Source organism: Saimiri boliviensis, chromosome 1, assembly GCF_048565385.1.
Source record: "Saimiri boliviensis isolate mSaiBol1 chromosome 1, mSaiBol1.pri, whole genome shotgun sequence".
In the NCBI taxonomy this organism is placed as follows: domain Eukaryota; kingdom Metazoa; phylum Chordata; class Mammalia; order Primates; family Cebidae; genus Saimiri; species Saimiri boliviensis.
In genome coordinates, this window is record NC_133449.1 from 102615610 (window position 1) to 102719403 (window position 103794).

The following is a 103794-nucleotide window of genomic DNA, read 5'->3' on the forward strand; positions in this document are numbered from 1 at the left end:
CAGAGACGGCAGAACAGGGGATCCCCTGCCCCTGATGGTGACCCCTTGCAGAGCTACAAGCACTTTCATAACACTCAGTGTGCTCAGAAACCAATCCAGGTCACCCACACCTGCAGTCCCAGGGACATGGGAGGTCAGGGCAGGGGGTCACTTGAGCCCACGAGACGGAGGCTGTAGTGAGCTATGATTGCACCACTGCACTCCAGCCCGGGTGACAGAGTGAGACCCCGGCTCTTTAAAAAAAAAAAAAAAAAGGCAAAGAAAGTAGCTAGGAGTTTGAAGCCCAGGTAAGTGGGAAACAGGAGCCCTGCGGGCACAGAAGCACATGGTCCCTTACAAGGAGGGGGTCCCAGTGCCAATGTCAGCACGGCTCTGTGCAACCCTCCATAGCTGAACGAGGCTTGGGTCAGGGCACACATGGGCCGCAGGCAGCACCCCAGCACAAGCTGCCTGGGAAGACACGGCCAGCCTCCCACGTGCAGAGCAGCTGGCGATCCACATCGTGGAGGATAAACCCAGTCGGGCCTGCTAGAGATGTTCTGAGACATTTTATTTAAACCTTTTTTTTTAAAAAACAGCAACAATTAATGCCAAGAACAGAAAAGAGGGCTGATGCGCTGCCTAGCCTGCCACGCAGGCCCCTGCCCAGCACCGCCAGGGCGAAGTCCCCTCTGGCCGCGGGGCACCATCAGCTTTGAAGGCGGCAGTGGGCTGAGATCAGGAGGGGGCCCCTGCTCTGCCGGCCCTGCCTCCCCTGGGAGCAGCCACCGCATGTGCCTGGGGTGCTGGGATTTCTTCCTGGTTATCAAAGAGAAACACACCAACCTCAAGGACCCAGACACAGAGTGGGTGGCCCGGGCAGGCCCCGCTGCACCTTTCCTCCTTGCCCCAATCCCACAATGCTTGTTTGGTTTTTTTTAAAAATATAATTTTGTAAATGTTCCATAAAAATACTATTATTCCTAGTCAAACACAGATACTGCAGTATGAAGAGTAACTGCTTTGTCTTTGCTCTATAAAATGTGAAAAGATGATCACACTGGATCATATAGAAAAGATGCCAGGATTCCTAAGTATCACAAAAGCCAGTACCAAATGCGCAGGTGGAAGCGGGGCGGGGCGGGGCGGGGTGGGGCGGAGCCGGGCAGGGCGGCCGCTGGGGTTCCTCCCAGCTCCACTGCAGAGTGCAGCTCATACACCACTGGTCCCTTCTTCCCATGCGGGGGCATCATGGCTTTGAAGAGACAGCAACTGCTCCAGGTCCCAGCGGCCAGCCCTGCCCAAGGAGGCCGCCTGCTTGGCCAGAAGCACCAAATGTCCCAGCGATGCCGGCGGGACCAGGCGGCCCTGCTCTGGCGGCCTAGGCTCGGCCCCAGCTCCCCTCCTGCGCAGGTGCAGGTTCCTCCTGGGCCGGTGAGGCGTGCTCCCGAGGAGATGCCAGGTGTGGCACAGGAGCCCAGCCCTGTCCCTCAAGCAGGGCATCCCTGACCCCAGACAGGGGCAGGTGGCTGTGCTGCCCACTTCAGTTCTCAGAGAGAGACAGGGCCAGGGCAGCCTGGAAGGCGGCCTCCTCGTCAATGCTGTAGTCCTAGAGACAGGAAGGAGAGAAGCGCCGGGTTTGAGGGCCGCCCCTCCGCCCATCACCCACATAGGCATGTCCGCCCTTCCTGCCTCCCTCCAGCAGGACAAAGGAAGGACCCGGCTCTACCGTCCCAGCAGGCATGGGGCCTGCGGGGTTGAGAAGGTGCTGAGTGCAGGTGTGACCGTCACCTGCTCCCCGGAGTTCTCATCTTCAGCTAGTTCCCTGAGGGGGCCCAGGGGTCTGCAGACACCATGCACCTGGTGACCGGGTGCCGGGTGGGTTTGTGGGGGGACTGGGGGCTGCTGGTTCAGCTCAGACTCTAAGCCCCGGGGTGTCCGGGGTGAGCTGGCAGGCCAGGGCTCCCTGACTTCCTACATTTTCCATCTGAGGCTGTCAGGAGCATGGGTCCTGGGCGGCTGGCAGGGGGAGTGACAGCTGTCACCAGGATTGTAAGCCAGGGCCAGGAATACACAGTGCTGGGCAGGGAGGGGCCGCACCAGGATTGAAGAGTTTGCAGGAGGGTCTGCCGGCCTGGGTGCACGCCTGACCCAAGGTGGCTGGGACAAGGAGACAAAGCCGGAGGGTCCAGTGGCGAGGGAAGTCCTTCCAGCTCCCTCCAGAAAGCTTCCAGAAGGAAGCCCGGCTCACTCTCAAGGGGCTCAGTGGGGTGGGCAGGCAGGGACCTGCCCGGTGTGGTCCACGTCCCCAAGAGGCCCGGGCACCCTCTAGTGGCCACTCGGGCTCAGCCCACCGGCTCTCGGTCCTCCCCCCGCCCCTCGGAACCTGGAGGAGCGTAGCCACTGAAGTGAGGCTTTTACTTGTGGCTTCCTCTGAGCCCTGCAGACCCTGAGGCTGGCTAGGGGCCCGCGCAGGAGGAGGGTGGCCAAGGAGGGTGGCGGTCCGGGCAGGGCGCCTACCACGAAGGTGTCGTAGGAGAACTTGTGCCGGTGAAGCAGGTGCTGCAGGAAGTTGGCGCTCTTGTAGCTGGGGTCCCCCCAGGGCATCGCCGAGCAGATGGGGCACACCTGGAAGGGGCACGGGGTCAGGCCAGGCTGGACCAGGGCGAGGCAGCACGGCCTCACAGGACTGGGGGTCCTTCCGGCCTCTGGGGTGCCCTCCCGAGCCCCTATCAGTGCCCCAGCCTGGGAAGGCGCCCCAGACCCAGAGGAACATGCCTGGGTGACCAGCGAATTAATCAGCGAGCGTCACCCTGAAGATTTAGGGATGCTCCCTGGTTCCTGCCAGGTGCCGCTGAGGCAGCCAGGTCCCCACCACGGGTCCAGGAGGCCTTTGGGGCCCAAGCACCGCGGACCCCCCAGCACAGGTGGTGCTCCCCCGGCCAGGCAGGCGCTGCTCACCACGCGGTTGGGGTCGCTGCGGTGGCTTTCCACACAGTGCTTCAGCAGCTCCTGCTGGTCCAGGTTGCGGGCACCACAGTATGGGCAGGCGAAGGTGGACCTGTTGGGGATGTTGCTGGCGGGGTGGGGGTAGGGTGAGCAGCACGGCTGGGGGCCTAAGGGCCCTGCCACCTGCTTCTCTCAAACGCAGGCATGGCCCCAGGCCACCCTCTGTAGACTGCAGGACGTGGCAGTGGCTAGGTGCCCCCTATGCCTCTGCACCTGTGGCCTCCTGAGGACACACCCAGGACCCTTGTCCACCTCACACAACTAGGCCAGCCACAGGGCGGAGACTGCTGGCGCTGCCCTGGAAGAGCCATCTCTTGGCCCGTTCACCCGCTGGGAGGTGACCTGTGGGTCTGGCCTACACCCTCCTGCACCCCACACCTGAGGTGTCTGTACTCCAGGGAGTCTGGTGAGTGTGCCAGGGAGGGTGGCACAGGTGCCTTCCTGCAGGGCAGCAAGGAAAGGTCTACTACCCCAGAGTGGCCTGACCCTGGGTGACTCCCCAGCCTTGCTGGGACAGGGTACTGCGCTTGCTCCAAGAGTGAGGAAGACTCTGTCCCTCTCCCCTGCCCCAGCAGGGTGGCCTACCTGGGGATGGGCTGGGACGTGGGCACCACGGGGGCGAACTTGGGGCAGTTGGCCATCTGCTCCTGGACCTTCAGGCAGGAGGAAATGTGTACTCTCATCTTTGCCAGGGTCACCTAGGAGACAGGGCAGGAGGGCAGGGCAGTCCTGGGAATCTGGAAGGGCTGTCCTGGGGAGGCCGAGACCTCAGGTGTCCAGGACCAGAAAACTGCAAGCAAGCATCTGTGTTGCCAGCAGAGGGGGACACGGTCCCTTCTCCTGCTAAATCACAGGCACAGAGCGGTCGCTACTCCACAGCCAAAAGCAAGTCACTGGAGTACGACCGGGCCGAGAGCAGAAACCCGGCCGGAGAAGGGTGGTGGGAAGCAGGCGAGGCTATCTCTGGCACCTGAGGGAGGCAGAGCTCGGCATGGTTCAAATACATGCTCCAGAAAAAGGAAGCAGCCGTGGAGGCCACAGCCCTGCCACTCAGCACATGCCCGAGGCTGGGGACAGACACTCCATGGAACTGAGAGGCAGGCTGAGTATGCTTCCACAGGAGCAGGGCACCGTCCTCCACCCACAGCCCACCTGACGTCCAGGGCAACAGGCTGCAAGGCCACAGGTGCCCGAGGTCCTCCTGGACACAAGCCTGCCGCCCAGCTCTGCCCAGGGCTGCTGGACTCTGAGGGGTGTGCCACACCCCAGCAAGGTGCCAGGAGACCCAGCGGTGCCGGGAGACCCAGGTTAGAGAATCGGCAGCTGTGGTGTGGGGAGGCCCTTCTGCATGTGACCCATTCTGATCCTGTCTGTCTGTCCAGGAGAGAGGAACGCTGAGCAGGGAGGAGACAGGAGGTGCCCAAGCACCTGAGATCACAGCCTGCTCAGCCTCGCCACTCTGGAATCTGGGGCAGCCTCTGGACGTCTGGACCTCTGACCTCGAGGAAAGGCCCTCAGGGGCCGCGTTCCAGTGTGAGTGCTTCGTAGAGCTTCATAACCTGAGACTCGGCAATGTGAGAAATAATTCAAAACCAATTACAGCTGCTCAGTCCCTCGGAAGCCGCTGAAAGAAACAGCCACTAGCTGGGGCCTCCCCACCCTGAGGTGAGTGTGCCACGGAGGGCTGTGGGGCGCAGGCCAGGCTCCAGGGCAGGACAGAGAAGGGGGGCCACCGAGGCCCATGACAAGTGGCAGGCCCTTGGGCTGCTCTGACGTGGTGCGGCGGGGCCCACCCGCCTGGCTCTGGCTCTATTGGCAGCTGGAGGGTGCTCGGCCCTTACACGTCCTTGACTCTGCCTGTGGCCCTGGTGACCCTGGAGCCCCCAGTGCTGTCCCCGGTATCAGCTGGCAGGGGAAGGCTACATGGTAAGATTTCAGCTCAGGCCCTCGCGCCTTCACTGCCACGACCCACATGGGTCCCCTTGGCCCGGGCCAGGTGGCTGTGACGGTGCTGCACCCACCAGCTGGCCCCCATCACTCGTCACAATGGGAAGGGAGAGATGAAGACAGGGGAGGGAGGTGCCCGGGCCACTTCCTGGTGCAGGAGCAGAGACTGCGGTTACTCCACAGGAAATCGAGGAGGACCCAGCCCCGCTCTCTGCGGAACCGTGGGCAGAGGCTGCACGTCGAGGGCCCCACCTCCAGGACGGCCCAAGGGGGTGGTACCTTTTTGTTGCAGCCTCGACAGGGCGCTTTGTAGGATGAGAGCTGCTTCTCCACGTGGGTGGCCTTGTCCACCTTCTTGGGGTCGAAGGGCAGGCGACAGAGTGGGCACAGTGGGGATGGCACCTGTAGGCATGGCTGGAGGCACTCTCCGCAGAACCTGCAGGGGACAGGGGTCTGAGCGCCAGCCCGCCACTCGGGTCTCCCACACTGTACCTCAGGCCTCACCCGGGCCCCTTCTCAGGACCCAGCACTTGTGGGGTCTGCAGGGACAGCTCTCCCAATTGCTGTTGCCATTTGTAGAGACAGTCACTCCTACACCCAAGGCCCCCCAACTGGATGGGCCCCATCTGGCTAAAGGGTGGCCCCAGTCCCTCCTGACAGTAGGCCTCCTGTGGTTTTCCGGCTAGGGGCAGAGCCATAGCGATGGCCATCCACCACGTGTGGGCCAGAGGAGCTCCCATAGGCAGGAGCCCCATGCTCGGCCCACCAGGTTCACGCTCACATGGGGACAACACCTGGGTGGGCCGTGGGGCACAGGGATAACCCAGGGACTCTGGAAACTCTTCTAGTGCCACTCGAGGGGGTCAAATCTAAGACGATCGTGGGAAAGGAAACTGCCAGGCCCCAGGGCCTCCAGAGGCATTGGACAGGGAAGGGCCAAAGCCGGCCATGGCAGCACACTGTGAGGCGAGGTAGCAGTCACCAGGCTTGGGACAGCTGCGCAGGCAGGAGCAGAGGCTCAGATCCTGGCCGCTGTGGGGCACCTGAGGCTCCCATGGGCTCTATCTCTTGGCACTGCCTGGAGACACTGTGTCGTGAGGATAGAATGAACGTCCCGTGGCCCTGGGTGCACGCCGGTCCCACACACCCTCCCGCTGGTGTCTACAGCCACCTCCCACTCCACAGACGCGCACAGGCCTTGGAGGGGTGCACGGCCAGCCGGTGAGAGCCCCAGCGCAAACAGAGGAGCCTGATCCCTGCGGCCTGCTGGGGGAGGACTGCCACGGGGGTGGGGACAGCTGAGCCTCGGGGAGGAGCTGGAAGGGAGGCGGAGCCCCTCAGCCACGGGAAACCTGTCAGATGGGGGTGGGGGGTGGGGTGGGGGAGGGAAGGATTGGGGGTAGGGGTGGGAGGTGGGGGAGGGGTGGGGAGGTGGCGCTTTCCTTTCTCCCTGGCAGTTCCACGGTGCTGGTGTAGGAGCCCCACTGGCCGGGAATGTGGGCAGTTCCTGAGTTCACAGACCACTCAGCTGAATTAAGGACCAGAGTCCTCTTTGCCATCAGGAGATTTCCACATCCTTCCGAGAAAAGGCCCTTTCTGGGAGGAAGAAGGCCGGGGGAGCATCTTATGTCCCTCCTGCTGTCCCCCGTGTCCTCTTTCCCCAGCACTGGATTCCTCCGGAGCCCCACCTGGCGGTGGCTCCCACATTAACCTTTGTGTGTGAGAGAGTGGGACTCATCCTGAGGCCTGTCAAAGTGAACAGACCCCAGTGAACCTTTCCCTGCTCACTTCATCCACCTCGCTCAAGGTCTCAGCAGACGTCCCGGCAGGTCTGCAGAGGAGACACACACGCGCCCACACCTGAGCACCCCAGCAGGTATTTCCTGGGGCATCCCTGGCACTGGACCCTGGACTCAAGCCGTGGAGGCCACCTATGCCACCTGATTCCGGGAGGAAGGTGCTGGCAGGATGATCCATGTTGGGAGGCCCCAGGCCCCCCATGCTCAGGCTCACAGCAGGGAGAGGTGGCAACAACCCAGGCACCCGTCAGCAGATGGATGAAGAAAGCGTGTGGCGTGAGACGCATAGAAAGGCTACTCGGCTGGGGAGAGGTGTGGAGTCTCGCCACGCGCCGGGAGGCCTGAGAAACGGCCGACCTCGTGGCAGGAGTCCACTCACCAAACGGCCACAGAAACAAAGCAACAGACAGCAGAACAGCAGCTGCCGGGGAGGGCCCTGTTTCCTTCTGGGGCGGTAAGAATCTTCTAACATCGCACTGACGGCTGAGCGAACCCTAACCTGCCAGAGGCCAGGCAGGAGCCCAGCTGCACTGAATGGCCACAGGCTGAGTGGCAGCTACTTCAGTGGAAGGAAAAGCGTCCCAGGCAAAGCTAGGGAAGAAGAGAGGAACGATAGGAGGAAGACAGCCTCATCCTCGCCTTGAAGGACTCAGAAAACACGAGAGGGAATGCAGCCTGGCAGGTGGAAGAGCCAGGCCCGAGGAAGACACGAGACGGAACCCAGCCCAGCAGGTGGGGAGCTGGGCCGCTGAGGAGCAGGAGGCAGAACGAGGTACCCAGAAGGTGGGTGCAGCCCTTGGCCTAGTTTCCAGAGATGGCCACCCCGGTGGCTGGAGAGCCAGCAGCCGGGAGCAGTGCCCGCTGCCCCCACAGGAAGTTCCTGTCTGCACCCACCCAGGGGCTGGTGCTGAGCAGCTTCTCTGCTGAAGGAAGTAGCTGAGGGCGATGGGTGTTGTGGGGGTGTGACAGCCTTGCAAAGGGAGGGGGAACCGCACACCAGTCCTCCCAGCAGGCATTGGGGACTGCCGATGGGGTGTCGCTCCCACACTGGCCGCTGCACAAGCTGAGGAGCTGGACAGCCGCTGTTTCAGGGATCTGCCTGGCCAGCCCTCAGCCAGCCCACAGCTGCCCTGCGCAGGTGGAGGCTGCTCACACAGGCCTTCCAGGCGGGGTCATGCTCACATGTGTCCTGGCCACAGGCTGCTGGTTCTAGAGGTGGCTTACTGCTCGGACTGTCCCCTAAGTGATAACAGTTCCTGCTGGGCCCCCAGGGGACCTCCTGCCCAAGTCTAGAGCAGGGTGCTCGCCCCACACAGGGTACTCCTGCCGCAAGCAATCTTGGAGGAGGAAGCTGTTCTGGCTGGGAGCTTACAGAGGGCCCGAGAGTTGCAACTGTCTATGCTTGCTTGCATGCACGCCTTAGGAACACCAGCAAGAAACAGAAAGGTAGAGCCAGAGCGTGCAGCCGGAAAACAAAGCTGCCAGGGAAAGTCAGGAGAAAAGGCTTTGAAAGGCATAGGCTGTGTGAAAAGCTTCTGCAGGACCCACAGTGAGACTAGGACGGCTGTCAGATTCTACCAAGAGAAGCATGTGGGAGAGGAGAAGTTTACAGAAAAGATGCTCTGCAATTCCAAGCAGTTCTGGATTCTCTGTGATGAAAACCACATTTTAGGAAAGGACGCATTTGGAAAACAAGGGCAAATACCGATTTGTGCAGACCAGGAAAGTGGAAATGCTGTGGTCACCACAAGGTGAAGGTGTTGACACCCAAAGCCGAGGGGAGGCTTCCTAAAACCAGGTCCGTGTCACGCCTCGCAGCCCTCGGTAACAGATAAGAAGGTGCAGAATGCATGTGAAATACCCACTACTATCTGCTCACAAGAAGCCCCCCTGCCTGCGGTGGTTCATGCCTGTAATCCCAGCACTCTGGGAGGGCAAGGCGGGGGGATCATGAGGTCTGGAGTTCGAGACCAGCTTGGTCAAGCCTCATCTCTAATAAAAATACAAAATAAGCCAGGAATGGTGGGGGGCACCCCAGCTTCTCAGGAGGCTGAGGCAGGAAAGCTGCTTGAAGCCAGGATGTGGAGGTTGCAGTAAGCCCAGACAGCACCACTGCCCTCCAGCCTGGGTGAAAAGAGCAAGATTCCGTCTCCAAAAAAAAAAAACATTTCTCTTCAGAGGCTGTCACACAAAAATGTCACAGCAAAGTGAGATGGAGGAGCAGGAGCAGAGCCTTTAGCAGCCTCACAGGAGAAGTCGGTAGAGCTATCCCAGCTTGGGCAGAGACCTGTGCCACCTGACAAAGGTAACCAAACAGCTCTGCATCCACTGGCCCTGCCGCCTCCGTGGGTGCGCAGCACACAGCCACCAGCTCCCTCTGTACTAGGAGCCTCTAAAGTCAGCTGCCTTTGCTTGCAAAATGTTCTAGAGCCTCCTACCAGCCTGGGTGCACCTCCCTAGACTCCACCACCTCAGCAGCTTGGATGTCTGCGGGGAAGCCCTCCTGCTCCCTCTCTACCCTGCCACTGCTCATTTTGCTCAAGAGCCGTATAATCCAGCACTTAGGAGAGGTTGTGGAGCCGACTCTGATCGTGGCTTCCTCCCAACGGGGCTGGCAGCTCCACAATACTTGAGCACAGGTCCCCGCCGGGAGGAAAGCCACGTCCTCGAGTTTCTGTTCCTGAAACACCCTGCAGGAAGCAGCTTTGAGCCCTGGTGCCGGTGTAAACCCCAGCAAGGGGGTCAGTGTCTGCTCCCCTGCGGACCGGGCTGCCTGGCTGGTCAGTGATTGCTGTGACCCAAGTTCTCCTTCAAAGAAAACCTAACATCAGACTCCAAACAAGCCCCTGTAAACTTTCGGGAACTCCTTTCCTCTGTAGTCAAAACCGGCAAACAGCGGGTCCGAACAAGAGTTGATAGCAAAAGCCACAAGTCATTTATTCACAACTGCCCACTCCAGCCCCACAAGACCAAAGCCGCCGCCACCGGCGGAGCGGTGGCACCCGCTGCCCTCTGAGTGCCCGAGCGCCCGCCGCAGCCCCCGGGGACCCCGAGCTTGGGCAGGGCCGCAGGTCGGCCCGGGAACCGCAGGAGCAGCGGACCAGGCGCCCGGGCGGAGGACGAACGCGCCCCGAGGATAGCGGCGCCGCGCAGGGGACCCCGGACCCCGCGCGCCCAGTCCGGGGCTGCACCGGGGCGGCCGCCGGCCCAGCGATCCCCGCCGCGGCGGGGCGCGGCCCCCTCCCCGCGGCCCCCGGCGGGCGCGCTCACGTGTGACCGCAGCTGCCGATGGCCACGGGCCGGTGATAGACCTCCAGGCAGATGGGGCAGGTGTACTGCGCCTCCAGGCCGCTGTCGCCGCCCGCGGGCCCGGCCGGCGGCTGCCGCTGCTGAGCCGAGGCCACCAGACTGCGGAACATCGCCATCCCGGGGCCAGGCCCGCGCCGCCCGCCGCCCGCCGCCCGCCGCCCGCCGCCCGCCGCCCGCTGTCCAGGCCTGGCCCGGCCCGGCCAGCGCGTTACGGCCGCGACTGCGTCGCGCTGACGTCATCGGAGGGCGTCGCCGCCTGCCGCGCGTCGCGGCCGTGACGGCACCGCGCTTGAGTCATCAGGGCGCACCCTCGCGCTGCTGTTGCCGCAGTCTGCGACGGGACCCGGCGTGGGCATGTGTCAGGTGGGAGAGGACTACGGGGAGCCGGCGTCCCGCGGGCCGCCCCCGGCGCCGCGGCCTAGGTAAGAGCTGGCGGCCGGACCCGCGGGTTCGCCCCTCGCCTTCCCGCTGCACCCCTGCCCCCGAGGGTCCCGGTCGGGCTCTGCCGTCACTTCGGAGCGCCGCGTGGAGGGCGGACCTCCCTCCGCAGCACTCGGGGAGTGACTGTCCAGCCGTGACTAGCACCTAGGAAGGGGCTTATTCCCCCGCCTCGCAGCTCTCATCATCCTAGCAGCCACTGGGGACGTCTCTGCCGCTGCCAGTGCCGCCCTTATTCGTATGGAACTGGTTCGGCGAAGCTGTCTTTCCCTGTGCCGGCCTTGGGAGATTGAATAGCGGTCTTTATGTGCCCCCTGACCCTCGTTTTTTAGGCTAAACATCCCCCTAAGAGCCTTTTTAGTTTTGGACAAAACACAAGCCTTGGTTTGTGTGTGTCACAAGATGCTTTACTCTGACCCGACTCAGGTTCAGGAACAGGAGTTCCCCAAATCTGTGTTCCTCCCTCCTCCCCCCTCACATCTCCACAGCGGTGAGCAGAAGTGTGTGAAGTGCAAGGAAGCCCAGCCGGTGGTGGTGATACGAGCTGGAGATGCCTTCTGCAGGTGAGGCCTGGAGGTGCTGAGACCCCGGCAAACAGCCTCGCTGGGCAGACAGGGTAGTCCCAACTTCTGAGGCGTTATGTCTTCTTTATAGAATCGTTTACTTATTTTCTTCCTGCCTCTGATATTGTCCCCGGTGCCCCTGGTGTGGAAGTGGAGGCGAAAGCGTTGGTTTTTCTGCTTGGCAAACAATTTACCATGAGCTAGCCACAGATCAGCTGGCGAGGTTCCTAATGGAGCTGATGAGGACAGTTGGAAGTGGGGCCGTGGTGTCTAGATTGGGATTAGGTGGAGGAGGAATGGGCATTTGGGGGCAGCTGGAACACATCTAGGGGGCGGATTCGAGCATTCTGGGAACTTGGCAGATCCTCTGAGTTAAAGTTTATCTCATGGGAGATGCTTGTTTCCTCAGTGACTGGCTAGAGCAGGCGTCCCCAAACTAGCCCCCTCAGGCCATTTCTGCACTTCACGAAGGGGCACCTCTTTCACTGGTGGTCAGTGAGAGGAGCACAGTATGTGGCGGCCCTCCAACTGTCTGAGGGACAGTGAACTGGCCCCCTGTGTAAAAAGTTTGGGTACGCCTGGGCTAGAGGCTTGGAAGGAGACCTCCAGCCTTCCCCCGGGTCTGAGGGGAGGTGAGGCTTTGGACAGGAGCAGAGGCTAATTCCCAGAGGCACCAGGGTGTGAGGATGTTCCCTTTTATCTGTAACTCTTTTATGGCCCTTGCCGTGTTTTTCTTGGCTTGTAACCATTGTATTGTTTGATTGTTTCCACTGGAATCATAGCTCCCCGGAGGCAGGATCAGGCCTCTCTCATTTCAGCTTTTTTAATTCTCAGTGGTGTTAGTTAATTTTTTTTTTTTTTTTTTTTTTTTTGACAGAGTCTTGCTCTGTCACTCAGGCTGGAGTGCTGTTTCGTGATCCTGGCTCACTGCAACCTCTGCAAGGTTCAAGCGATTCTTCAGCCTCAGCTTCCCAAGTAGCTGGGGTTACAGGCGCACCCACCGCCATGGCTGGCTAATTTTTGTATTTTCAGTAGAGACGGGGTTTCACCATGTTGGCCATGCTGGTTTCGAGCTCCTGACCTCAAGTGATCTACCTGCCCTGGCCTCCCAAAGTGCTGGCATTACAGGCGTGAGCCACCAGACTCGCCCTACACGTGCTTTTTTTGCATCACACATTTGCAGAATGAGTGATGACATTTATTTATTTATTTTGAAATGGAGTCTCACTCTCACCCAGGGTCAAGTGCAGTGGCATGAACCTGGCTTACTGCAACCTTGGCCTCCCGGGTTCAAGTGGTTCTGCCTCAGCCTACCAAGTAACTGGGGCAATAGGTGAGCGCCACTGCTCCCAGCTAATTTTTTATATTTTTAGTAGAGATAGGGTTTTGCCATATTGGCCAGGCTGGTCTCGAACTCCTGACCTCCTGATCTGCCCGCCTCGGCCTCCTGAAGTGTTGGGATTACAGGCATGAACCACTGGGGCTGGCGACCTCATGCTTTTTGGTCTCCAGGAGTCCTGGGCTCTGCTTTCTAAAATGTTTCAAAAAAAGACACTGGGGTGGGAGAACTGAGGAGATTGTTCTCCAAAAGTTTTCTTATCCTTGACCATCTTTTGAGAGTTTGTTAGATTTGGAGAATGAGGTTTGTGGAGCGGGAGTTACATTTTGGGCAAGGTAGGCACTCCTTTTTTTTTTTTTTTTTTTTTTGAGAGGGAGTTTCGCTCTTGTTGCCCAGGCTAGAGTGCAGTGGTGCGATCTCAGCTCACTGCAACCTTCGTCTCCCAAGTTCAAGCAGATTCTCTTGCTTCAGTCTCTTGAGTAGCTGGGACTAAGGTGCCTGTCATCAGGCCCAGCTAAGTTTTTGTATGTTTAGTAGAGATGGGGTTTCACCATGTTGCCCAGGCTGGTCTCTAACTCCTGACTTCAGGTGAACCACCCGCCTCAGCCTCCCAAAGTGCTGGGATTACAGGCAGGAGCCACCATACCCGGCCAAGGTAGTACTTCTTTAACCACTCAGGAGCATCCGAAATTGCCGCGTACACTAGGCTGCTGGGAGAATTCATGGAGGAGAGGCTGCGGTGCCTCCATGCAAGACCTCTGTGGCCAGCAGGGCTCCTGCTGAGGCCAGAGTTTTACTGTGCTGTGCTCGAGGAGTGGGGAGCTGGGTCTCCAGGTGAAGGCCTTAGGAGTCTAGGTCGAGCTGGGCTCCCCAGTGATGATTCAGATCAGCATTCAGGGGAACCCTGGCCTTGCCTGACAGAGGGGACAGCGAGGTTTCAGGAGCCCAGACATGGCATGTCCGCACAGACCCACCACACTTAATCCCAGCTGGTGGTGTGGGGCATACAGGCCTCCTGGACCCCAGTGAGGAGGTGAAGCCCAGCACCTGTTCTCCTTCTGTGATGCCCCCACGCCCAAAGCTACATCCTGGGGGATTGCAGGAGAGCTTTAAAATGCAGATTCCTAGGCCTCACGCCTAGACATTTTGACTCAATTGGTTTGTGTGGTACTAACATATAGCCAGGGCCGAGAATCTAAGCCAGAGTCAGATGGCTGGAACTTTTATTAGGAACAAAGATTACAGCTGGGCACGGTGGCTCATACCTGTTATCTCAGCACTTTGGGAGGCCCAGGCAGGAGGATCACTAGGGGCCAGGAGTTTGAGAACAGTTTGGACAATATAGCGAGACCTTGTCTCTACAAAAAATACAAAAATTAGCCAGGTATGGTGGCACGTGCCTGTGACCTGTAGTCCTGTCTACCTGGGTGGCCAAGGCAGAAGGATCACATGAGCCCAGGAGTTATCACTGTGCCACTGCACTCCAGCCTGGGTGACAGATCGAGAACCTGTCTCTTAAAAATGCAGTTCCATGCTGGGCATGGTGGCTCACACCTGTAATCCCAGCACTTCAGGAGGCCGAGGCGGGCAGATTGCCTGAGGTCGGGAGTTTGAGACCAGCCTGACCAACATGGAGAAACCCTGTCTCTACCAAAAATACCATATTAGCTGGGGGTGGTGGCACAGGCCTGTAATCCCAGCTACTCGAGAGGGTGATGCAGGAGAACTGCTTGATTCCAGGAGGCATGGTGAACCAAGATTGCACCATCGCACTTCAGCCTGGGCAATGCGAGGGAAACTTTGTCTCAAAAAAAAAAAAAAAGAAATGCAGTTCCCAGCCCTGGAAGTTGTGATTGTGTGGGGTTGGAGAGGCCCAGGCGCTCTGTGAGTGAGCCTCTTAGCCATTTCTGGCCCATTCAACGCAGCGAGGATGCTGGGCCCTCACTGTGGGTCTGCTGAGTTTCCCCACTGTGCCCCAGAGAGGTACTGTCTCTGTGTGGTGGTGGTTTTCTTATGGGTTCTGGGTTGGCCTTGCCCTGTTCATGCCTAAGTCCGTCCACTCTGCCAGCTGGGCCCTTCTGAGTGCCTGTGGGGCAGGGATGCCTGGGCTCTGGCCCCTCATTTATTGGATGCAGTGCTGTTCATACCTGCTGGGGTTGTGGAAAGCGTCAGGGAGCCTCATGCTCTCCCTGGGGAAGCCACTGCCGTGGGGCCCCAGCCTCTCCCCTTTCACGAGTCTGGGCAGAGCCTGGATGCAAAGATGCTGTTTTTAAAGATGGCAGTCAGTGAAGGAGGCCGGCAGCTGCAGTGGCTTAGGATGCTGCCCACCGTTTGGGGGCCGAGCAGCTCCGTCATCTCAGGTCTGTGTTGCAGGGGCTGTTTCAAGGCCTTCTACACCCACAAGTTCAGAGCCATGCTGGGCAAGAACCGGCTCATCTTCCCAGGCGAGAAGGTAGCATCTGGGTCCTGGGGGTCTGACTGAGCAGCCTGGCCCCTCAAGGCCCTGTTCCTCCCTCCCACAGGTGGGCTGGCCTGCTGCAGCCACCAGCTCCGCCCTGGGATTTGAGGGCTGCCTGGATGTCCTGGACGTCCACCAGGTGGGGTGTCTGCTCGTGTTGGAGGTGTGGCGCCCTGAGTGCTGTTTCTTCTCTCCCAGGTGCTCTTGGCGTGGTCTGGAGGGCCTTCGTCCAGCTCCATGGTCTGGCAGGTCCTTGAGGTGCGTGTTCACCACCCACTTGGCCCCGGCTGCTGGGCTGAGGCTGGGGGGCTGTTGGCTGGGGGTAGAGAGCAGCCCGGCCCCCCGCCTGGACACCAGGAGGGTTCTCAGCTGTGTTTCCAGCAGGCGCACCGATCAGAAGCTATGTCCAGAGCGCCTGTGTGCGTCCCACTTGACTTGGGTCCCTCTGCTCAACCTGCACAGAAACACAGGCGGTGGAAAGTGGCATCTCGGCTCGGCCGTGTGTGACCCAAGGGACGATCAGGAAGCGGGAGAGGGGATTGTCAGGAGAAACACAGGGAGCAGCAGTTGAGGTGGAGGGCATGGCATGTGGCGGGGAGGTGGGGGCAGGGGCTCAGGGTGGGGGGCTGTGCCCCCGGCGTGTTCAAGGCCAGCCCAGGAAGTCCGAGGCAGGTAGGGCTTCTCAGGAGGGCACAGGAGCGGGATGTGCCTGGTTTCTCCGCACTCCCAGTGAGGGGTGCAGTCTGGAGGAGGCTGTTTCTCGGGGGTGGGTGGTTGAGAGGGGAGGGTTGGCTTTGCCAGGGTGATGAGTGTGATGTTGGTCTCAGGATGGGTGCGCTGCACGCCACTGCTGAAGGTTTCTGTTCTCTGAGGTCCCCCGAACCCGACAGGAGGGTGGTGTGAGGTAACTGGCTCAGCCCTCTGTGCCACCCTGGTGCTGCCCTTCCGATGCCCAGCGGTGCCCCAGCCTCTAGCAGGCTCTTGCTTTCTGAGTGGCCAGAAGTGTGTGAGGTGCAGTTATGGTGGCCCCGTAGCCCCCGCCTCCTCTCCTGGGGCGTTGTTGAGCCATCCAGGACCAGCGCATTTTACCAGGGGGTGAAGACCCCCAGGCTTCTGTGGAAACCACGTCGGCCATGCAGCGTCGCGTGCTGGGCCTGCCTGGCCCAAGTCCGAATGGCTTTGTCCACTAAAAGCACTGGCAGGGGAAGGTCCCTTTACCTTCCAGGAGGGTGTTAAATCCATATGAAAGATGTTCTGAGCTGAAGTGTCCTGTGGCTTGCAGCTGGGGCTGAGTCCCTGATGCTTCTCCCTCCAGGGCCTGAGCCAAGATTCTGCCAAGAGACTGCGTTTTGTGCCAGGAGTCATCTTTGTTGATGGTACGTGTGGCCGTTGCCTCTCCGACTCCCTGGCCGCGTGGGGTGTGTCCTGCCGACCCTCCTCTGGTAGGGCGTGTGGAGCTGCTGCTGCCGCCCCTGCACTCAGGCCCTGGTGGGGACATTCCCCTGAAGGAGGCAGCGGATGTGTCTGTTGTTAGGAGGCGCCAGTGTTCCTGGAACCTGAGAACATCGTCCTCTGAAAGTTGGGGTTGGGGAGCAGGAGCAGGCTGCCCAGCCCCCATCACGGGCTGTGGGGACAGAGAAGGGCGTGTGGAGTTCAGGTGGTGAGGGGGACCCAGGGGCCGCCTCCCGGAGCCTTGCTCCTGTGGGGCGAACTCCTGGAGTGCTCACTCTAGCGCTGAGGTCAGCCCCAGGGAGAATCTCCTGCCGCAGAGGAAAACGGCAGTATCCCACAGCTCCTCCAGGAAGCATGGCCCTGCAGAGCGAGGCCTGGAAGGATTTCCCCAGGGGAGGTGGCCCCACACCCTGCCTGGCTCTTCTGTGAGCCGTGACTCTGCCTGGGTTTTTCAGAGGGAGCAGCCTGTGGCCGGAGCCCCGAGGAGAGAGCGAAGACCCTGGCCGAAGTGAAGCCCATCCTGCAAACGATTGGGTTCCCGTGGCACGTGGTGGCCTTAGAGGAGGTGGGAGGGCTGGCCCTGGGAAGGGGTCCCAGAGGCGACCTCTGGGGCTGTCCCGAGCCTCACTGCTCTCTTCTGCCTCCCGGAAGGTGTTCAGCCTGCCACCGTCGGTGCTGCGGTGCTCTTCCCAGGAGCCAGCGGCTCCCGAGGGGGCCTACAAGGCGGCCGTGGACAGCTTCCTCCAGCAGCAGCATGTGCTGGGGGCAGGGGGTGGGCCTGGCCTGGCTCATGGGGAGGAACAGCTGCCCCAGCCCCATGCCCAGCCCCCATGGGACCCTCAGAGGCTGCTGAGACCACCTGCTGCTGTCCAGACTGAGGCTCTTTCCCACCTGTTCTGCTCAGTGAGGACACTGACAGCCAAGGAGGAGCTTCTGCAGACCCTGCGGTGAGGCCCTGCAGTCCCTAGGCCCCTAAGCCCCTTCCCCAGCCAGCCCACCCGGCCCTGAGAGTCCGTGTGCTGCAGGGCCCACCTGATCCTGCATGTGGCCCGTGCTCATGGCTACTCCAAGGTCATGACTGGGGACAGCTGCACCCGCCTGGCCATCAAGCTCATGACCAACCTGGCGCTGGGTAGAGGGGCCTTCCTGGCTTGGGACACGGTAGGCAGGGGCCTGGGTGCCCAGGAGGCCCGTCCCCACCCGCTCCCATTCGGCCTCTTCACTTGGGAGTACTCGCTTATCAGTCCTGTGGCGTCTTGGATGGAGGTGGGGTCTGTGCCCCTCACACCCGGTAGGGAAGGAGCAGGGACATACAGGCCTTGACCTTGACTCTCCAGCCCCCGCCTCCCCAGGGCTTCTCCGATGAGCGGCATGGGGACGTGGTGGTGGTGCGACCCATGCGGGAGCACACCCTGAAGGAGGTCGCATTCTACAACCGGCTGTTCTCCGTCCCTTCTGTCTTCACGCCAGCTGTCGATACCAAGGTGGGTTCACCAAGGCAGGCTGTGTGGGCTGGGCGCTTTCTCACACAGGCTCAGAGGTCACCAGCACACCTTCAGTAACCTCTGCCCTGTCCCCCAGCAGTGCCACGTCCCCAGGGTCCTCTGAGTCTGCCCTGTCCCTGAGGGCGTGGGGCGACAGGAGGGCCCCAAAGGTACACTGCTGAAGCTGGTCCTCTGGCTTCCTTGAGCTGTTGCAGCAAGGCCAGAGCCACGGGGGCCGGCAGTGTGGAACTCACAGCACCTGCCCGCACGAGTCTCTGCCCTAGCCTGGTGCTGGCCCTGGGCTCTCCCTTAGCCCTGGATCTGATTGTTCCCTAGGCCCCTGAAAAGGCCAGCATCCACCGGCTGATGGAGGCCTTCATCCTCCGGCTGCAGACCCAGTTTCCCTCCACTGTCAGCACTGTGTACAGGTGTGTGCAGGCGTGTGCTGAGCACACTGCTCGTGCTCAGGCCAGGGCTTATGGTGGAGCTGCGCCCCGCGTGTTTCACCTGCTCCTCCCACCCCGGCCACAGGACGAGTGAGAAGCTGGTGAAGGCCCCCCGGGACGGCCCTGGCGCCGGCGACTGCAGCCCTCGCTGTCTGCTGTGCATGTGCGCCCTGGACGTTGATGCCGCTGGTCAGTGCATCCTGCTCTTGTGGTGATGGGGGAGTGGGCGTGGGGGCTCAGGACCAGGGTCCCCTCAGCCCCTCTCTGCTTGCAGACAGTGCCACAGCTTTTGGGGTTCAGACCTGCTCACATCCCTCCCAGATCCAGTCGCCCACCTCCCTGACTGAGACCGGGACACCCCAGGAGTCGCCCATTCCCCTGACTGAGACCGGAACACCTCAGGGGTCCTGCTGTTCTTCGGGGGGGGGCAGGGCCCAGAGCCGTTGCCAGGAGGCCTCCAGCAGGTGAGTCCCTGTCCCTACCACCCCCTGGCCAGCTGTCTGGGGGGAGGGGGACATGCCCTCACCCACTGGTGCTGAGGTGCCAAGGTGGGCACACATCCAGCTCTGCTCCTGCAGGGAGGACCCCCAGGCCTGCATTCTGGAGCAGCTGTGTTACGGCTGCCGTGTGAACATGAAGGACTTGGTGAGTTGGTCCTGCCTGTCTGGGCTCGGAGATGGGAGGGGATGGCCTTCCTGCACCCCCTCTCCAACCCCGGCCTCTTACAGCCCTCGCTGGAGCCCCTGCCACAGTACATTCAGGCCGAGGCCCAGCTCCGCACCCAGAGGTACTAGGGCCCATCCTGCTGTGGCCTGGGGGGTAGGTGCCTGCGGACCAGTACCCACTGCAGCTCTCTCTCCAGGGCCTGGGTCTTGGCAGAGCTCCGGGACTGTCTGATTGAGGACAGTGATGAGGTGGGCCAGAGCTGATGACGTGCTCTGTGGGACGGCAGGTGCAGGGTCCACCACACCGCAGCCGGAAGGCAAGGACGGGGTCGGTCTCTGAGTATCCGTTTGTATAAATAAAACCTTTTTAATTAAAAAACTCTACAGTATGCGTGGGGGACAGCAGTGCCACGCAGGCCATGGGGACGCAGTGTCCTTCTCTGACAGCAGCATCAGGGCTCAGGCAGGCCGGGAGGATGTGTCACAGCTGGCAGCCATGGACGGGGCAGCAGCTCCCCCGGCCCTAGGAGTGCCACCCGCTGTGGGGCCGTGCTGGCCAGCAGCAGCTCCTACTCCTTCTCACGAGTCCACTTGATCATGGTCTCCGGGGAGCGGTAGAGGAAGATGAGCTTGGCGTAGAGCTCCTCCTCCAGCTCCAGCTCCCGGGTCTCACGCACCAGGAAGATGTCCTGGCAGAGCTTGAGGATGCGGTCCACGCACGGCAGCTCCTCGAACATGATGGAGTGCGAGATCTCACTGAAGAAGCCGCGCACAAACTTGCCGATGACCAGCACGATGGACACGTACAGCCCCATGATCCTGCGGGGGGAGCCGGTGAGTCCTGGGGCTGCCAGGAGCCCTCCAGAGGTGCGGGGCGCCCCCGCCAGCATACACTCACCCGTAGCCAGCCAGGAAGCCGAGGCTCGGTGGGCTGACCTTGTCGCTGAAGATGACCATGGGCAGCAGGTTGCAGTCGGCCTGGCAGTCCTCCAGCTCAATGACCCACCACTCAAGGAAGCCGGTGGCCCCTGGGCCCCGCTCCCTCCGCAGCTGGATACGCACACCGAGGTAGTCGGCCTCCTCATCTGGGGTGGAGCCAGGAGACGGTTGGGCGGCGGCCCCTCCCCTATCCTCCCCCAGCCCTGTGTCCCCACTCACTGGGCTGCAGCTGCTTCACAGGGTTGGCTTCGGGCCCGTTGGGGGCGCGGATGTACTTGGGGAAGAGGTTGGGGATGACGCTGCAAGGAGGTGGGAACAGGTCAGGCCTGGCCCTGCCTTTCTGCCCAGCGAACCACCCTGGGCCCTTAACTCACACAGACTGGTCCGAGGTGCCCTCGAGCAGGCTGGCCAGCTGGCGCCGCTCCGTGCTGTTGGGGGCCAGGGCCAGCATGTGCTTCTCATTGGCGTATTCCACGGTGCCTCCCTTAGCCAGATCCCTGTGGGTGGGAACACAGCGTGACCAGGGCCGTGGGTCCAGCCCCCCAGGCCCTGCACCCAGCCCGGGCCACACCTCTGGAAGTTCCAGGTGAAGCGTAGGGTGATGTCGGCTGTGCCGTTGTACAGCTCCCGCTTCATCTGGGCACGGCTTGGCGGGCTGATACGCCACAGTGCCCCAGAACTGCCCTCAATCTGCGCCGTGACGATGTCCTCGGGGCTGTACTGGCTGATGAACTGCATGGCCAGCTGGGTGCAGGTGACACCCTCAGTGACTGCAGCCTCTTCCCCCGACCCCACCAGGCTGTCCAGGGCAGAGGCCACTTACCGGGTGGGGGTCAAACTGCCGGGACAGTTCCTCATAGGCCTGGGGTGTGAAGGGGATGATGGACGGCTGCTGGGCGCTCATGGTGAACAGTGGCTGGAAGCACAGGGGCGTGAAGATGAGCGAACAGGGGCAGCGAGAGGTGGCAATGCCTTGGCCAGAACCCCCGCGGCATGGGAATGGACAGGCGGGCCAGCGCATGCTCACCTCATAGCCGCCCAGTTTGAGGGTGACGGTGACATCAATGGGCTGGTTCACCACGCCCACCACCGAGCGTACCAGCGACATGAAGAGCAGGGGGAACCAGATGATGGCGATGAGGAAGAGGATGATGAGGCCGCCCATGCCGTACTTGACGATTTTCTTCTTCTTCTGCCCTTTGGGCTGCGGGTATTTCTAGAGGGAACGACACCGGGCATCCGCTCAGTCCTGCCCTTCCCGTAGACCACAGGCCACAAAAGCCCCAGCCTGACTTCGTCATGGCACAGCTGTAGCAGCGGCAGGCAGCCACAGACCCGTGGCCCAGGACTGAGGATCCAGCTGGAACCCTCACGTTCAGGGGCCACTGGTCTTAGACAAGGTAGCTGTGCCCACTCGGAATGGACAGGCCTTCTCCAACACACAGCGCTGGCCCCGCCCAGGCAGGAGACGAATGGAACGCCTGCCTCACCAAGTGCCAAAATGTAACTCCAAGGGGATCTAGAACTAGACAACCTTTAGAAGAAAACGGGGGCAAATCTTCATGAACTTGGATTTGACAAAGGAAACTAAACTAGATATTACGAAAATAAGCACTTCCGTGCCGCCAAAGACACCATCCAGAAATTTAAGAGACAGTGCATAGGATTGGAGAAACTGTCTGCAAGTCATATAAGGGCCCAGCAACCAGAGAAGACAATTCCTACAACTCAATCATTTCTAGCCAGCGTATCTACAGAAAAAGAACTCTAATGGAAACCCAGCTGTTGGGCACAGTGGCTCAGGCCTGTATTCCCAGCACTTTGGGACGCCATGGTGGGTGGATCACTTGAGGTCAGGAATTCAAGATGAATGGGGCCAAAAAATGCAAAAATTAGCCAGGTATGGTACCGCACACCTGTAGTCCCAGCTACTTCGGAGGCTGAGGCGGGAGAATCAGTTGGACCTTGGAAGCAAAGTCTGCAGTGAGCCAAGATGATGCCATTGCATCTCAGCGGGGGCGACAGAGTGAGATCCTGTCTCAAAACCCAACTAAAACGCAGAGAAAGGACTTGAATAGACATTTCCCCAAGGAAGACAGACACGCAGTCAAGCACAAGAAAAGATGCTCAGTCAGTCAACAGGGAACTGCAGACGGCTCGGCAGGAATGGCCAAAACAAAAACCACACAGCAGCAGGCTGCTGAGGATGTGGACAAACTGGGCCCCTCTGTTGCTGGGGGAGCCTAAGACGGTGGCGTGGCCGTGCAAAGCACCCACTGCTCACGACGTTAAGACACCACCAGACGGTACTTCCAGCCCTGGCGTGCAGCCACAGAACCGAGGGCACGGGCGCACACGTGTACACTGCTGTGCCGGGCCGCATCACGGGAAACAGCCCCTCAGTCAGTCCATCCACACATGAACATGTGGTGCATCTGGACCCGGAATGTTGTATGCCCATGAAAGGGAAGGCCGTGGTGCCACGGGGGTGAACCCCAAACACACTGCTGAGGGAGGAGAGCCGGTCACAGAAGGACAAAGGCTAGCCGGTCCTGTTTCCATGAAATATCCACAACAGGCAAATCCATATAGAAACACGAAGTAGACGAGGGGTTCCTAAGGCCCGGGGAGGGGGAAACGGAGCGACAGCCAACGGGCACTTGGTTTCTTTTTACTTTTTTAGAGACAGGGTTTCACACTGTTGTCCAAGCTGGAGTGCAGTCGTGTGATCAGGCGTAACGCAGGGCCTCAAGCCCTCCTACCTGAGCCTCCAGAGTACCTGGGAACACAGTGTGCTAACCACCACACCCAGCTAATGTTGTTTTGTGTAGGGATGTCTGGCTGTGCTGCCCAGGTTGGTCTTAAACTCCTGGCCTCAACTTGTCCTCCTTTGGCCTCCCAGAGTGCTGGGATCACAGGCATGAGCACCACAGCCAGCTGATTGTATTTTTATAGTTGCTGAGGTGGGTCTTACTGTGTTGTCCAGGCAGGTCTTGAACTCCTGGCCTTGAGCAGTCCTCCCTTGTCCATCTCTTAAAGTGCTGGTATTACAGGTGTGAGCCACTGTGTCTGGCCCTGGGTTTCTTTTTAAAAGTGGTGAAAATACTCTAAAGTTGATGTTAGTGGCAGACGCTCAACTGTGAATATACTAAAAATCCCTGAATTGTACATTTTAAATGGCTGAATGGGCTGATGCATGAATTTCTTCCAAATAAAGCCATTAAACAAGAACTCGGGTAACTGTCTGACTGGCACCCCCCTGCACCAGGCCCAGGTCAGGGGCTGCTCTACTGCCAGCCTACTTGGAACACGGCCAAGTCTGCCCGCTTCTGCCCCTGGCACCCACTTGCAGCTGCCAAGGTCACTGGCCTCGGGATCAGCTAGTTGGGGGCTTGCCTCGTGTCCCTCCCCATTGCCTGCGAGCCCTGGGAGGACTGCCAGCACCCCTGGTTCTCACGGCAGCACTGCCTCTGTCCCAGGGAGACGGCACATCCCTGGCCCCTTGTTCAGGCCCCCGCCCTGGCCCAGGTACCTTTTCTGTCTCTCTGCTGCACTTGATGATGAAGATGTTGGCATAGATGTCCTCCACGCACATCCAGTTGGACAGGGACAGCGTGGTGTCTGTCCACACCCAGTCCATCACTGCCCGAAGCTCCACCAGGAATGGCACCAGCCGGAACCTGCCCACAGCCAGGGATCCCTTCAGGTGGGGTGCCTCCTGCCCGGGCTGTGACAGGGCAGGATCTCGTTTCTCATGACCCCCACCCCGGCGGGACCCTCACTCACCCCTGGAAAAGGAAAAGGTTGAGGTGATTGTATTTCTTGGTGAGGAAGTTGCCAAGGATGCGGGTGGGATAGCCGCAGCGGATCTGGTAGGCGGACAGGGCAAAGTAGATGCATTTCACGAAGTACCACAGCTGCGCCACCGCGTTCTGGCTGAACATCCTGGGGTGGGATGGCCAGGTCAAAGACCCCATCGGAAGTGGAGCCCCGCCCCTGGAGACTGCACACTCCTCCCCAGCACGTGGGCCCACCTCTCGGTGACGGCGGGCAGGATGAAGAACATCCACAGGTGGATGGCCAGCACCAGCACCACCTGGAAGGCCAGCTTGCCCAGTACAGTCTTGCGCAGGTAGAGGGCACGGTCAACCACCATGGTACTGAACTGGATCAGCAGCATGACAAGAAAGGCCTCAGGGACCTGGTCATCCGACAGGGAGGACGTGATGTCTGTGGCCGCTGAGTGCTTCTGTGGCCGGGAGAGCACAGGTCAGGGGGAGCCAGGCCCCGGGGGACGTGGGTGGGTGTTACTGGGCTCTGCGTCCACTGGGGGATCCCGGATCTGGCTCACCCCAAAGGCCCAGAAGCCAAAAATGATGATGATGAAGTCGACGACATCAGCCAGGAACATGAGGGCATAGACATCGGTGGCTGCGCGGTACTTGGTATGCAGAATGTCGTGGAAGAAGCGCCGCAGCGGCCGGTACATGCCCTGGGCCCTGCGGAAGTGGGGGCTCAGCCTGGTGTCAGTGCCTGCCTCCCCACCCCCACTGCATGGCTGCCCTCACTCACAGGGACAGGCAGAAGCCCTGCAGCTGCCGCCCAGCCGCCTGCACTCTTTGTCTGGAGCGGCTTGGCTGCTTCCTTCTCCCTGTGGGGGCCTCTTTCTCTTCTTCTCCCTCGTCTTTCTCCCTGTTCTCAGCTTCTGTAGGGGAAAAGCTGACTTCTGTCTGGGCCCCCTGGGGACTGGGTCTGGCTCATGGCTTGTGACCACCCTAAGAGGCTGGCATTCTTCCGATGTGAGACACCAGCAGACTGAGCACAGGAACCTCCCAGTGTCACCGGCAAGGGGACAGCTGGGGCTGTGTCCTCTGGGGCACACTTGAGGGGCCAGCCCAGGCCCACAATAGCCCTGCACGGGGTAGGGGGGCATTCCTGGGGACAAAGCCAGGAGCTGTGGCTCAGAAGTGCCTTCCTGGTATCCAGGTGGGCACTGCACTGGGCTTGGCCGTCTTATTCAAGAAAGACCCTCCCTGTGGCAGCCCCATGGGCAGAACAGGGTAGGCAGGAAGCCAGGGGTCAGGGTGGTCATACCGATGGCTGCTGGTCCTTTCTGTGCTGGGCTCTCCTTCTGCCTCCTCCTAAAACGTAGACTGATGCGCCTCGTGTCTCGGGGCCTGAGCTCCACTTGGGGTTCTGGGGTCCCGTCCGTAGCTCCGACCCTCTCTTCCACCTGAACATGGTCCTCAGTAGTGGCCTCGGGCATCCCTGGCTCCTCCCGGAGCCCTGTGCCTGCCTGGGCCTGCTCGGCCCCCTGCTCCTTCCCGCTGCTCCGGTATCGCTCCTGGGATGGTGAGTCCTCCTCGTGGTCCCAGAGGCCATAGCACTGCAGGGTGGGAGGATGTGGTGAGGAGGCCTTGGCTCCCGGATGGAGAGTGCAGGTGCCCCGCAGGCTCACCCAACCCCTCAGTGCCACGGCTCACACTCACCAACAGCTGGGAGCGGTGGAAGAAGAGGGCCATGAGCTGCACCAGGTCGTATTTGATGTAGCCGTCGGTCTTCTCCAGGCCAAGGATGCGCGGCGGGAAGTAGGGCTTGTTCTCGTAGCGCCGCAGCACGGTGTGGCTGTTCCAGGGGAAGAAGCCAAACTGGAACAGGTACTTGACGACCACGGCGACCTGTAGGGGCGGGGATTCAGCATGCAGGGGGCGTGGTGACCTGCAGGGGCGTGGATTCAGCATGCAGAGGGGCGTGGCGACCTGCAGGGGCGGGGATTCAGCATGCGAGGGGCGTGGTGACCTGCAGGGGCGGGGATTCAACATGCGAGGGGCGTGGTGACCTGCAGGGGCGGGGATTCAACATGCGAGGGGCGTGGTGACCTGCAGGGGCGGGGATTCAACATGCGAGGGGCGTGGTGACCTGCAAGGGCAGGGTTTCAGCATGCAGGGGACTGTGGTGACCTGCAGGGGCGGGGATTCAACATGCGAGGGGCGTGGTGACCTGCAAGGGCGGGGATTCGGCATGCAGGGGGCCGCGCCGGGCCAGGCACTCCTCCCCGGCGGCCGCACCCACCTCGGTGAAGACGATGGCGGTCATCCAGAAGCGCTTGCTAGGCCGCGGGATGGACAGCATGGCCCAGAGGAAGACGAGCACAGGCAGCACCAGCGAGCCGGCGGAGGCGGTGACCATGTGGTTGAGGATGATGATGAAGTAACACAGCAGTTCCGAGTGGGCGGCCACGCACTGGTACACCGCCCGCAGCAGCCGAAGCGCCCGGCCCTGCCCCTCCGCGAACAGCTCCGCCTCCTCCAGCTCAGGGATGCGCAGGCGCCTGCGGGGAGGCCCGCGAGGTTGGGCAAGCCCCGGACTGCTCAGATACACTTGGCCCTATCTGCTGCCAGTCCCAGACAGGCTGCTCCCCTGCAGGGCCGTGGGGAGGCCAGTGCCTCCGTGTCCCGCCCGTACCTGTCCAGGAGCAGCTCGCTGGCCGTCCGCATCCGCACCCGGTGCAGGGAGGCACCAGCCTCGCGCTCCCCGGGATCGGTGACCACCTCCTCGCTGCCACTGCGCGTGTGGTAGCCGGTGCTCAGGGGGCTGCCCGTGTCGTCCGTCATGCTGCTGAGCGGCTCCTCCGCCCCCAGCCCACTGGGAAGTGAAGCTGGGTCACAGGGAAGCCTGTGCTATGGCCTGACCTCAGGCTGCAGGGAGGGTAAGGGCAGAACCCCCACAGTCCTTGGGTGCACAAGGGAAGGGCGAGGATCTGGGATGGCTGGGCACTGCCACCCTCCAGTGGCAGCAGCTGGGGCTCAGGGGTCACCCCAGCCCCTACCTGGACACAGTGCTTGGTGCGTCGGGGGCCTCGGTGGGGCCTGGCAGCGTGGCCTCGGCCTGGCTTGTGTACAGCTGGAACAACACGCCCCGGTCCACTTCTCCACCCTGCAGGGCACAGGAAGGAGTTCAGGGCTGCAGGGACTGTGTCCTAGCTCTAGTCTCCGCAGGCGGTTTAGGGGATGGAGTGGGTGCGGGACCGGGCGGTTAAGTGGGCAGGGGTATGGCCAGGCGCGGGAAGTCTCACCCGAAGGAGCTCCTGTGTGAGGAGGTAGCGCTCTGCGCGTAGCACGTCACTCATGGTGCTGTGGTGCCGGGTGAACTCCTGTAGCCAGCGCGTCAACCCGTCCACCAGGGCCTGCCCCAGCACCCACAGAAACTGCGCCGTGCTCAGCACCCGCTGCACCAGGTGGCTCCGGCCTGCGGGAGGGCAGGAGGGCGGGACGGGCGCTGGAGGGGCAGCCTGTGGGACCAGGAGAGACCTCCCACTCCCCAGCCCCGGAGGCCCACGCACCTGAGGCCACCTCCTCGGGGCCCTCTGCCGGCTCCACCTTCTGGCTGGGTCCACCTCCTGGGCACAGGACACTGGTCAGCGTTGGGAGGCCCTGCCACCTTCCCTCAGAGTCCCCATGACCCCAGCTCACCTGTGGGCAGCTGTCCTGCCTGCTCCTGCCGCCGTCGCCTCAGCACTGTCTGGGCGTTGGTCACCCATGCCTGGTATGCCATCTGCGGACCAGCCCCTGGGTCAGGACCCGGCCTACCGTGCCATCGGACCCAGTCGGGAAGGGGAAGGGTAACTGGGGTTGGGCAAGCCTGGTACCAGATCCCCGCTGTCTGTTTACTGGGACCTCTGTGTCTCTGAGCCCCTCTGGGAGGGGGACCCTAAAGGGCAGTGGGGGAGGACACCCACACATGCAGCCCACCCGGCTCCCGGTCCAGGAACAAGAGCTAGGGGCCTGAAGACGGACCCAGGACAGGCAGGTGGCCAGCACATAGGCGTCAGGCCCATCTCACAGGTCAGGCCATGACAGCCACCAGGACTGGGGTGGTCAGCACCAGGACTGCAGGCAGAGGGGGAGCAGGCTACACAGAACCCACAGCCCCACAGCCTGGTTTCCCATGGGACTTGGGAGGCCTGGGTGGGCTTCCGGGAGGTAAAGTGTAGGAGTTGGGCTGCCAGGCCCTGGGGGCATCTGTCACACCCTGTGCTGCCCTGGCCCAGGGCCCCAAGCTCTGTGGTCCGAGTAGGGCAGACAGGGCCCTCCCCCACCTGGAAGGCGCTCTGGGTGGAAGGCCTGGGACCTTCAGGTGCAGCCTCCTCCTCTTCCTCGCTGTCCGACTCAAACAGGAAGTAGTCTCCAGAGTGGATGACTGCGGGCAGGCAGGGCTGAGAGCCAGCCTTCCCCCCAGGGGACCCCAGCCAGACCCTGGCAGGACTTTTGGTCCACTTCAGGGTGGATGGGCCAGTAACAGATCCGAATCCTGTGCAGCCAGCTCCCTGGGACCCCCACACCCGCAGGGCCAAGGCCCAAGAGCCACCCTCCCTTGGGGAGCAGCCGTGCAGGTGGGAGCAGTACATGCACAGGACACAGGCCAGCGCGGTGGGACGAGATCAGAGGGGCAGGCAGGACAGCTAAGGAGCAGAGCCAGCACGGTGGGACAGGACCAGCATTGAAGCCAAGGCAGCTGAGCCAGCACGGGCTGGGGTGCAGCCTGGGCCGAATGCAGAGGACTGGGGGAACCCACAAGGCTGTGGGAGAGTTAGACAAAGAACAGGCCCGGCTGAGGCGGGCAGGTCACCTGAGGGCAGGAGTTCGAGACCAGCCTGGCCAACATGGTGAAACCCTGTCTCTACTAAAAAATACGTAACTTAGCCAGGAGTGGGGCACACGCTTGTAGTCTCAGCTACTCGCGAGGCTGAGGCAGGAGGATCGCTTGAACAAGGTGGAGGTTGCAGTGAGCTGAGATCACATCACTGTACTCCAGCTGGGGTGACAGAGAGAGACTCCATCTCAAAAAAATTAAAAAGAAAAACGTGAAACGACACAGTGCTGCTGGGACCCAGGTGAAACTGCTGGTCAGCCACCCTGACTGTCAAAAAAGCAAGCTCTGAGACTCCTCCCAGCAGAAGGGCTGGGGAAGAGCTGGGAGGGGAGGACAGGTTCAGCCCAGGGTCTGCAGCCAGGGAGGCACCACGCCCTCTGACCCAGAAGACCTCAGCATGTCCTGAAGCTCAGGGCCTGGGGGTCGGGGGAAGTGGGGGAAGTTAGCAGCCTAGGAAGAGGACAGGTGGCGGGGGCACAGAGGCCCTGAGAGGGTGGCCACAGGCGGGCTAATTGGGGGTACCTGTGGCATGGTCCAGCCAGGGCCGCCACCACTGCCTCCGTGGCGGGGAGGACGCCCCTGGACTGTCGGGCCCTGTGAAGGGGCAGGATGAGTGTCAGGTAGCAGTCAACGCACCAGGAGGGTCTGGGGCCATGAGTGCCCCTGGCTTGGGGACAGAGTCCCACAGCAGTGGGGGCCATGTGAGGCCATGGGGCTCAGACCCCATGTGTGTGGATGGACAATCACAGGGCCTACCAGACAGAGGGTGATAACACGGAGAGGACGGGGGGCTGGGAGCCCTGTGGGACATCACATGCGCACAGACGCAGCACACACCAGCAGGCACAGACATGCCGGACACAGGGCCTTGTGTGCCAGGCTCCAGCCGCACTCACCTGGCTCCGGGCCGGGGTCCTTGGGGACACCGCGGTCAACCCGGCCCTGCCTGTGCTTCTCCTGCTTAGCTCGGATGCGCTCCATCCTGCAGCGGGGAGAGGCGGGCGTACACTAAGCACCGGGAGGAGGGGCCGGGGAAGCCCCGCCCCAGGGGCACCTACTGTCTTTTCAGCTGGGCCAGGGACTTCTCTTCTATCCTTCGGTGGAAGTCGATGCTCTTGAGGTTGGCTGCATTGTAGAGGGCGAAGCCCCTAGGGAGAGGCGGAGACGGGGTATGGGCACCTGGGACTTGGCCGCAGTGGCACAAGCAGCCACCACTCCCCATGCCCACACGGGGCGAAAGGTACGCACTGTGGAGGCAGCTGCTGCCCCCAGCCTGCATGCTGTGTGCAGTGAGAGAGTACAGGCCCCCCTGCTGTACAGACCCAGCACTGGGGCCGGGGTGATGGCGCCGGGGCTCTGCCGTCCTTTGTTCTCCCTCTAGGTGACACACCCATGTCACAGAGCAGTGGAGCCTGCTCTCCACGGTCCGGGGGCTGAGGCATCGGGGTGCTTCCCTTTGCCCCTTCCGAGCCCCAGGACGGGAATGCTGGGCTTTGTCCGGGCCAGAGCTTGCCTGGAGGCCAGTAGGGCAGTGGCCTGGAGGTCGGCCCGGACGTGCAGGTAGTAGTGGCTGAGGAAGACGCGGCGCTGCAGCAGCAGGAAGAAGAAGCAGACGCTGTCCCAGATGATGCCGGCCTCCTCCACGGGCAGCAGGCAGTCCTGATCTCTGCCCATCATCTCCTTGGCTGCAAGGCAGGCGCCGACAAGGGTCAGGCTCAGGGATCAGGAGCAGGGGGCGTCCGCACGCCCTCCCCACGGCCACCGTCGCCACCACTCACGGTCATAATAGCCCTTGACGGTGCACACGAGGCTGAAGAGCTGGATGACCCAGCAGAATCCCGTCTGCATCTGCTCCACGAAGACACAGGCCAGGAGCTGCGGAGAGTGGGGTCAGTGGTGTCGGCAGGCCCCAGGGCAGGTCAGGCAGGCCGGGGCGGGGCTCACCGACAGCATGTTCTTGGAGATGATGACGGTGACGTTGTAGAGGATGAGGCAGTCCCACAGCACAAGGCGGGCCTGTGTGTCCCTCTGCAGCAGGGCAGTGCCAAAGAGCAGCAGGTAGAAGCAGGCCAGCAGATAGCCCAGCCCGAAGATGCTGATTCGGGTGGCCCCCGTCACGAACACCACCACCAGCACCAGCCAGAACAGGTATCGGAAGACGGCCACCTTCAACATGTCGAGGTAGGACCTGCCACGGGGGAGCGTCACGGTGGGTGCCCCGGCCACCCGTCCCAGAAGGCTCCGGTGGAGGGTGGCACGGGACATACCTGCAGTGGATGAAGTTGGGCACAGGGTTGGGCTCCCCCCACAGCCGCTCCAGGTGGTCGGTATTGATGCCAGCCATGCGCTGCCACTCCTCCGTGCGCTCAGCCGAGAACACCTGCCACTGCTGGGAGGCGCAGAGCAGCAGGAGGAAGTCACCTGCAGGACACGGGAGCCGCTGCTGGGCTGCGTGCACGGGGACCCACACAAGGCCCGCCTCCCACCCAGGGCCTGGCGGGGTGTACAGCCACTGGGAGCAGACACACGCCTGCTCAGGGGAATGGCCAGGTGCCCCTGGGGGAGCTGCGGTGTGGGCGTCTGTGCGCGTGCGTATGAAGGCAGGGCCTGCAGGCTGCTACACGCCTGACTGCACACCTGTGCGCACACTTGTGAGCAGACTAGAGTGTGCGTGTGTGCTCTGAGGGTCCTCTGTGGAGGCGGGGGTGGTTGGGGGGACACTCACTGATGAGGTTGGTGGAGTTGGGGGCGCTGAAAAAGTCAGGCAGGTACAGCCACTTGATGAGTGCGGAGTTCATGGGGACAGCCCGGCTCCAGCGCCATGGGTAATCTGGGGTTGGGGGCGTCATGTCAGGAAGGGCCTGAGACACCCTGTCCCCACCTGCACCAGTGTCCTCAGACCCCAGGGCTTTATCACCAACACTCAGGGTCCATGGGTATCATCTCACGCCCACCCATGCATACACATGTAGCGTCCTGAGAACGTAGAGACCTAGTGTCCCGTGTGTTCACACACAGTCCTTAAACTATGCACCACGCCCTCAGGCAAAGGACCCAAGTGAGAGGCCAGAGGACACAGGGATGGGGGTGCTGGGCATCCCTGAGTGAGTTGGGCTCACACAACATCACAGTCCCTGACGTGACAGTAGATGTGAAAACAATAGCTGGAAGCCATGCACAGCCAGACGCCTACAGCGGGGAAAGGTTCGACCTGTGGCAGCCACAACAGAGAACGCTGTGCAGTGTCACGGCCCAGGATCCATAAGACAGCCTAGACGGGCCCACAGACCATGTGAGACAGCCTAGAGGGGCCTGCAGACCACATGAGACACCCTAGAGGGGCCCGCAGACCACACGAGACACCCTAGAGGGGCCCGCAGACCACACGAGACACCCTGGAGGGTCCCACAGACCACGCGAGACACCCTAGAGGGGACCGCAGACCATGCGACGCGGCCTAGAGGGGCCCGCAGACCACGTGACACGGCCTAGACGGGCCCGCAGACCACGTGACATGGCCTAGAGGGGCCCGCAGAGCACGCAAGACAGCCTAGAGGGGCCCGCAGACCACGCGACACAGCCTAGACAGGCCCGCAGACCATACGAGACAGCCTAGATGGGCCCACGGACCACGCGGGACAGCCTAGACAGGCCTGCCAATCACAGGGCCTGCTGACATGACGTCCTGACAGGACCATCTGCCAGGGATGGGCTGGGTCAGGGGCTGCTGGGGAAGAAGCGGTAGCACCACCAGCCCCTGGCCACACTTCCTGGGAGGCATGTGAGGCAGGGAGGGTCAGTCCCTAAGGACTGTGGGGCTGGATGCATGACTCCACGCATTTGCGAAACCCACAGCATCATCTGCCACAGAGGGAACCCCATGACATTAAAACAAACTTGCCCTCGACGTCAGGGACCCCAGGACCCACAGGATGCTCACAGCATGGCCTTGTGGAAGGAGACAGGAGAAAGGGAGCTGGCCTTGGCGCCTCTCGAAAGCAAGTGTTTCAACAAGAAAGAGGTGGAGGAACCCCAGAGGCGGAGGCACACCTGGTGCAGACGTCGCTCTCTGAACCTCACGCTCCTGGAGCTTGATCGTGCTCCCCGGAGCAGTGGCTGTGAGTGCAGGGCTGTGCTGGGGAAGCACAACATGAGGCAGCCATGCCTGGAGCAGAAAACAAGACAGGCCAGGTGTGGTGCCCATGCCGGCCATCCCAGCACTGCGGGAGGCTGAGGCAGGCAGATCGCTTCAGGTGAGGAGTTCAAGACCAGCCTGGCCAGTATGGTGAAACCCCATCTCTGCTAAAAATAGAAAAATGAACTGGGTGTGGTGGAGGTGCTTGCCTATGATCCCAGCTACTTGGAAGGCTGAGGCATGAGAATAGCTTGAACCCAGGAGGCGGAGGTTGCAGGGAGCTGAGATCACCACACTGCACTACATCCAGCCTGGGCAACAGAGCAAGACTCCATCTCAAAAGAAAAAAGACGAACTTGAAAAGGGTGGGGCAAGGCAAAGAGGGCCCGGAGCTCCCCGGGCCCAAAGCCATGACCACATGCAAGACAGAGTGAACAGCGCTGGTCCCACAGCCAGTCCCAGAGATGATGACCCACATCCTATGTCCACACAGATATAAATAACTGAATGAATAAATCAGCAGGGGAGAAAGGACAGCTTTTCCTTGCAGAAGATGCCAATTCATACATGTAGAAGAGATGAGGAAACAGAAAACCAGCATTAGCAAATAGGGCCAGGTGTAGTGGCTCATGCCTGCAATTTCAGCACTTTGGGAGGCTGAGGCAGGTGGATCACCTGAGGTCAGGAGTTCAAGACCAGCCTGGCCAACATGGTGAACCCCCATCTCTACTAAAAACACAAAAACTAGCTGGGCTTGATGGTGCGTGCCTGTAATCCCAGCTGCTAGGAGAGCTGAGACAGGAGGGTTGCTTGAACTAAGGAGATGGGGGCTGCATTCTAGCCTGGTCAACAGAGAAAGATTCCATCCCACCCCACACAAAAAAAGGATTCTTGGTATGTTGACTAGGGTGGTTTCAAACTCCTGGCCTCAAGGAATCCTGCCTCAGCCTTCCAAGTAGCTGGGACTACAGGTGCCCGCCACCATACCCGACTGATTTTTGTATTTTTAGTAGCGACGGGGTTTACCATGTTGGCCAGGATGGTCTCGGTTTCCTGACCTCATGATCCACCTGCCTTGGCCTCCCAAAGTGCTGGGATTACAAGCGTGAGCCACCTTGTCTGGCCAAGAATTTATTCATTACAAAAAGAATGCCAACGTCACATGAGAAGGTCTGGAAGACGCGGGCCCCTGTAGGTGAGTGATGAGGGCTGACGTGAGAGGACACGTTGACCCCAGTGAGAGGCACTGGAAGGACACCTCACATCTGTGGTGGTGCCCAAAATCCAAGAGCTGGTTTAATGAAAGAAACGCCAGGCAACCCCAAACCGAGGGGCACTCTATAAAGTACAGCCCAGTGCTCCATCAGAAGTCTCAAGCCAGGAAAGACAAGGAGAGACAGGAACCCATGAGGAGACAGAGGCCAGATGACCAGAAGGAGCCTGGGGTCCCATGTGCGGTCCCAGGACAGGACCGGGAGGCACGTGCCAGAAACTCCATCCCCGCTCAGCACGGAAGCCTGTGTCTTGTTTTGGTGGTTTTCCTTGGCCAGTGTTCACGGCTGACACTGGGGAAGGCTGGGACTAGGGCACTAGGGGCTCCCTGTGTCTCTGGGGTAAGTCTACATAAGAAGTGAAAAATCAGGAGTTGAATTGCTGGCACACTGATATGGGTGAGTCTCCGCAGTTCCCTGTGTGACACAAGGTGCCGTGCTGTGTGCTCCTGAGTGTCCGGCAAAGGCAGACCTAGAGATGGTCAGAGCAGTGGCCGGCAGGGGGAGGGGCGGCCGCCAAGGAGCAGGGTGGCCTGGGGCCATGAGGCTGTAGGCAACACCCGCTGTGTGTGAACTGTGCCTCAGTGGGCCTGACGGGAAGACAGGGCAGGAGCTCGGGGGCATAGCTCAAAGGGCCCTAGGACTGGATCCAGGACAACATGACCGCGTGTGACCAGAGGGCCCAGGGTCTGCACAGCCGAGGGGAGGCCCAGGGCTGCTGACGCTAGTGGGAAGTGGCTGCTGTCCTTGACAGGAAACCCAGCTGACGGAGGCACAGAGACAACAGAGTTTCATGAAGCCAGGATGAGCCGGACAGCCCACCAACGCCGACAGGCTGGGTGCCACCGTGGGGCCGGTGGGACACCCCTGAGTCAGCCACACACGTGAGGGTGACTCCCCTGTCTCAGACCACAGGGCGCTTTGCGCCTGCAACAGACCCTCAACACCAGGACAGCCACACGAGTCCAGTCTCAGTGTACCGGCCACACCACCGAGCACCCTCCACATCTTCCCGAGAGACCAGTGAGGCAGTGGGGGTGACCCGAGATGAGATCAAGTGCAAGCCTCAGACCAGATCCTATCTCAAAACCACAGCGCCACAAAGGAGGTGCTGAGGCTGGGGCTGCTTCAATCCAGAGGACACGCTAAACAGCAGCAGTGCCAGGGGACGGCCCGTGTGTGGGGGCTGTGGTGGCCGGCGTGTGTGGGCTGTGGGCTCAGGGACATCCGCCCCCGGGAGACCCACGCTTGAGGAGCACTTGGGTGTGAGGCATCCCGGCTGCCCCTTGTGGGGCCCAGAGAGGACTCCCAGAACTTTCCTGAAGGTTTGAAATAGCTGAAAATAGAATATGGGGCGAAAAGGAAGTGAGGACAGCTGAGCCTGGAGGGGCCAGGCCACCCCCAAGAGGGAGCGCTGGTGACAGCGCCCGGGTGGGATGCGGGGTGGGCAGGAGACGCACGCAGGAGCGACCGAGGGAGGCCGAGTCCGAGTCCAGGAGGGTGGACAGGAGCCCCGGGCAGGCGACAAACATCCCCAGACGTCCACAAGGCCACGAAGCCCACGCCCACCCCAGCCGCGTGCCCCTCACCGATGCACAGGGCCGGGGGCATGCCCAGGCACAGCAGGTACTGGTACAGCAGGAACAGCGCCAGGAAGAGGCAGTAGTTGGGCCAGAGGCGGGCGATGGCCTGGCGGCGCCTGCGGGTGAGAATGGCCACCAGCCAGCAGCCATGCAGGGTCACCATGAAGTTCATGCGCTGCCCGATCACGTTCACGGCCATCAGAAAGCAGATCTGGGGTGGGAGAGGGCGGGGGGGGGCAGGGCTGAGTCTGGAGACAGGGGCTTTCTCCTCCTACCCGGCGGGCCTCCGACACAGGCAGCCCTGCTTGGAGGCTGTGGGCATCAAGCCACGACGGGGCTGGAGGGGCTGGCGGTTGCCATCATGCTGGGGAAACTGAGGCTCCTGGATGTGGGCTGGATGGCAGAGTGAATCTGACTTGGCCTCCTGCCTCTTGTCCGCACCAACACGCCAAAGGGATCCAGGGGAAGCCTTGCCTGGCCCTGCGCCCCCGTCCCCCGTAGCCCAAGCAGACCCACGTGGGGCCCAGGCCTGCGGTCCCTGCAGAGTCAGCCCTCCGTCCCCTCTACCCAGCCCTGCCCCAGGAGGGGCAACGCCCTCGCCTCACCTCCAGCCCGAATTTGTAGAAGAAGAAGTTGGTGAAGTACTTGAGACAGCCGAGCAGGTCCTGGTCCAGCTGCTGGCGGGTGCCGCTGGCAAACACGGCCTGGGCGGGCGGCGGGGCCAGCTGATGCTGCCGGCGGTGGTGCTCCTGGCGCCGGTACACCGCCGCCTCGAACACCAGCAGGAGCAGGACCTGTAGGTGGTTCTGCAGGAGGCGAGGGTCAGAGGGCAGCCGGATGCTCAGCCACCCAGCCGCCCACCAGCCCCTCACTCACCTGGATGTAACCCAGGTTGGGGAAGCCCTTCCGTACTCCAAACCAGTTGGCAGGGTCCACGGGCCCCCGGTACAGCAGGGACTGGCTGATCTCTGTGGTCAGCAGGTTGGTGCTGTTGGGGGAGGGCTGGCAAGAGTCCAGGCATCAGTGCCCCCTCCCAGGCCACAGCGCCCCCCCGTCCTGCCTGGAGCCCACCACAGCCACAGCTCCAGGGCAGGTCCACTGCTGCCCCAGCCAGGGACACGGGGGCTGCTGGCCTTGGAGCCACGTTCGCGGGGAAGGGGACCAGGTGCTGGAGAGACAGGGAGGCAGGGGCTGGGAGAGCGGAGACAGGTCCCAGGACGAGGAGAGCCGTGCGAGAAAGCGCCCGCCAGCAGCTCCCTGCCGGGGCCTGGTCCTCACCGCAGGACACCCTGGGCCTCAGCCCTGTCCAGACGGACACCCCTGTGTGTGGGAAGTGGGCCCCAATCCACAGATCAGGTGGAAGGATGCTGCCTCCAAGAAGCCCCCTTGATCCCCCGGGGGAGGGCCCTCCACCTCCACTGCTAGACCTGCTGCCTTGAAGCGGCCGCCCGGGGAGGGTGGGACAGCGAACACAGTTGCCTGGAGCTTCCTCCCGTCCCGTCCGGCGGGGGCCAGTACCTCGGTGCAGTTGCTGGAGTAGTCCTGGGGGTTGACGACCTTGAGCTGGTACAGCATCTTACACACGATGATGACGCACGTCCACACGGTGGACAGGCAGGAGGCCATGGGGCGGAAGCGTGGGTAGGGCAGGGCAAAGGCCCACAGCACCACCAGCAGCAGGTTCATCACCGACACCTGTGGGCGGGCGGGGAGGGGATGAGGGTGTGGGGCCCGGCTCGGGGAGGCCAGCGGGCAGGCCAGAGCCACCCTACCCCAGATGGGAAGCTGAGGTGCCTGCACACTCACCTCCTTCAGGGCCACCCATACCGTGTACAGAGCAACCAGCTTGAGGATGTGCAGCTCCAGCAGCCGCCGCAGGAACACCTGCACGCGCGAGAGGACGTCCGAGAAGCCGGCCGCCAGCTCCAGCAGCCGCTCGGCCACCAGGCCCCACTTGGCTGTGCCTGTGATGGTGGGAGGGCCAGTGTGGGTGTGCAGCAGGAGCAGAAATGGAGGTTCCCGGGTCCCCTGTGCTGAAGAGGCTCTAGGGCTCAGAGGGACTCTGTCAATGTGCCCCCAGCTGGAGCGTGCACAGCAAACTGGGTGGAAGCCGTGCTCTGCCTGCCCGACTCACCTTCAGGCACCTGCACGGCCTGGTGGGGCACGTCCGTGCTCAGCCCCTCGTCCCGGGGGCCCTCGTCCTCCTCCTGCGGCTGCTGCTGCAGCAGTGGGGTCCCGCTGGCTGCATCCTGCCTGGGAGAGGGTCCAACAATGTCACCTCCCACCTGTGTTCCTGCCCCTCTCACCTCCCACAGCAGGAGGAAGCCCCAGCCTGCACCGCCTCTGCTGCAGCTGACATTCGGTCCCCGTGACCTCCGCGCTGCCCCCAACCCCACAGCACAAGCAACTGCCCGTCAGGATCTGAACGTGGAGGCTGGGGCCCCTGTCCAAATCCCCCCCGGCTCCCTCCCTGGCCCAGGAGGCTGCACCCCTCCGAGGCGGCCTGGCGGCTGGAGCCACACCTGTGAGGCCAGCGCGGGCGGCGCGTGCCGGGTTGGGACACGTGCTCCATGTCGGTGAGCTGCATGAAGGGCCGGTGGAAGTAGTGCAGCTGCAGGATGCAGGCCAGCAAGAAGAAGCCGGGCACCAGGATGCTGGAGAAGAGCTCGGACACGCTGAACTGCTCCAGGCCCAGGTCCCCCAGCCTGCGCCAGGAAGGCCCACATCAGCACTGGCCCGGCTCCCGAGGGGCCACCGCAGCCCCAGAGGAGTGCATGCCGCGGTGTCGGCACCGCTGCCCCCCACCCCGGCCTGGACTCACTGCTGGTCGGTGAAGCCTGTGAGGTTGCGCCAGTAGGCAGGGAAGTCCTGGAACTGGAAGGTGTAGACGGCGATGAGCACCAGCATGGTGTAGGCCACCACGAGCCACCAGAAGGCCTTGAGGAGCTTCCGCCACAGGCTGTAGTAGACCTGCCGGGTGAGGGGGGGCAGTGAGCGCCCTGGGGAGGGCGAGGGCCACAGGGAGGGCCTGTGTCCCGGCACCCACCCGTCAGGCACCTGGAAGAGGGTGAGGCAGAGCAGGAAGAGGAACATGTAGACGATCTTGTAGACCACGAGGCGGCCAGCGAAGCTGACCATGATGAACATGCCGGCGCACACGTAGATCCAGTACTTGGCGTAGATGTCCTTCACCAGCTCCCCCAGGCTGTGCAGCAGCATCTGCGTCCGCATGGGCTCTGTGGGCCAAGTCAGGAGGCCGGCGCTGGCATCGGGCCGGGCAGGAGGACAGCCCCCAACCCTGTCCCGACACTCACCCGTGTCTGCCACAGTGACCTCCGTCAGCACAGCGGGAGCCTCCGCCGATTTCAGCAGCTTCTCTTTCACAAACTGGCGCAGCAGGAGCCAGAAGGTCAGGGTGTACAGCAACTGCCACAAGTTGGGGTGCCAGTCAGCCGGGGCCAGCACCTCTCCCATCACCAGGGGCAGGCGGGAGCCCTCAGGGAGGCAGCTGCCACCAGCCCATGCATACCAGCCTCCCTGCAGGCACTGAACACCCTCTTGCTCCATCCTCCCAGAGGCACATGAGCACATGCTCACACGGCCATGTGTGGGTGAGTTCACACATGTTCACACGAGTCACACATCTGTACACACAGGCCCACACAGAGCCACGCACGCACCTGCACACACGCTCACATGCTAGAGCACACATCTGCACACGTGCATGCTCATGTGCACACAGGCTCACACACAGGTGCATGTTTGCACACACAGGCTCACAAGTCTCTCAGGCTGAGATACAACCCGCTGGCCTGCAAACAGGTGACAGACACAATGCTGGCACCCCCGTCTCCCACAGGCAGGTGGGCACTCTGTGAACACATGGCCCGCATGGCTTGTCACTAAGACCCAGGGTCATGCTGATGGGCAGAGCCCACGCTCACACAGAGTCAGGGACATGGGATGGTGCCCACAGCAACACAAGCTTGTCCATGTATTCAGCCAACAAACGCTCACTGAGAAGCTACTCTGGGCTGGCCCTGGGCTGGCAGAAGGGGACCCCATTGTGACAGATGGACACGGACCCGCCTCCCTAGCGCCGCCACTCTCCCAGGCAAGTGCATCCTGACGGGTTCAGGCACCCCCAGATGTGGTGGGGCACACTCACCATGGCACCAAGATCCAGGCAGGGGTAGCGGGTGTGCTCCAGCCCCAGCTGGCGCAGGCTGACAGGGCCCAGGGTGGTGGGCAGCTCAGGGCGCAGGTCCATGGCCCACACGTAGCGCAGGCAGCACAGCGTCATCCCGTACAGCAGGATGCAGGGTGAGCACAGCATGGCCAGCTGATGGCGGCTGCGCACTGTCCAGATGAGGCAGGCCCAGAGCAGCAGCACGAAGGTCAGCCAGCTGTGGTAGGTGATGCTCCACACCTGCGCGGAGAGGGGGCTGCACACTGCCCGCGCACCCCACCCCGGTGGCCCCACACCTGCACGGAGTGGGGGCTGCACACCGCCCGCGCACCCCACCCCGGCGGCCCCACACCTGCGCGGAGGCGGGGCTGTACACCGCCCACGCACCCCACCCCAGCGGTACTCCACACCTGCGCGGAGGGGGGCTGCACACCGCCTGCGCACCCCACCCCGGCGGCCCCACACCTGCGCGGAGGGGGGCTGTACACCGCCCACGCACCCCACCCTAGCGGCCCCACACCTGCCCGCCCCCCATGGCCACCTACCATCATAGCAATGAGTGCACACACGTAGCTCTGATCCATGATGAGGTGACCCAGGCTGTGCAGAGGGGACGCCTCCCTAGGTTCAGCCCGCTTGGGCCGCACTGTAGATGGGGGCAGAGGTCAGCTCCAGCAAGTTGATCTCCAGGCCTCCCCATCTGACTATGCCCTAAAATCTGGGCCATGGGCAAGAGCACAGCAGGAGGGACAGGCCCATGGCAGCCATGGGGGGCTACAGGCAGAACACATGGGGTCCAGCGGTTGGGCTGACACTGCCCTCGAGCATGAGGCACCGCCCTGCCAGCACCTGCCATTCTCTGGATGTCAGTTTCCTGGAAAGGGTGGGGTGCACAAGGTGGGCCTGACCCCCTTCCAGGTCTGTGCACCTGAAGACCCCTGGGAACCCCACCCCAAGGCCCTGCCTTCACTTGCTTCATTCAGAAACACATTGCAAAATAGAAAATCAAGAGTTATGGTAAAGAAAGCAAACAGCCAGAAAGAGCCCCCAGGCCCTTCCAAGGCGAAATCGCCAACAAAGAGTTCCCAGGCTGGCACTTGCCCGCAACAAACGTCCTCCTGGGGCCACAGGGCCACCTGTAGTAGCTCCCACAGCGAACAGAACAAGGCGGCACAGCCACGTCCTATGGGGTGGGGTCGGGGGACCTGGAGACCCGATGGGTCTCTGGGGTCAGCAACACGGCCACGTGACTGCCCTAGGGGTTGAGGGGGGGTCAGCAACAACTTCGCGTAGCTGCCTGGGCACCTGACCGGGCCGGAAGCAGAAGGGTGCTGCGAGCATGGGAGAGCGCCAGGCGGCCACCAGGGGGCAGCACCGGCCGCTTCCCGGGCAGGTGGGACGGGAGGGTGAGCGCGCGGGCACTCACGGGGTCGCTGCCGGACAGGGCTCTGGCCAGTCAGCTCGTGCACGATGCAGTTCTCAGCCTCAGTGTCAGGTGTGGTGGCCACCATGTGCTGTGGACGAGCAGCAGTGAGCTGTGCAGGGGCTGGCCCCGTGCCCGCAACCGGCCGGCTGCTCACCTGCACGGCCTCCCCGTCCTGGGGCCACCGGTCCAGCTCGGCCAGCTCCAGCTCCGGCTCCGGCTCCCGAGCGTCGTCCCCCTTGGCTGCCTCCTCCCTCTGCAGAGACCAGAGCCGTGAGCCCAGACCAGCTCCATGCCCCTCCCAGAAGCAGGAGGCCCCGAGACCGGCCCCATGGACCCCGGGCCTGGCCTCGGCCCCCTCCACCCCGAGGGTGGCGGCTGCTCACCTGGCTGGAGGGGCGGTGTGCACGGAGCTTGCGTACGGAGGCCGTGGCGTAGCACAGCAGCAGCAGGACCCCGGGGCTGGCGTACGTGGGCCAGTCCAGGCTGGTGTTAAGGACCAGCTCGTGGGGGCTGGAGCAGTTGGTGGGACCCACAAAGTCCTTGAGACCCAGCACCCTGTCCATAGAAGGCCCGTCACTGCCCACTGCCCACTGCCCTGGACGGGCCAGGTGGGCAGGACCGGGGCAGGAGGGAAACGGGGCTGTGTGGTGAGCCTTACCTGGCCCAGATGCCAGCAGGCGGGAGCAGAGCCTGTGCAAAGGGCGTCTGGTAGCAGTAGAGACAGATGAGATGGCCGGCGCCAAAGCAGCCCACCGCGATGCAGAGTCTGCTGAAGCCCAGAGCGCTGATGGGAAAATGGCAGGCCCACCAAGTACAGATGGCCAGGAAGACTAGCAGGTAGACGCTAGACAGGGCCGAGGGGTGGGCGATACCTGCGGGGTGAGGCAGGGGTGTACGGGATTGTACCCAGCCAGTGTCTCTGCATCCACTGGGGAGCTCTGAGACCCCTCCCAGTGTGACTGCCAGTGCCCCCTGCCTCAGTGGGTACCTGCCAGTGCGAGCAGTGTCACAGCCAGGGCCCGCCCAGCAGCCACTAGCAGCCAGTGGGCTGTGACCCGGAACCGAGCGGCCAGCCGTGACCTCCGCGTAGGGGCCAGCGTCGGGGTTTCCTGCAGCCCGGCCAGGGGGCTGGTATCCACATCCCTCTCGTCATCATCCTGCCAAGGTCACAGGCAGGAAGAAGGTCAGGTGCGTGGCACTGAGGCCACCTCTCCAGCCCACACTTGCCCAGCCAGCAGAGCAGGCGGCAACCACATCCTCAGCCTCTGAGGGCCACAGGCCAGCCTCTGAGCACCAGCCCCAGCTGTCCCTGAAGTCCGCCCGACACCTTCCTTCTCCTTCACTGGAGCTCACAGGCCCTCCAGGCTTCCTGGTAGCAGCTCCCACCCTGGCTGAAGACCCAGGGTGTGTCTGCCAAGCCCTGGCATCTGATGACCTGGCCAGGTATAGACTGATCTTGGACTGTCCCAGAACATGTCACTGCCCCAACCACGCAGCCGGGAGTGGCAGGGCCCCATCTACACCCCTGGGGGGGTCTCTAGAGAGCAAGGGGGGCCTGAGGGATGTGGCCGGGCGCCACAGTCTCTTAGGCACCCCTGCCAGCTATGCATAGACGTGAGGGCTGGCACTCCTGCTCTCCCTGACCATCTGGGGGAACAGAGGTGGCCAACTGCCTAGAAGTGACAGCCCTGCCCGGGGTTGGGGGAGAGACCTGCCAGCCTGTTTTCCCCAGTCCCGACTACAGACTTCCCAGAACAGCTGTTTCCAAACAGAGGGAAAAGCCAGGGTGTGGTGGAAAGAACATGGCTGTTGTCAGATGCCCAGCTCTGCGTGCCAGCAGCCATGTCCCCATCTGTGAGCTGGGGGATCTCCTGGTGGCTGAGGCACCGGACCCCAGGCTGAGAGCACAGGCTGTGGGGCTGACGACAGGCCCCGTCCCAGCTCTGACGCTCTTGTCGCTGTGCTGGCCGAGGCCAGTCACTCTGCCTCCCGGAGCCTGTTTCCCTTCTGTCAAATGGGACGGGGGCTTGGTGGGACGGATGAGCCAGACCTGTCCCATCCTCACAGGCATCCAGGGCTTCGGGGGTGCTGGGAGTCTCCAAGGCCAGGAGAATGAGGAGATGAGGTCAGGAGAGACCGACATCTTATGCCCACCCCTCTCAGAGACCACACAGCAGCCGGGGCGAGTCTGGGTCGGATCGAAGGGCACCATGGCTCAAACCCAGGGCTCTCCCACCAGACCCCGGAGCGCCAGGGCTGGAGCTGGAAGGGCTGAGCTCACCCTGCCCACAGCCTGGCCCCGGCTCTGGGAAATCTTCCGAGCAGAGCTGTGAAAAATGAGCGATTCTGGGAGTGGAAAGAACAGAGCGGCTGCTGTGGAAGGACAGGTGAGAGGCCTCCGCCCAGCCCTGACTTGGGCCCCCGCACTGCAGTGACGCTGCAGACGCCCCTTACCCCCTCCAGGGGCCGGTGCCCCTAGGGCTGGCTGGCTGGCACAGCTGCTACATGGCTACACACATGTGCATGTTGCCCATGTGTGGGAGTGAGGGTTGCCCGGAGCCATGTGCCCGGGGGCCCTGCCAGGCCGGGGCAGGGGGCTCCTAGATCCGGAACTGTGCCCTGCAGGTGCCCTGAGTGAGGCCCCCCACCTCACTCTGAAGTCTGTCCAAACTGGCCGCCCGCTCAGGATCCCATCACAGCAAGATGACCAGAGTCCGGCCACCCAGCCCCTTCCCGGCATCTGAGTTCCAGGAAGCTGGTGCCCCGTGCCCTCGCCAGCATGGAGGGGCTGAGGGAGGGGTGGGGCGCCTGAGGGACACGCAGCACCACAGCCTCGATGATGGTGGGACCCCCGCGAATGCCCAGAAATGCCACTTGACCTCCAGGCCCCCATTCCAGCCTCTGAAATTCAGGTGCCAGCCTTGCCCCGTGGGGTGGGGACAGGACAGGCAGGAGGGCAGGCCAGCTCTGCAGGCTGAGTGGGTGCACCCGACCCACTGTGTGGCTGGGGAGCCCCTTTCCCTCTCGGGGCACCTGGAAGTCCAGGCCCACGTGCCTGGCAAGCATCAGCTGTCTAATGAGCAGACGCTGGGAGGGGGCAGGGAGTTCTTGGGCCAGGACACCCAGATGGCCATAAATCCTGGCTGAGCCGGGGGAGGGAGTGTGAGGCCGGGCAGGGGCAGGAAGGCTGAGCAGTCTATGGGAGTGTTGCAGCCCCAGCTCACACCCTGCCCGTGGGAGTGGGAAGCAGCCGTAGGTGAGAGATCCCCCAGGCCAGACTGCCAAGTCACTCCAAGGCCTGGCCCTCTGAGGACAGAGGCCCTGCTTTAGGCCTATGGCTCTGGGGGCCGACAGCCCTCTTTGCTTGTCCACGCATGGGCCAGTGGAGGCCGCCCCTTCTCAGCCAGTCTGCAGGGGCTCTCCAGCCAGACCCACTCAGCACTGTGGGTTCCCACCATTGTATGGCCCCAAATCATCCCCCCATGAAGAGTTTCTAGGGGCACAGATGTCGTCTCGGGCGTGGAGATTTCTGACCAGAGGCAGGCCCGGCCGGGCAGAAACGGTCTGGACGGATGACAGCACAGGCTGGGCCCGGGGTGCCGGTGTGGAGGACTCAGAACTTCCTCCCCTCTTTAACACTAACTTACAAAAGCCTACATTTGTGTAAAAAAGATTAAAATGCCTTCAGAATGGCTGAGACCATGGCTCTCGAAAGACCCTCCGACGCACGGGAGATGCAGCTGCCCTCACCAGCTCCCGCGCACGTGGGCCATGCCGGGCGTTCCTTGCGAGGCGCCCGCAGAGGCCGAGGCAGACGGAGGAGACCACGAAGATGCCCAGGTCAGGGGCGACCAGCCGGATGGCATTGGGGACGTCCTTCAGGTCCAGCCTGTGGACAGCAGGGAGCGGCCATACTCAGATCAGGAGGATGGGTTGGGGTGGGAGCGTGTGGGGCTTGAGTCCTCCCTGCCCCTCCAGGGGCCTGAAATCCCCAAGGGAGGTTTGCAGGTGGCGGGCCGGGGGGCGGTGTGGGCGTCTTACCTCGTGACCCCTATGTGTCTCGAGAGAGTCTCCCAGCGGCTGCCTGCAGAGAAAGATGGGGGAATCCAGGTCAGGGTCTGCTCTGCCAGCACCATGGCCTGGTCACCCCCGGGCATTTCACCTGCACCGTCCGGTTCAGACATGACTCAGGCTGAGTCGACCCCACCTCCTGACCTGCTCACCCAGGAGACTAGAGGTCACCGCAGGGCCTCTCCCTGACCCCCAGGATGGCTCTCCCTGCCCCACACCCTCAGCGACTCACAGCTGGGTCCCAGGAGCTGGTCCAGGTGGGGCACGGTGTGCAGGCAGATCTGGAGGGTGACATGGGCCGCCAGGAAGAGCAGGCTGAGGCCCAGCAGCGCCCGCAGGAGACGGCCCGTGTGACCTGCGCAGAGCAGGCGGGTGAGGCGGGACGTGGGATGTGGAGGAGCCAGCAGCCCAGGCCGCTCAGGCTAACAGGAGCCCCCAGCCAGGCCACAGCCAGAGGCCCGAGACGCACGCCAGGCACGGACTCAGGACCCCGGCAGGCAGGCAGGCCAGCCCCACTCCCCACACCTCCCTGGGCTCGCTCTTTTCACTCTTCTGACAAGGAGGCAGGCATCTTCCTGGGGGTGGCAGCAGGATGGGTCTCGGGCCCCAGGCAGGAAAAGGCCTCCCAGGCTCGGGGGTTACCACCGGGGCTTTGCTGGCTCATCCAGCAAAGCCCTGCCACTGCTCAGCTGTGGAAGCAGAGGAAATAAACACAGGGAGAGGTGAGCAGCTCCACCTCACCCCATGGGGGCCACAGTCGGATGGAGGCTGAGGCACCGGGAGCGCCCCTGATAGGCCGTGGCCAGAGTGGTGCGGGTGCGGGGCCAGGAGGGCTGTTGAGAAGTGGGGCATGCAGCTGCCTCCCTGGGGCTGAGGCTGCAAGGAGAAGTGTGTCCCTATGTGTGGTACTGAGTGACTACAGCCGGCCTGGCATTTCAGCCACCTGCCTGGTACCCTGTCTCTCTCTCTGTGTACCTGTGCCTGGCAGGAGGTGGCAGCACCATCAGGTTCCCCAGCAGCCTTGTCCTGCTCCCAGCTTCCCAGCTCCCCGTGGCCCCGCTGGACTCAGACCCCCAGCAGGGAGGCCTTGGGCTGCAGGGCGGGGGCTGGGTGGGGGCTGGGCGGGCGCAGCCTGTGGCTGGGGGCACTTGGGAGCCCTGGCCTCTCCTTTGCTCTCTGAGTGCATGTGGACAGCTCACTCTCCAGCACGAGTCAGGACCAAAGTCCTTGGCCCACCAGGTTCTGAGTCCTGACCCCAGGGCTGTGGACAGCTTTCTTTCCCGCCCCTGCGCCCTCCGGCAGGAGCCTTCACACCCTCATCCTGGGCCTGCGACTCCTGCACCACTGGCCACTCCCAGCCATAGAAAATTCCGAAGAGCCTGGGCCCTTCTCATGGCTTCCTGCAGCTCAGGGACAGCGAGGGTCTGGGTCTGGCTCTGGTCTGGATCCGAGGTGGTGAATGTCACCACCACACCTGCCCTCTCTCAGCCTCAGAGTGCAAACACAAGGCCTGTGTCCACTCTCTTCAGTTTTTCAGGCACAATCGGTGTCAGGTGACAGACTTGGGATTGGCCTCGGACACTGGGGCCCTCTTCCTGGAGTAATGGCTTGTGACCCATGGCCGAGGGACCTGCCCTGCTCATCACGGAGCCTGACAGCCAGACAGCACTCGGACGCCCGGGATTCCCTGTCCGCAGGCGAGGCAGGTTTGGACCAGCTTCCCACACTCGCACCTTCCTGAGGTTGCCCCAGGCCCTGACCTGCTGACCCTGCAGCTATGACCTCTGACCTGTGGAGGGTGGGAGGGATGAGAAAGAGGAGGAATGGAAAACAGAGGCCAGGGAGGGAGGCTGCAGCCGCCACACAGACACGAGCTGCCACCTCCAGAGCAGGACTCCTAGAGGACAGGACCTTCCAGGGCCTCCCTACCCTGAACCCACAGGGGCCCGGCCTCACTGCCCCGCTCAGAACCTCCACGCCAGGCTCACACCTGCTACCCCAGACCCCCTTAAGCAGAGCACAAGTCTGGCAGCAGAGGGGCAGCAGACAGGGGCACCAGATGGGCGTCCCATATTCCTGCTTCTGTATGGCAGGGTCACCATGGGGTTACATCAAACCACTGACCCGGGGAATGGGCCCCTGCCAGGCCGGCCTGGGAAACTGGGCTGTGAGTCCTGCTCACTGCACCCTCCAGCCTGATGCTGAAGCAACCGCGCCAGCGGGGGCCCCTGTGGCACTGGACACTCCGCACACACGGTATTGCAGAAGGCATTTTGAGTTCTACACACGGATACCCGCAGGGCTCCTGCTGGGGCTGGCGAGGACCCCAGGCAACGAGAGCAGGTCTGGGTCCTTGAGTGCCCGGGCTGCTGGGCTCCCAGCACACAGGAACCACCAGCCTAGGAGGAAAGTGCCTGACCAGAGACCCCTGAGCAGGGAGGGGCTCTGGGGCACCTGGCTTCCGCCCGCCCGCCTTGCCCTGCACAACTGCGGTCCAGGACATCCGTCTCTGGCTCCACCTGGGACGTCACTGCCTCCCCTTTGTCCTCCTCCTTCCTGGTTCACTTCTCGGGTGGCCAGAACATCCTGCTCTGCGCAGGTTACCACGGCTGGGCCCGATCAGATTAGGGAGCTGAGAGTCTGCGAGGCACCCCGGAATGGGAAGCCTGTCCCCAAGAAGAGACGCTGCTGGAGAGGGGAGGGAGCCAGGATGTGCCCTGCTGACCTGCATGGGGCGGGCAGTCACAGAGGCTGAGGGGCGCCCTGAGCTGGCCCTCTTCTCCGACGCACACCCAGGCCTGCAGAGAGCGTGACCTCAAGGGTCGTGTGGCATTGTGCATTCTTCCACCTGCAGCCCCTGTCCCTGCCCACCCCCTCACTCTCCCCCTGCAGGTCCCACCCCCAAATGCAGAGCTGGGAAAGCCGGGCCCAGCCAGGGATGGAGATGAAGCCACCTTCTCAGGGACCCAGTGCTGCCTCTTCCAGGAGCCCAGGAGACCCAGTGGGGTCTCCCTCCCCTACTCACACTCCCTCCTGGCAGGACACACCCCGAAAGCCACGGCCCAGCTCACAGTGGCCCCATCCTGGGAAAGGGAGTGAGAGGAGGCTCAGGTCAGGGACACGCCCCGCTCCGGCCGGCAGCCGCCCATCAGCCTTTGTTCCCGAGCCACTGTGTGGCCCCGGCCCATCCGCTCGCTGTTGGAGCGAGCCTGTGGGGAGCTGACTGTTCTTGCCACCCCCATCCACGGCTGGGGAAGGGCTCAGCACAGCCCTTGCCCACCCAGAAAAAGGTGCAGGGGGCCAGGTTCAGTGGCTCACACCTTTGTGAGGCCGAGGCAGGTGGATCAGCTGAGGTCAGGCATTCAACGCCAGCCTGACCAACATGGTGAAACTGTTTCTAACAAAAACACAAAAATTAGCTGGGTGTGGTGGTGGGCACCTGTAATCCCAGTGACTTTGGGAGGCTGAGGCAGGAGAATCGCTTGAACCTGGTAGGTAGAAGTCGCAGTGAGCCGAGATCATGCCACTGCATTCCAGCCTGGTGATAGAGATGCGTCTCTCTCAAAAAAACAGAAGTGTGGGGCACCGGCTGCTCCAGCCTGCAGAGCTCTCAGGAGGAAACAGGAAGGGGCAGGAGGCCCCAGGGCCTCGGACTGGATGGCTCACAGAGCATGGACCTCCCCCAGAGCTGCAGCCCTCAGACCCCTGCACAGCCTGCAAAGGGGCCCACCACGGCAGCTTGCTGAGGAACGGTCTGCAGGTATCTCCCACACCTGCTCCCCGCACCTGCTCCCTGCACCTGCTGGACAAGGGTTGGGCCTGATCACTGGGGAGCGTGCAACCCTCCGAGTTTGATCTGTGGAGTGTGCATGGGAGCCCTCCGAGAGCCTGACCTACCAGCCAAGGGACCCAGGGAGCCTTGAGGCTCAGCCATGAGGCCCAGCCACCTACTGAGCTAGGGCTGAGCTGTGGGATGGGGCCACGAGAGGGGGGCTTTTGAGACAGAGGATGGAGACCACACCAGGTTGACGAGTGAGGCTGGGAGGGTGGCAGAGCCTCCCTGCAGGGGCATGGTAAGAGGTGGGAGTGGTTTCTCTCCTGACAGCAGGGTCAGTCCTGGAGGTAGGTTTCATCCTAAGACAGGGATGGGGCTTCTCTGAGTCTTTAAATAACATGCGGGTCTCTGGGAGTCAACCCCTACGGCTCTGCCTGCAGCCCCAGCCCCTGTCCTCTCCTCCCTGCTGAGTCTGAGCTCAACCTCCAGACCCCCGAGAGTCAGGCTGACGCCTGCGAGGGGATCCAGGACCAGATGGCGTCAAACCTTCCAGCAGGGCCACGCCAAGCCCAGCAGCTGCACAGATCATACAGCCCTGGGCACGAGGCTCGGGCAAGCCTCACACTTTCCCCTCTCCCTCCCGGAAAACTGGGCAGTGTCTCTGTCCCCGAAGGGCCTCTGAGGAGGCTCAGGCAGGGAAGTCCTCCTGGGCCTCTCCAAATCTTCCCACCCCCGCTCCTCTCCTGGCCTGGCCGGGTGCCTGCCCTCTCCCACTGCTGATTAAACTGTTTCCAATCGCGCCTGGGGCCTGAAATATTTACAGAACACAATGCCAAGGGCCTGGGAACAGATAGAGCCAGCTCCACAGAGCAAAAGGAAGGCCCGGGATGGGGACCACGATGGGGAGATGCCCACCCAGCCCCAGCCACACATCCTGGAGGGGTTTGGACCTGGGGCTCCAGTGTCTCCCAGCACTCGGCCACACTGGGCCCCTCCCCAAAATGCTTCTCTGCACCCCTGAATTGTACCCGTGATCCAGATCAGTGCCTGTGCTGGGCACAGTGACTCGACCTGTAATCTCAGCACTTTGGGAGGCTAAGGCAGGAGGATCGCTTGAGCCCAGGAGGTGGAGGCTTCAGTGAGCTGTGATGGCACCATTGCCTTAAAAAAAAACAAAAACCAAAGGCTGAGTGCAGTGGCTCATGCCTGTAATTCCAGCCCTTTGGCAGGCCAAGGTGGGCAGATCACCTGAGGTCAGCAGTTCAAGACCAGCCTGGCCGACATGGTAAAACCCCCATCTCCACAAAAATGCAAAAATTAGCTGGGCATAGTGGCTCCTGCCTGTAATCCCAGCACTATGGGAGGCCAAGGCAGATGGATCACGAGGTCAGGAATTTGAGACCACCCTGGCCAACACAGTGAAACCCCATCTCTACTCAAAATACAAAAAAATTAGCTGGGCCTGGTGGCAGGCACCTGTAATCCCAGCTACTCAGGAGGCTAAGGCAGGAGAATTGCTTGAACCTGGGAGGCAGAGGTTGCAGTGAGCCGAGATTGTGCCATTGCACTCCAGCCTGGGCGACAGTGCGAGACTCCATCTCAGAAAACAACAAAATAAAACACAAAAATTAGCTGGGCATGATGGCAGGCACCTGTAATTCCAGCTACTGGGGAGGCTGAGGTGCGAGAATTGCCTGAACCCGGGAGGTGGAGGTTGCAGTGAGCCGGGATCACATCACTGCACTCCAGCCTGGGTGACAGAGTGAGACTCCATTGTGCTAACCTACCCTATGTCAGCCTGACAGACTCCATCTCCCTGAAAGCCGGACAGACTCCATCTTAACCTTCACCTCACGCTTCCCGCCATTTCTTCCTTTAGTGCCTACCTGGGTCATGCTACTGTGCTGGGTCATGCTGTGCTTAGAACTCTAGAGGCATATAACCACTGTAAGCATATCCTGCTTGGCAGACCCACCTGCTATTGTGAATACCCTCTTGATTGATTGCATGGCAAGTACAGAATACCCGCCTTGGTAACCAGCAATCATGGGAGCCTCCTGCCTCCTGGTCACCAGGCTCCTCATCTAACTTGCTTGCTCTGCTTCTGTAAACTCCACTTCAGCAAGGCTCCTCCCCTCCCCTTTCTTAAGCAAGGTATAAAAAGGAATCAAGGCCCTTCCTCGGGCCGAGAGGTTTTCAGCTTGAGCTGACTCTCAGTCACCAGCAATAAATGACTCTCAATTGGAACTCAGCGTGGCGCTTTCCTTGTAACGCGCTCTGGTGTAACATTGTCTCAGAAAAAAGAAAAAAAAAAAACTGCCCACCTCAAAGCACCCTGAGCTAGGAGGAACCCCGTGGGATGCTTAGAGCCAGACGCTGAAAGGCCAGAGGGCAACCTTCTACTTGGAGCTGGCAGAACAAGGGATCCCAAAGACGCCTGCGTCCCAGTCCTCAGAACCTCTGATGGCAGGAGCTTGAAGGCAGAGGGGAGGCGGAGTCCAGGCAGGAGAGGAAAGGGGGGCTGCCCTATAGCTGATCTTTACCCAGAGAGGCTGGCCTGGATTAGCCGGGCAGGCAGACAGGATACAGCCACAGGGTTACTGTAGGAGGAGAGGGAACAGGATTGGGGGTGTGATGATGCCACCCCACGGCTCTGGAGATGGAGGGAGAGGCCCCATCCCAGGAAGGCAGGCACCTGGATCAGCTGGAGGAGGAAGCAGATCCTCCCCAGAGTGCCCTGGAAAAACGCAGCAAGCCTGCTGCCTCCACCACCTCCTAGAAGGGCAGTGCCCAAGAGCGCGTCTCCCTGCCTGGTCCCGCAGCCACGCCCACTCGGTCCTCTGCTGGGGAAGGTCTCCTGCTCCTCCCTGGGGACCTTCCTTTCAGTGGCTCTTCACCCTCCAAAACCCCAAGGCCAGCAGAGGGCCCAGCCCCACCCATGTTTCGCCAATGACCTTTGGGGACAGGTCCCTGAGTGTTTGCTCCACAGTCTGGTCTCCTAAAACGCTGGTACAATAATGGACATGACCCCACAGGGCAGGTGGGTGGCACGTCACGTGACAAAGGGTCCGCCACCACCATCCTTGCCCAGGCTGCAGCTCGGCGCGTGGCCTGGCTGCCCTCTGTTCGGAGGACACGGGAGAGCAACACAGTCCTGGCCCAGCTCAGATCCAGCCGTGGTTCCCAAAGGAGCCCCAGCTCTCCCCCTGCAAGTGAGTCCAACCCCACAGGGGACAGTGGAGGGCGGTGAAGGAGGCTGAAGCTCCCAGGCTGCCAGGAAACATGCCTGGAGCCTGCAGGAGCAGGTCTGAGCTTCCTGAGGGGCACTTGGGGCCCACCCACTCCCTGTGGCCTCTCAAGGGACACAGGGAATCCACCCCCATGAGCCCCCTCGACCCCCATAGCCCCTGCAACACGGATGAGAAAAGATTCTGAGCTTAGCTTGGGGTCTACAAATGAAAATAAGAAACTTTGATGGCTGGGAGTGGAAGCTCACGCCTGTAATTCCAGCACTTTGGGAGGCCAAGGAGGGCGGATCACCTGAGGTCAGGGGCTCAAGACCAGCCAGTCCAACATGGCAAAAACCCCACCTCTACTAAAAATAGAAAAAAAATGTAGCTGGGCATGGTGGTGCATGCCTGTAATCCCAGCTACTTGGGAGGCTGAGGCATGAGGATTACCTGAAGCTGGGACGCAGAGGTTGCAGTGAGCCAAGATTGCGCCACTGCACTCCAACCTGGGCGACAGAGTGAGGCTCTGCCTTAAAAAAAAAAAAAAAAAAAAGCCGGGCGCGGTGGCTCAAGCCTGTAATCCCAGCACTTTGGGAGGCCGAGGCGGGTGGATCACGAGGCCAAGAGATCGAGACCATCCTGGTCAACATGGTGAAACCCCGTCTCTACTAAAAATACAAAAAATTAGCTGGGCATGGTGGCGCGTGCCTGTAATCCCAGGTACTCAGGAGGCTGAGGCAGGAGAATTGTCTGAACCCAGGAGGCGGAGGTTGCAGTGAGCCGAGATCCCGCCATTGCACTCCAGCCTGGGTAACAAGAGTGAAACTCTGTCTCAAAAAAAAAAAAAAAAATTTCGGGACCCCTCATCTTTCATCCCGGGCTGTTAAAGGTGAGGAAAGCTGTATGAATTTTGGCCCCAAATGAATGCCCAGGCCCTCCCACCCTGGAAATATGGGCGGGGTCCCCTAGCTTACCTTGGAGGCTGCGCCGGGAGGGGCCAGGCACCCAGGGCAGCAGCAGCAGGAAGAGCAGGTAGACCAGCGAGAGCCCGCTGAAGCGGAGCAGGCAGGCTGTGGGGAGACGGGGCGGGGCTCAGCTTCATTGCCAACAGAGGACAACCAGTCCCCACCCCGGAGGACAGTGCACCCTCGGCCCAGCTCATCACACCCTCAAGGCCGTGTAACCTGTGAGTGCCGCCTCGCACCCCCATTCACGTCTCACATACGCATGACATAGGCACCAGCCTCCCGTGCAGGGCGCTGAAGTCGTGACCCATCTTCCTACCTTGCTTTTCTTCCTTTATAAATGCTATTCTTGGGCCAGGTGTGGTGGCTTACGCCCGTAATCCCAACACTTTGGGAGACCACGGGGTGGGGGATCACCTGAGGTCAGGAGTTCAAGACCAGCCTGGCAGACGTGATGAAAACCCTTCTCGACTAAATATACAAAACTTAGCTAGGCGTGGTGGTGGGTGCCTGTAATCCCAGCTACTTGAGAGGCTGAGGCAGGAGAATCGCTTGAACCTGGGAGGTGGAGGTTGCAGTGAGCCGAGATTGCGCCACTGAACTCCAGCCTGGTGACAGAGCAAGACTCCGTCTCAAACAAACGAATGAACACATGCTATTCCTGCACCCAGCACCCATCTGGGAGCTCTCCAACAGGTATGGGGCAGTGGGACATGGCGCGCCCTCAGCCCAAACGTGGTACGCGGCTGCACTGACTGCAGTCCCCACGCTGTGTCCTGCGGGTGCCTCCTGCCTCTCCCAGAGGGGCCCAGGGCCTGGTTCCCACCCTCAGCCTGAGAGCCCAGCCGCGCCTGCACCTGTGGCCCCAACCACACAGCTCCCTGCTCCCCTCCGGGCTCTCCCCTGACGCTTGTGCTGCTCTGATGGGGTCTGCAGTCAGGAGGCCATGCCTGCCTGCTTCCTCCTAGGAACATGAGATTTGTCAGGACGTGAGGGATGGGACCCCTTGCCAGGACCCTGGGGGACCACTCAGCCTTTCCAAGGCCACCAGGGAGGACACTGGGCCTGGAAAGGCATCGCATGCTGCCTGAGGCTCCAGCAGGCCACCTTCCGCCCTCTGCCCCCCGGCCCCCGCCCCCCACCCTCCAGCCCACCCTCTAGCAGCAGTCAGGAGGCTGAGGAAGGCGGCCACAGTGAGCTTACACCCACAGCCAAGTGAGACCCCGGGCTGCTGCTCACACCACAACCTTAGAGCCCCAGCCAGGGAGTAGGCAACAGCGTCCTTCCACAGTCCACCTCCGTGCCCAGGGGAGGCCACGTGTACCACCATCCGCCCCATCCTTGGTGCCACAAGAGCCCTGGGAAGTCTCCTGGAGGGAGGTGAGGCCTGGCTCAGCCCAGCTCTCACCTTGACACCTGCCTGCCCCTCAGTCCCTAGACCAGGGGCATGGAAAATGCAGGCACGTTAGAGGCGGCGCAGGCAGAGGGAGACCCCAGCACTCCATGCTGGCACCACCCAACCAGCACGGGAGGCCCGGCCTTTCAGCCTGATGGGGCCTCCAGGCCCCAGTCTCCCTGTCAGTACTGTGGGGCTGACGCGTGCTCCTGGAAGGGCCAGGGGCTCGTGGCAAACTCAGCAAGCAGAGCCTCTCCCTTCTCACTGTACTGACTTCGCCTTCCACCCTCCCCAGAAGCAGACACGACAGCTGCCCAGCTGCCCCAGGAGCCCTCCCTGCAGTGAAGGTGCCCTCTTCCTCCCATTAACACACCCAGCATAGCCATCGGCTCCATGCTTTGAAATCTGAAGTGTTTTGACGATCATACATTTTAATAAAAAAAAATCAGTATGAGCTGGCTGAGACGGGAGAAAAACGCACTCACAGCAAAGGCTCTGCAAGTCCTCTCTGTTCTCCAGGGCTCGCTTCCCAGCCGGGTGTGTCTGCCCCAGCCCTGTCCACAGAGAGGGGGGCGCCTCCCCTCTGCACCTGTCCAGCCAGGTGGCAGCCGTCCGTGTGTCCGTCAACCCCTTCCCTGAGGATGTGTCCTGCCGGCCCCTGCTCAGAGGAGCTCATGGTCTGACCTGCCAGGAACGTTCAATGCTGAATGAGGTCAAGGTCCCAAGGATGGGTTCAAAGCCCGTGGTAGGGTGCCCTACTGCAGTGTGGACACCAGGCAGGGCTCCTGGAGGCAGCAGCGTGGGTCCGGGGATGAAGGACACGAGACTCCAAGGCTGTGGGAGGGTAGGAGGCGGTGCCCTGGGTGCAGTTTCCTCCGGGAAAACAAAGACATTCTAGAGACAGGCATCAGTGACAGCCGCACAAGGGAACATGCTTCAGGCTCCTGAGCTGCGTCCCGAAACGTGACCCAAATGACACACGATAGGCTGGGTGTGGTGGCTCAGGCCTGTCATCCCAGCACTTTCTGAGGCCGAGGAGGGCAGATCACCTGAGGTAGCGAGTTCAAGACCCGCCTGACCAACATGGAGAAACCTCGTCTCTACTGAAAATACGCAATTAGCCAGGCGTGGTGGCGCACGGCTGTGATCCCAGCTACTGGGGAGGCTGAGACAGGAGAATCACTTGAACCCGGGAAGTGGAGGTTGCGGTGAGCTGAGATGGCCCCACTGCACTCCAGCCTGGGCGACAACAGCAAAACTGTCTCAAAAAAAAAAAAAAAAAAAAAGAAAAAAGAAAAAAAGGAAAAGAAAAGAAACAAACAATAAAATGGGAAATTTTATATACATTTTGCCAGAATAAAAAAATAACCAGCCCCTGAAATCTGCAAAGGATTGTCAGAAGCCAGAGGCCGAGGCTGCAAGGGGCTGGGTGAGGTGCAGGGGCTATAGATGACGAGGGGGCGGAGCTGAAGGCCTCCCTGACTGCCCTGCCCCTGGCCGAGCCGGAGGGGAACCTGGAGTCGAGGGCAGAGGACGACGGAGGGCATGGGGGGCGCTCGGCAGGGGTTCCCCAGGCCCCACCGTCACCCAGCAGCAGAGCTCACCCAGCAGCAGAGCTGCCCGAGACCAGGACTCGCCATGGTCTGTAACTGCCACAGGCCTGCCCTGGGCTGATCAGCAACACTTCCCAGAGTTCGTTCATTCATTCATTCATTCAATACCCAGCAGCCCCCCCCGCCGCCCCAGGCAGAGGGCTTGGTCTGGGATCTGGGACATGGTAGACAGACGGACAGACAGCAAAGGCTTGCCCTGGGTGGTGAGAGGTCACCACCAGCAGAGACGAGGAAAAGGCTCAGGGGGCAGAAGCCTGCTTAGCCCCACATTCCACCATCCCACATTCACTCGGGATGGGCTGACACAGGCGGGCCCTGGCTGATCTCCCAGCTCCAAGCAGACAGGGCCTGAGGGGTGGGGTGAGGAGGAGCTCAGGGTCACAGCCCAGCCCACCACTCCTCCCCTTATCTGGCCTCGGTGTCGAAGTATCTGACTGCCAGGGAAGGAGTGAGGAGCGGCCAGTGCTTCAAACCCCCAGTTTTAGATGGGATGGTCTCTGAGAGGAGAGGAGAGGAGCTTCGGAGAGGGGCAAGGCCAGGACCCAGGTCCACACCTCCTGGCTGCAAGGCCTGGGCTTTTGAAACACTCCTTCTATCTGTGTTGTGTGTTGTCTGTGCAGCCAGAAATGCTGCTGGTCTCAGTGTGTTGATGTGTCCTCAAATGTGACGTTGTGGGCTAAGGCCAGAGGGGGAGACACCAGAACAGGCTACCCGGAGGAGGTGGCGTTTCTTTTGGCCTTCAAGGCTGGCTCCAACTCAGGGCAGGTCAGAAGCTCAAATCAGGCTCAGTCAGAGAAGGAAGAAATTCTGCCAGAGGGAGGTGGGGCCAGACACAATACAAGGAGCGGAGACAGGAGACTGCCCAGCCCAGCCCGGAGGCTCCCACACTCCCATCAAGAGCGGCCCACGCTGGGCCTCTGACTCTGTGGGGGTCATGCCTTTTACCGAGTCAGCAGCAATGGGAAGGGGTCAGAGAAAGCTGTGGCTCCCGACTGCCGGACCCCTTGCCTCACGGGCACACGTCTAACTCTTCATGCCCTACACCCAGCCCCTCAGGGAGCAGAGCACCCAGCCATCACCCATCCACAGACCCTCATCCTACAGCTGAGGGAAGCGTGGCCGGGGTGGGTGGGGAGAGGCAACCCCCGTGGCAGCAGCTCGGCCCCTGGGTGTCTGAGGGCTGGGCTGACCTCTGATCTCAGTGGGTGCCGGTCAGGAACGCCACAAATGCCACATAGTGGTAGCCGGAACCACATGCCACACAACTGGAACATTCCACACAGAGGGCTGGACCCCACCCACTCCCAATGGCCCACAGGAAGACCTGCTGAGGTGACGTCAGCCGCCCAAGCCACCTGCCAGGATGCAGCTCGTGGTATGAGACTCCTGAAGCCGGCCAAATCCACGCTGGGGGAGGAGGACCCGCTGAACCCTAGATCCTGGTGATGATGGAGAGGGAGGCTGGCCTCCTCTAAAGTGGGCTGAACCAAGCCCCCAGTGGGTGGGGCCTTCACACGTGGACACCTGATCCAAGCTTCTGATCTGCCCCAAGCTGGAGTGAGCTCCCTCCAGGAGCCACATGGAGACTCCAAGTCCAGGATTTTGAGACCACCTTGAGTGGGGAGTCTCCGTGAAACGGCAGAGCAGCCCGTGTGTGACGCCACACTGCCGGCCTGGAGGCCGGTGCGGGCGGAGAGCAGGAAGTGGTGCAGAAAGGCTGAGGGCAGTGCCGGCAGGCGGCCGGGACCCACAGGGGCAGAGGCAATCTGGGGCACCGTGTGAGCCAAGGCCCTGGCATGCATCCTGCTCCACACCTGCACGGAGCTGAAAGCTGGGGCTGGAGGGGCCTCACGCCCAAGGATACCTGGCGGGGGCTGTGACGAGACCCAGGGAGGGAGGAAGCCTAACCAGAGGGTGGACACAGCCCGGCCATCACATCAGCATGGCCTCTTGTGCAGGCACAGGGCTGGGTGGTCTGGCCTGTATAACCCTGTGGCACCTACAAAGCAAGGAACGTGACTGTCACCTCCATTTTGCAGATGAGATGGAGCCAGCCCAGGATACAGCAAATAGCCAAGCCCCTCCCCCCCCACCCCATCCATGGCACGCGTGGGTCTAGCGGGCTGCAGGGACGAGTGACTTTATTTAAATGCAAACCCGCTGATAAACCCCAGGTCTGGGAATGCCTCAGACTGTCTAGTTGATGTACTATCTTTAGGCAGGAACACCCATTCCCTGGCATTCATATGGAGAAAAAAAAATAGGGGTGCCTATTTTCCTCCTAAACTAACCCGCTGCTGCAGCAGGAACCCGGCCACCCTGCCCTCGGCACTTCTAGTCACCTGCACATTCCTCCCAGGTCATGGATACTTTCCCCAGGATACAAGCCCCAGGTCGGGTTTTCTGTGCAGAGCTCCACTTGTCCAGTGGCTGCCGACACCACGAGGGGCATCTGTCTTAAACTCCCCCCAGCAAATCACCCGATACCAACCCGCTTCCTGTCTCCCTCCTCTGATTCCCCAGCTCCTTCAGTATCTGGGGGGTGCTTTGCTTCTACCGACTTTTCCCAGAACACTGCCACCTACCCTCAAAGCCCCCACCTCCAAAGCGGGCAGAGTGGAGGCAGCATCATGAGAGGAGGGGCCCCCAGGCCAGGAGCTGCAGAGCGGGCCTCAGGGAGCACCTCAGGCAGCGACAGGTGGGACTGGGCGGGACCAGCAGATCTAAGAAGACAACGGGGTTGAGGAGTTACCTGGCCAGCAGGTCCTGATATAAGAGAAACCGGGACCAGGGGTCAGGGCTGCAATTCCTGGGTTCCCAACATAGGGCAGAGCCTGGGGGCCTCCCAGGGACCAGGACTGCAGGGAAGGCACAGGACTGGGGACTGGCATCCAGGTGTCGTCCAGCACGTGGGTCCAGGGTCACAGGAGTGAGCAGCAGAGGTGTCCTCAGCCATGGACGGTGTCACACACCAGGCAGGGAGGACCGGCTCTGCAACCACCATCTGGAAGCCTTGAGGGTGGTCCACGCCCTCGGGGTGACTGTCTACTCCACACGGGCACCAGGCCACAGGGGTTGTGCAGGACGCCCGCACACAGCCTGATGTCCACGGGGAGCTCAGTCTTAGGCACAGAGGCTCCTGCCCCGCCCTGGGTGCCCAGAAGGATCCTAAGAGGCCCTTCCACAACCTGGAGTCAGTCATTCTGCCTCGGGGTCTGACCAGCACTGACCACTGAGGGGGCTGGGTGGGCTGATGGACTGTAGGATCTCCAGTGTGGCCCTGTTCTCAGGAACCACACCTGCCTGGGTGCCATAAAAAACTGGTGGCTGGGCCCGGGTGCAGTGGCTCACGCCTGTAATCCCAGCACTTTGGGAGGCTGAGGCGGGCAGAGCACTTGAGGTCAGGAGTTCAAGACCAGCCTGGCCAATATGGTGAAACCCCATCTCTACTAAAATACAAAAATCAGTCGGGCGTGCTGGTGGATGCCTGTAGTCCCAGCTACTCAGGAGGCTGAGGCAGGAGCAGTGAGCCAAGATGCATGACTGCACTCCAGCCTGGGTGACAGAGCGAGACCCCGTCTCAAATGAAAATAAAAACTGGTGTCCAGGGAGCTGCACTGGCCCTGGGCCCCTAGGGAAGGGAAGGGCTGAGGCAGGCAGAGGGCACTCCAGGTTTAGACTCCAGCTTAGACCAACTGGGAGGTTGAGCCCTCAGGGCGGGGGCGCTGGAAGATTTGATGTTCACAGGGTGTGAGAAGGGGGATGTGAGAGGGCTGGCAGTGCAGGAGCACTGGACACAGGCCCTGGGTGCGTGGGGGGCGCACAGGGTGGGGGTGGGGAGAGTCACCCGACCTGCCTGCTTTCCCGTGCGGCTAAAAGGCCCCAGTGACAACGCCCGAGAGTGTGTGGACACGGGCAGCCTCTGCGTCCAGCAGCAGGTAGGGGACAGACTTCCCAAAGGACCGATGGCCCAGTGGGCACAGGCGACGGGCGAGGGACAGGCCTCCGAAGGGAACAACGGCCCAGTGGGCACAGGGGACGGGCGAGGGACTGGTGCTTGAACAAGGGCTGAGGGCGGAGAGGTCAGAAAGAGGTCCCCAAAAGGCAGTGGTGCCACGAGCTGGATTGAGATCCCATCTCGACCTTCTCCAGGGCTGGGCTTCCTCATCTAGGAAGCAGGAGGGCCCGAGGATTGGAGTCCACAACCTGGAGGTTTCTGGCCCTGAGGGAGCTGGGCTGCGGGGTGGAGCAGAGCCAGCTGCCGTGGCTGGTGGCATCACCCTCCTTGGGTCCTCCCAACAACCTAAGGGTGGCACTGTCCCATCCCACAGGTGGGCAAACCGAGCCCAGCATAGCCCAGCAAGAGACTCAACTCACGGGTAGTCTCCCCCAGCAGCCCCGGCTCCAGCGGACGCCCCAGGAGGCAGGAAGGGGCTAGCCTGTTAACACAGATTTCACGGACTCCAGCCAGCCCCCAGAAGGTGCCACAGAAAGGCCTGGTGGACACCCCTCGACCACCCTCTGTGCCTCTATTTCTCTGCGCAGACCTCACTGGCAGAGAGGATATAGGGCAAGACTGCGTGGCCCCCAGGGTTGAGGGCAGAGCAGTGGAATCCCGGGAGGAACCCCCAAGAGCCTCCTCAACCCTGCGGTCCCACTTTCCCAGGCCAAGGTGGGTTCCTGGCTGTGGCCTGCCCGGCCTCTGCCCACACGAGGGGACGGCCCTGATGGAGCAACGACCCTCTCAGCCCAAGTCCTTGTGCACGGAGACTGCCTGCAGCGCTCAGGCCAGTTCCTTGGTCCAGCATTCAAGGCCCCCAACCACTTGGGGCCCCATTGTGCCAAATGACTCCACAGGGTTCCTGCCACACCCCGCAGACCAACATCCTGCTGCATCCCAGTCTTGGCGCCAGTAGTGCCCTGGCCTGGAGGCAACTGTGGCCTCTGTGAGCTCTGTCCCCGCCCATCGTCACTCAGCCAGCCCCAGGGACCCTCCTGCTGTGGTGCCAATCACGCTGTAACTCATGCATAACCACTGCTCCCCCAGCCTGGGACAGAGGCAGCACTGGGAAATGCAAACCTGCCACCTCCGCTCCGCAGGTGCCCACAGACCCACAAGACACAGCAGATGCGGAGGCCTCGGCACTCACCCGCAGAGCAGAGCTGGCAGCAGGGGGCGTGGCAGAACCCGCGTGTTGAGTCTCCACGTGCCCTGCAGAGTGATACCCGTGGGCTCCGGCCCGGACCCCTCGCAGCTGCTGAGATGACCACAGATGGGCCCAGTCTCCTCTGTCTTCGTTTGTTCAGCTGTAAATCAAGAACCGTAACTCCCTCCTCACAGGACTGCTGCAGAGACAGCAGTGCCTGACACATAGCATGGGACAGCCAACATGCACCCAGCTCTGTGGCACTGAGCGATGCGAGCCACAGAACACCGGACACCTGCCACTCCTTTTGTGTAAAAATGGAAATTCTGCGTGTCTAGGATATATCACGAGGCCCAGGAAGGGCCACACCGAGCCGCTGTGTTCAATGCTGCAGAAGAGGGCCCCGGTCCCTCCCACACACACCACTGCCCTCTTTTACAAGGGGAATGTTCTCATGCATCGCTGAAGTTATCAACAAGTGAACTGGCCAGAAAGAAAAAAGACTGGAGGAAACAGATGTGCTGGAGGCAGGAGAGGTCGCCTGGTCCAGTCTTCCTCCCATTTCAGGGAACAGAAGCCAGGAAGGATGTGAGCCATCTGAGTCCCCAGAGATCACAGCAGCTGCCACAGGGCTAGACCCTGGGCCTCCTGGCCAGGCTGGGCACCTCGCTGGGTCTTGCCTTCTTTTGCCACCAGCTGACCATGGGAAGCTCCAAAAGGGACCAGGGGAGGGCAGGGTAGGGTTAGAGTTTGCAGGTGACAGCTGCCAGGCCAAGGCACTGGGGGGAGCCAGGGTCCTGGTCCGAGCCCCTGCTGCCCTCCACAGCCTGCTCCAACTCCCAAGAGCACGCTCTCTGCCTTATTTGGCTTGTAAGAGAAACATAAACACTTCTGTGCTAGTTCTTATGCTGGTGGGCAGGGCCAGGCAGAGGACAGGAAGAGGAAAGAGCAGGCGTGGCACAGGGCACTCCCGGCAGCCACTGCGCGGCCCTGCTCTGCAAGGGAGCCTGGGGCACTTCCCTGCCAGGACCCCAGGCAGAGCACAAAACCAAGCCCAGACCCAGAGGGGCTATGAGGGCTCAGACGGATCCCACTTTCATAAAAAAGGCTGGCAAGGCCGGCCTAGGGGACAGGGGGAAGCCAGCTCCCCTCTCAGATTCCCGTCCCCCCCAGTCTACGACGAGGCCTATGGTGAAGTTCACGCAGGCCACGCAGCCTAACCCCTCCGAGCTCCAGCACCGGGGCCTTAAGAGCACACAGAGGTGGAGCCTGTGTGGGGAGGAGAGCTGGGGGCTCCCCGACTGGAGGCCAGGCCCACCCAGATCCACCTTCGCCAGCCACCCCGGCCTCCGGGCCTGCTCCACGCATGCTCCAGCTGTTTCAGTCATTCTCTGCACGAGTCCCCACCCGCCCCTCGAAGGCTGCAGCGGACGTGGTGCCCAGCCCCCACTCCACAAGCAGAGTTCCGTTTCCAGCGCCCACCACCCCACGAGCCCGCCCCAGCCCTCGCCAGCAGGGCCGCTGTGCCCTCAGTGACCCTGGCACTGCCTATAGACAGCTGAGCCACAGGCTCCACTCTGCCAGGGCGCTGGACAGTGTCAGGCCGGATCCCACGTGCTCCTCTGTCCATCCCGTCCCGCCGCGAGCTAAGCGCTCAGGAAGCCCCTCTTCCTGCGTCACGGACAAAGGAGAGTTGAGAGAAACTCAAGGAGAAAGCCTTGCCCACACCTCTGTGCAGTGATGAGAGAAAAAGGATTCTAGAGCCCTTCACAAAGCTCTAAAACCTCAGCGCCCTTCAAACCATCCTTGCCATCTCACGGGGGAACCCAAGGCCCTAGGGGAGCAGCCCTGCCCAGAGGCAACAGCTGGACACGGCCACAGGGCAGGCAGCACCCAGGGAGCCCCGGACGGGCAAGGGCGAGAGGGGAGCCACCCCGCCTTCAGCTGCAAAGCAGGAGGCAGTGAAGGGAATGTTCCTTACCTATTTGGCGACCAGCCAGCAGCCTGGGGCACCGAAGAGCTTCTGGAGCATTTAATTAGGTCTGTGCCTGGGTTTAATTAGCTCAGTGTCTGGGTTTAATTAGCTCGGTGTCCAGGAAACTCGGTTTTATGGCTCATCTGACCTGGACGGGGCAGAGTGCTGCAGGCCTGGTGGCCGCTTCGGGCTGTAGACCCCTCACACCTGCCATAGCCATCTGCCCTCAGACCTGCTGGCGTGGAGAGCCAGCCCACTCTCCCAGACACCCTCAGCCCACAGCCCTTGGAGGGGTTTGCAGGGCAGTGGGGGTCTGTGAGCAAGGCGATCATGCGGGAACAGAGGGTCAGCAGGCACCCGCTGTGCACAGCCACATGGGTGGGACTGGGGGAACAGTCAGCAGGCACCTGCCGTGCACAGCCACATGGGTGGGACTGGGGGAACAGATTCTGCCCAGGTTATGGGGCAAGGCCCGCAGGATCCTCACACCAGCCAGCGGTGACTCTACTGCGCCCGTTTCACAGATGAGCACACGGAGGCTGAGGGAGGGGAGGGGTGCCCCAGGCGACCCACTGGTGGGTGGAGCAGCGGACCTGCACTCCTGAGCCTGAGCTCTCACAGCACTGCCCTGCCCAGGATGACGCCGGGCTACGAGTGACTCCGGTGGCACGATGATGCCGACCGGAGTCCCAGCGGCACGGCCCAACGCTGCCACCTTCCAGTGCCCGCACCGTGGCAACCTTTGTGCCCGCGTGACAGGGCGGGCTAGCCAGGAGCCGCCTTTGAGGTCTCTCAATGCTGCCCAGCACGCCATCGCCATCTTCTTGGTACTTGGGGTCATCAGTGAATGACCCCAGCATGGCAGGAGACTGAGCAGAGATGAAAATGCCCCTCACCAAGTGTGAGGCCTCCCCCACCTCGGGGCCTGCGTGCTCTTCCCTGCCTTCCTCCCAACCCTCCCCTCTGTCCTCCCTGCCTTCCCCGCCACCCCAGCTCCGGTCCTTCCCCACCAATGACCACCAGTGCTGTCAGGGTGTGGAAGCCCCAGCACGGCCAGGGCTCCCCAGCACGGCCAGGGCTCTGGGTCTCACCCCTCACCCCCCTCCACAATGGAGAAGAGGACAGATTCCAGGGCATGGGTGGGGCTGGAGTTCCGCACCCCGACTCTGCGCGGGTGGGTTCCTCTCCAGCCTCTGCAGGGAGGGAGGAAACCAGGGCTTATCTGCACAGCCATCTCTGGCACTGATACAGGTAAACAGGTGGGGACAGTGGGTGGAGGGTGGGGCCTCAGGAAGGATGCGGGTCCCAGATGTCTGACGGGGCCAACCCTGTGCCCCCACCGCGCCCTGGGAAGGGGATGGGTCAGGCAGAGCCGCTTCTATGAGCAGCAAGGCTTCCTCTTGGCCTACCCAGAGCTGAAGCGGCCCCCACTGGCCTCTGCACACAGCAGGTACTCAAAGGGCTGGTGACAAAATCAGGACTCAGTTGTCCTCCCTTCACACACCACGCGGCCTCAGCCACCTGACGCCAGTGATGGGCACAGGGCACTCTCCTGCCACTCTCGAGGCCAGCAATGGGCACAGAGTACTCTCCTGCCGCCCTCGGAGGGTCCAAGTGGATCGGCCCTGCCCACTGGCCCCCACCTAAGCTGCAGGCACTGCCCTCCTGGATCCCTGCTGCTCAAGAACCCTGGGGAGGGCAGGACCCCCTCCAGCCTCAAGGAGAGAATGTGCCTGAGGAGAACGGGCTCCCAGCTCAGTGAAACCCTGATGCCAAGGGCAGACCCCTGGCAGTGCCATGACTGGAGCAGCTTGCCAGGTCACCTGCAGCAGCCAACGAAAGGATGGGGGGATCTCTCAGCAGCCCCAAAGTGCTACGTTGGGCCTGACCCTGGCTGTGCCAGGAAGTGGCTCCTGTTGTGACATGTGTCAGATGGGGAAACCAAGGCACAGTGGGCTTACAGGGTGCTGTGTGGACATGGCACACGTTCAGCCAGCCTGCACACCAGCCCTGACCAGGCCTGGCTGGGAAGGATAGACAGCCACAAGCTGGCTCCTCAGCCACCAGCTATGAGCGCACAGGTCCCATGGGCTCTGTCCTGGGACCCCCAACCCCCAGCACACCCATGCCCCCATCTTACACCCAGCAGCCCACGCTGCAGGACTCGGGCACTGGCGGCTCCCTAAGCACCACAGCTCTTCATGGGCGAGCCCATCTGGAGGGTACAACATTAACAGTCTGGCCCTGGGCAGCCTGGACAGGGCAGGGGCTGCAGGGGGCGCCAGTGGTGCCTGGCATTCCAGGTCATGATTCACACCTGCCCAGGGCCCAGCTGGTGAGCTGGCAGCCAACATCCTCTGGAGACAGAGATGAGACAAGGGTCGGCTCCTGGTGGCTCAGTTAGGGCACTTCCTGGGGCCTCACCACCTCTGCATGTGAGTGCCTCCTCTGTGAAGAGGGTGGCCCAGGGCAGACTGCGCAGGTGGGTTCCTAAGGGGACAGATTCCAGGGCTGGAGGTGAGCACATCAGCTCCAGGATAGCAGGCAAACCCTGCTTTTTCTCTGGGACTGCCACTTCATCTAGAGAGCAGCGGTAGGCCAGGTGTGCTCACTACTGGCTATAATCTAGCCCTTTAAGAGGTTGAGGCAGGTGGATCACTTGAGCCCAGGAGTTCCAGACCAACCTGGCAACATAAAAAGACGCCATCTCTATTTAAAACAAAACAGGAAGGCACCGACAGGTCCTCATTACCTGGAGCTGCTGGCCCGGGTCTGCTGTGATAGGAATGTGCCGTGACCAGCGGGGCCAGGGCAGCCCTCGGGTAGCAGCCGGCAGGTGTGCCCTGATACCTCGACTGACCCAGGCAGTGAGCAGCACATCCAGAGGTCATGGGGACCACACTGACAGTGATTAGCATGGAGGGGCCACTGTGAAGGTCTGGGCAAACAACGTCACTCTGTGACCTGGAGCCGTCCCGCCCCCAGCATTCCAGACTAATTGAGAGGGCAGGATTCCTGCCAAGACCGGCAATCCACCTCAAATGAAGGGTGGGAGGAGGCTTTGGAAGCTTCGAGGCAGCTCTCTGGGCTCTGTGAGGCCCTCAAAACCATCCTGCCCCAGGCACACCTGCACACCCACACACAGGGTCAGGAACACGGGTCAGGTGTGGTTGGAAGCCCATGGTTCAGCCTCCTGGGGGCCGAAGCGTGTGGTTAGCCACAGTGAGCCACAGACGCAGAGCTGGGTCCTTGGGAAAGGCTTGTGGGGAGGGGGACACCGGAGCAGGACCCGGAGGCAGGAAGGATCTGGGAACCTCAGATTCGAAGGTCCTGGGGGAAACTCAGAGGTCGGCAAGATGCGGAGGGTGGGGGACGAGGCGGGACATGCTGTGAGACACGTGGTCTCGGCCACAGGAGACAGGGTCCCCTTGAAGCACCAGCAGCACGCATGTGGCAACCCCTCCCTACTGGCTTCCTCCCGGCCCCAGATCCCACATATCCCACATAACCCATTCTCCAGAGCTGAGGTCGACACCACCAGCGTCGGGATCCTGAACAAGGGAGATTCTCAGGCTGAGGCTCACCCAGACCCAGCGAGGCCTGTGGTCCATGTTCTAAAGCAGGCGTCCCCAAACTACAGCCTGCGGGCCGCATGCGGCCCCCTGATGCCATTTATCTGGCCCCCCCGCCGCACTTCAGGAAGGGGCACCTCTTTCATTGGTGGTCAGTGAGAGGAGCACAGTATGTGGCAGCCCTCCAACGGTCTGACAGACAGTGAACTAGCCCCCTGTGTAAAAAGTTTGGGGACGCCAGTTCTAAAGGGTCACTGGGGAGGCACGAATGTGCTCTCCAGGCAGAGGCCATGCATCAAAACCTCCCTGCCATGACCTCCCAAAATGAGGACTCCGCCCTCAGCACCAGAGCTGGGGAGCCTGTCCTCGGGCTCTCTGGGCACCCATCAGGCGCAGACATTGGCAACCATTACAACGATGGCCCCAGCAACTCATCCCAGACAGGCAACAAGGGCTTCCTCAGAGCCCTGACCACTACCACCTCCCAGCAGCACCTCCTCCTGCCCACTGTGTCCTCAGCAGTGCTGGGCCCAGGAATGAGGCTGGCGCCGACTCAAAGCCCCCACCTTGTTATTTATCCAGCGGCACCCCGAACCCCTGGCCTGTCTAGACTGTCCTAGGGCCTGGTCACAGGCGGGCCCGCTCTCTGAGAACTCCCCTAGACCCCAGGGAGGAACATCACCTGGCCACCTCCCTTGCAGGCAGGGTAGAAGCAGAGTCACCAGCCACTCAGAGGCAGCACATACAGGCCAGGGGACACTGGCAGGTGTCTGGTCACACCCCCTTCAGAACCTTACCCCCTCTTCCCCTCAGGCCACTGAGGCAGGGCAGAGGGAGGGGAATCTCAGGGTAGGTGTCCGGGACAGATGTACATCACGTCGGCATATTTCTGCAGGAGTCAGGTGTCTGGTCCCAGCTCAGCCCTCCCCTCTCTGTACCTCGAGTTCCCAGTAAGTGATATGGGGACAGAATTGGGTACCTGCACCTTCAAGACAGTCTTGGCCCCCAGTGGATGCCGTCCCAGAAGCACTGCCTGGACATGTGTCCAGGTGAGCACGGGCTGGACAGCCTAGAGCCTGGCTCCCTGGTCCCTAGAAAGCCCAAGTCGCTGTCTCTAATTTATTTACTTGTTTATTTTTGAGACAGCGTCTCACTCTCTTGCCCACGCTGGAGAGCAATGGTGCAATCTTGGCTCACTGCAGCCTCCGCCTTACAGGTTCAAGCAATTCTCCTGCCTCAGCTGCCTGAGTAGCTGGGATTACAGACACCTGCCACCACACCCAGCTAATTTTTCTATTTTTAGTAAAGATCAGGTTTTACCATGTCGGCCAGGCTGATCTGGAACTCCCGACCTCAGGTGATCCGCCCCGCTGGGCTTCCCGAGGTGCTGGGGTTACAGGTGTGAACAGCACCCTCGGCCACTGTCTCTGTTTTAGACAGGGTGCTGAGGTTAGAGGAGCTGCCCGAAAGCTTGGGGGCGTGACCAGAGAGACGCCACGTGCAAGTCAGCGCACGGCTTGTGTTCTCAGTCGGCAGCGTGGTCACGCCTGCGGTGCGGTGTGAGGCTTGATTCATTTGTCAGGGCAGCTTGTGCCCAGCTTGGTCAAATGCCAACCCCAATATGGTGTGCAGGTATCTTGTGAGACTGATTTAAATCAGCAGCGGGCATGAGGTCCTCATCCCATCAGCTGAAAGAATGAGAGCCTCATCCAATCAGCAGACAGCACGAGGTCCTCATCCAGTCAGCTGAAAGCACAACGGCCCCATCCAATCAGCAGAGGGCATGAGGTCCTCTTCCAATCAGCTGAAGGAACAAGAGCCTCATCCAATCAGTAGACAGTACGAGGTCGTCATCCAGTCAGCTGAAAGCACAAGGGCCCCATCCAATCAGCAGAGGGCATGAGGTCCTCATCCAATCAGCTGAAGACACAAGAGCCTCATCCAATCAGCAAGCAGATAACACCAGGGCCTCATCCGATCAGCCAACGTCATGAGGCCCTCATCCAATCAGGTGAAGGCAGAAGAGAGACGCCTGACTGCCCCGGAAGAGGACTTCTCAGGGCTACAGCAGAGAACCCCCGACCTTCTGCCAACAGCTGCCTGAAATGCGGACTCGTGTTGGGGCTGACAGCTGGCCCACCTGTAAATTTCAGACTTGCCAGCCCCACGAGCACGTGCGTCATCTCCTTAAAATAAATATCCATTGGCCGGGTGCGGTGGCTCTTCCCTGTAATCCCAGCACTTTGGGAGGCCGGGCACCTGAGGTCGGGAGTTCGAGACCAGCCTGGCCAACATGGTGAAAACTCCGTCTCTACTAAAAACACAAAATTAGCCGGGCGTGGTGGTGCCTGCCTGTAATCCCAGCTACGCCCAGCTACTTGGGACGCTGAGGCAGGAGAATCGCTTGAACCCTGGAGGAGGAAGTTGCGGTGAGCCGAGACTGCACCACGCAACGGCCAACTCCAGCGTGGGCAACAAGAGCACAACTCCATCCCCAAAATAAATAAATAATCATTTCACAGGTAGACAGAAAGACATATAAATATATAACAAGCACCAGGCTGCGGTGGCCCAGGCCTGGGGACCCTGAGTTCCTCCCGCATGTGTGGTCCCTCCCAGCACCTCGCTCGACAGGGGCTCCAAGGGGAAGTTGAGATACCCCCCCCTCCATCTCTGAGGCCCTGGGCCCAGGTGCCTACGCTGCTGGCCGTGTGGCCACAGGGCTAGGGCAGGTGGGATGCCAGGGGCGCCACACATACTCTGGAAATTCAACAAGCTCATGAAGCCACCAAAGGAAAAAAAAACAAATCAACATTCTGGGCTCATAACCCCTAGGCTGGCAGGGCACTGCCTGGCTCGCCCCTGGGATCACCAGCCCCGGAACATGGACCCTTCCCCAGCTGCTCTGAGAGCCCACAAGGACGATTACCTTGGGCCATGAGTGCCGGGGCCACCCCAGGCTCGAACCCTGGGCCCAAACTGGCCAGAGTGTGCCTCAGTTTCCCCTCTCACTGAAATATCAGAGAACATTCACTTTCCTTCTCTCCATTTTCAAGTGTTTAAAATGCAGAGAAGTACAAAGTAACACCACAGTGACAGTCACCACGGTCAGCCTGTGAGCGCTACCACGCGCTGCTCCTGCTCCTGTGTATTTTACCAAGCACAGCTTCCTCCATCAGCCCTCTGATGGGTCGACTGGCTTCTCTAATTGATCAATCAGCTTCATCCTGGATCAAACTGAGGCGCTCTTCACTCATCTCCCCAAAATTCCTCTCTGTCCCCAGATGGAAACACTCTTGTGAGTTTTGGGACAGCCTTACGGGAAAGAGCTGCTTCTGAGCTCTGGAATTCCATCCAGGGTCATCTGCAGGGGCATCCCTGGCCTGCGGCTGTGCTGCAGCCTCTGGGCCAGGCCCTGCCCATAACGAAGGAGCTCAGGGGGCTGTGCTGAGGGAGCTTTCAGTCACAAAAATAGTCCCCCATAGCCCAGAGCCCCCCTACCCAGCTCTGATCCCCCAGAGACCAGAATGGCTGAGGCAGGAGGGAAGGGAACCAGCCGCAGGGTCAGAGCCTCAGTCAGCTGCAGAACTCCTCCACTGCCTTCAAGTGGCTGCAGCGGAAGCCGTCGGCCTGCCTGCAAACTCCTGCTCCCCTCCCATCTCTCTCAGGGCCCCCAGAGCCCCATGTCATCAAGCACTCCGCTCTGTCACTGAGCCTTCCCCCTCAGAGTGACTCCACCCTGTCCTGCCCTACAGCCCGACTCAGCACTAGAGCCTCAAGGTAATCGGAACTAGAGGCAGCTCCCACCACCACAGGGCAAAACCCACACTCCCCAACACAACCCCCAAGCCCTCGCAGACTTCCCGGCTCCCTGACAGAACGACACTCCTGCACGTGCTTCCCCCCCACCCCTGCTCCCACCCCCAGGTCCAGACCCCAGATCCCTGAGATTCCCACCAGGCCCTCCACAGGGAACCCCATGGACTGGCCCTTGAAAGCAGAGGCCTGTGATGTGGGACCCACGAGCCCCCAAAGCCATGTGTCACCACAGGCATGTCCTGGGGAGAGGGGTCCAGGAACCAGCCAGTCTCACAGGCCCAACCTCGATGCAGGGTTGCCAACGGATCCAGGCAGTGGCTCGGCCCCTCTTGCAGCCTGGCACACCGTCCGGGTTCACAGCCCCTCCTCCCATGCCCAGCTTGGCTCCTGGACTCTGTGGCATGGTGTCCCCATAGCTGTCCCCACCACAGCAGCCTGGCTCCAAGAAGCTCCCCAGGCAAGGAGGAAAAGCTGATTAAGTGTCCACTTAAGAGCAGAGAGCTGTTCCCTGTGGGGGTGCAGAAGGACCTGGACTGTCCTCACTAAAGCCCGTGCATGCGCTTAGTTCCTGGAAAAGGGCAGTGAGAAAGGTGGACGCACTGCCCTCTCACCCACCACATCCTGTTTTTATGGAAAACGAATCCGATTCCTAACAGCAGAGCAAGCGGCCGACCTCCCGGGGGTCCCGGGTGGCCCTGACAAGCGGCCTGTGGGCGGGGGCTTTCTAGTCCGTTCTGCAGAAGCGCTTCCCTCTCAGCCACTCCTCCCTCCTCCCTGGGGAGAGGCCGGGATGGATGTGCCCTTCCTGGCAGCGAGGGGCTGGCTGGCCGTGGTCTCCACCCTTGTAGCCTCAGCCAGGCCCTACTCCCTCCAGGCCTCGGCCAGTCTGCGGGGTGGGAGGGGGTGCTGCCCGGGGTGGGAGGGGGTGCTGCCCACGATGGGCGTGTCAGAAAGCGCAAGAGACGCCTCTAGCTGCAGGACCTGGCCCTGGGGCTGCAGACCCTGGGCCTTGGAGCCAGAACAGCCATGGCTGGGGCCAGCTGCACCTTGGCAAGGCAAGCTGGGCCTCAGTTTCCTCATCTGCACGGGGAGGATGCCAGCCCCGTTCACTTCAAAGCCACACACTGAGACGCACTGGGAAATGCCAGCATGCGGCAGCGCCCGCCCGCACTCACTCCCTCCCGCCGTCCAGGGCGAGCGCCTCTCATCCAAAGGCTTGGGCCAGAAGTGTCTCCAGTTCTGGATTTTGTGGATTTTGGAATACCGGCACATACATAATGAGCTACCTTGGGGATGGGTCTCAACGCAGAATTCTATTTACATTTCACATATATCTTGTACACAAACTCTGAAGGCAGCCACACAATTTTATCTTTGAAAATAGTGACGGGGGTCTCACTACCTTACCCAGGCTGCTGTCAAACTCCTGGCCTCAGTGGTCCTCCTGCCACGGCCTCCCAAAGTGCTGGGATTACAGGTGTAGCCACCATACCCTGATCATGTTTTCTGTGTGTGTATGTTTTGTTTTGTTTGTTTGTTTGTTTTTGGAAGAATCAATATTGTGAAAATGGCCATACTGCCCAAAGTTTTCTGTTTCAGGGAGTTTTTTTGTTTGTTTGTTTTTTGAGACGGAGTTTCGCTCTTGCTACCCAGGCTGGAGTGCAATGGCGCGATCTCGGCTCACCGCAACCTCCGCCTCCTGGGTTCAGGCAATTCTCCTGCCTCAGCCTCCTGAGTAGCTGGGATTACAGGCACGCGCCACCACGCCCAGCTAACTTTTTGTATTTTTAGTAGAGACGGGGTTTCACCATGTTGACCAGGATGGTCTCGATCTCTTGACCTCGTGATCCACCCGCCTCAGCCTCCCAAAGTGCTGGGATTACAGGCTTGAGCCACCGCGCCCGGCGAGTTTTTTGAGATTCAGTTTCACTCTTGTTGCCCAGGCTGGAGTGCAATGGTGTGATCTCTGCTCACTGTAACCTCTGCCTTTTAGGTTCAAGCGAATCTCCTGCCTCAGCCTCCTGAGTAGCTGGGATTACAGGTGCTTGCCACCACGCCCAGCTAATTTTGCGTTTTTAGTAGAGATGGGTTTTCTCCATGTTGGTCAGGCTAGTCTCAAACTCCTGACCTCAGGTGGTCCACCCGACTTGGCCTCCCAAAGTACTGGGATTACAGGCGGAAGCCACCACATCTGGCTACGTATTTTCAATAACTCTGGCTTTTGACCGTGACCTGGCGCATAAGGCCAGGTGTGGAATTATCTGCTTGGATTTGGACTTGGGACTTAGGGACTGGGATGAATAAAATACCTACAGCATCCTGGCATTTTCCTTACCAACATGAAGACAGACCGGAGGAGCGCCCGCTTGGACCCAGCCTGGGCCTGAGCCCCTCTGCAATGAGGGAGCTGTGCCACCACACCCAACGGGAGCCCCACCTCACGTCAGCCACCTCCGTTCCTGAGGGTCAGGACCAAGCCCGGGGACCTGCAGCCTCCAGTCAGCTGGGAGAGGAGCCCAGGCCTGGCTGTCACTGCCTCCTCCTGAGGACCTGGGCCAGATCAGGGGCCGAGGTTCAAGCAACACATGTGGCTCTGATGGGTGGAGTGTGGTGGGAAACGGAGGGGCCAGGGCAGCCTGGGTGTGGGCGGGGCCAGGACAGGCCTCAAGTCCCCCCCTGCAAGATCAGCTCTGGCCCTGCTTCTGAGCAGGAAGAGGGGACAGAGAGGACAGCATGGGTCAGAGTGTGGCAAACAGATCCCCTGGGGGTCATACCCCTTCCAATACCAGATGGCGGGACAGCGGGGGGACCTAGGGGGCCTGCAGCCTTGGGACCCCCACACCTCTGCCCCCAAGGGAGGAAGTGAGGGGCTCCAGATGCATAGCGAGTCTCCAGGGACAGGGACTGATGCCTCCCAGGGTGCCCTCCCTGCCCGCACGCCCCAGCCCTCCCCACCCTCTTTCCAGGCAGAAAGTGCACGATACAGTCCTCCTGAGCCTCAGTCCGTCAGACAGAACCTGCCAAAGCCAGAGGCGGCCTGCAGGCAGCCCCACGGGAGCACCGGCACGCGGCTCCAGCACGCTGCTCCCAGGACGCGCCCCAGGGACCTCTGAGCCTGATGCCTGTGCACAGCCTGCTCGCTCCCCATGACCTGCTCACACTCACCCCACAGCCAGGCCCCGCCTGCGTCACTTTGTGGCTGTGGGACTTGGGAGCCAGCTCAACCTTCAGGAGCCCGAAGCTCCTGCCTGTGGGATGGGGGACACCGTGGCTGCCTGGCCAGGCTATTGTGAGGATGGCACTGTCAAGAGTCCAGGGCAGACGAGGTCTCACTCCTTCCATCAGCGGCTCCCAGCCCTGGCCTGGGGGCAGCTCACCACCTTGAGCAGGGTAGAGCCCACCGCCCTGGGAGTATCTGAGCTGGGGACATGGGGACAGTCTGCCAGGACACTGGGCTGGGCGTTCTCCTCAGGGGGGCTCTGCAGCGGCAGTCCATCAGGAGAGATGGCCGTTAGCTCAGGGGCCTGCTGTGGATGGTGCCTGCCTGGGCCCCTCCCTCCCCCCTTGCCTGAACACGGTCCTGGGTGGCGGTACTCTCCTGAGGCTGCCCAGCACATCCACCACATGGTGCCTTCTCTGCCAGTGACTCAGCCAGGCCGGCCAGCAGCCCAGCCCCACCAAGTCAAGCTGAGCACACCCCACAGTTCCCATGGAGGAGCCAGGCCTGGGCCAGCCAACCCCCACTGGGCTATATGCAACACCAGCCACCACCAGAGGTCTTGGCCTTACATCCTCACCTGGGAGGCCACTGGGGTGCCCTGAGGGCTTGGGTGAGGAGCTCCTTAACCATCAGGAGCCAGTGGGCGGGCGGCACTGGACGGACCCCTGCCCTCACATGCTCTGGGTGCAGGTGATTAAGAGGCTCGTCCTGCTGACTGCAGGCGGGGCCTGGGTGAAGTGGCTCCGCCCTCACATCCTGTTGCGTTTTACAAGGTCCTTCCGCGCCTCCCCCGCCCCATCACCTGGCAGGTCGTCCTGGTGCGGATCACAGGGAGATAAAAATTAACCTGGTGAAGGGCCCCACAGGCACAGCGACTGCTGCCGGCACTGGGCCCAGCCTTGCAGGAACTCTGCACCCAGGGACCCCGTTCCAGAGGACCGGGCCAGTCCCCTTCTTAAAGACGAAGTGCTGGAGGTTCCGAGAGGCCGAGGGACTTGTCCGACCACTGGCCCAATGGTGCCGAACAGCACGGCCAGGACGTGGCAGAGGCTGACCCTAGCTCCCAGGCTATGCGGCAGCCCTGGTCCAGTCTTCAGGTCACCCCCTTGCAAAGGTGCAAGCCGAGGCCTCAGTGACAACAAGAAGCCAGGCCAGGTGGGGCTCCCAACCCACGGCCTCCCTTGCCCCATGGGCTCCAAGTCCAGCGTGCAGGGAGGCGCACGCAGCTTTATGAGCAGGGGCACTGCCACGCCTCAAGCCGCTGCTGGGCTCAGGGGCCACACATGCCCAAGTCGGAACCTCGCTGGCCACTCTAGGGGTGACAGTGTGCAGCGGTGGTCCCGAGACATCCCAGTCAGAGCAGGGCCCTAAGGAGGTCCCGGGTGGGACAAGGATGCAGTGGTGACACCAGCAGGGCCCCAGGCCCTCCTGAGACTCTGGGCACGGCTGTCAGAATGACCAGCTCTGGTGCCACTGAGACCCCAGGACCCAGCACCTGCGTCCAGTGCTGAAGTCCCAAGTGTGTGTCTGAGCTGGAAGCAAGGGCCTGGAACCCCAGACATCTCATGGTGGCAAGTGGGCTGGGGATTGGGACAGCTAAGCGGGCTCTTGTGGCCGAGCCACCACCATGAATGACCACTCGGAACGTACTTTCCGTGTGGACATCAGGCTCAGACGCAAATAACCAACAGCCATGCTGGAGCTGAGGACCCTGGGAGCCCCACTCACACCACAGGGCAGGCCCCGCTCACACCACAGGGCAGGCTCCGCTCACAGGGCCCCTGCCAGCCCTCACTCACACTGTCCCTACAGGCCCCAAATCTACAGGCAGGTGGCCTGGACGGCCAAAGTGTGGCAGAGGGCATGGCTTCCTCCCCCATAAAAAGGCCCGTGCCCCCTCCTCCCCATTCTCTGAGGGTGATGCCCATCACAGTCCTGGTCCAGTCTTCGTGGACTCCTGAGGCTGCAGGCTAGGATGGGCCATGGCAGGGACAGCCTCCCCTCCAAATGCCCATGGGACACGTGAGTGGAGGCACATGGCTTCCAGCTGGCCCCAGGGGTGCCTGGCAAGCTCTGTCAGCCTCTGGAATGTGACTCGGCCTGTCTGTCCACCCAGAAGCTTCTGGGACTCCAGGGAGTTCAAGCTGGCTGTGCTCTGGGGGAGCAATTCATCCTCCATCTGTCACCAGCGGCTCCAGCCAGTTCTCAGATCCACGAGCCTCCTCCCTCCTGGGTCTCACTGATTCAGACTGAGCCTCCCCCTCCGGCCCCCAGAAACTCCTGGCCTCAAGCCCAGGCCCTCACTCAGGGGATCTGAGCAGAGGGGAGGCCTGGGAGACAGAACTGCCCTCCTGTAGTGGGAAGACAATGAGGGACCCCTGAACAGAAACTGCAGAGGAGTTATGTCCACCCGGCATGGGGACCAGAGAGGAGGCGGGCAGGGAGAAGGGCCTTGCCTGAGCCCAGAGGTGGCCAGAGGCTGAGGATCGGTGGAAAGCCAGGCATCTGAGTGCAGGGCGGCCGGCCTCCACATGGCCCTGCACAGCCTGGCCTCACTAGGGGAGGGGAGAAGACAGCGGCTGGTGCTTCCCCCCAAAAAAACCCCAGGGGCTCAAGGCCACCCCTGAGGCACCTAGACTCTTAGGGGCAGAGCCTGATAGGCAAGGGCTGACTGGTAGGTCAGGGGTATGGACAGCAGCTGCCCTCGGCAGGGAGAAGGGTCCGGCCACCCCACACTGGTGTCCTCCCAGGTGGTATTAGGAAGAGGGTCACTTGACCTCAGCCGCCCCCCCCCCGCCAGTGCAGGGCCCCACTAGAGCTTGCTCTGGGCACTTCTGGCCCTGCTGAAAGTCCCCTCAGGTGCCACCATCCCTGATCGCCAACGCCTCCGGGCAGGCCCCTCACGTCCCTTCAGTACCGCAGTCCTCCTCCCCCAGACACTGCTGACCTTCAGAGATTGGGGCCCCTCAAGGCCATCCTCTCCCCTGGCCAGAAAGGTCTGTGCCTACCGATAAGGTCTGGGACACAGCTCCCAGCCCCATAGGAACAAGTGACCAGGCAGGGCTGGGTGGGCATGCCCTGAGACCCAAGCATCAAAGCACACCATTGTCACCTCCTCCCAGCCTCTGCCTGCAAGCCCTTCCAACCTATAGGACAGCGACACCCAGTGACTAGAGGCCCAGTGTGGTGGCAGGTTCCTGGAATCCCAGCTCCTGGGAAGGCTGAGGCATGAGAATTGCTTGAACCTGGGAGGCGGACATTGCAGTGAGTAGAGATTGTGCCACTGCACTCCAGCTTGAGTGACAGAGCAACACTCTGTCTCAATAAATTAAAAATAACAAACTGCGGAAAGACACCCATGGGTGCTCAAGGGGGAAAAACAGCTCCAGCTGTGATAGCCAGGACAGCTCAGCGTCAAGGAGACTCACTCCTGGGCACCCACGTCCCCTGCAGCTGTCCAGGCACCTAAGCACACCGCATGCGGGAGATACAGGGTTGGCGCCACTGGCCCAGCTGCGGGTCTGAGTGGGGTTCCAGAAAGACTGAAAAGGAAGCTGGAAGTGGCCACACTGAGCCCACGAGGAGTGACCGGCCAGACAAGGACAGAGTCCTGGGGTGAAGGGACCGATGTCTCATGCCACAGGGACTGGGGAGAGCGCTCCTGGACCCCTGGGGCTCCCTGGAAGATTCAACAAGAAACAGGGCACCCAGAGCCAGCTGCGCGGGAGGGAGCGGGGCCCATAGAGTTTAAAGCACCTCAGTACAGTCTCTGGGGCAGTGAGGCCATCCAGTCCCTCGGACACAGTCATGCAAGCCCTGGGAATTAATCCCGGGGAACCCATCAAAGGAAAGACAGGCACAAAGACGGTCGCTATGTAACAACGGGGCGGTGCTGGGAGGCAGGCTAACTCCACATGGACCCAAAGGAACCCTCTCCATCCAGCAGACACCAAGAGGCCCCAGCCTGGCCACTGGGGACCCAAAGGAACCCTCTCCACCCAGCAGACACCCATGGAGGCCCCAGCCCGGCCACTGGGGACAACAGAGTCCTGGCCGTGCTCGTTGACACCCCGGATGGAAGGGAGTGAGGGGACCAGTGCTCCGGAGCACAGCAGAGGGGCTGTCCCTGACCCTGACAGGCTGCAGGCCCTGGGGAGAGGCCTGGCTGCTGGAAGGTGAGCAGGAATGTCAACAACCGGCGGAGTGCGTGCAGAAGCGCCTGGCACAGGCTGCTGCAGGAGGCAGAGGTGCCCACACGGGACACAGAGGATGCCAGGGCAGACCCAGTGGCCAGGAGCCAGGCAGAACGAGGCGCAGGCCAGATGCCATGGCCACCCACGCAGGGAGAGGATGCTGAGTGGCAGGTGGAGCCCCTGACCAGATCCCCCCAAGATTGTCTGGGATTCATCTGAACAAAACACCTGCTTTTAAAAAGACATGGTGGGGCCAGGCAGTGGCTCACACCTGTAATCCCAGCACTTTGGGAGGCTGAGGTGGGTGGATCACCTGAGGTCAGGAGTTCAAAACCAGCCTGGCCAACAGGGTGAAACCCTGTCTCTACTAAAAATAAAAAATTAGCTGAGTGTGGTGGTGGGCACCAGGAGGCTGAGAGGCTGAGGCAGGAGAATCCCTTGAACCAGGGAGGTGGGGTTGCAGTGAGCAGAGACCAAGACCCTGCAGTCCAGCCTGGTGGACAGAGCAAGAGTGTCTCAAAAACAAAACAACAAAAAACCACAAAGATACGGAGAAGACACGGGAGACGCGGCCTCGGGCAGGGAGAGCGCGAACCGGTCAGAACCAAAGACCCCGTCATTTAAACCCTGGGGAGACTTGAGGAGACTCCTCAGAAGAAGGTACCGCACACACAGATGAGACCCTCGTGAAGCATCCAGGTCAAAGCTCAAAGCCAAGGGAGGCAACGGCCAGAGCCCGGCTCCAGCACGTGCAGGGCAGGCCATGGGGCAGCTGGGGCCTCAGACCCAGGCCACGTGGGGCCCAGGGGCTATATAACCTGGGACTGCAGGGCAGTTTCTTTTCAGGTTAAACACGTGTCACCGGGGACCTGAGATGCAGGGCTGGGATCTGGGAGCTCAGTGAAGGCACTGCTGAGGCTCAGCTCCCCTGGGAGGGCTCTGCTGGCTGTGCCGGCGTGAGAGGCTCCTCTGCACATCCAGGAGGGGAGGGGAGGGCGAGCGTGTGTGCTCAACACGCTGCTGGACGTTAGCGGGGAACAAACAGGAGGGAACCGAGGGGCCCCACACAGCGGGAGGGCGGAGCAGGGGATTCAGCGATGAGACTGACCACGGAAGGGCCAGGGCTTGGGACGGAACTGTGGGGCCGGACCCTGGCTTGGGGCGAGCCAGTCAGCTGCTGACAGCCACTCTGCCACCCACAGCCCTGAGCCTGCGTGTCCTGTGTGCAATGCGGCTGCTGCCGCTGCGTCTATCCCAGGAGGGAAATGTGCATGTGCACCATGGGTGCCCGCCACCCCCCAGCTGGAGAACTGGGCCCGGCTCGATTCTTGTCAGGGACTGGAAGGAGGGAAGGGTCTGCACCAGGCTGAGGTGTCAGGCTGCTCAAGGTGGGTGGTGAGCAGTCTCAGGTGTTGATATGGAGGCCAGCAGCTTAGATGTGCTCGGATGGCCCCCGTGGCTGTGGGATGTGCCCGGACACAGAAGCAGAGTCGAGGGCAGGGACGGCACAGAGGCTGCAGCCATCTAGGCCAGAGGGTGCAACGGCTGTGGGACAGGCAGAGGCTGCAGGGGCCGGGGCAGTGTGCACAATCCCATGCCTGTGGGGACAGGTGAGCTGGAGAAGCCGGAGGGAGAGGGCACCCTGGCCACAGTGCCCAGCTCCTTAAGTGGAAGACAGAGACGAGGCCTGCATCCTGGAAGTCACTCTGTGGAAGGCGGCAACCCTGCATGCAGCCGCACTCTCTCAGGGGACTCGTGCCAGCTGGCCCCGCACCGGGCCTGGCCTGTGTGCCCCCCACCCCACAGGGCAGACTCAGGTGACGCCACAGGCCCTTGGACTTGCTTTTTGTTTTTGCTTTTGATACCAAGTCTCACTCTGTCACCCAAGCTGGAGTGCCGTGGCACAATCTCAGCTCACTGCAACCTCTGCCTCCCTGGTTCAAGCAATTCTCCTGCCTCAGCCTCCCGAGTAGCTGGGATTACAGGCACCCACTGCTCCAGCCAGCTAATTGTTGTATGTTTAGTAGAGACGGGGTTTCACCATGTTGGCCAAGCTAGTCTCGAACTCCTGACCTCAGGATCCACCTGCCTGGGCCTCCCAAAGTGCTGGGATTGTGAACATGAGCCACTGTGCCTGCAGGACCTGCTCTTTTAGGAAAAGTACAAGGATGAGCACCCTCCAAGGAGGGAGAGGATAAAGGCCGTGGAAGTGAGGGCAGGAACCCTACAGGTGCCGACGTCGGGGTCCTCACTGCCGCTGGCCCACAGACGGGGAAGGAAAGGCAAACCCATGTTTAGGCAGGGGCAGTGGGAAGGATGATCGCCTCCCTTTTCAAAACTCCGTTTCATGTTGCTGTAATGATGTGTTGTTTTAAAACGTGCTTTAACCATAAACAGAAATCAAGTAAATGAGGGAGGGCCGCATGGTGGCTGAGCCCGCACAGAGGCAGGGAGCGGGTCCCGGCTGACAGACTGCGAATCGCAGGCCTTGGGGAGGCCAGCAGGTGAGTGAGACCCAGACCAGACCCAGGGTCCTCGAGTCCCTCCTGGGCAGGAGGCTTGCCCAGACCTGCACCTACCCCCTCCTGTATGGCCCTGAAGGTCTTGCCACAGCCATGGGCCTCGGGGGGCTCCTATGGGCTTGGGAATCTAAGTCACAGTTGGTTTCGTTTTTCCCTAGGCTGGAGTCTTCTAGACACACAGGAGGGGAGGCAGACAAACACACCCAGGCCGGGGGGGTCCAGGACTCCCCTGCCTCAGGCCGCTCCGGACCTGCGCGGCTCACAGATGGGCCTGGCCCGAGCCCCCTTCCCGCATTTGGGCGTAAGGCCGTGGCCCCACAGCCAGCCTTGCTCTTGACTCTTCCTGGCCCATTTTATCCGCCCATCCACAGGCAAAGGAAACCACAGCGGGTGGCTGAGGCGGCTGCTGTCCCTCTTTAGCCTGAAGCTGAGGCAGGAGCAGCAGCCCCAGCTATATATACCCACAGAAAAATAGCGTGCAGATTGGAGCCTGGTAAACAGCTGGCAGCCAAACCCTCCGGCCCGTCAGAGGGAGCCTGAAATACTCCCTATAATTATGCTACTAAAACACACCCGAAAAATTGATCCACCCCACTCAGCAAAGGCTCCCGAGACAACAGCGGGGAAATCGGGTGGCCACGCACGTCGGCCAAAGGGGCCCTGGCAGTGCCCAGCAGGGACCAGCCTAGCCTGGCCAGCTGCCCACTGCACACCTCAGAGCCGGCACTCAGGAGGGTCAGTGTCTCCACCGGCCTGGCACCAGCAGCTACCCAGATCCTCACCTGCACACGGGAAGGGTTTCTGCAGCCCAGCGTCCACTGGGGAGAAATGCGAACATGAGCAAGAACGTGGCCTGCGGCGAGTGCGTGACCCCACACAGAGGGCACGTGCCACCCCAGACACCAGCAGCCACCCACACATCAGGCATCCCGCAGCCGCTGAGGCACAAGGCTGTGGCCCAGGGAAGGCACCTGGGGAAGTGGCCGTCCCAGCTCAGAGAGACCCAGAGAGCAGGGGCACAGGGGTGCGTGGCAAGCCCACCAGCGGCCCCCACCGGGAACGAGGGAGACAGAGACTCAAAAGTTTCAAACGGGAATTTAATCTGATTTAAGACTTCACTTTTTTAACTAAAAAGTATTTATATATTGCTTGTATAATTAAAACTAAATATATAATAAAATGGGGGTTGGGAGGATCCAGCTTCAGACCCTCCCAGCCCCATGTCCCCTCAGTTGGGGAGCACTGCTCTGCAGGGGCCTCCAGCCAGCTGCCTCCTGGAGGATCAGACCCTAGAATCACCCCAGAAACCCCCTCTCCCATAGCACGACATCTGGCAGGCCACCAGCTCGGCTCCTCCCAGGAGGCAGAGGGCCTGGTATGGGACACACCACAGGTCTGGGGTCCTGGAGCCGCCATGCAGCCCCTCCTCCTCTAGCCTCACTACCTGTGGCCAGACTGGTTCCCAACCCACCCCCGAGTGTACCTCCCACAGCCCCGCACCCTTGCGGGGCTCCTCTGCCCACCACTGCCTGCACGGCCACACCTGGGGCAGGGCCTTGGCACCATCCTGGATGGCGGTGTTGGGGATCTCATCCTGGGGACCCCATTTTGTTTTTTGTTTTGAGGTGGAGTCTCACTCTGTTGCCCAAGTTGGAGTGCAGTGGCACGATCTTGGCTCACTGCAACCTCTACCTCTAGGGTTCAAGTGATTCTCCTGCCTCAACCTCCTAAGTAGCTGGAATTACAGGTGCCCGCCACCATGCCCAGCTAATTTTTGTATTTTTAGTCGAGATGGAGTTTTGCTATGTTGGCCAGGCTGGTCTCAAACTCCTGACCTCAGGTGATCCACCTGCCTCAACCTCCCAAAGTGCTGGGATTACAGGTGTGAGCCACTGCGCCCGGCCAGGGACCCGATTTGGGGTCACGGGGAGCCCCACTGCCTGACAGTTGTTGCCGTTTCTTTCCGTGCCTGTGCTCAGCACTGTTTATGCACTGTTGTGAATAAATAGCAATGGTGCATCCAGAACTATGCGGGGACCCACAGCCTCCTTTCCCAGCTGGCTTGGGAGGGAGACCAGGGAGCCCCAGCCCCCCACACCCACCTCCCTGGCCCTGAACCAGAACTTGGACTCCTGGCTACTGCCCAGAGCTCAGTCCCACAGGACCTGCATGAGAGGACGCATGAATGAATCTGTGTGCAGAGGAATCTGCGGCGGGTGGCGGGGGGGTGGGGGGGACGGGGAGGGCCGGGCTGCAGACGCCCCTGGGGACACGCCGTGTGTGGAGCGTGACAGAGACCGGCAGCCCTGCAGGTCCCAAGCTGCCTCTGTGCTCCCGGGAACTGCCCTGTGTGCTCCAGGACCAGGTGGTGAGTGGCCCCTTCCCCTCAGCTCCACAGAGGCCCAATGGACCGCTGGCCACGGGGCTTGCAGCACAGCTGGGTAAGCCTGCGTTCCGGGTCTCCTGGCGTGATGACTGTGCGAGGAAGTCTGGGCCTTCCTGGGGAAGGGCTGCCCCGCCCTCTCTCCCACCCAGCCTGGGCGTGAGATTCAAAACCCGAGAGACCCGAGAGTTGGAAGCAGCTGTGAAGCTTTTATGGTGTCACTTACAGGGGAGGAAACCCAGACCCGGAGAGTGGGGTGAGGGCCCAGCAAGTTCAGAGCAAGACAGAGGCTGCTGCTGCCACCAAGTCAGCCGAGCCCCTGCCCGCCCGTCCTCCCAGTGACCCTGCACCCCAGTTCTCCTCAGGTGCCTCTGCCAGCAGGTGTGGGACTCACTTGCCACAGGGAGGAGAAGCCTCCACCCCGGGCCTGTTCCTTCCCCCCAGTGTGATCTTGGGCGTGTGAATTAACTTCCTTCAGCCCTGAGTTCTAATCCAAAAAGTAGGCTCAGCAGCTGCACCGAGGCTGACAGAGGAGCTCAAAGCTCAAGAGCAGGACAGAAGGCAGGAGAGAGGATGAGGGTGGGAGCAGGGCCGGGAGGGGGTCCCACCCCACACCCACAGAAGGCAGGTGAGAGGATGAGATTCGAGCAGGGCCGGGAGGGGGTCCCGCCCCACACCCGCCCAGGAGACTCAGGCCTCAAGGCATGCTAAAGCAGAGAGGGGCAGGCTCTGGCTGGGCACAAGAGCTGCCTGGTCTTACGGCTTGCCTTTCAGAAGAACACAGGACAGACACCCGGCAAGGGGCTGTCCACGCCAGATGTGTGTGTAGGGGATGCTGTGCTGATTCTTAATGGCTCTTGGAGCTAGGATTCTCTACCACAAGGAAGGGCAAATTTGCCTTTTTGGAACCAGAAGAAAAAGCATATATAAACAAAGACGCAAAAGTCTCATTGTCAGCAGGGCATGATGGCTTACACCTGTAATCTCAGCACTCTGGGAGGCTGAGGCAGGTGGATCACTTAAGGTCAGGAGTTCAAGGCCAACATGGCCAACATAGTGAAATCCCAACTCTACTAAAAATATAAAAATGAGTCAGGTGTGGTGGTGCACACCTGTAATCCCAGCTACTCAGGAAGCTGAGGCAGGAGGATGGCTCCAGCCCTGGAGGCAGAGGTTGCAGTGAGTTGAAATCATGCCACTATACCCCAGCCTGGGCGACAGAGTGAGCATCTGTCAGGGGTTGGGGGGACATCTAGTTGTCTATTTCTAAAACAGCTAAAGACAAGAGCAACATTTTGTTGAAGTGAAAAGGGGATTTCTGAGGCCAGTGTGGCCAGGAATGGCTTCCCGCATGACGAGGCTCCCACAGGACCCTGCAAACTGTGGTGGCCCCATCTCAGGAACGGGCTGCAGTGGGCAGATGAGGCCGTGAAGGCAGAGTCTGAGACCCACGGGGTTCCCCAGAGTCTCAGCACTGAAAGCAAATGCACTGCTGAGTCAGCACAGGAGAGACTCCGCCCAGGAAGCAGCCTTGGGGCCAGGATCAGAGTTGGTACACCCCCGCCCGCCTCAGAGGACACTTCCTCTCTGTAGGACCCTGGCAGCTGGGGCTGGAGCTCCGCATCCTGGGCCCCAGCAACCACTGCGTGATGACCACCCGCCGTGACCCATCTCAGCTCTTGGGCAGTCCCTGCCCCTTCCCCAAACACGCACACTCACGCATGTGCACACTTGCGCCTGCAGCCCTGGGTGCTGTGAGCCAGGCCCCCTCCCTCCTGCTGACTCATTCAGCCTCCAGGCCCAGCATGAAGACAGAGCGTGCCCCTATGACACGCCAGGAATCGGATGCTCAGAAGGGGTCCCCAAGCTTCAGAGGAAAGCAGCCCCCACCCCACTCTGCCATGGCTATGCTCTTCCCAGAATCCTCGGAAGGAACAGGCCAGGGTTCTGCACAGGCTCTGAGACCCCAGCACAGGCCTCCAGGGGGTGACTGCAATCCTGGGCTGGGTGGGTCTGCACTGCTGAGTGCTGTGACCAAGCGCCTGCTGTCCCCCGGACCTCTGTGTTCACATCCCTGAGGCAGAAAAAGACCTCTTCTGGGCTGCCTCCCATGGCTGGTGAGACTGCAATGGCGACAATGGTCTGAAAAAGGAGGAAGCATCCCCCACGCTAACTGGCGACACTTTTCAGTGACTATCAGCCTGAAACAGATGACGCCCAGCTTGCTGGCTGTGGGTGTGCCCCTAGGCCATGCCACAAGGCACCCTGAAAAGCAGAAGCCATATTGTCAGCCCACGTGCATGTCCCACAGTTAGCCACACCATGGCTATGCTCTCACCGCCTGGCTTTCTGCAGCCCTGTCTAGTCGTCCCCCTGACAGAGCAGGAGGTACAGTCCTGTTCTATCAGAATCATGAATGTCCTGCCTTCCCCCCTTTTTTTTTTGAGACAGTGGCTGTCACCCAGGCTGGAGTGCCGTGACACAGTCATGGCTCACCAGCCCTGGACTCAAACGATCCTCCCACCTTGGCATCCTGAGTAGCTGGGACTACAGGTGCACCACCACCACGCCCAGTTCATTTAAAAATATTTTTCAGAGATGGGGGTCTCTCTTTGTTGCTCAGGCTGGTCTCAAATGGTTAGGCTCAAGCAATTCTCCCACCCTGGCCTCCTGAAGCTCTGGGATCACAGGTACGAGCCACTGCGCCCAGCCCTGCACTGACATCTCTCTAGAAGAGCTGGGCCCTGATCCCCCAAGGCTCCAGGAAGAGCAGGTGAGGCTGCCAAAGGAGGTCCCTGCTCTCTGCGGGCGAGGGCAGCACTCTGTCAGATTTGTGGGTAATGACCCTGTACTTGGCAAGGGGCGTGGGGGCCAGAGGCACCCCAGGATGACTCAAACCCTCACCAGGCACTGTCTGAGCCAGCACAGGCACACACTGACTAATGCCTTCTGAAGGCCTCATTCATTTCCAAAACACCGTATAACTAACTGCTTCCAGCCAAAGCTCGCCAGAGACGGAGAGGGAGGGGGCACTCTGAAGACAGCAATGCCAGTGTCCCGCCTCCGGCCAGGCCAGCTCAACCTGCACATCCACAGTCCCTCGGAGCTGCCCACACCCCAGGGCCAGAGAGCCTGACTCAGGAGTCCCAGGCAGCAGGCGGGTCGGGCTCTTGGCTGGCTCCACATCCACCTCCCCCAGACGCCTGAGACAAGCACTGAAGCCCAGGCCCCACGCCCCATGCCCAGACACAGAGTCAGTGTGGGGGATGGCCTGGGATTCAGCATCTCTTACCTTAATAGACTTTATTTAGCAGCAGTTTTAGATTTACAGAAAGTACCATACAGAGTCAGTCATCAAGATTTTTTAAAACTCACAGGATACTCTGACACGTGGCCAGGGGTGAGGACCCCTGGGTTACCTCCACCTCCTCCCCAAGGAAGCCAACAGTAAGAAGCACGTGATCCTTCCCCGGATCCCCCACGCAGTCAGCAATCAAGAAGGGAGAAGAACCCAGGCCCCTGACCAATGCTCAGGGGTCAGCAGGTCACCACTGCCACAGAACCTGGCTCAACACCTGTTTAGGTACAGCCCATGAGCTAAGAATGGTTTTTACATTTTTTAATGGCTGGAAAAAACACCAGAAGATGATTTTGTGACGTGAAAATATTTACTATCTGGTCCTTTAAAGAAAAACATTACCGGCTCTGCCCAAGGAGCAGCCACTGTCTGAGAGGGGACATTCCCTGCAGGAAGGACCCCCAAGTCCACTCAGACACAAGAGCAAACTCGAACACTCCGTGTGAACCGTGCGTTTCAGAAGCATTCCTGTTTCCCTCTCTAAAGCCTGCAAGCTCCGGACTCTGCCTCTGCGCCGGGCTGTCCTGCTTGTTTTTGAGGCACAGGAAGGCACATTGCCAGGCCCTGTTTACGGCGCATCTGACCCAGTGCTGGCAGCACGTCCCAGGCCACCCAGTCCACACAGGGCCGAAGGCACTGAAGCAACTTGCTCAACACCTCTCCTCTCCAAACTTGACGGTTTCCATTGATTCCCGTCTAGAAAACGGTCCCCAAGTTTCACCACCTTTCTGTGCTACCTGATCCAAACGCAGTCTGCCTGGGAGCCTCACGCAGGTGGCTCTAGATCCCCAACGCTAGTGCTGGGCGAGCTCACACCTAAAGCTGGCAGCGGCTGTGGAAGGGCTTTTAGAATCAAAACCGCCCACCTGCCACGGACACAGCGGACTCCCAATGCAAATCATCCCACTTTCCCGTGGTTTAATTTCATCTGATTGCTTTCCCGCTTAGGCAGACCAGGAGCGCACCCGGGAGGAGGGAACCCACCCTGGGTCCTGGGTAGGCCAGGGGTTGGGAAGGGGTAGGGGTGCCAGGCCGTGGAGACCAAGCCACCCGGGTGCGCTTCCCAAAAGGGGCACCACTGCCCAGCAAGCGGGGGACACAAAGGCCAGGACTGGGGACCCCTGCCCGCCCTGACACCAGGCCACAGCCTCCGGGGGTGTCCCCTCCCCCACACCAGGGCAGAGGCCGCCCCCGCCCCTGCGAAACGGAGCCCAGTAGGGCAAGGGAGGAGCAGGGAGGAACCCACACTATTTTTTTCCAAAGTATGGGACCGCCTCAGTCCGGCAGAGGGGGGTGCAGCGGTGGAAGCGGGGCTGGGCCCTGGGCACGGACGTTAGTTGGGCTCGGGAAGCTCCAAATTAAACAGCTCCAGGCAGGAAGCCCGCCTTCTCCCAGATTGGTCAGGAAGTCCTGATGCAAGTTTGCGCTTTTTTGTTTGCTTTTTTTTTTTTTAACACGAAAGAGAAAAAGAGATTCGCGCCCCCCCCCCCCCACAGCGCTGTGGCACCTCCCACCGGGGCAAACACCCCCTCGCCCCGCGGCCCCTCTCCGCAGGCCCCGACGGAGACGCCAGCCTCGCTATCCTGGGCGCTCGCCCGACCGCCCCCGTGGACGCGCGGTACCGTCTCCCCCACCAGCCGCCGCCCTTCCAGCCCGGCTCTGGGGCCCGAACCCCGCCGCCCGGCGCACTCATGCTTCAGGAATGCGGGCGCCCGGGCCGCGCGTCCCGGGGAATCTCTGTGTCCGCCCGCCCCGGCCGGCGTTGCCAGGTGATCAGGCCGTGGGGAGCCGAGACGCAGCCCCTCCCGCTCCCACTCACCCGCCAGGAGCGCGCAGGGCAGCAGCAGCCAGTACAGGACCGCGCCGAGCACGTGCGGCTCCATCCTGAGGGCCCAGGGCCCGGCCCGGACCGTGCAGACGCCGCGGCGCTATGGGGCGGCGCGGGGGCCCCGGGACCGGCGCGCCATGGCTGACCCGCGGGGACCCGCGTGCGCCTCCTTCTCCTCTTCCTCTTCCTCCTCGGCCCGGCCCGCAGTGCCCCGCCGGTGCAGACGGCCCGGGCCCGCGCTCGCTCAGGCGTCCGCCCTGCCCCTCGGCGGAGCGCAGCGCGCGGCACACTGGGGCCGAGCTGGGCCGGACGGCGGCTCCCGCCCTCCCCCGCCCGCGGGCCTTTATAAGCTCGGCCCCCGCCCGCCGTCCCCGGCGTGCCCGCCTCCGCGCTGCCCCGACGGCGCCGCGCGCCCAGGCACCCCCTCCGCTGCCCCGCGCAGCCCGTCCGCCCTCCGGCCTGCGCTGCTGCCTGGGGGCCCCCGACCCGCGCTGGCCCCAAGCGGACCACCACCCTCCCGCAACCTTGGCCCCGCGGCCCCGAGTGTGCCTGGCGGTGGCAGGCGCGCTTCTCCCTGGGCCGGGCCGGGCCTGGGGCCCGGGCACTAAATAAAAGGTCCCCGAGCCTGGCTCCCGCAGGCAGCGCTCCACGCGCAACTGCGCCCCGCGTGCCCGAGGGACTTTCGCTTTACTTCCGGAGGCGCGAGCACGCAGCGCCCCCTGGGGACCGTGGGGAGGCTCGGAGTTCCCGCAGCGGTCGGGCCTGCGGGTCCCGGAGGGAGCGCGCGGGATGCGGAGGCCCCAGCAGCGCCGCGGTCCGCGTGGGTCTCACGGGGGCTTGGGGCTGCTCCCAGCCACGCTGGCCACCGCGGGCGGCTTTGCCGGGATCGCTCTGTCGTGAGACCGTGAGAGTAGGAGCCGCGGCCCGCGCACCTGCGACGGAGAGGCGGGGTCTGAACCCAGGGTGTTCTGGGACCCTCACGCAGACCTGCGGTCACCCAGGCCACCTCAGCTTGGCCTTCGTCTGTCCTTGAGGGGGGCACTGAAAGGAAAAGGGGGAGGGCTCTACACCGTTTAATTGCGCTCCCAACCTCAGCTGCAGAAGGGAGGGGTTGGGGCCTGGGGGCGGGCCGTGGCCGCTGAGCCTCAAGGCACTGGCAACTCTCAAGAGCCCAGCTCAAGCCTACACCCTCCAACTTAAAAAAAAAAAACAAAGCAAAACCCACGAGGCGGTTGCAGTGGCTCAGGCCTGTAATCCCAGCCCTTTGGGAGGCCAAGGAAGAAGGATTCCTTGAGGTCAGGAGTTCAAGACCAGCCTGGCCAACATGGTGAAAACCCGTCTCTACTAAAAATTCAAATATTATCTGGGGTTGGTGGTGCATGCCTATAATCCCAGCTACTCGGGAGGCTGAGGCAGAATCACTAGAACCTGGGAGGTAGAGGTTGCAGTGAGCCGAAATCATGCCACTGCACTCCGGCCTGGGAAACAAGAGCAAAACTCCATTTCAGAAAAAAAAGCCAGAAGTAGAGGTTTTCATGGGAAGTTTAGTATAAGGCTGATTTGCTTTCTCTCCAAGTCTCACTCTCTGGTCTGCTTTGAAAAATCGCTACAGAGGTGGGGAAGTCTGGGAGCTTGCCCTGCAGATGGACCTTGCAGAGGTATAGGATGTATGTGTTCCAGACGTGTTAAAGTAGCAAAAGTGGAAAAACCGTCCACCCACAGCAGCCTGTGAAATAAATGATAGTGTATCTCTCAGCGGAGGGCTGCACAGTAGGTAAAGAGAATCCTTTGAGTTGTTTTGTGTCAACACGGAATAATTGCTAAGATACAATGTTACCTTGTAGCAGCAGTAGGAGAGAATGGGGCAAACGCTCTGTTATCGGGAAGAATTGCTAATATACACTGTTACTGTGTAGCAGCAGTAGGAGAGAATCCCACACATGCTCTGTTATCAGGGAAGAACAATTGCTAAGATACAATGCTACAACTGTATCTTGAATCGAAAATGTTAAATTGTGACACTGAACATGTTACAATGAAAATGAAAAGGAATCGGGTGCACTCAGAGCCACTGTCACCCACTTGGGGTGGGAGGGAGACCTGTCTTCCATGCCCTTTGGTGCTGTTTTAATGTTTTGCTTTATACATCATTCACTTATTCACAAAATAAAATTAACAAAATGGAGACAAATACTCAGAAAAAGATCTGTGCTTGCCAGGCAGGGAGAGTTGGGGTAGGCAGGAGCAGGGGAGCCCGCCTGTGGTGTGTCTGGCTGCATGTCCTCTTGTGCCCAGTCCATGGCCCGTTCAGGAATTTGGACCGTGTTCTAACTCAACCCCTCTGATTGAGTTAGGGCCAGAGAGGGGAAACCATTTTTCAAAGGAATAGCCCAGCCTTGCACCCAGCCTTCCAGATTCCAAGTCCAAAGTCACTCCTGTCCCACTGCCCAGAAAGCCAGGGGCCCTTTCTCAGCTTGCTGTTGCTTTTTATTTTTGTTGCTGTTTGAAACTGATTTGGCCAGGCATGGTGGCTCATGCCTGTAATCCCAGCACTTTGGGATACTGAGGCTGGCAGGTCACCTGAGGTCATCAGGAGTTCAAGACTAGCCTGACCAACATGGCAAAACCCCATCACTACTAAAAATACAAAAATGAGCTGGGCGTGGTGGCCAGCACCTGCAATCCCAACTACGCGGAAGTCTGAGGCAGGAAAATCACTTGAACCCAGGAGGCAGAGGTTGCAGCGAGCCAAGATCATACCATTGCACTCCTGTCTGGCAACAGAGGGAGACTCTGTTTCAAAAAAAAAAAAAAAAAAAAACAAAAAACAGTGATTTTTAAATTATTTATTTATTTTATTTTATTTCTTTGAGATGAGGTCTCGCGCTATTGCCCAGGCGGGAATGCAGTGGCATGATTTTGGCTCACTGCGACCTCCACCTCCCAAGTTCAAGTGATTCTCCTGCCTCAGCCTCCCAAGTAGCTGGGATTACAAGCATGCGGCACCACACCTGGCCAATTTTTGTATTTTTATTAAAGACGAGCTTTCAACATGTTGGCCAGGCTGGTCTTGAACTCCAGGCCTCCTCAGCCTCCCAAACTGCTGGGATTCCAGGCATGAGCCACCGCACCCGGCCAGTGATTTAGTCGGGAGCGCAACAATGGTCACGCCCCCTTGGGAGAGAGGAAAAGTCAGGGCAAGAGGGGTCAGAGGGACTTTGAGCTTTATCATGGAGGTTGCAACTTTCCCCCAACGATAATATAGCCATCATTACTTGTCTATACTTGGAAATTAATTTTAGGCTGGGTGCGGTGGCTCACACCTGGAATCCCAGCACTTTGGGAGGCTGAGGCAGGATGACTTGTGGCCAGGAGTTGTAGACCACCCTGGACAACATAGTAAGACCCTGTCTACAAAAAATAAAAACTTAGCCAGGCGTAGTGGTGCCTGCCTGTGGTCCCAGCTACTTAGGAAGCTGAGGTAGGAAGACTGCTAGAGCCCAGGAGGTGGAGGCTGCAGTGAGCCATGATGGTGCCACTGCACGCCGGCCTAAAAAAATAATAATAAGACCCTGCCTCAAAAAAATAATAATTTTGGCCAGGCACTGTGGCTCACACCTGTAATGCCAGCACTTTGGGAAGCCGAGGTGGGTGGATCATTTGAGGTCAGGTGTTCTACTAAATTTTTGTCTCTACTAAATACAAAAATTAACCATGCATGGCGGCACATGCCTATAGTCCCGGCTATTCAGGAGGCTGAGGCAGGAGAATCACTTGAACTGAGGAGGCGGAGGTTGTAGTGAGCTGAGATGGCACCACTGCTCTCCTGCCTGGGCAACAGAGTAAGGCCCTTTCTCAAAATAGTAAAGAATAATAATTTTAAGAGGAAACAACCCCAGAATCTGTTAATGGAATGTATAAACAAAATGTGATCTGTTATAAAATCCGAAGTTATTTAAAAAGAAATGATACCTAAAAGGAAATGAAACTCTGATATATGCTACAACAGGGATGAACTTTATTTTTCTTTTCTTTTTCTTTTTTCTTTTCTTTTTTTTTTTTTTTTTTTTTTTTTTTTTTTGGCAAGACAGGGTCTCACTCTGTCACCCAGGCTATCAGGCTAGAGTGCAGTGGTAAAATCATGGCTCATTGTAGCCTGGAACTCTCAGGTTCAAGGAAGCCTCCCACCTCAGCCTCCCAAGTTGCTGGGACTACAAGCATGCACCATTGCACTCAGCTAATTTTTTTTTCTTAGAGGTGGGTCTTGCTATGTTGCCCAGGCTGGTCTCAAACTCCCATGCTCAAGCAATCCTCCTGCCTGGCCTCCCAAGGTGCTGGGATCAGAGGTGTGAGCCACTGTGCCAGCACAGGGATGGAATGGCCCCGAGCACAGGACACGGAGGACAGGGAGCCAGGCACAGAGGGAACACGTCATGTGGCTCTTCATATATGAACTGTCTGTGGAGCCGGAGAGTGGAGGGTGGTTACCGGGCCAGGGGGGAAGTGGGCAGCTACTGTTTAATGGTGACAGTTTCTCTTTGGGGTGAGAAAAAGGTTCTGGAAATAGTGGTGGGCATACAACATTGTGAATGTGCTTAATGCCTCTAAATTGGCCAGCTAAAAATTACTTAAAAGGTATGTTTATATTACACATTTTTACCATGATAGACCATTTTAAGAAATATGTACATGGTTAAAACAGTTTTCAGGCTGGGCACGGTGGCTCATGCCTGTAATCCCAGCAGTTTGGGAAGCTAAGGCGGGCGGATAACCTGAGGTTAAGAGTTCGAGACTAGCCTAACATGGAGAAACCCTGTCTCTACTAAAAATACAAAAACTAGCAGGGTGTGGTGGCAAATGCCTGTAATCCCAGTTACTCAGGAGGCTGAGGCAGAAGAATCACTTAAACCTGGGAGGTAGAGGTTGTGGTGAGCAGAGATCACACCGTTGTACTCCAGCCTGGCCAACAAGAGTAAAAAACAATTTTCAGTCAACTCTCTGCCTCCCTCGCAGCCAGGATCCCTCCCCAGAGGCAGCCACAGTCTCTGTGTCTTCCGCTTATTGCTTTCCTGACTCCTGGCCAGGGACTGTGAGATTTGGGGACTTCTTGTTTTATTTCCCTGAGTCAATTCCCATTGAGTTCCCCAGGCTCCCTTTCCTGGAAACCAAGAACAGGAACCGATCAGCAGGGCATAAGCACTCACCTGCTCCTGCCGAAGGTCCCTGGTTCTTCTAAGGGGCTGCACCTAGCCGGGCCACCGAGCTGGGGGCTCTGCAGACCACACAGGCTTCAAAGGCCCTTTCTTCCAAAAGGCCCTTGCTTGGCAGGCAGCGGACAGGTTCCCACTGCGTGTGCATCTGATTCCCCACCCTGTCCTTCTGCCCCTTCCCAGCCCCACCGGAGGGAGGAAGCCTTCCATCACGGCCATCACCGCCGGCCTCTGCGGGAGCCACACCTGGTCCTCAGGGAAGCTCTGAAGCTGGGCAGTGTGACCCGAGCTGTGCCCCTTGCTGCCTTGAGGTCTTGGACAAGCTACAGAGCCCCAGGAACCTCAGTCCCTTCTTTGCCTGTAAAGCCAGGGTCCTGCCTGCTGCTGCTCAGAGGAGGGTCCAGCAAGATGCCCTCATGGAGCAGGCCTGGGAACCAGAATGTGCCCTCCTGCCTGCCTTTTGGGAGGACAGACTTCAGGTACTTAGCAGACATCAAACACAGCAGCCATGATATGCCATGATATCCCACGGGGAGGGGAGGGGAGGGACGGGGAGGGGAAGGGAGGGGAGGGACGGGGAGGGGAGGGGAGGGGAGCCTTTGCTCTTGTCCCCCAGGGCTGGCCCCAGTAACCGTCCTCTCCTACCCACCTGCCCCCCGGGAGCCGACCTGCAGGCCCCTGCCTCCATTCTTGCTCCGCCCTTGCTCAGGGTGCGACTGCATGCAAGTCAGCAGTGGACCTGCCTGGCACTGTGGTGCGAAGTCTGGCCTGGAACCTGCCTGCTGACCTCAGCAGCCAGCTGAGGGTTAGAAGGTTGGCATTAGGACCCTGCAGTGTGGCCAGAAGCTGTGTGACAAACCCCTACCAGCAGCAAAGGGGGTGCTGAGGGCTCCAAGCCACAGCAAGGAAGCCGGGGTGAGAGCTGATTCATCCCTGGCTCTCATTGTCCCCACGTTGGCAGTAAAACCAGAGCCCAATGGATGGGCTGATGGGAAGGACGGGGCTGACCCTGGGCTGGAGACCAAGGGCGCAGGCCCGAGTAAGGATTATGCTCCAAGTGAAGATGAACCCAGGGCCCTCCTGCAGCAGCCCCTGGGGGCTGATGGCCCTTCGTGGTCTCGTGAAGTAAGGGCCGTGCTTGGGGCTTCAGAGACAGGCACGGGGTGGGGGGAGATGGGACCGGGATCCGCCCACCCTCCAAGCTTGGGCCGGCCTGCCCATAGGGTCTCTGAGGAGTGGTGGTGGCTGCGTGGGCCCTGCTGTTGGGGGGTGGGCACAGAATCACTGGCTGCCCCGGGCTGCAGTGGGGATGAGCAGAGCATCATGGGTGAAGACAAGAAAGTCCTGGAACCCACAAACCAACCTGGGGGCCAGATACCTCCGCCTTCTGACCCACCCGCCCTGCTTCTGGCCCACTCCGTGGCTGGCTTTCCTGGGGGCCTGGTCAGAGCTGAGAATGGACCGACTGGCCCGAGTGCAAGCTGGGGTGCCCCTGCCGCCTGCCACATCCTGCCCACACTTCTGGGTCCAGGCTCTCCAGGCCGCTCGAGGGCAGAGCAGGTAAAGCAGGGCCCTTGGAGACAGAGGAGGGTTTCACAGACAGCACCGCCTCTCCAGCCCGAACACTCTGACGCTCCCACACGCATTTGGCTCTGGTGACCCCGGCCCCGTGCTGATCCCACAGACGGAAGGGCGCTCAGGGACAGGCAGAAAGCAGCCCCCTGCCAGCCACACTCTGGGCAGCGAGGCATGGAGTCCTGCATGGGTGGTCCTCTAGTGCCCTGGGGCTCTGGTTGAGAGCAGAGGAGGGAGACAGGGGGTCCAGTGCATTCAGGCCTCAGGGAACAGGACACGGCTCTCCTGTCTTCGGTCCTCTCCTCAGCGCAGCTCAGCAGCCACCTGCTCCTCAACGCTCACTCCTCTAGCAATGCACCAACCACACAGGGCACGGGATTCCCCAGGGCCTCAGTCCCGCAGCCTCTTGGAATGCTGTCCCTCACCTGGCAAATGCTTCCTCCGCCTTCCAGCAGCCCCCGCCCTTGAACCCTTCTTAACTGTGCAGAGCTCACCTCTGCTCTGACCCCATGAGGCCCCCTAGCATGTCGTTGGGGTGTAACCATCTGTGGCCCTGGACCTGGGGTTCCCTACAGCTATATCTCACCAGCGACTGTACCCCCAGGGCCATGAGGAGGCTTACTCCATGCCTGAAGAGTGGGCATGAGGTCAGTGGCCACTGCAGATGACCGACCGCTAACCACAGCCACCGAGCCACAGCTCAGAGTGTCCACAGGCAGCAGTGTCACGTGGGCCCCGGCCCTGGCTGAGCCCTTCCCCTGCCCACTCCTGCCCCTGCCTTCTGCTCAGGGCTTCTGCATTGTCAGGGAGGCAGAGATGCCCAGGACCCACCCACACCCATGGGCGCCATCCAGAGGGGAGTGCAGCTGACCCTCCATCAGTGAGAGCTGGCACAGCAACACTTCTCCGGCCTGCACAGCCCAAGGCAAGTTCCCCCATGGCCTGGAGGACCCTCGTGTGTGGCTGTGTGGTCGGCTGCACGTTGAGACAGCCAGCTCCAGGACGTGCCTTCCATGGGCTCCTGTCCATCCTGCCTCGCTCTCTCCGCTTCTCACACTGCTCTGGCCTTGCCCACCCCAGCGGAATCCTGGCAGGAAGCCTCTGCCTTGGTCTCTGAGAGAGCCCCAGCAAGAAAGCCTGTGTTGTCTCCGAGGCACTCTCCATAGCAGCTGGTCTGAGGACAGGGCAGACTCCACAGGGCCGACCCCAGACAGAGATACGGCCTCCCACACCCCCAGAGGGTAGCGCTCCCACAGACATGTTTGCCACGTGGGCCAAACATGAACCTCCTGCTTGGGTTCCTTCGAGCTTCCCAACCTGACCTGCTGACCTTGTCCCCAAGCTGGCAGTCACTGGCGGCAGAGCTCATCCTGGGAACATTCCACACCTGCAGCAGAGCCACACTGTCCCCAGACAGAACGCCTCCTGACAGCAAGCCTCGACCCCGGGGTGTAGACGCCTCCCACCAGCGAGCCTCGACCCCAGGGTGTAAACGCCTCCTGCCAGCGAGCCTCAACCCCGGGGTATAAAGCTGTGACAGTCATGGGAGGTTTTACCTGGGAAGTCTCCTGGTCCCATTAAAGAAAGCAGTCCAGGTCTCCCCATATTCCCATCCATTGCTACTTGAATTGACCTTTATAAGGAGAGTCGCTGCCCCAGAGATGCAAGTTATACCATCTGGGGCTAGGATTATATCACCTGGAGCTTGGGTTATATTACCTGGGACTCAGGTAATGTCACCTGAGGCTTGGGTTATAGTATCTGGAGATAAGGTTTTATTTTATTTTATTTTATTTTATTTTATTAAGTTTTGGGATGGAGTCTCACTCCATCACCCAGTCTGGAGTGCAGTGGTGCTATCTCAACTCACTGTAACCTCCACCTCCCAGGTTCAGGTGATTCTCCTGCCTCAGCCTCCTGAGTAGCTGGGATTACAGGTGTATACCACCATACTCAGTAAGTTTTTCTATTTTTTAGTACAGACGAAGTTTCACGATGTTGGCCAGGATGCTCTTGAACTCCTGACCTCTTGAACTCCTGACCTCAAATGATTCACCTGTCTTGGCTTCCCAAAGTGCTGGGATTACAGTCATGAGCCATCACGCCTGGCCAAGTTATATTATCTATTTTATTTGTTTATTATTTGTTTATTTTGAGATGAAGTCAACCTCTGTCACTCAGGCTGGAGAGCAGTGGTGTGATGTCAGCTCACTGAAACCTCCGCTTCCCAGGTTCAAGTGATTCTCCTGCCTCAGCCTCCCGAGTAGCTGGAATTACAGGCATCTGCCCCCACACCCGGCTAACTTTTGTATTTTTAGTAGAGACAGTGTTTCACTATGTTGGCCAGGCTGGTCTTGAACTCGGATCCACCTGCCTTTGCTTCCCAAAATGCTGGGATTACAGGCATGAGCCACTGTACCCAGCCCACCTTTTTTTTTTTTTTTTTAATAGGGTCTTGCTTTGTTGCCTGGGCTGGAGTGCAGTGGCATAATCACCACTCACTGCAGCCTAAGCCTCCTGTGTTCAAGCAATCCTCCCACCTTAGCCTTCCAAGTAGTTGGGACTATAGGTGCATGCCACCTCTCCAGCTATTTTTTTTTAGGCTCATGTCCCAGTACTTTGGGAGGCCAAGGCGGGAGGATCTCTTGACCCCAAGAGTTCAAGACCAACAGTCTTGAACATACTGAGACCCCGACTCTACAAAAAAATACGAAAATGGGGCCAGGTGTGGTGGCTCACACCTGTGATCCCAGCACTTTAGGAAGCCAAAGTGGGAGCATCTTCTGAGGTCAGGAGTTTGAGACCAGCCTGGCCAACACAGTGAAACCCTGTCTCTATTAAAAATACAAAAATTAAAAAAAAAATTCAAAAATTAGCAGGACATGGTGGCACATGCCTGTAATCCCAGCACTTTGGGGAGGCCGAGGTGGGCAGATCACTTGAGGTTGGGAGTTCAAGACCAGCCTGACCAACATGGAGAAACCCCCAACTCTACGAAAAATACAAAAATTAGCTGGGTGGGGTGGCTCATGCCTGTAATCCCAGCTACTCAGGAGGCTGAGGCAGGAGAATAACCTGAACCTGGGAGGCAGAGCCTGCAGTGATCCAAGATCATGCCATTGCCCTCCAGCCTGGGCCACAAGAGAGAAATTCCATCTCAAAGAAACAAACAAAAAAATCAAGGAACATCGCCATTGACTTCCTGGAGGAAGGGCAGATGCCCACCCTCACCTGTGGGTGGAGGAGAAGGAGCTCCTGGGTGTGAGTTTGACTTGCACATGCTGGGAAGCAGCTGGACCTTCCTTCTGGGGGAGCACTGCCGCTCTAGAGGGTGAGCTGAGGGCACTGCTCATCTGTTATTTCTTGTTACTGGTACAGTTCCACTCATTCTCCCTAAAGTGTCTTTTTGTTCTTTTCAGACAAGGTCTTGCTGTGTCTCTGGTCTAGGCTAGAGCACAGTGGCACTATCATAGCTCACTGCAGCCTTTAACTCCTGGACTCCAAGTGATCCTCCTACCTTGGCCTCCCAAAGTGCTGGGATTAGAGGCATGAGCCAACATGCTCAGCCTTTAATTACTTTTTTTTTTTTTTTTTTTGAGACAGAGTCTTGCTCTGCCACACAGGCTGGAATGCAATTGTGCGATCTTGGCTCACTGCAACCTCTGCCTCCCAGGTTCAAGCAATTCTCCTGCCTCAGTCTCCTGAGTAGCTGGGATTATAGATTCGTGCCACCACACCTGGCTAATTTTTGTGTTTTTTAGTAGAGGCAGGGTTTCATAATGTTGGCCAGGATGTTCTCAAACTCCTGACCTCAGGTGATCCACGTGCCTCACCCTCCCAAAGTGCTGGGATTACAGGTGTGAGCCACTGCACCTAGCCTACTTTAATTACTTTTAAACACTATTTGGTTATTGAAAAAACTTTTTAGCATACTTAGAAGAAGTTGGGTGTGTGAATCCACTTTTCAAAATGTGAATTTTATGAAATCTACATGACAGATCAAATAGGTCAGGTGCGGTGGCTCACGCCCATAATCCCAGCACTTTGGGAGGCTGAGGCAGGAAGATCACCTAAGGTCAGGAGTTCAAGACCAGCCTGGCCAACATGGTGAATCCTTGTCTCTACTAAAACTACAAAAATTAGCCAGGCGTGGTGGCGAGTACCTATAATCCCACCTACTTGGGAGGCTAAGCCAGGAGAATCACTTGAACCTGGGAGGCAGAGGTTGCAGTGAGTCTTGACCTGGCCATGGCACTCCAGCCTGGGTGACAAGAGCGAAACTCTATTTAAAAAAAGAGAAAAGGCCGGGTGCGGTGGCTCATGCCTGTAATCCTAGCACTTTGGGAGGCCAAGGTGGGTGGGTCACCTGAGGTCAGGAGTTCCACTGGGTGGGTCACCTGAGGTCAGGAGTTCAAGACCAGCCTGGCCATCATGGTGAAACCCTATCTTGAAAAAAAAAAAAGAAGAAGAAGAAAGAAAAAGAAAAAAAAGAAAAGGATCAAAGATTTCCATGAAAATGGAGCTTCTTCCAAACTGAGATGTGCTGTAAATGGAAAATACAGACTAGAAGCTGGCACGGTGGCTCGCACCTGTAATCCCAGCACTTCAGGAGGCCGAGCTGGGAGGATCATGAAGTCAGGAATTCAAGGCCAGCCTGACCAACATGATGAAATCCCATCTCTACTAAACATACAAAAAATTAGCCGAGTGTGGTAGTGGGTGCCTGTAATCCCAGCTACTCTGGAGGCTGAGGCAGGAGAATCGCTTGAACCCAGGAGGCGTAGGTTGCGATGAGCCGAGATTTCAAAGACTGGTGTTTAGAATTGGTGATTATACTTGGAGATTATGTCATTGATGACAGTGGTGATGGTGATGATGATGATGGTGGTCCTGGTGATAATGAAGGTAGTGATGATGGTGATGGTTGTGATAAGGTGAGAAGGTGGTGATGCTGACTGTGGTAGTGATGGTGATGATGATGGTGGTGGTCCTGGTGATATGATGGTAAAGGTGGTAATGGTGATACTGGTGATGATGAGGAAGAAGACAGTGATTATGATGGTAATGAGAAAAATAGTGTCAAATATTTCATTAAAAATTTTGGCCTGGCATGGTGACTCACGCCTGTAATCCCAGCTACTCAGCAGGCTGAGGCGGGGGAAACACTTGAACCTGGGAGTGGATGCTGCAGTGAGCCGAGATTGCACCACTGCCCTCCAGCCTGGGTGACATAGTGAAACTCTGATTCAAAAAAAAAAAAATTATGTTGATGTATTGAAAGATAACATTTTGGATATAATGGGTAAAATTTACAAACATTATTGAAATTACCATCACCTGATTTTATATATATATATATTTTTTGTACAATTTACTTGCAGCTACTAGAAAGCCTAAATCACACCAGTAGCAGAGCTACACTAGATGCCCACATAGATCAAGATGGAGTCGGCCCTCTCCCACTCTGGTATTCTCTGGCCTCTCTGGGAGCAGGCGCACAGGGCGGATGCTTGCTATCACATCATGGAGACAGGTGTGAAAGGCGTGGTTCCTTCTCCCAGGACTCTTCCAGCAGGCCCACTGAGGGCAGGTTCAATGAGACTCCTGGACAGACAAGGAAAGTGAGTCTCGCGGAGGGAGGGCTGCCTGGATCACTCGGCCCCTGGACAGCTGCAGCAGCTGCTCTGCCCTGCCACTGTCCCATCCGCAGTGGATTCCACGGTTGTGTGGTAAACAGGAAGCCAGGTGTAGACGGACCCTGGCTGGGGCCCAGGTGCCTTCACAGGTGAAAGCTGCCTCCAGACTTGGCCATGGCCCCTGTGGGTGGCTGGGTTCAATTTCCCAAGACTGTCCTTCTGGTGTGAGCCAAGACAACAGAAAGCTCCCTCGTGGCTGCGGGTGGCTGATGAGCTGTCACAAGGCCCAGGGAGGTCCTGTGGGCCTGAATTCCTCCGCATGTCTGGGCTGCAGCCCGAGAGGTGGAGGTGGAGAGTGCAGACTCCGCTCTCTGGCTAGGTCTCCCTCGAGTCTTGGCCTTGTCACCCACAGATGAGTTACTGCTTGCAGGCTCACTTCCAGCGGGAGACGCAGCGGGCACTCTGATCATGGGGAGCCGAGCTGCACGAAGCAGACCTCAGCAGAGGCTCACCCTTGCTTTGTGGAATTGCTCTGGAAGCAGTAAACCATGCACACCGCTGGGTGGTGGTGACTGTCACAGGCAGGCGGGCTGTCTCCTGCCAGAGCACACACAGCAGCACGTTCTCGCCACGCCAGGTCTCAGCCCACGTCACCTCCTCCAGCGGCCTCCCCGGCCCTCGGATCTCAGCACCCCTAGTCATTTGGTTGTGTGGTAGGGTTTATTTTCTTATCCAAAACAATCTTTGATTGACTGCTTTCTGTCTCTCTCCATGGGAACGTGCGCTCCTTAAGAGCAGGGCCCCACGGGTCTTGCTCACAGCTGGTGCATACTTGGCCCTCGGAAGCCGGGCTGCAATGGACCTCAGTGGCCAGGCTCCTGGTGGGCACTGTGAATACTGGCTGATCAGATGGGTGGAGGCACAGACCCTGGCCTCCAGGTTTCTCCAGGGTAAACGTCCAAGGACAGGGGCTGTGGCACTGTGGCCATCATGGCTTTCCCTCCTGAAGGCACTAGAGTAGGCTAAGTCCTCTAAGCACCCACACGCATAAGCCAGTATGGCCCGTCTGGTGAGGCCTGGATGGAACAGAGCAAAAAAGGGCTTTCACCTCCTTTCTGCTTTTTTTTTTTTTTGAGACAGTTTTGCTCTGTTGTCCAGGCTGGACTGCAGTGGCGTAATGGTGACTCACTGCCACCTCTGCCTCCCTGATTCAAGCGATTCTCCTGCCTCAGCCTCCCAAATAGCTGGGATTACAGGCACACGCCACCACGTATGGCTAATTTTTTTTTTTTTTTTTTTGAGATGGAGTTTCGCTCTTGTTACCCAGGCTTGAGTGCAATGGCGTGATCTCGGCTCACCGCAACCTCAGCCTCCTGAGTAGCTGGGATTACAGGCACGTGCCACCATGCCCAGCTAATTTTTTGTATTTTAGTAGAGACGGGGTTTCACCATGTTGATCAGGATGGTCTCGATCTCTTGACCTCGTGATCCACCCGCCTCGGCCTCCCAAAGTGCTGGGATTACAGATTTGAGCCACCGTGCCCGGCACGTATGGCTAATTTTTGTATTTTTAGTAGACATGGGGTTTCACCACATTGGCAAGGATGGTCTTGAACTCCTGGAATTACAGGTGTGAGCCACCATACCCGGCCCAGACTCTGTATTTCTACTAATGCAGCTTCATATGGATCCACACTTGTGACCATGCTTTAACTACAGCACCTTGGGTTAGAAGAGCTAGAAACCCACTCAGGGGCACTTCAGGCAAAAGAGGCAAACACACGGGAAGAATAGCCTTCATTAAAATCCAGGGCAGCATGCAGGGTTGGCAGGCCTCTCAAGAGACCAAACTGGAAACTATTTAAAGCCATGTGGGCTGGCTGCTGGGTCCAGCTGGCTCTGTCTTCACACCACGGTGACAGGCAGCTATAGGTTATTCTACCTGAGTCTCCAGTCCCAGGACAGAATCTGATTGGCTCAGCTGTGCACCTCTCACCCAATCAGCTGTGACTGGGAGGTGGGACTCCACAGCACAAATGCGTGGCTGAATGAACTCCGTCACTGCAGGTGAACAAGGCAATTTTCAGAGAACCCCCACAAAGCTCAAGTCACCCTGAATGGCCTACTCCCCAAAGGTGACATTGAGAATACTGAACAGTTGCCATGGCTGGTCCCTGAGCCACCATGATGGACACGGGCCATTGCACTCCGGCTGGGCCTGGCCCGTCCCTGCTGCACTGGGGGCCTCTTCCCACCTGCTGGGCGTGAGCACTGCACACCAGCCCCACCCTCAGCCTCCCAGCTCCCAACACTTGTGCAGCCTGGCCCTCTCCCCACGCAGGCCAGACCCAAGCTACATTCATGCCTGGACTCTGAGCAGCCCCTGTGCACTCTACTTCCGGGTCCAGCTCATTCCAGAGCCTGCTTCTTCCCTGGGTGGGGCCTCACGGCTGGCCACAGTGACAGCAATACTGCTATGGCCCCTTCCCTCCCAGGAGGCTTGGGAGCCACCCTTCGAGGACAGCGGCGACAGGTGCTGCTGTGCCGACCTCAGGCAGCCGGGTGGTGGCCAGGCAGGAAGGAGGCCCCCGTCCTGAGGTGGCCTCTGGGGGTTTCTCATGACCATGGGCTTAACTTCAGCCCCGGGCACAGCTCCAGGAGCCCAGTGCAGTGCCTCGTGGTTTAGGCTGCTGGGTGGCAGGAGAGGTGAGAGGCTGGAGTGGGCTTGGCGTTTTGAAGGCCTTGGGGAGGTCTGCAGCAGCGTCCCGCCCATCAGCTTATCTACGGAAAGCAGGGACAGGCCCACCGTTGCACTGGGAGCCAGATTGTGGGGCAGTTGCTTTCGGTAAGGCGTGGCTAATGCCTCTCTGAGACCACCTGTTTATTTTATTTTATTATTTATTTATTTATTTATTTTTTTGAGACGGAGTTTCGCTCTTGTTACCCAGGCTGGAGTGCAATGGCGCGATCTCGGCTCACCGCAACCTCCGCCTCCTGGGTTCAGGCAATTCTCCTGCCTCAGCCTCCTGAGTAGCTGCGATTACAGGCACGCGCCACTACGCCCAGCTAATTTTTTGTATTTTTAGTAGAGACGGGGTTTCACCATGTTGACCAGGATGGTCTCGATCTCTCGACCTCGTGATCCACCCGCCTCGGCCTCCCAAAGTGCTGGGATTACAGGCTTGAGCCACCGTGCCCGGCCTGTTTATTTATCCTCTCAATG

At 60.3% G+C, this 103794-nt stretch overlaps 3 protein-coding genes across 7 annotated transcripts; 1 reads left to right on the forward strand and 2 right to left on the reverse strand.

Annotated features, from left to right (window-relative positions):
* Positions 1–533: 533 nt before the first annotated feature.
* On the reverse strand, positions 534–10197 carry RNF166 (ring finger protein 166). Its single transcript, XM_039474385.2, has 6 exons — positions 10005–10197; positions 5215–5371; positions 3574–3686; positions 2941–3055; positions 2500–2607; positions 534–1588 (listed from the first exon to the last, which is right to left on the reverse strand). The coding sequence occupies exons 1-6, from the start codon at positions 10157–10159 to the stop codon at positions 1523–1525; spliced, it is 714 nt and encodes a 237-aa protein (XP_039330319.1). The 5' UTR covers positions 10160–10197; the 3' UTR covers positions 534–1522.
* A 126-nt stretch (positions 10198–10323) lies between these two features.
* CTU2 (cytosolic thiouridylase subunit 2) lies at positions 10324–19267 on the forward strand. Of its 4 annotated transcripts, none has more exons than XM_039474370.2 (15): positions 10324–10465; positions 10970–11044; positions 14757–14835; positions 15040–15099; positions 16157–16217; positions 16749–16858; positions 16945–17240; positions 17319–17454; positions 17646–17777; positions 18114–18205; positions 18309–18412; positions 18498–18687; positions 18802–18868; positions 18952–19010; positions 19086–19267. In XM_039474370.2, exons 1-15 carry the CDS (start codon positions 10398–10400, stop codon positions 19150–19152), a joined length of 1596 nt encoding a protein of 531 aa, XP_039330304.1. In that variant the 5' UTR covers positions 10324–10397; the 3' UTR covers positions 19153–19267. The 4 variants fall into 4 exon arrangements, with proteins under 4 accessions (XP_039330304.1, XP_074257433.1, XP_039330306.1 ...); XM_074401332.1 differs by having other exon boundaries at positions 10369–10465; positions 10908–11044; XM_039474372.2 differs by lacking the exon at positions 14757–14835 and having other exon boundaries at positions 10369–10465; positions 10908–11044.
* On the reverse strand, positions 19232–88478 carry PIEZO1 (piezo type mechanosensitive ion channel component 1 (Er blood group)). 2 transcript variants are annotated; one of them, XM_039474360.2, is made up of 51 exons: positions 88142–88478; positions 53134–53229; positions 45387–45509; positions 45125–45167; positions 44834–44972; positions 42072–42240; positions 41742–41955; positions 41467–41638; positions 41238–41336; positions 41084–41171; positions 40203–40303; positions 39637–39897; positions 38783–38894; positions 38526–38704; positions 38290–38438; positions 37991–38173; positions 37603–37721; positions 37275–37432; positions 36987–37163; positions 36345–36470; positions 36074–36274; positions 35475–35679; positions 31205–31309; positions 30747–30900; positions 30424–30667; positions 30258–30354; positions 29993–30164; positions 29538–29627; positions 29376–29461; positions 29002–29073; positions 27926–28026; positions 27300–27381; positions 27170–27226; positions 26903–27075; positions 26657–26763; positions 26293–26472; positions 25900–26158; positions 25317–25505; positions 24922–25213; positions 24400–24532; positions 24179–24326; positions 23862–24076; positions 23614–23772; positions 23360–23507; positions 20855–21043; positions 20651–20743; positions 20399–20571; positions 20202–20324; positions 20047–20126; positions 19787–19973; positions 19232–19707 (listed from the first exon to the last, which is right to left on the reverse strand). In XM_039474360.2, the coding sequence occupies exons 1-51, from the start codon at positions 88203–88205 to the stop codon at positions 19458–19460; spliced, it is 7536 nt and encodes a 2511-aa protein (XP_039330294.1). In that variant the 5' UTR covers positions 88206–88478; the 3' UTR covers positions 19232–19457. The 2 variants fall into 2 exon arrangements, with proteins under 2 accessions (XP_039330294.1, XP_074257412.1); XM_074401311.1 differs by lacking the exon at positions 29002–29073.
* Between the last annotated feature and the right edge of the window lie 15316 nt (positions 88479–103794).

Coding starts and splice junctions, on each gene's coding strand:
- CTU2 (XM_074401322.1), top strand. CDS start 10,884: ATGCTTTACTCTGACCCGACTCAGGTTCAGGAACAGGAGTTCCCCAAA. Junction 18,413..18,497: donor CCTGGACGTTGATGCCGCTG/GTCAGTGCATCC, acceptor CTCTGCTTGCAG/ACAGTGCCACAGCTTTTGGG. Junction 18,869..18,951: donor GTGTGAACATGAAGGACTTG/GTGAGTTGGTCC, acceptor GGCCTCTTACAG/CCCTCGCTGGAGCCCCTGCC.
- RNF166 (XM_039474385.2), bottom strand. CDS start 10,159: ATGGCGATGTTCCGCAGTCTGGTGGCCTCGGCTCAGCAGCGGCAGCCG. Junction 5,372..10,004: donor ATCGGCAGCTGCGGTCACAC/GTGAGCGCGCCC, acceptor TGTCCCCTGCAG/GTTCTGCGGAGAGTGCCTCC. Junction 1,589..2,499: donor TCTCCTACGACACCTTCGTG/GTAGGCGCCCTG, acceptor TCCTGTCTCTAG/GACTACAGCATTGACGAGGA.
- PIEZO1 (XM_039474360.2), bottom strand. CDS start 88,205: ATGGAGCCGCACGTGCTCGGCGCGGTCCTGTACTGGCTGCTGCTGCCC. Junction 45,510..53,133: donor CTCCCGGCGCAGCCTCCAAG/GTAAGCTAGGGG, acceptor TGCTCTGCGCAG/GTCACACGGGCCGTCTCCTG. Junction 23,773..23,861: donor CTGCCCGCCGTCACCGAGAG/GTGGGCCCACGT, acceptor ATCCCACCCCAG/GATGTTCAGCCAGAACGCGG.